The sequence below is a fragment of the Phocoena phocoena genome, chromosome 13 (assembly GCF_963924675.1).
Source record: "Phocoena phocoena chromosome 13, mPhoPho1.1, whole genome shotgun sequence".
Taxonomy (NCBI): Eukaryota; Metazoa; Chordata; class Mammalia; order Artiodactyla; family Phocoenidae; genus Phocoena; species Phocoena phocoena.
Genome location: NC_089231.1, coordinates 31,296,869 through 31,409,463, shown reverse-complemented (window position 1 = coordinate 31,409,463; position 112,595 = coordinate 31,296,869). Strand labels below are relative to the sequence as shown.

At 49.2% G+C, this 112,595-nt stretch overlaps 13 protein-coding genes across 13 annotated transcripts; 2 read left to right on the top strand and 11 right to left on the bottom strand.

Moving 5' to 3' along the window:
* Positions 1-1,823: 1,823 nt before the first annotated feature.
* Positions 1,824-3,014, bottom strand: LOC136132538 (uncharacterized). The gene has a single exon (XM_065889444.1). It carries the CDS (start codon positions 3,012-3,014, stop codon positions 1,824-1,826), a length of 1,191 nt encoding a protein of 396 aa, XP_065745516.1.
* A 4,945-nt stretch (positions 3,015-7,959) lies between these two features.
* Positions 7,960-11,321, top strand: LOC136132536 (serine-aspartate repeat-containing protein I-like). The gene is made up of 8 exons (XM_065889443.1): positions 7,960-8,201; positions 8,251-8,478; positions 8,746-9,145; positions 9,187-9,565; positions 9,614-9,733; positions 9,818-10,534; positions 10,594-10,881; positions 11,119-11,321. Exons 1-8 carry the CDS (start codon positions 7,960-7,962, stop codon positions 11,319-11,321), a joined length of 2,577 nt encoding a protein of 858 aa, XP_065745515.1.
* An 847-nt stretch (positions 11,322-12,168) lies between these two features.
* On the bottom strand, positions 12,169-13,198 carry LOC136132535 (uncharacterized). Its single transcript, XM_065889442.1, has 2 exons — positions 12,598-13,198; positions 12,169-12,539 (listed from the first exon to the last, which is right to left on the bottom strand). Exons 1-2 carry the CDS (start codon positions 13,196-13,198, stop codon positions 12,169-12,171), a joined length of 972 nt encoding a protein of 323 aa, XP_065745514.1.
* A 2,679-nt stretch (positions 13,199-15,877) lies between these two features.
* On the bottom strand, positions 15,878-16,726 carry LOC136132534 (uncharacterized). Its single transcript, XM_065889441.1, has one exon. It carries the CDS (start codon positions 16,724-16,726, stop codon positions 15,878-15,880), a length of 849 nt encoding a protein of 282 aa, XP_065745513.1.
* Positions 16,727-18,398: 1,672 nt separating this feature from the next.
* LOC136132533 (hepatitis A virus cellular receptor 1-like) lies at positions 18,399-19,490 on the bottom strand. The gene has a single exon (XM_065889440.1). The coding sequence runs from the start codon at positions 19,488-19,490 to the stop codon at positions 18,399-18,401; it is 1,092 nt and encodes a 363-aa protein (XP_065745512.1).
* Positions 19,491-22,655: 3,165 nt separating this feature from the next.
* LOC136132532 (serine-aspartate repeat-containing protein F-like) lies at positions 22,656-24,413 on the top strand. Its single transcript, XM_065889439.1, has 2 exons — positions 22,656-23,121; positions 23,218-24,413. The coding sequence occupies exons 1-2, from the start codon at positions 22,656-22,658 to the stop codon at positions 24,411-24,413; spliced, it is 1,662 nt and encodes a 553-aa protein (XP_065745511.1).
* Positions 24,414-37,545: 13,132 nt separating this feature from the next.
* On the bottom strand, positions 37,546-38,932 carry LOC136132531 (uncharacterized). The gene is made up of 4 exons (XM_065889438.1): positions 38,440-38,932; positions 38,115-38,323; positions 37,749-38,068; positions 37,546-37,687 (listed from the first exon to the last, which is right to left on the bottom strand). The coding sequence occupies exons 1-4, from the start codon at positions 38,930-38,932 to the stop codon at positions 37,546-37,548; spliced, it is 1,164 nt and encodes a 387-aa protein (XP_065745510.1).
* A 4,177-nt stretch (positions 38,933-43,109) lies between these two features.
* Positions 43,110-44,185, bottom strand: LOC136132530 (uncharacterized). Its single transcript, XM_065889437.1, has 2 exons — positions 43,874-44,185; positions 43,110-43,643 (listed from the first exon to the last, which is right to left on the bottom strand). Exons 1-2 carry the CDS (start codon positions 44,183-44,185, stop codon positions 43,110-43,112), a joined length of 846 nt encoding a protein of 281 aa, XP_065745509.1.
* Positions 44,186-55,548: 11,363 nt separating this feature from the next.
* Positions 55,549-56,890, bottom strand: LOC136132529 (uncharacterized). Its single transcript, XM_065889435.1, has 2 exons — positions 56,346-56,890; positions 55,549-56,212 (listed from the first exon to the last, which is right to left on the bottom strand). The coding sequence occupies exons 1-2, from the start codon at positions 56,888-56,890 to the stop codon at positions 55,549-55,551; spliced, it is 1,209 nt and encodes a 402-aa protein (XP_065745507.1).
* A 1,449-nt stretch (positions 56,891-58,339) lies between these two features.
* LOC136132528 (uncharacterized) lies at positions 58,340-60,390 on the bottom strand. The gene is made up of 4 exons (XM_065889434.1): positions 60,348-60,390; positions 59,776-60,147; positions 59,286-59,453; positions 58,340-59,244 (listed from the first exon to the last, which is right to left on the bottom strand). Exons 1-4 carry the CDS (start codon positions 60,388-60,390, stop codon positions 58,340-58,342), a joined length of 1,488 nt encoding a protein of 495 aa, XP_065745506.1.
* Positions 60,391-60,948: 558 nt separating this feature from the next.
* On the bottom strand, positions 60,949-62,166 carry LOC136132527 (uncharacterized). Its single transcript, XM_065889433.1, has 3 exons — positions 61,857-62,166; positions 61,457-61,656; positions 60,949-61,407 (listed from the first exon to the last, which is right to left on the bottom strand). The coding sequence occupies exons 1-3, from the start codon at positions 62,164-62,166 to the stop codon at positions 60,949-60,951; spliced, it is 969 nt and encodes a 322-aa protein (XP_065745505.1).
* Positions 62,167-63,621: 1,455 nt separating this feature from the next.
* LOC136132525 (uncharacterized) lies at positions 63,622-64,666 on the bottom strand. Its single transcript, XM_065889432.1, has 3 exons — positions 64,079-64,666; positions 63,885-64,034; positions 63,622-63,750 (listed from the first exon to the last, which is right to left on the bottom strand). Exons 1-3 carry the CDS (start codon positions 64,664-64,666, stop codon positions 63,622-63,624), a joined length of 867 nt encoding a protein of 288 aa, XP_065745504.1.
* A 17,896-nt stretch (positions 64,667-82,562) lies between these two features.
* LOC136132524 (uncharacterized) lies at positions 82,563-85,846 on the bottom strand. Its single transcript, XM_065889431.1, has 4 exons — positions 85,237-85,846; positions 84,896-85,108; positions 84,197-84,421; positions 82,563-83,092 (listed from the first exon to the last, which is right to left on the bottom strand). Exons 1-4 carry the CDS (start codon positions 85,844-85,846, stop codon positions 82,563-82,565), a joined length of 1,578 nt encoding a protein of 525 aa, XP_065745503.1.
* Between the last annotated feature and the right edge of the window lie 26,749 nt (positions 85,847-112,595).

Sequence of the window (112,595 nt, the reverse complement as noted above, 5' to 3'; positions counted from 1 at the left end):
GTTGACCATGCTCATTGTGTCAGTACCCATGGTAACAGTGCCATGGTGACAGTGCTGATGGTGACAATGCTCATGGTGGCAGTGGCCCTGGTGACAGTACCCACATGACACTGCTCATAGTGACACTGCTCATGGTGATAGTGCACATGGTGACAGTGCACATGGTGACAGATCTCACAGTGACAGTATCAATGGTCACAGTGCTCATGATGACAGTGCCCATGGTGACAGTACACACGGTGACAGTTCGCACATTGATAGTGCCCATGGTGACAGTGCCCATGGTGGTAGGGTACATGTTGGCAGTGCAAAATGATGACAGTGCCCATGGTCACATGTCTCATGGTGATAGTGCCCATGGTGACAGTGCACATGGTGATAATTCCTATGGTGACAGTGCTCATGGTGACAGTGCTCATGGTTGCAGTACCAATGGAGACAGTGTTCACAGTGACAGTGCCCATGGTGGCTGTGCCCATGGTGGCAGTGCTCATGGTGATGGTGCTCATAGTGGCAGTGCTCATAATGACAGTGCTCATGGTGGGAGTGACCACGATAATAGTGCTCATGGTGATAGTGCTCACGGTGGCAGTGTCCACAGTGACAGTGCCCATGGTGACAGTGCCCATGATGACAGTTACCATGGTGACAGTGCTCACGGTGATAGTGCCCATGGTGAAAGTGCTAGTGGTGACATTCCCCATGGTGCCAGTGCCCATGGTGCCAGTACTCATTGTGACAGTGCTCACAGTGACAGTGCCCATGGTGGCATTGCTCATGGTGACAGTGCCCATGGTGACAGTACACATGGTGGCCATGCCCACTGTGACAGTGCCCACTATGACAGTGCCCATGGTGACAGTGCCCACAGTGACAGTGCCCACGATATCAGTGCCCATATTGATAGTGCCCATGGTGGCAGTTACCATGGTGGCTGTGCCCATGATGGCAGTGCCCATGGTGACAATGCCCATGGTGGTAGTGCACACGGTGGCAGGGCAAAATGATGATAGTGCTCATGGTGAAAGTGCAAACAGAGATATTGCCCATGGTGACAGTGCTCTTAGAGACAGTGCTCATTGTTGCAGTGCCCATGGTGACAGTGCTTACAGTGGCAGTGCCCATGGTGACAATGTTCACGGTAATAGTGCACATGGTGACAGTGCTCAAGGTGACATTGCTCATGGTGGAAGTGCCAATGGTGACACTGCTCATGGTGACAGTGCTCACAGTGATAGTCCCCATGGTATCAGTGCCCATGGTGACAGTACCCATGGTGACAGTGCTTATGGTGATAATGGTAGCCATAGCATTGCTCATGGTGATACTGCTCAAGGTGGCAGGACCCATGGTGACAGTGCCCACGATGACAGTGCCCATGGTGACAATTCCCATGGTGGCAGCACCCATTGTGACAGTGCCCATGGTGACAGTGCTCATGGTGGCAGTGCTCATGGTGGCAATGCCCCTGGTGACATTAACCATGGTGACAATTCTCATAGTGACAGTGCTTATGGTGATGCTGTCCATGAGAGTTCGCATGGTGACAGTTCTCATGGTGACAGTGCTTATGGTGATACTGCTCACAGTGACAGTGCTCATGGTGATAGTGACCATGGTGACAGTGCCCACAGTGATAGTGCGCATGGTGAAAGGGCCCATGGTGACATTTTCCATGTTGAAAGGGCTCATGATGGCATTTCCCATGTTGGCAGTGCCCATGGTGAGACTGCTCACAGTGAATGTGACCTTGGTGACAGTGCACAGGGTGGCTGTGCCCATGATGACAGTACACATGGTGACAGTGCTCATGGTGATAGTGCCTATGGTGACAGTGCCCATGGTGGTAGTGCAGCGGGTGGCAGTGCAAAATAGTGACAGTGCCCATGGTGACAGTGCTCATGGTGGCAGGGCCCATGGTGACAGTGCTCATGGTGGCAGTGCAAAATGGTGATAGTGCCCATGGTGACAGTGCACACGGTGATATTGCCCATGGTGACAGTGCTCATGGTGACAGTGCTCACTTGTGCAGTGCCCATGGTGACAGGGCTCACAGTGGCAGTGCCCATGCTGGCTGTGTCCATTGTGACATGTCTCACGGTGACAGTGCCCATGGTGAGAGTGCACATGGATAGTGTGCTCATGGTGAAACTGCCCATGGCGACACTGTCCACAGTGAGAGTGCTCTTGGTGACAGTGCCCACAGGGAGAGTGCCCATGGTGATAATGCCCATGATGACAGTGCTCACGATGAAAATGCCCATGGTAACAATGCCCATGGTGACATTGCTCAAGGTGATAGTGCCCATGGTGACAGTGTCCATGGTGACAGTGCTCTCAGTGACAGTGCTCATGGTTACAGTGCCCATCATGACAGTCCCCATGGATAGAGTGCTCACGGTGACAGTGCCTATGGTGACAGTGCTCACAGTGACAGTGCCCATGGTGATAATGCTCACGGTGATAGTGCCCATGGTTAAAGTGCAAATGGTGACAGTGTTCACAGTGATAGGACCTATGTTGATAGTGCACTTGGTGGTGGTACACATGGTGACACTGCTCACGGTGATAGTGCCCACTGTGAAAGTGCCCATGGTGGTAGGGCACATGGTGACAGTGCACATGGTGAGAGTACTCATGGTGATAGTGCCCATGGTGACAGGGCCCATGGTGACATTGCCCAGGGTGACAGTGCTCACAGTGACAGTGCCCATGGTGACAGTGCTTATGATGATAGTTCTCACGGTGGCAGTGCTTATGGTGGCATTGCCCCCGGTGAGAGTGCCAATGCTGACAATGCCCAAGGTGATACTTCCCATGTTGACATTGACCAAGGTGACAGTGTCCATAGTGACAGTGCCCAAGATTACAGTGCCCATTGTGACAGTGCCCATGGTTTCAATGCCCACCGTGACAATGCCAATGGTGGCAGTGCCCATGGTTACAGTGCTTATGGTGATACTGCTCACAGTGGCAGTGCTCATGGTGACTGTTCCCACTGTGTTAATTCCCATGGTTATAGTTCCATGGTGACAGTGATCACAGTGAAAGTGCCCATGGTGACATCGCACACAGTCACAGTGCTCACAGTTATAGTGCTCACGGTCAGAGTGCCCATGATGACAATACCCATGGTGACAGTGCTCATGCTGACAGTGCACATGTTGTCAGTGCCCGAAGTGACAATGCTAATTGTGGCAATGCTCATGGTGACAGTGGTCATGGTAGCATTGCCCATGGTTGACATTACCCATGGTGACAGTGCTAATGGTGAGAGTGCTCATGTTGATAGTGCCAATGGTGAGAGTGCCCATGGTGATGGTGTTTATGGTAAGAGTGCTCACGGTGGCAGTGCTCATGGTGACACTGCTGACGGTGATAGTGCACTTGGTGGCCATGCCCATGGTGACACTACACATGGTGACAGTGCTCACTGTGATAGTGCCCATTGTGACAGTGCCAATAGTGGTAGGGCACATGATGTCATTGCAAAATGGTGACAGAGCCCATGGTGAGAGTGCACACAGTGATATTGCTCATGGTGACAGTACTCATGGTGAAAGTGCTCACTTGTGCAGTGCCCACTATGACAGGGCTCACAGTGGCAGTGTCCATGGTGGCTCTGCCCATTGTGACATGTCTCACAGTGACAGTGCCCATGGTGAGAGTGCACATGGTGATAGTGCCCATGGTTAATGTGTTCACAGTGAAACTGCCCATGGCCATATTGCCCACGGTGTTAGTGTCCTTGGTGACAGTGTTCACAGTGACAGTGCCCATGATGATAGTGCCCATGATGACAGTGTTCATGATGAAAGTGTCCATGGTGACAGTGCCCATGGTGACAATGCTCTCAGTGACAGTGCTTATGGTGACAGTGCTCATGGTTACAGTGCCCATTTTGACAGTCCCCATGGATAGATTGCTCACAGTGACAGTGCCTACAGTGACGGTGCTCACAGTGACAGTGCCTATTGTGATAGTGCTCACCGTGGTAGTGCCCATGGTTAAAGTGCAAATGGTGACAGTGCTCAAGTGATAGTGCCTATGTGGATAGTGCACTTGGTGGTGGTACACATGGTGACACTGCTCACAGTGATAGTGCCCACTGTGAAAGTGCCCATGGTGGTAGGGCACACGGTGACAGTGCCCATGGTGAGAGTACTCATGGTGATCGTGCCCATGGTGACAGTGCCCATAATGACAGTACCTATGGTGACAGTGCTTACAGTGATTGTTCCGATGGTGACAGTGCCCATGGTGGTAGTGAAGAATGGTGATAGTGCCCATGGTGACAGTGCACACTGTGATATGGCCCATGGTGACAGTGTTCATTGTTGCAGTACCCATGATGACAGTGCTCCTAGTGGCAGTGCCCATCCTGGCTTGCCTGTGGTGACAGTGCTCCCAGTGATAGTGCCCAGGTGACAGGGCTCATGGTGTCCTAGCTCATCATGGCAGGGCCCTTTGTGAAGTGCCCAGGGTGAAAGTGCTCATGGTGACAGTGCCTATGGTGATACTGCCCATGGTGACAGTTCCCATGGTGGCTGTGCCCATGGTCACAGTCCCCATGGTGGAAGTGCTCATGATGGCAGTGACCCTGGTGACAGCACCCAAGGTGACAGTGCTCATAGTGACAATGCTTATGGTGATATTGCCCATGGTGAGAGTGAGCATAGTGACATTTCTCACGGTGACAGTGATTAGGGAGACAGTGCTCATGGTGACAGTCCTCATGGTGATAGTGCTCATGTTGAGAGTGACCATGGTGAAAGTGCCCATGGTGACAGTGACCATGGTGAAAGTGCTCATGATGGAAGTGCCCATGTTAGCAGTGCTCATGGTGACACTGCTTATGGTGATAATGCCCCTGGTGGCAGTGCCCATAGTGACATTCCCATGGTGACAATGCTTATGGTGATAGTGCTCTCAGTAGCAGTACTCATGGTGACAGTGCCCACGATGACCATGCCCACAGTGAGAGTGCCCACGGTGCCAGTGCCCACAATGATAGTGTCCATGGCGACAGGGCCCACAGTGACAGTGCCCATGGTGAGAGTGCTTATGGTGATAGTTCTCATGGGAGCAGTGCTCATGGTGATAATGTTCATGGTGGCAGTGCTCATGGTGACAGTGCCAATGCTGACAATGCCCAAGGTGATACTTCCCATGTTGACATTGACCAAGGTGAGAGTGTCCATAGTAACAGTGCGCAAGATTACAGTGCCCATTGTGACAGTGCTCATGGTGACATTGCCCATGGTTTCAGTGCCCACTGTGACAATGCCCATGGTGACAGTGCTCAGAGAGACAGCACCCATGGTGACAGTGCCCATGGTGGTAGGGCCCATGGTATCATTTCAAAATGGTGACAGTGCCCACGTTGACAGTACTCATGGTAATAGTACCCATGGTGAGAGTGCTCATGGTGACCGTGCTTATGGTGACTGTGATCACAGTGCTAGTGCCCAAGGTGACAGTGCCCATGGTGGTAGTGAACATGGTAGGAGTGCAAAATGGTGACAGTGCCCATGGTGAAAGTGCTCATGGTGATAGTGCACATGATGACCTTGCCCATGGTGACAGTGCTCACAATGAAAGTGCCAGTGGTGACAATTCCCATGGTGGCAGTGCAGAAGGTGACAGTGGCCATAGTGACAGTGCCCATGGTGACACTGCTCATGGTGACAGTGCCTATGGTGACAGTGCTTACAGTGACAGTGCCCATTATGATATTTCTCATGGTGATAGTGCCCATGGTTAAAGTGCCCATGGAGACAGTTCTTACTGTGATAGTTCCCATTGAGACAGTTCCCATGGTGGTAGTGCACATGGTGGCAGGTCAAAATGGTGAGAGTTCCCATGGGGACAGTGCACATGGTAAACATTGCCCTTGGTGATAGTGCCAATGATGATAGTGCACATGGTGGCAGGTCAAAATGGTGAGAGTTCCCATGGGGACAGTGCGCATGGTAAACATTGCCCTTGGTGATAGTGCCAATGATGATAGTGCACATGGTGGCAGGTCAAAATGGTGAGAGTTCCCATGGGGACAGTGCGCATGGTAAACATTGCCCTTGGTGATAGTGCCAATGATGATAGTGCACATGATGCATGCGCCCATGGTGAAAATGCCCATGGTGACAGTGCTGAAGCTCATAGAGGCAATGGTGACAGTGCCCATGGTGACACTGCTCATGGTGATAGTGCCTATGGTGACATTGCTCACAGTGACAGTGGCCATGGTGATAGTACTCATGGTGATAGTGCCCATGGTTAAAGTACCCATGGAGACAGTTCCCACAGCGATAGTGCCCATTGTGATAATGCACTTGGTGGCTGTGCCCATGGTGACAGTTCCCAAGCTGACAGTACACATGGCAACAGTGCTCACAGTGATAGTGTCCATGGTGACAGTGCCCATAGTGGTAGGGTCTATGGTGTCATTTGAAAAGGGTGACAGTGCCAATGGTGATAGTTCTCATGGTGATAGTGCCCATGATGATAGTGCACTTAGTGACAGTGCTCATGGTGACAGTGCTCATGGTCATACGGCCCATGGTGACAGAGCTCACGATGAGTGTGCCAATGGTTACAATGCCAATGGTGGCAGTGCTTAAGGTGAAAATGGCCATATTGACAGTGCCCATGGTGACACGGCTCACAGTGACAGTGCCTATGGTGACAGTGCTTATGGTGACAGTGCCCATCGTGACTGTGCCCATGGAGACAGTGATCACAGTGATAGTGTTCATGATGATAGTGCTCACAGTGACAGTGCCCATGGTGATAAATCCCATAATGAGAATACTCATGGGAAAAGTGCCCATGGTGGCAGTTCTAATGGTGAGAGTTCTCAGGGTGATACTGCTCATGGTGATAGTGCTCACAGTGATAGAACCCAAGGTGACTGTTGCTACTGTGACACTGCCCATGGTTAGAGTTCCATGGTGACAGTGCTCAGAGTGAAAGTGCCCATGGAGGGCACTGTCACCATGGGTACTATCATCGTGGGCACTGTCAACATGGACACTGCCACCATGAGCACTACCACCATGAGCATTATCATCGTGGTCACTGCCATGATGCTGAGAATGATGCTGAGAGTGATGGTGAGTGTGATGGTCAGTGCGATGCTGAGAGCGATGGTGAGTGTGATGGTGAGTGCGATGGTGAGTGCGATGGTGAGTGCAATGTTGCATGCGGTGGTGCGAGTGATGGTGAGTGCGATGGTGAAAGCGATGGTGAGAGCAACAGAGAGTGCACAGGTGAGTGTGATAGTGAGTGCATTAGTGAGAATGACGGTGAAAGTGATGGTGAGAGTAATGGTGAGTGCAATGGTGAGTGCAATACTGAGAGCGATGGTGAGTGTGATGATGAGTTCGATGGTGAGAGAGAGGTGAGAGTGATGGTGAGTGCAACAGTGAGTGCGATGGTGAGAGCGATGGTGAGAGTGAAGGTGACTGTGATGTTCAGTGTGATGGTGAGTCAGATGGTGAGAATGATGGTGAGAGTTCTGGTGAGTATGATAGTGAGTGCAATGGTCAGAGCGATGGTCAGAGCGATGATGAGAGCAATGGGGAGAGCGATGTTGAGTGAGACAGTGCATGCCATGGTGTGAGCGATGGTGAGTGTTATGGTGATACTGATGGTGAGAGTGATGATGAGTGTGATGGTAACAGTGATGGTGAGTGCGATAGTGAGTGCAATGGTGAGGGTGATAATGCATGCGACAGTGCGTGTGACAGTGCATGCCATGGTGCGTGCAAAGAAGAGTGCAATGGTGAGTGCGATAATGAGAGTGAAGTTGAGAGCGATGGTGCATGTGATGGTGCCTGCGATGGAGTGTGCTTTGCTGAGTGTGATGGTGAGAGCGATCTTGATAGTGATGGTGAGTGCGAAGGAAAGTGCTTTGCTGAGTGCAATGGTGAGAGAGATGTGTGTGCAATGGTGCATGCGATGGAGAGTGCTTTGCTGAGTGCAATGGTGAGTGTTATGGATAGTGCGATGGTGAGAACGATGGTGAGTATTATGGATAGTGCAATGGTGAGAACGATGGTGAGAGCCATGGTGAGTGCGATGGTGAGAGCAATGATGGGCGTAATGGCGAGAGTGATGATGAGTGCGATGGTGGGTGCGATGTTGAGAGTGAAGGTGAAAGCGCTCGTGAGTGCAAAGGTGGGGCGATGGTGCGTGCGATGGTGAGTGCAATTGTCAGAGTGATGGTGAGTGTCACAGTGAGCGTGACAGTCAGAGTGACGGTGAGTGTGACGGTGAGAGCGATGGTGAGAGCGAAGGTGACTGCGATGTTGAGTGTGATTGTGAGTCAGGTGATGAAAATGATGGTGAGAGTGATGGTGAGTGTGATGGTGTAACAGATGTTGAGTGCAATGGTGAGAGTGATGGTGAGTGCAATGGTGAGTGTGAAGGTGAGAGTGATAGTGAGCATAATGTTGAGTGTGATGGTGAGTGTGATGGGTGAGAGTGATAGTGCATGAGATGAGGTGTGCAATGGTGAAGATGACAGTGAGTGCGAAATTGAGAGCAACTGTGAGAGTGAAGGACACAGCAACGGTGAGTGAGACGGGGCTTACGATGGTCCATGTGATGGTGAGTGTGACAGCGAGTTCAATGGTGAGAGTGATGGTGAGTATGAAGGTGAGAGCGATGATGAGTGCAATGGTGAGACTGACGGGAGTGCGATGGTGAGAGCGATGAGTGCAATTGTGTGTGCAATCATTCAAGCAATGCTGAGTGCGATGGTGAAAGAGATGGTGAGAGTGATAGTTCGTGTGATGGTGCTTGCGACAGAGCATACCATGGTGCGTGTGATGGTGCATGTGACAGTGCGTGTGATGGTGAGTGTGATGGAGACTGTGACAGTAAGTGTGAGTGTGAGAGCAATGGTGCGTTAGTAGGTGCGTGCAATGGAGAGTGTGATGCTGAGTGCGATGGTGAGAGCAAACATGAGAGTTATGGTGAGGGCGATGTGAGTGTGATGATGAGTGTGATTGTGAGAGCGATTGTGAGAGTGATGCTGAGTGTGATGGTGAGTGTGAAGGTGAGAGCGATGGTGAGAGCGAAGGTGACTCTGATGTTGAGTGCGGCAGTAAGTCAGATAGTGAGAATGATGGTGAGAGTGATGGTGAGTGTGATGGTGAGTGCAATGGGGAGTGAGATGGGGAGATCAATGGTGAGAGCGATTGTGAGAGTGATGGTGAGAGTGATGGTGAGTGTGATGGGGACAGCGATGCTGCGTGTGATGGTCTGTGTGATGGTGAATGCGATGGTGTGTGTGATGGTGAGTGCGACAGTGAGTGCGATGGTGACAGCGATGGTGAGTGTGATGGTGAGAGCGATGGAGAGTGCTCTGTTGAGAGCGATGGGGAGTGCGATGATGAGTGCGATGGTGCCTATGATGGTGAGAGTGATGGTGAGACCAATGATGAGAGCAATGGTGAGAGCGATGTTGAGTGTGATGGTGAGTGCGATGGTGCATGTGATGCTGAGTGTGATGGTGCCTATTATGGTGAGAGTGATGGTGAGAGCGATGGTGAGTTCAATGGTGAGTCAGATGTTGATAGCGATGCTGAGAGCAATCGTTAGTGCAAAGTTGAGAGCAATGGTGAGTGCGATGGTGAGTACGATGGTGAGAGCGATGATGAGTGTGATGCTAGGAGTGATGCTGAGTGCGATGTTGAGTGCGACGATAAGAGTGATAGTGCATGCGATGGTACGTGCAACAGTGTGTGCCATGGTGCATGCCACTGTGTGTGAGACAGTGAGTTCAATCGTGAGTGCGACGTTGAAAGCAAAGGTCAGTGCAATGGAGAGTGTGAGGTTGAGAACGATGGTGTGGGCTATGTTGCATGTGATGGTGAATGCAATGCTGAGTGCGATGGTGAGAGCGATCGTGAGGGCGATGGTGAGAACAATGGTGAGTGTGATGGTGAGAGCGAAGTTGAGAGTGAAGGGGAGTGCAATGGTGAGTGCGATAGTGAGAGTGATGGTGAGTGTGAGGGTCAGTGCGATGATGAGAGCGATGGTGAGTGTGATGGTGAGTGCAATGGTGAGAGCGATCTTGAGAGCGATGGGGAGTGCAATGGTGAGAGCGATGGTGAGTGCGATGATGAGTGCGATGGTGAGAGCTATGGTGAGAGCAATGGTGAGTGCGATCATGAGTGTGATGGTGAGAATGATGGTGAGAGTGATGATGTGTGTGATGGTGACAGCAGTGCTGCGTGTGAAAGTCCATGTGATGGTGAGTGCGATGATGTGTGTGATATTGAGTGCGACAGTGAGTGCGATGGTGACAACGATGGTGAGTGTGATGGTGAAAGCGATGGAGAGTGCTATGTTGAGAGCAATGGGGAGTGCAATGATGAGTACAATGGTGAGAGCGATGGTGAGAGTGATGGTGAGTGTGATGGTGAGAGCGATGCGTGTGATGGTCCATGTGATACTGAGTGCGATGGTGACTGTGATGGTGAGAGCGATGGGGAGTGCGATGATAAGTGCGATCATGAGAGTGATGGTGAGTGTGATGGGGAGAGCATGGTGAATGCGATTGTGAGATCGATGGTGACTGCACAGGTGAGAGCAATGTTGAGTGCACTGGTGAGACCGATGGTGAGTACAATGATGAATGCGATGGTGAGAGCGATGGTGAGTGTGATGGTGATAGTGATGCTGTGTTCGATGGGGAGTGTGATGGTGAGAACGATGGTGAGTGTGATGATGACTACGATTGGGAGAGTGATGGTGAGAGCAAAGGTGAGAGAGATGGTGAGTGCGATGGTGAGTGTGATGGTGTGTGTGATGCTGAGTGTGATGGTGCCTATGATGATGAGAGTGATGGTGAGAGCGATGGTGAGTTCGATGGTGAGTCAGATACTGATAGCGATGGTGAGAGTGATCATGAGTGTGTTAGTGAGTGCAAAGTATAGAGCAATGGTGAGTGCAATGGTGAGAGAGATGGTGACTATGATGGTGAGAGAGATGGTGAGTGTGATGTTAAGAGTGATGGTGAGTGTGATGTTGAGTGCGATGATGAGAGTGATAGTGCATGTGATAGTATGTGCAATGGTGTGTGCCATGGTTTGTGCAACTCTGTGTGAGACAGTGAGTTCAATGGTGAGTGCGACGTTGAGAGTAAAGGTCAGTGCAATGGAGAGTGTGAGGGTGAGAACGATGGTGCGGGCAATGCTGCATGCAATGATGAATGCGATGCTGAGTGTGATGGTGAGAGCGATCGTGAGTGTGATGGTAAGTGCGATGATGAGAGTGATGTTGAGAGTGATGGGGAGTGTGATGGTGAGTGAGATGGTGAGAGCAATAGTGTGTGCAATGTTGAGAGTGATGATGAGGGTGATGGTGAGAGTGAACTTGAGAGTGATGGTGAGGCGATGGTTAGAGTGATGGTGAGTGCAATGCTGAGTGTGATCATGAGAGCAATCTTGAGAGCAATGTTGACTGCGTTGGTGAGAGTGATGGTGAGTGTGCTGGTGAGTGTGATGGTGAGTGCAATGATGAGAGCGATGGTGAGTCTGATGGTGACAGCGATGCTGTGTACAATGGACTGTGTGATGATGAGTGTGATGGTGAGTGTGATGCTGAGAGCAATGGTGAGTGATGGTGAGTGCAATGATGAGAATGTTGGTGAGTGTGAGGGTGACAGCAATGGAGAGTGTGATGGTGAGAGCGATGATGAGAGTGATGATGAGTGTGATTGTGACAGCGATTCTGCATGCGATGGTCCATGTGATGGTGAGTGTGATGGTGAGTTTGATGGTGAGAATGATAATGAGAGCAATGGTGAGTGCCAGGTTGAGTGCAATGATGAGTGCGATGATGAAAGCGCCAGTGAGAGCGAATATGAGTGCGATGGTGATGATGAGTGCGAAGATGAGAGTGATGGTGAGTGCGATGATGAGTGGGATGGTGAGAGCGATGGTGAGAGTGCTGGTGAGTGCGATGGTGAGTGCGACAGTGAGTGCAATCATAAGAGCGATGGTGAGTGTGATGGTGAGAGTGATGGTGAGAGTGATGGTGAGTGTGACAGTGACAGTCATGCTGCGGGCAATTGACCATGTGATGGTGAGTGTGATGGTGAGAGCAATGATGAGAGCGATGGTGAGTGAGATTGTGAATGTGATGTTGAGAGTGATGTTAGAGTGTGATGGTGAGAGCGATGGTGAGTGTGATGGTGAGTGTGGCAGTGAGTGTAATGGTGAGAGTAATGCTGACTGTGATGGTGAGAGCGATGGTGAGAGCAATGGAGAGTACAATGTTGAGAGTGATGGGGAGTGCGATGTTGCGAGGGATGGTGAGAGTGATGGTAAGTGTTACGTTGACAGAGATGCTGCATGCCATGGTCCATGTGATGTTGAGAGTGATGGGAAGTGTGATGGTAAGTGCCATGGTGAGATCGATGGTGACTGTGAGGGTGAGTGCAATGTTGAGAGCGATGGTTCGACTGATCATGAGAGTGATCTTGAGATTGATGGTGAGGCGTGGTGAGAGCAATGGTGAGTGCAATGCTGAATGCAATGGTGAGAGCGATTTTGAGAGTGATGGTGAGTGCGATGGTAAGTGCACTGCTGAGTTTGATGGTGAGAACAATGTTGACTGTGATGGTGAGTGCAATGTTGAGTGCGATGGTGAGAGTGATGGTGAGTGCAATGATGAGTGCACTGGTGAGAACAATGGTGAGTGCGATGCTGAGAGCGATGTTGTGTTCGATGGTTAGGGCGATGGTGAGAGTGATGGTGAGAGCAATGGTGAGAGAGATGGTGAGTGCGGTGAGGAGTGAGATGGTGAGAGTGATTGTGAGAGCGATGGTGAGTGCAATGGTGAGTGCGATGGTGGAAGCAATGGATAGTGCGATGTTGAGAGTGAAGGAGAGTGAGATGGTGTATGTGAAGGAGAGAGCGATGGTGAGAGTGATGCTGTGTGTGATGGTCCATGTGATGGTGAGTGTTATGGTGAGTGTGATGGTGAGACCTATGATGAGAGTGATGGTGAATGCGATGGTGAGAGCGATGATGAGTGCAATGGTGACTGTGACGGTGAGTGCAAGGGGGAGAGCGAGGGAGAGTGTGAGAGTGAGAGTGATGGTGAGGGCGATGGTGAGAGCGATGGTGAGTGCAGTGGTGAGTGCATTGCTGTGTGCCATGGTGCGAGCTTTGGCGAGTGCCATGGTGAGACCGATGGTGTGAACGAGGATATGTGTGATGGTTAGAGTGATGGTGAGAGTGATGGTGATTGAGATGGTGACAGTGATGTGGATTGCTATGGTGAAAGTGACAGTGTGTTGAACGTTGCATGTGATAGTGTGTGCCACAGTGTGGGCAGCGGTGCATGTGACACGGAGTGCAATGGGGAGTGTGAAGGTTAAAGGAACAGTGTGTGCGATGGTGAGTGAGGGTGAATTCGATGGTGCTTGCAATGGTGCATGCAATGGAGAGTGCAATGCTGATTGCAATGCTGAGAGCAACCTTCAGTGATGGTGAGTGTGATTGTGAGTGCAATGTTGATAACAATGGTCAGTGTGATGGGGAAAGCGATTGTGAGTGTGAAGGGGAGTGTGATGATGAGTGTGATGGTGAGTTCGATGCTGAGAGTGATAGAGCATGGTGTTAGTGATGCGGAGAGTGATGCTGAGTGCAGTGGTGAGGGCAATGTTAATAGTGATTGTGAGAGCGATGGTGATGGTGACAGCGATTGTGAGAGGGATGGTGAGAGCACAGTGAAAGTGATTGTGACTGCAAAGGTGCATGTGATGGTGAGTGCAATGGTGAGAGTGATGGTGAGTGTGATGGTGAATGCAATGGTGAGAGTGACGATGAGAGCAATGGCGAATATGATGGTGACTGTGATGGTGATACTGAGAATGTTGGTGAGAGTGATGGTGAATGTGATGGTGAGTGCGATGGAGAGAGCGATGGAGAGAGCAATAGTGAGTGCGATGGTGACTCACCAATGATGAGTGTGGTGGTGAGAGTGATGGTGAATGTGATGGTGAGAGAGAAGGTGACTGCGAGGGTTAGTACATTGGTGAGGGTGACGGTGAGAGCATTGGTGATTTCGATGCTGAATGCAATGAAAGCGATCTTGAGAGCGATGTTGAGTGTGATGGTACGAGCAATGGTGAGTGTGATGACGAGTGTGATGGTGAGAGCGATGGTGAGAGTGATGATGAGTGTGACAATGAGTGCAATGGTGAGTGTGATGACGAATGTGATGGTGAGTGCGATGATGAGAGTGATGGTGAGTGCAAGGGTGAGAGCCATGGTGAGTGCGATCATGAGGGCGATGGTGAGTGCGAAGGTGAATGCGGTGGTGAGAGTGATGGTGAGTGCTATCGTGAGAGCGATGGTGAGTGCAATGTTGAATACGGTGCTCAGAGCGATGGTGAGTGCAATGGAGAGAAAGTTGGTGAGTGTGATGGTGAGAGCCATGGTGAATACAATGGTGATGGTGAGTGCGATGTTGCATGTGATGGTGCAAGCGATGGTGAGTGTGATGGTGAGTGAGATGATGAGAGTGATGGTAAGTACAATGTTGAGTTCTTCAGTGAGTGTGATAGTGCTTGCGACGGTGCCTGTGATAGTGTGTGCCACGTTGCGGGTGACAGTTCATGCAATGGGGAGTGCGATGGTGAAAGCAATGGAGAGTGCGATGGTGACTGCAACAATGAGTGCAACGGGGCTTGTGATGGTGCGTGCGATGGTGCGTTCTATGGAGAGTGCAATGCTGAGTGCGATGTTGAAAGTGATTGTGAGTGTGAAGGTGAGTGTGATTGTGAGTGCGATGGTGAGTCAGTTGGTGAGAATGATGGTGAGAGAGATGGTGAGTGTGAAGGTGAATGTGATGGTGTGAGCAATGGTGAGAGCATTGGAGACTGCGATGGTCAGTGCAATGGTGAGTGCAATGGTGAGAGCGAACGTGACAGTGATAGTGAGTGAGATGATGGGTGCGATGACGAGAGCGCTGGTGAGTGCGATGGAGAGAGCGATGGTTAGTGCAATGGTGAGAGCGATGATAAGTGCAATAGTGAGTGCAATGCTAAGTGTGGTGGTGCGTGCGATGGTGCAAGCAATGGTGAGTGTGATAGTGAGAGCAATGGTGCATGTGATGATGAGAGCAATGGTGATTGTGATGGTGAGTGATGGTGAGTGTGATGTTGAGTGCTATGCTGAGAGTGATAGTGCATGACACATTTCGCTCAACAGTGTGTGCCATGGTGCGTACATCAGTGCATGTGATGGTGAGTATAATGGGTCATTCGACCTTGAGAGTAATGGTGAGTGTGACAGTGACTGTGAGAGTGAGTGTGAGGGTGAGAGACGTGGTGCGTGCGGTGGTGATTTAGATGGTGATTGAGATGGTGAGAGTGATGGTGAGTGCGGTCTTGAGTGCGATGGTGAGAACAATGGTGAGAGCGATTGTGAGTGCGATGTTGAATACAGTGCTCAGAGTGATGGTGAGTGCAATGGAGAGAGAGTGTGATGGTGAGAGCAATGGTGAGTACAATGGTGATGGTGAAGGTGAGTGCAATGTGGCATGTGATGGTGTGAGCGATGGTGAGTGTGATGGTGAGAGTGATGGTGAGTGCAATGTTGAGTGTTACAGTGAGAGTGATAGTGCTTGCGACAGTGCCTGTGATAGGGTGTGCCACATTGTGGGCGATGGTGCATGCAATGGGGAGTGCGATGGTGAAAGCAATGGAGAGTGCGATGGTGACTGCGACAATGAGTGCGACGGGGCTTGTGATGGTGCGTGCGATGGTTCGTTCTATGGAGAGTGCGATGCTGAGTGCAATGTTGAAAGCGATTGTGAGTGCAAAGGTGCATGTGACTGTGAGTGCAATGGTGAGTCAGTTGGTGAGAATGATGGTGAGAGAGATGGTGAGTGCGAACATGAATGCGATGGTGCGAGCAATGGTGAGAGCATTGGAGAGTGCGATGGTCAGTGCAATGGTGAGTGCAATGGTGAGAGCGAACATGACAGTGATGATGAGTGAGATGATGGGTGCGATGATGAGAGCGCTGGTGAGGTCGATAGTGAGAGCGATGGTGAGCACGATGGTGAGAGCGATGGTGAGAGGGATGGTGAGTGCAATGCTGCTTGCGATGATGCGAATGATGGTGAGTGCGATGGGGGAAACGATTGCGAGACTGATGGTCAGTGGTATGAAGAGAGTGATGCTGATTGCGATGTTGAGTGTGATGGTGAGAGTGATAGAGTGTGCGATGGTGTGTGCCATGGTGTGTGTGATGCTGCGTGCGATGGTGAGTGCGATGGTGAGTGCAATGGTGAGTGCGAAGGTGAGAGCAAATGTAAGTGCAATGTTGACTTCGATGTTGATTGTGAGGGAGAGAGCAATGGTGCATGCAAAGGTGAGTGTGATAGTGCGTGTCATGGTGAGTGTGATGTTGAGGGTGATGTTGCATGTGATGGTGAGTTCAATGGATAGAGCAATGGTGAGTGCGATGGTGGGAGTGATGGTGAGTGCGATGATAAATACGATGTTTGGAGCGATGATGAGTGTGTTGGAGAGAGAGATGGTGAGTGCAATGTTGAGAGTGATGGAGTCTGCAATGCTTAGTGCGATGGTGTGTGCTGTGGTGTGAGTGATGGTGCATGCAATGTTGAGTGTAATGGTGACTGCAATGGTGAGAGCGATGCACAGTGCAATGGTGCATGTGATGGTGATGTGTGCCATGGTGACTGTGATGGTGCCTATGATGGTGAGAGCGATAGAGAGAGTGATGGTGAGTTCGATGGTGAGTCAGATGTTGATAGCGATGTTGAGAGTGATGGTGAGTACGATACTGAGTGTGATGTTGAGAGCGATTGTGAGTGCGATGGTGAGAGCTATGGTGCATGCGATGGTGTGAGGGATGGTAAGTGTGATGGTGAGTGCAATGCTGAGAATGATAGTGCGTGCGATGTTACGTGTGACAGTGTGTGCCACGGTGCATGTGATGGTGTGTGAGACAGTGAGTGCAATGGTGACTGTGATGGTGAGAGCAAAGTTGTGTGCAATGGAGAGTGTGAGGGTGAGGACCATGATGCATGTGACATTGAGTGCGATGGAGAACGTGATGCTGAGTGCGATGTTGGGAGCAATCATGAGAGCAAGGATGAGTGTGATGGTGAGTGCGATGGTGAGAGCGATGATGAGAGTGATGGTGAAAGCGATTGTGAGTGTGAAGAAGCGTGCAATGGTGCATCAGATGGTGAGAATGGTGGTGACAGTGGTGGTGCGTTCAATGATGCGTGCGATGGTGAGGGCAATGGTGAGTGCTATCGTGAGAGCGATGATGAGTTCGAGGTTGAATACGGTGCTCAGAGCGATGGTGAGTGCAATGGAGAGAAAGTTGGTGAGAGCAATGGTGAGTACAATGGTGATGGTGATGGTGAGTGTGATGTTGCATGTGATGGTGTGAGCGATGGTGAGTGTGATGGTGAGAGTGATGGTGAGTGAGATGATGAGAGTGATGGTGAGTGCAATGTTGAGTGTTACAGTGAGAGTGATAGTGCTTGCGATGGTGCCTGTGATAGTGTGTGCCACGTTGTGGGCGACAGTGCATGCAATGGGGAGTGCAATGGGGAGTGCGATGGTGAAAGCAATGGAGAGTGTGATGGTGACTGCGACAATGAGTGAGACGGGGCTTGTGATGGTGCGTGCGATGGTGCGATGCTGAGTGCGATGTTGAAAGCGATTGTGAGTGTGAAGGTGAGTGTGATTGTGAGTGCAATGGTGAGTCATTGGTGAGAATGATGGTGAGAGAGATGGTGAGTGTGAAGGTGAATGCGATGGTGTGAGTGATGGTGAGAGCGTTGGAGACTGCGATGGTCAGTGCAATGGTGAGAACGAATGTGACAGTGATAGTGAGTGAGATGATGGGTGCGATGATGAGAGCGCTGGTGAGTGCGATGGAGAGAGCGATGGTTAGTGTAGTGGTGAGAGCGATGATGAGTGCGATAGTGAGTGTGATGCTGAGTGCGGTGGTGCATGTGATGGTGCAAGCAATGGTGAGTGTGATGGTGAGAGCAATGGTGCATGTGATGGTGAGAGCAATGGTGATTGTGATGGTGAGATCGATGGTGACTGTGAGGGTAAGTGCGATGTTGAGAGCGATGGTTCGAGTGATCATGAGAGCGATCTTGAGATTGATGGTGAGGCGTGGTGAGAGCGATGGTGAGTGCGATGCTGAATGCGATGGTGAGAGCGATTTTGAGAGTGATGGTAAGTGCGCTGCTGAGTTTGATGGTGAGAGCAATGTTGACTGCGATGGTGAGTGTGATGGTGAGAGTGATGGTGAGTGCAATGATGAGTGCAATGGTGAGAACAATGGTGAGTGCGATGCTGAGAGTGATGTTTTTGGTGGTTAGGGCGATGGTGAGTGCACTGGGGAAAGTGATTGTGAGTGCGAAGGTGCATGTGATGTTGAGTTCGATGGTGAGTCAGATGCTAAGACTGATAGTGACAGTGATGGAGAGTGTGAAGATGTGTGCAATGGTGACAGTGATGGTGAGAGTGAAGATGAAAGTGATTGTGAATGTGAAGTGTGTGCAGTGGTGCGTGTGATGGAGATTGGGATGCTGAGTGTGATGGTGAGAGTGATCTTGAGAGCAATGGTGAGTGTGATGATGAGTGCAATGGTGAGTGTGATGGTGTGTGTGATGGTGAGAGAGATGGTAGGTGCGATTGTCAGTGTGATGGTGACAGCAATGGTGCATGAAAAGTTGAGCGGGATGGTGATAGCGATGCTGAGTGGAATGGTGAATGCGATGGTGAGTTTGATGTTGAGAGCAATGGTGAGTGCGATGGTCAGTGTGATGGTGAGTGTGCTGGTTAGAGTGATAGTGCATGTGATGGAGTGTGCGACGGTGAGTGTGATGGTGAATGTGACGTTGAGATAGATGGTGACAGTGAAGGTGAGTGTGATAGTGAATGCGATGGTGAGAGCGATGGTGAGTGCGATGTTGAAGTAGTTGAAAATGATGGTGAGAGAGATTGGGAGTGAGATGGTGAGTGTGATGATGAGAGTGATGCTGAGTGTATTGGTGACACTGATGGTGAGTGAGATGGTGTTAGTGATGCTCAGAGTGATGCTGAGTGTGGTGGTGAGGGCAATGGTGATAGTGATGGTGAGTGTGATTGTGACAGCGATGGTGAGTGTGATGGTGAGAGCGATTGTGAGAGGGATGGTGAGTGCGATGTTGAAAACGATGCTCACAGCGATGGTGATTGCAATGGAGAGAAAGATGTTGAGTGTGATGGTGAGAGCAATGGTGAGTACAATGGTGATGGTGAGTGCGATGTTGTGTGTGATGGTGCGAGCGATGGTGTGTGTGGTTGTGAGAGGAATGGTGAGAGTGATGGTGACTGAGATGATGAGAGTGATAGTGAGTGCAATGTTGAATGCTATGGTGAGAGTGATAGTGCATGCGACTGTGCATGTGATAGTGTGCCACATTGAGGGCAATGGTGTGTGCAATGGGGAGTGCGATGGTGAAAGCAATGGTGAGTAAGATGGTGAATGTGAGAGTGAGTGCGACGGAGATTGTGATGGTGCGTGCTATGGTACGTTCTATGGAGAGTGTGATGTTGAGTGTGATGCTGAGTGCGATGTTGAAAGTGATTGTGAGTGCGAAGGTGCGTGTGATTGTGAGTGTGATGGTGAATCAGTAGGTGAGAATGATGGTGAGAGAGATGGTGAGTGCGAAGGTGCAAGCGATGGTGAGAGCACTGGAGAGTGCGATGTTCAGTGCGATGGTGAGTGCGATGGTGAGAGCGAACGTGACTGGGATGGTGAGTGAGATGGTGGGTGTGATGATGAGAGCACTGGTGAGATCGATGGTGAGAGCGATGGTGAGTGCGATGGTGAGAGTGATGGTGAGAGAGATGGTGAGTACGACCGTGCTTGCAATGATGCAAACGATGGTGAGTGCGGTGGGGAGAATGATGGCGAGAGCGATGGTCAGTGTTATGAAGATAGTGATGGTGATTGCAACATTGAGTGCCATGCTGGGTGTGATAGAGCATGTGATGGTGTGTGCAGTAGTGTGTGCCATGGTGCATGTGATGCTGTGTGTGATGGTGAGGGCGATAGTGTGTGATCCTGAGAGCATTGGTGAGTGCGATGGATAGAGCGATGGTTAGTGCAATGGTGAGAGCAATGATGAGTGCGATGGTGAGTGTGATGCTGAGTGTGGTGGTGTGTGCAATGGTGCAAGTGATGGTGAGTGTGATGGTGAGAGCTATGGTGATTGTGATGGTGAGAGTGATGGTGAGTGCGATGTTGAGTGCTATGCTGAGAGTGATAGTGCATGACACATTTCGCTCAACAGTGTGTGCCATGGTGCGTACATCAGTGCATGCGATGGTGAGTATAATGGGTCATTCGACCTTGAGAGTAACCGTGAGTGTGACGGTGACTGTAAGAATGAGTGCGAGGGTGAGAGACATGGTGTGTGTGATGGTGTGTGCCATGCAGAGTGCGATGCTGAGTGGGATGTGGATAGCGATATTGTGAGCAATGGTGAGTGCGATGTTGAGTGCGATGGTGAGAGTGATGGTGAGAGCGATGGTTAGTGCGATGGTGAGAGTGATGGTTAAAGCAATTGTGATTTCAAAGGTGTGTGCTATGGTGAGTCAGATGGTGAGAATAATGCTGACCGTGATGGTACGCTCGATGGTGAGTGCGATGTTGCATGCAATGGTGAGTGCGATGGCTTTTATGTTGGTGAGAGAGATGATGAGAGCATTGTTGACAGCGACTGAGTGCTAAGAGGTGTGCGATATTGTGTTCTATAGTGACTGCAATGGTGAGAGTGATGGTAAGTGCGATGCTGACTGCGATTGTGGGAATGATCTTGAGAGTGATGTTGAGGGCGATGGTGAAAGTGATGGTGAGTGTGATGGTGAATGCGATGGTGAGAATGATGGTGACAGCAATGGTGGGTTCGATGCTGAGTGCGATAGTGAGAGCGATCTTGAGAGCGATGGTGAGTGTTATGAGGAGTGCGATGGTGACTGTGATGGTGAGAACAATGATGAGAGCGATGTTGAGTGCGATGCTGAGTGCGATGGTGAGAGTGATGATGAGAGCGATGGTGAGTGAGATGGTGAGTGCGATTTTGAGAGCGATGTTAGAGTGTGATGGTGAGAGTGATGGTGAGAGCGATGGTGAGTGTGATGTTGAGTGCAACAGTGCTTGTGATGGAGACAGTGATGGTGAGAGCGATGGCGAGTGCAATCATGAGTGCGATGTTGAGAACTATGGGGAGAGAGATGGTGAGAGCTATGGTGTGTGCAATGATGAGTGTGATGGTGAGAGTGATGGTGAGTGTGGTGGTGACAGCGATGATGCATGCGATGGTCCCTGTGATGGTGAGTGTGATGGTCAGTGTGATGTTGAGAGTGATGATGAGAGCGATGGTGAGTGCAATGTTGAGAGCAGTGTTAGAGTGTGATGGTGAGAGCGATGGTGAGTGCAATGGTGAGTGTTACAGTGAGTGTGATGGTGAGAGCAATGGTGAGTGTGATGGAGAGTGTGATGTTGAGTGTGAAGGAGAGTGTGATGATGAGTGTGATGGTGAGAGCGATGGTGAAAGCAATGGAGACTGCGATGCTGAGGGCGATGGGGAGAGAGATGAGTGTGATGATGAGAGCGATGGTGAGGGTGATGGTGGAACTGATGGTGAGAGTGATCCTGAGAGTGATGGTGAGGCAATGGTAAGAGCGATGCTGAGTGCGATCATGAGAGCGATCTTGTGAGTGACATTGAGTGCGATGGTGCGAGCGATGGTGAGTGTGCTGGTGAGTTCGATGGTGAATACAATTATGAGATCAATAGTGAGTGCGATGGTGAGAGTGATGTTGAGTGCGATTGTGAGAGCGATGGTGAGTGCGATGTTGAGAACGATGGTGAGTGCGATGCTGAGAGCTATGGTGTGTTCGATGGTGAGTGCAATGTTGAGAGCAATGGTGAGTGTGATGGTCAGAGCGATGGTGAGAGTGATGGTGAGAATGATCTTGAGAGTGATGGTGAGGAGATTATGAGAGTGATAGCTAGTGTGATGCTGAGTGTGATTGTGAGAGCGATCTTGAGAGTGATGTTGAGGGTGATGGTGAGAGTGACAGTGTGATGCTGAGTGTGATTGTGAGAGTGATCTTGAAAGTGATGTTGAGGGTGATGGTGAGAGCAATGGTGAGTTCAATGCTGAGTGCGATGGTGAGAGCGATCTTGAGTGCGATGGTGAATGTGATGATGAGAACGATTGTGACTGTGATGGTGAGAGCATTATTGAGATCGATGGTGAGTGAGATGGTGAGAGCGATGGTGAATGTGATGTTGAGTGTGATTGTGAGTGCGATGGCGATTGCGATGCTGAGAGTGATGGTGAGAGTGATGGTGAGTGTGATGGGGACAGCGATGCTGCATGCGATGGTCTGTGTGATGGTGAGTTTGATGGCGAGAGCGATGGTGAATGCCACGTTGAGTGCGATGGTGAGTGCGATGATGAGTGTGATGGTGAGAGCGATGGTGAGCGTGGATGTGGGTGCAATGATGAGTGAGATGATATGTGCAATTGTGTGAGTGATGATAAGAGCAATGGTGAGAGCAATGGTGAGTGCGATGAGTGAGATGGTGAGAGCGATGGTGAGAGTAATGCTCAGTGTGATGTTGAGAGCGATGGTGAGAGTGATGTTGAGAGTGATCTTGAGAGTGATGGTGAGGCATAGTGAGAGTGATGGTGAGTGCGATGCTGAGTGCAATCGTGAGAGCAATCTTGAGAGCGATAGTGAGTGCGATGGTAAGTGTGCTGTTGAGTGTGATGGTGAGAGCAATGTTGACTGCAATGGTGAGTGCGAAGTTAAGTGTGATGGTGAGAGCAATGCTGAGTGCAATGATGAGTGCGATGGTGAGTGCGATGCTGAGAGCAATGGTGTGTTTGATGGTGAGTGCAATGTTGAGAGCGATGGTGAGTGCAATGTTGAGAGCGATGGTGAGTGCGATGATGAGTATGATTGGGAGAGCGATGGTGAGAGCAATGTTGAGAGAGATGGTGAGTGCGATGATGAGTGTGATGATGAGAGCAATGGTGAGTGCAATGGTGAAAGCAATGGATAGTGTGATGTTGAGAGTGATGGGGAGTACCATGATGAGCGTGATGGTGAGTGCGATGGAGAGAACAAAGGTGAGAGCGATCATGAGTACGATGGTGAGTGCGATGGTGAGAGCAATGGTGAGAGGGCTGGTTACCATGATGGTGACAGTAATGCTGTGTGCGATGGTCCATGTGATGGTGAGTGTGATGGTGAGAGCTATGATGAGAGCGATGATGAATGCAATGGTGACTGTGATGGTGAGTGCAAGGGTGAGAGCGATGGAGAGTGCGAGAGTGAGAGTGATGGTGAGGGCGATGGTGAGAGCGATGGTGAGTGCAGTGGTGAGTGCTTTGTTGCGTGCCACAGAGCGAGCTTTGGCGAGTGCCATGGTGAGACCAATGGTGAGATCGAGGATAACTTTGATGATTCGAATGATGGTGAGAGTGATGGTGAGTGTGATGGTGAGTGCAGTGATGAGTGTGATACTGCATGCGGCCATGCACGTGATGGTGTGTGTGATGGTGAGTGGGACGGTGAGAGGGAGCATGAAAGCAAAAGTGTGTGTGATTGTGCATGCGATGGAGAGTGCTTCGTTGAGTTCGATGGTGAGAGCGATTTTGAGAGTGATAGTGAGTATGATGGAGAGTGTGATGGTGAGAACGATGGTGACAGCCATGGTGAGTGCAATGGTGAGAGCGATGGTGAGAGTGTTAGTGTGTGTGATGGTGCACGTGACAGTGTGTGCCACAGTGCGTGCGACAGTGCATGCGATGGAGTGTGCAATGCTGAGTGTGATATTGAGAGCAATCTTGAGAGCGATGGTGAGTGCGATTTTGAGTGTGATGGTGGGAGCAGTGGTGAGAGTGATGGTGAAGGCAATAGTGAAATTGATTGTTATTGCCAAAGTGAGTGTGATGGTGAGTCAGATGCTGAGAATGATGGTGAAAGTGATGGTGAGTGCGAAGGTGAGTGCTATGGTGTGCGCGATGGTGCGTGCAATGGTGACAGCGATGGAGAGTGTGATGGTCAGTGCAATGGTGACAGCGATGGTGAGAGTGACGGTGAAAGCTATTGTGAATGTGAAGGTGTGTGCGAGGGTGCATGCGATGGAGAGTGGAATGCTGAGTGCGGTGGTGAGAGTGATTGTGAGTGCAAGGGTGAGAGTGATGGTGAGTGCGATGTTAAGAGCGATGGTGAGTGCGATGGTGAGTGCAATGGTGAGATCAATGGTGAGAGCAATGGTGAGAGCATTGGTGAAAGCGATTGTGAGTGCAAAGGTGTGTGAGATGGTACAGGCAATGGAGAGTGGGATGCTGAGTGCGATTGTGAGAGTGATCTTGAGAGCGTTGATGAGTGTGATGGTGAGTGCGCTGGTGAGAGCCCTGGTAATTGCGATGGTTCATAGGATGGTTCATGTGAAGTTGAGTGCTATATTGAGAGCGGTGTTGAGTGCATTGGTGAGTGTGGTGGTGAGAGCAATGGTGAGTGTGAATGTGTGCAAGGTTGAGTGTGATGGTGCATGTGATGTTGAGTGTGTTGGTGCATATGATGGTGAGAATGATAGTGAGAGTGATGATGAGTGCGATTATGAGTGTGATGTTGAGAGCGATGGTGAGTGTGAAGGTGCATGTGGTGGTGTGTCAGATGGTGAGAATGGTGGTGACAGTGATGGTGCATGTGATGGTGCATGCGATGTAGAGTGCGATCGTGAGAGCAATGCTGAATGCCATGCTGCACTCCATGGTGCGTGCGATGGTGAGTGCGCTGGAGAGTACGATGTTGAGAGAGTTGGTGAGTGCAATGGAGAGAGCGATGTTGAGTGCAATGGTGAAATCGATGATGAATGTGATGCTGTGTGCGATGGTGCATGCGATGGTGCGAGCAATGGTGAGTGTGATGGTGAGAGTGTTGGTGAGTGTGATGTTGAGTGCTATGGTGAGAGTGATAGAATGTGCGACATTGGGCACCACAGTGTGTGCCACGGTGCGTACATCAGTGCATGCGATGGTGAGTGTAGTGTGTAGTTCGGCCGTGAGAGCAATGGTGAGTGCCATGGTGAGTGCGAGGGTGAGAGATATGGTGCATGCGATGGTGCATGTGATGGAGAGTGCGATGCTGAGTGGGATGTTGAGAGCGATATTGAGAGTGATGGTGAGTGCGTTGGTGAGAATGATGGTTAAAGTGATTGTGAGTTAGAAGGTGTGTGCAATGGTGAGTCAGATGGTGAGTATAATGGTGAAAGTGATGGTAAGTGTGATGGTGTGTGCAATGTTGCGTGTGATGGTGCATGCGATGCTGAGTGCAATGGTTAGTGCGGTGGTGAGAGCGATGGTTTGTGTGATGGTGAGAGCGACGGTGAGTGCGATGGTGTGTGTGAAGGTGAATGTGATGGTGTGTGTGATGGTGAGTGTGATGGTGTGTACGTTGGTGAGTGAAGTGGTGCATGCGATGGTGCATGCGATGGTGAGAGTGATGGGGAATGTGATGGTCAGTGCGATGATGTGTGCAATGGTGTGTGTGAGGGTGCGAGCCTTGATGCATGCGATGGTAAGAGCGATGGTGAATGTGATGGTCAGCACGATGGTGAGTGCAATGATGAGAGCGATGGTGAGTGCGATGGTGAGTGCGATGATGAGTGCGATGGTGAGAGCAAAGGTGAATGCAGTGGTCAATGTGATGGTGAGTGTGATGGTGACAGCGATGGTAAGAGCGATGCTGAGTATGATGATGAGTGCGATGCTGAGTGATGGTGAGATCGATGTTTAGAACATTGGTTAGTTCGATGGTGAGTGAGATTTGGACGTGATGGTTTTTGCGGTTGTGAGTGTGATGGTGAGTGTGATGTTGACAGCGATCATGAGAGCGATGGTGAGTGTGATGAGTGCGATGGTGAGAGTGATGCAGAGAGCGATGGTGATGGTGAGAGCAATGGTGAGTGCCATGGTTAGAGTGATGGTTAGTGTGATGGTGAATGTGACGATTAGTGTGATGATTAGAGTGATAGTGCCTGTGATGGCACATGCAATGGTGAGTGTGATAGTGAATGCAATGTTGTGAGCGATGGTGACAGTGAAGGTGAGTGTGAAGTTGGGTGTGATGATGAGAGCGATGGTGAGTGCGATGTTGAGGTAGAAGGTGAGAATGATGGTGAGAGAGATTGTGAATGAGATGGTGAGTGTGATGGTGACAGTGTTGCTCAGGGTGATGATGAGTGTGTTGGTGACAATGATTGTGAGTTAGATGGTGTTAGTGATGCTGAGAGCGATGCTGAGAGTGGTGGTGAGGGTGATGGTGATAGTGATGGTGAGTGTGATTGTGAGAGCAATGGTGAGAGCGATGGTGAGAGGGATGGTGAGTGCAATGATGAGTGTGATTGTGAGAGCGATGCTGAATATGATGGTTAGTGTGAAGGTCAGTGCGATGGTGACAGCAATGATGAGAGTGATGGTGAGTGCAATGTTGAGTGTGATGCTGAGAGTGATAGTGTGTGTGATGGTGTGTGCAATAGTGTGTGCCACGCTGCATGCGATGCTGCATGCGCTGGTGAGTGCAACAGTGAGTGTGACAGTGAGATCAAAGATAAGTTCAAGGGTGACTGCGATGGTGAGGGTGAAGGTGAGAGCGATGGTGCACAGAATGGTGAGTGAGATGGTGTGTGCGATGTTGAATGTGATGGTGAGGGCCATGTTGCATGAGATGGTGATTTAGAAGGTGATTGCAATGGTGAGAGCGATGGTTAGTGTGATGTTGAGAGCAATGGTAAAAACGATTTTGATTTTGAAGGTGTGTGCTGTGGTGAGTTAGATGGTGAGAATAATGCTGAGCATGATGGTACACACGATGGTGAGTGCGATGTTGCATGCGATGGTGAGTGCGATGGTGCATGTGATGTTGAGTGTGATGGTTAATACTATGGTGAGAGCGATGGTGAACATGAATGTAAGTGTGATGATAAGTGCAATGATAAGTGCAATTATGTGAGGGATGATGAGAGCAATGGTGAGAGTGATGGTGAGTGTGATGATGTGTGAGATGGTGAGAGTGATGGTGAGAGAGATGGTGAGTGTGATGGTGAGAGTTATGGTGAGAGCAATGGAGAATGCAATATCGAAAATGATGGGGAGTGTGATGATGAGTGCGATGGTGAAAGGGAAGTTGAGAGTGATGTTGAGTGTGATGGTAACAGTGATGCTGTGTGCCAGGGTCCGTGTGATGCTGAGTGTGATGGTGAGTGTTATGGTGAGAGTGATGTTGAGAGCGATGGTGATAGCGATGGTGAATGCAATGGTCAGTGCAAAGGTCAGTGCGATGTTGAGAATGATGTTGAGAGCGATGGTGAGAAATATGGTGAAAGCGATGGTGAGATCGATGGTGAGAGCAATGGTGAAAGCGATTTTGAATGCGAAGGTGTGTGTGATGGTACATGCGATGGAGAGTGGGATGCTGAGTGAGACTGTGAGAGTGAACTTGAGAGTGATGATGAGTGTGATGGTGAGTGAAATGGTGAGAGCAATGGTGATTGTGATGTTTCATGCGATGATGAGTGCGATGGTGAGGGCTAAGTTGAGGGCGATGTTGAGTGCAATGGTGAGTGTGATGGTGACAGCGATGGTGAGTGCGAAGATGCGAGCGATGTTGAGTGTGATTTTGCGTGTGATGTTCAGTGTGTTGGTGCATATGATGGTGAGAGTGATGGTCAGTGTGATGGTGCGTGCAATGGTGAGTGCAATGTGTACCATAGTGAGTGTGATGGTGCCTACGATGGTGAGAGCAATAGTGAGAGCGATGGTGAGTTCGATGGTGAGTCTGACATTGATAGCGATGGTGAGAGTGATAATGAGTGCGATGTTGTGAGCGATGGTGTGTGCAATGGTGTTAGGGATGATGAGTGTGGTGGTGAGAGTGATGGTGAGTGTGATGTTGAGTGCAATGCTGAGAGTGATAGTGCTTGCAATGTTACATGGGACAGTTTGTGCCACCGTGCATGCGATGGTGTGTGACACAGTGAGTGCAACAGTGAGTGAGATGGTGAGAGCAAAGGTGAGTGCAATGGAGAGTGTGAGTGTGAGAATGATGGTGCTTGTGATGTTGAGTGCAATGGAGAATGCGATGCTGAGTGCTTTGTTGGGAGCGATCATGAGAGTGATAGTGAGTGTGATGGTGAGTGCAATGGTGAATGCGATTGTGAGCACGGTGTGTGCGATGGTGCGTGAGATGGTTAGAATAATGGTGACAGTGATGCTGCGTGTGATGGTACGTGTGATGTTAAGGGTGTTGGAGAGTGCGATGCAGAGTGCAATGGTGAGAGCAATATTTAGAGTGATGGTGAGTGGGATGGTTTGAGTGATGGTGGGTGACATGGTGAGTGTGAACGTGAGAGCGATGCTGAGTGCCATGGTGAGTGTGATGGTGCTTGCAATGGTGAGTGCGATAATGACTATGATGTTGAGAGTGATGGTGAGTGCGATGGTGAGAGCGATGGTGAGTGCGATGGTGAGTACGATGGAGAGAGCAATGGTGAGTTCAATGCTTAGTGCGATGGTGAGGGTTATGGTGCATGCGATGGTGCAAGGGATGGTGAGTGTGATGGTGAGAGTGATGGTGAGTGCGATGTTGAGTGCAATGCTGAGTGTGATAATGCGTGCGATATTACATGTGACAGTGTGTGCCACAGTGCATGTGATGGTGTGTGAGGCAGTGAGTGCAATGGTGAGTGCGATGTTGAGAGCAAAGTGTGTGCAATGGAGAGTGTGAGGGTGAGAATGATGATGCATGCGATGTTGCGTGCGATGGAGAATGCAATCCTGAGTGTGATCATGGGAACGATCATGAGAACGATGATGAGTGTGATGGTGAGTGTGATGGTGAGAGCGATGGTGAAAGTGATTGTGAGTGTGAAGGTGCATGTGATGGTGATTCAGATGGTGAGAATGAGAGTGATGTTCAGTGTGATGGTGCATGCGATATGGCTGCGATGGTGCATGCGACAGTGTGTGTGATGGTGCCAAAAATGTTGAGAGCGATGGTGAAAGTGATTGTGAGTGTGAAGGTGCATGTGATGGTGATTCAGATGGTGAGAATGAGAGTGATGTTCAGTGTGATGGTGCATGCGATATGGCTGTGATGGTGCATGCGACGGTGTGTGTGATGGTGCCAACAATGTTGAGAGCGATGGTGAGTTCGATGTTGAGTCAGATGTTGTTAGCAATGGTGAGAACAATGGTGAGTGTGATAATGAGTGCGATGTAGAGATCGATGGTGAGTGCGATGGTGAGAGTGAAGGTAGTACAATGGTGAGGGCAATGGTGAGTGTAAGGCTGAGTGCAATGATGAGAGCGATGGTGTGTGCGATGGTGAGAGTGATGGTGAGAGCAATGGTGAGTGCAATGGTTTGTGTGAAGGTGAATGTGTTGGTACATGCGATGGTGAGTGTGATGATGTGTAAGATGTTAAGAGCGATGGTTAGTGCGATGGTGCGTTTGATGGTGAGTGCGATGGTGTGTACGATTCTTCACACGATGGTGAAAGCGATGGTGAATGCGATGATCAGTGCGATGGTGAGTGCGATGATGAGTGTGATGGTGAGAGATATGGTGAGTGTGATGGTGAGAGCAATGGTGAGAGCAATGGTGAAAGCGATATTGAATAAGAACATGTGTGTGATGGTATGTGCAATGGAGAGTGGGATGCTGAGTGAGATTGTGAGAGTGAACTTCAGTGAGAGGATGAGTGTGATGATGAGTGCGATGGTGAGAGTGATGGTGATCGCGATGGTTCATGCGATGATGAGTGCAATGGTGAGGGCTACGTTGAGAGCGATGTTGAGTGCAATGGTGAGTGTGATGGTGAGTGCGAAGATGAGAGTGATGTTGAGTGCGATTTTGCCTGCGATGTTGAGTGTGTTGGTGCATATGATGGTGAGAGTGATGGTCAGTGTGATGGTGCGTGTGATGGTGAGTGCAATGCTGCATACCATGGTGAGTGTGATGGTGCCTATGATGGTGAGAGCGATAGAGCGATGGTGAGTTTGATGGTGAGTCTGATGTTGATAGCGAATGGTGAGAGTGAAAATGAGTGTGATGTTTTGAGCGATGGTGCACTCAATGGTGTGAGGGATGGTGAGTGTGATGGTGAGAGTGGTGGTCAGTGCAATGTTGAGTGCAATACTGAGAGTGATAGTGCTTGCGATGTTACGTGTGACAGTTTGTGCCACCGTGCATGCGACGGTGTGTGACACAGTGAGTGCAACAGTGAGTGAGATGGCGAAAACAAAGTTGAGTGCAATGGAGAGTGTGAGGGTGAGAACGATGGTGCATACGATGGTGCATACGATGGTGCATGTGATGTTGTGTGCGATGGAGAATGCGATTCTGAATGCAAAAATGGGAGCAATCATGAGAGTGATAGTGAGTGCAATGGTGAGTGCGATGGTGAGTGTGATGGTGAGAGTGATGGTGAAAGCGATTGTGAGTGTGAAGCTGCATGCGATGGTGCATGTGATGGTGAGTCAGATGGTGAGAATGATGTTGACAGTGATGGTGCGTTTGATGGTGCGTGTGATGATAAGGGTGCTGGAGAGTGTGATGCAGAGTGCAATGGTGAGAGCGATCTTTACAGCAATTGTGAGTGTGATGGTTTGAGCAACAGTGCGTGCGATGGTGAGTGTGAACATGAGAGTGATGCTGAGTGCCATGGTGAATGCGTTGGTGCGTGCGATGGTGAGTATGATGTTGAGAGTGATGGTGAGTGTGATGGTGAGAGCGATGATGAGTGCAATGGTGAATGCGGTGCTGAGTGCAATGGTGCGTGCCATGGTGCGAGCGATGTTGAGTGTTATGGTGAGAGTCATGTTGAGAGTGATGGTGAGTGTGATGCTGTGATGTTGAGAGCAATGTTGAGTGCTATGGTGAGAGTGATACTTCTTGTGGCAGTGCACGCATCAGTGTGTGCCATGGTGCGTCCAACTGTGCGTATGATGGTGAGGGCAACTGGTAGTGCAACCGTGAGAGCAACAGTGAGTGCGAGGTTGAGAGCAATGGTGCGTGTGATTGTGCGTACGATGGAGAGTGCAATGCTGAGTGCGATGGTTAGAGCGATCTTGAGAACAATGGTGAGTGCAATGGTGAGTTCGATTGTGATAACGATGGTTAAAGCGATTTTGAGTTCAAAGGTGCATGTGATGGTGAGAATGATGCTGAGAGTGATTGTGAGGTGATGGTGAGTGTGATTGTGAATGCAAAGGTGCATGCGATGTTAAGCGCTATGCAGAGTGCAATGGTGAGAGCAATGGTGAGTGCAATGATGAGTGCGATGGTGAGAGCGATGCTGCATGCAATGGTGATCACGACTATGTGTGCAATGGTGTGTGCAATGGTGCGTGTGATGGTGAGAGCTATGGTGAATATGATAGTGCGATGGTGAGTGCAATGGTGACAGTGATGGTGAGTGAGATGGTGAGTGCGATGGTGAGAGTGATGGTAAGAATGATGCTGAGAAATGGTGCATGCGATGGTGCATGTGATGGTGCGAACAATGGTGAGTGTGATGTTGAGAGCGATGGGGAGAGCAATGGTAAGTGCAATTACGAGAGTGATGGTGATTGCGATGTTGAGTGCGATGCTGAGAGTGATAGGGCATGCGATGATGCATGGAATAGTGTGTGCCTCGGTGCATGAGATGCTGTGTGTGATGGGGAGTGCAACGGGGAGTGCAACAGTGAGTGTGACAGTGAGAGCAAAGGTGAGTGTGACATTGATTTTGATGGTGAGTGTGAGGGTGAGAGTGCTGGTGCATGTGAAGGTGAGTGCCATGTTGCATTCAATGGTGAGTGTGATGGTGAGAGTGATGGTGAGAGTGATGGTGAGTGTGATGGAGATTACAATGTTTAGAGCAATGGTGAGTGCAATGGAGAGAGCGATGGTGAGTGCGATGGTGAGAGCGATGGTGAGTGCAATGCTGAGTGCGATGGTGAGTGTGATGGTGCGTGCTATGTTACGATCGATGCTGAGTGTAATGGTGAGAGCGATGGTGAGAGCAATGGTGATTGAGATGGTGAGAGTGATGTTGAGTGCGATGTTGAGTGCTATGGTGACAGTGTGTGGGACGTTGCACGTGATAGTGTGTGCCACTGTGCAGGCAATGGTGCATGCAACAAGGAGTGCAGTGGGGAGTGTGAAGTTTAAAGGAACACTGAGTGAGATGGTGAGTGCGAGGGTGAATTCGATGGTGCTTCCGATGGTGCATGTGATGGAGGGTGCAATGCTGATTACAATGCTGAGAGTGACCTTGAGAGTGATGGTGAGTGTGATTGTGAGTGCGATGGTGATAGTGATGGTCAGTGCAAAGGGGAAAGCGATTGTGAGTGTAAAGGGGCTTGTGATGATGAGTGTGATGGTGAGTTCGATGCTGAGAGTGATAGTGCATGCGAGGGTATGTGCAATAGTGTGTGCCTCAGTGTGTGCGATGCTGCATGTGATGGGGAGTACAATGATGATGCGACAGTAAAAACAAAGGTGAGTGCGACGTTGACTTTGATGGTGAGTGTGAGGGTGAGAGCGATGATGTGTGTGAAGGAGAGTGCAATGGTGCGTGCGATGGTGAGTGCGATACTGAGGGCGATGTTTCATGCGATGGTGAGTGTTATGGTGAGAGCGATGGTGTGAGCATTGGTGATTGAGATGGTGAGTGTGATGTTGAGTGCTATGGTGAGAGTGATAGTGCATGCAATGGTGCACGTGATAGTGTGTGTCACAGTGCGGGCAGTGGTGTGTGTGACTGGGAGTGCAATGGGGATTGCGATGGTGAAAGCAACGGTGAGTGCGATGGTGAGTGTGAGGGTGAATTCGATGGCGCTTGTGATGGTGTGTGCAATGGAGTGTGCAATGCTGATTCAATGGTGAGAGCAATCTTCAGAGTGTTGGTGAGCATGATTGTGAGTGCGATGGTGAGAGCGATGGTGAGTGCGATGTGGAATACGATGCTCACAGCGATGGTGAGTGCAATGGAGAGAAAGATGGTGAGTGTCATGGTGAGAGCAATGGTGAGTACAATGATGATGGTGATGGTGAGTGCGATGTTGCATGCAATGGTGTGAGTGATGGTGAGTGTGATAGTGAGAGCAATGGTGAAAGTGATGGTGAGTGAGATGATGAGAGTGATGGTGAGTGCAATGTTGAGTGCTATGGTGAGAGTGATAGAGCATGCCATGGTGTGCGCAATAGTGTGTGCCACATTGCTGGTGATGGTGTGTGCAATGGGGAGTGCAATGGGGAGTGCGATAGTGAATACAATGGTGAGTGGTGTGATGGTGACTGTGACAGTGAGTGTGATGGGGATTGTGATGGTGCGTGCGATGGTGCATTCCTTGGAGAGTGTGATGCTGAGTGCAATGCTGAGTGTGATGGTGAGTGTGATGTTGACTGCGATTGTGAGTTCGAAGGTGCGTGTGATTGTGAGTGTGATGGTGAGTCAGTTGGTGAGAATGATGATGAGATGGTGAGTGCGAAGGTGAATGTGATGGTGCAAGCGATGGTGAGAGCGATGGAGAATGGGATGGTCAGTGTGATGGTGAGTGTGATGGTGAGAACAATCGTGACAGGGATAGTGAGTGAGATGGTGGGTGCGATGATGAGTGCGATGGTGAGATCGATGGTGAGAGCAATGGTGTGCATGATGGTGAGAGGGATGGTGAGTGCGACGGTGCTTGCGATGGTGTGAACGATGGTGAGTGTGATGGGGAAAACGATGGCAAGAGCGATTGTCAGTGTTATGAAGAGAGTGATGGTGATTGTGATGTTGAGTGTGATGCTGAGAGTGATAGTACCTGCGACGGTGTGTGCAATAGTGTGTGCCACAGTGCGTGTGATGCTGTGTGCGATGGTGAATGCAATGGTGAGTGTGATGGTGAGAGCAAAGTTAAGTACGATATTGACTTCGATGGTGAGTGTGAGGGTGAGAGCAATGGTGCGTGAGATGGTGAGTGCGATGGTGCACGTGATGGTGAGTGCGACATTGAGGGCAATGTTGCATGCGATGGTGAGTTCCATGTTTAGAATGATGGTGAGTGCCAAGTTGAGTGCCATGGTAAGTGCGATGGTGACAGCAATGGTGGGAGCGCTGGTGAGTACGATGGTAAATACAATGTTTAGAGTGATGGTGAGTGCATTGGAGAGAGCGATGGTGAGTGCAATGTTGAGAGCAATGGTGTGTGCAATTCTTAATGCATTGATGAGTGCAATGATGCATGCTATGGTGTGAGCAATGATGAGAGCGATGGTGATTGAGCTGGTGAGAGTGATGGTGAGTGTGATGTTGAGTGCTATTGTGAGAGTGATAGTGCATGTGATGGTGCACGTGATAGTGTGAGCCACGGTGTGGACAATGATGAGAGCGATGTTCAGTGCAATGGTGCGTGTGATGATGACTGCAATGGTGCGTGTGATGGTGAGTGTGATGGTGCCAACGAAGGTGAGAGTGATGGCGAGTTCAATGGTGAGTCAGATGTTAGCAATGGTGAGAGCAATGGTGAGTGTGATAATAAATGCGATGTAGAGAGCAATGGTGAGTGCAATGATGAGAGCGAAGGTGGGTACAATGGTGAGAGCAATGATGAGTGTAAGGCTGAGTGTGATGATGAGAGCGATGGTGCATGCAATGGTGCGAGGGATGGTGAGAGTGATGGTGAGAGTGATGGTGCATGTGTTGCTGACAACGATGGTGAGTGCGATGGTTCATGTGAAGGTGAATGCAGTGGTATGTGCAATGGTGAGTGTGATGGTGCCTAAGATGGTAAGAGTGATGTTTAGTGTGATGTGCATTAAATAGTTAGTGTGATGGTGCATGCGATGCTTCAAGTGATGCTTCATGCGATGGTGATAGCGATGGTGAATGTGATGGTCAGTGCCACGGTGAGAGTGATGGTGTGAGCAATGGGGAGAGCCATGGTGAGTGCGATGGTGAGTGCGAAGATGCGAGCGATGTTGAGTGTGATCCTGTGTGCAATGTTGAGTGTGTTGGTGCGTATGATGGTGAGAGTGATGGTCAGTGCGATGGTGCGCACGATCGTGAGTGCGCTGTTGTGTGCCATGGTGAGTGTGATGGTGCCTACGATTATGAGAGTGATAGTGAGAGCGATAGTGAGTTTGATGGTGAGTCTGATGTTGATAGCGTTGGTGAGAGTGATAATGAGTGTGATGTTTTGAGCGATGGTTCGTACGATGGTGTGAGGAATGGTAAGTGTGATGATGAGTGCAATGCTGAGAGTGATAGTGCTTGCGATGTTATGTGTGACAGTTTGTGACACCATGCCTGTGATGGTGTGTGACACAGTGAGTGCAACCTTGAGTGAGACAGTGAGAGCAAAGGTGAGTGCGATAGGGATTGTGAGGGTGAGAACGATGGTGCGTGTGATGTTGCGTGTGATGGAGAATGCAATGCTGAGTGCGATAATGGGAGCAATCGTGAGAGCGAGGGTGAGTGCAATGGTGTGTGCGATGGTGTGTGCGATGGTGAGAGTGATGGTCAGAGCAATCTTGAGAGTGATAGTGAGTCGATGGTGAGAGCGATGGTGTGTGCAATGCTGAGTGGGATCGTGAGAGTGATATTGAGTGCGATGGTGAGAGCAATGGTGAGAGCGATGGTGAGTTCGATGCTGAGTGCGATGGTAAGAGTGAGTTTGAGAGCGATGCTGAGTGTGATGGTGAGTGCGATGGTGAGAGGGATGGTGAGTGCGATGGTGAGAGTAATGTTGAGTGCGATGGTGAAAGTTATGGTGAGCGCAATGATGAGCACGATGGTGACAGCGATGGTGAGAGCAATGGTGAGAGCGATGGTGAGTGTGATGATGAGTGCAATGGTGATAGTGATGGTGAGTGAGATGGTGAGTGCGATGATGAGAGTGATGCTGAGTGTGATGGTGAGAGTGATGGTGAGAGCGATTGTGAGTGTGATGGTGAGTGCAACAGTGAGTGCAATGGTGAGAGCGATGGTGAATGCGATGGTGAGAATGATGGAGAGGGCGATGTTGAGAGAGATGAGGAGTGCGATGATGAGTGTGATGGTGAGAGCGATGTTGAATGCGATGGTGAGAATGATGGAGAGGGCGATGTTGAGAGAGATGGGGAGTGCGATGATTGCGATGGTGAGAGCGATGGTGAGTGTGATGATGACAGCGATGCTTCGTGTGATGGTCTGTGTGATGCTGAGCATGACGGTGAATATGTTGGTGAGATCAATGTTGAGAGCGATGGGGAGTGTGAGGGTGAGAGCAATGTTGAATGCAATTGTGTGATCGATGGTGACTGCGAGTGTGAGTGCAATGGTGAGAGCGACAGTGAGTGCAATGTGAGTGATGGTGAGAGCAATCTTGAGAGTGATGGTGAGGTGATGGTGAGTTCGATGCTGAGTGTGATGTTGAGAGCGATCTTGAGTGTGATGGTGAGAGTGATGGTGAAAGCAATTGTGAGTGTGAAGCTGCGTGCAATGGTGAGTCAGATGGTAAGAATGATAGTGAGAGTGATGATGTGTGCGATGTTGCATGCAATGGTGAGAGCATTGGGAAGTGCGATGGTGTTTGATGGAGACAGCAATGGTGAGAGCAATGGTGAAAGTGATTATGATTGCGAAGGTGCCTGCGATGGTGCGTGCGATACTGAGTGCAATGTTGAGAGCGATAGTGAGAGCGATGGTGAGTGAGTTGTTGAGAGCGATTGTGGGTGTGACAGTGATTGCTATGGTGAGAGTGACGTTGAGAGTGAAGGTGACTGCGATGTTGAGTGTGATGGTGAGTCAGAGAGGGATAATGACGGTGAGAACGATGGTGAGTGTGATGGAGAGTGTGATGGAGAGAGCGATGGTGAGAGTGATTGTGAGTGCGATGGTGAGTGCAATGTTGTGTGTGATGAGGAGAGCAATGGTGAGAGCGACGGAGAGAGGAATGGTGATTGTGATGGTGAGTACAATGGTGAGTGTGATGGGGAGAGTGATGGTGAGTGCGATAGTGAGTGCAGTGGTGAGTGTGATACTGTGTGCAACAGTGCATGCAATGGTGCATTCGATGGTGTGTGGGATGCTCAGAATGTGTGTAAGAGTGAAAGTGCATGCGATGATGCATGCAATGAAGAGTGCTTTGCTGAGTGCAATGGTGAGAGCAATTTTGAGAGCAATGGAGAGTGCAACATTCAGAGCGATGGGGAATGTGACAATGAGTGCAATGATGTGAACGATGGTGAGACTGATGGTGAGTGTGATGCTGACAGCGATACTGCGTGCTATAGTCCATGTGATGCTGAGTGCAATGGTGACTGTGATGGTGAGAGCGAAGTTGAGAATGATGGGGAGTGCAATGGTGAGTGTGATGCTGAGAGTGTTGGTGAGTTCAAGTGTGAGAGCAATGGTGAATGCGATAGCCAGAGCGATGGTTAGAGTGATGGTAGTTTGATGGTGACAGTGATGATGTCAGTGATGGTCTGTGTGTTGGTGAGTGCAATGGGGAGTTTGATGGTGAGAGCGATAATGAGGGCGATGGTGACTACCATGGTGAGTGCGATGGTGAGAGCGATACTGAGAGCAATGGTGAGAGTGATGGTCAGTACGATGATGAGTGTGATGGTGAGAGCAATGCTGAGTCATGGTGAATGTGATGGTGACAGCAATGCTGTGTGTGATGGTCCATGTGAGGGTGAGTGCGATGGTGAGTGCGATGGTGAGAGCCATGATGAGTGTGATGGTGAGTGAGATGGTGAGTGGGATGGTGAGAGCAATGTTGAGTGTGATGGTGAGAGCGACAGTGAGAGTGATGGTGAGTGTGATGGTGAGTGCAACAGTGAGTGCAGTGGTGAGAGTGATGGTGAGTGTGATGGAGAGAGTGATGTTGAGAGCGATGGTGAGTGTGATGGTGAGAGCGATGTTGAGAGCGATGGTGAGTGTGATGCTGAGAGCAATCTTGAGAGTGATGGTGAGGCGATGGTGAGAATGATGGTAGTGCGACAGTGAGTATGATGGTGAGTGAGATGATGAGTGCGATGGTGAGAGCAATTGTGAATGCAGTGCTGAGTGCAATGGTGACAGCAGTGGTGAGAGTGATGATGAGTGTGATGGTGACAGCAATGCTGCATGCAGCGATCCCTGTGATGGTGAGTGTGATGGTGAGAGCTATGATGAGAGCGACAGTGAGTGCAATGGTGAGATCCATGGTGACTGCAAGGGTGAGTGAAATGGTGAGAGCAACTGTGAGAGCGATGGTGAGTGTGCTGGTGAAAGCGATCTTGAGAGTGATGGTGAGGCAAAGGTGAGAGCGATGGTGAGTGCGATGCTGAGTGCGATCGTGAGAGCAATCTTGAGTGCGATGGTGAGAGCAATGGTGAGTGTGATTGTGAGTGCGATGGCAAGTGCGATGATGAGAGCGATGTTGATGGCGATGGTGAGAATGAAGGTGAGTGCAATGCTAAGTGCTATAGTGAGAGCGATCTTGAGAGCGATGGTGAGTGCGATGGTGAGTGCGGTGGTTAAAGTGATGGTGAGTGCGATGGTGAGTGTGATGTTGAGAACAATGTTGAGTGCAATGTTGAGTGTGATGGTGAGAGTGATGGTTAGAGCAATGGTGAGAGCGATGGTGAGTGCGATGATGGGTGTGATCGTGAAAGTCATGGTGAGTGTGATGGTGACAGCGATGCTGTGTGTGATGATCTGTGTGATGTTGAGTGCGATGGTGAGTGTGATGGTAAGAGCGATGGTGCATGCGATGCTGAGAGTGATGGTGAGTGTGATGGTGAGAGTAATGGTGTAACTGTGATTGCGAAGCTGCATGTGATGTTGCGTGTTATGTTGAGTGCCATGGTGAGAGTGATGGTGAGTGCGATGATGACTGCGATGGTGAGAACAATGGTGAGTGTGATGCTGAGAGTGTTGCTGTATGCGATGGTCCATGTGATGGTGCGTGCCATGGTGTGTGCAATGGAGGGTGTGATGCTGACTCCAATACTGAGAGTGATATTGAGAGTGATGTAGAAACGATTGTGAGTGCGATGGTGAGAGCGATGGTGAGTGCGATTGTGAAAGCAATTATTAGTGGCAAAGTGTGTGTGATGATGAGTGCAATGGTGAGTCAGATGGTGAAAGACTGTGAGTGCAAAGGAGAGTGTGATGGTTTAAACAATGGTGCATGCAATGGTGAGAGCGATGGTCAGTGTGATGGTGACAGTGATGGTGAGAGAGATGGTGAAAGCAATTGACAATGTGAAGGTGTGTGCGAGGGTGCATTCGATGCAGAGTGGGATGCTGAGTGCCATGGTGACAGTGATCTAGAGAGCGATGGCAAGTGCGATGGTGTGTGCGATGGTGAGTGCAGTGGTGTGTGCGATGTTGAGTTTGATGGTGCATACGATGGTGAGAGAGACAGTCAGTGCGATGGTTTGTTCGATGGTGAGTGTGATGGTGCATGTGATGCTGAGTGTGATGGTGCCTATGATTGTGAAAGCCATGATGAGTGTGATGGTGAATGTGATGGTGAGTTCGATGTTGAGAGCGATGGTGAGTGCAATGATGAGTGTGATGTTGAGAGTGATGTTTAGTGTGATGGTGAGTGTGATAGTGAGTGTGATGCTTAGAGTGATAGTGCATGTGATATTGCGTTCGATGGTGAGTGCGGTGGTGAATGCAACATTGAGAGCGATGGTGACAGTGTAGGTAAATGTGATTGTGAGTGCGATGTTGAGGTAGTAGGTGAGAATGATTGTGAGAGAGATTGTGAGTAAGATGTTGAATGTGATGGTGAGAGTGATGCTGAGTGTGATGATGAGTGTGTTGGTGACAGTGTTGTTGAGTGAGAAGGTGTTAGTGATGCTGAGAACCATGCTGAGTGGTGGTGAGGGCGATGGTGAGTGTGATTGTGAGAGCAGTGTTGAGTGCAATGGTGCATGCAATAGTGAGTGCGATAGTGAGTATGATGGTGAGAGCAATTGTGAGTGCGATGGTGAGAGGGAATGTGAGTGCGTTTGTGCATGCGATGGTGAGTGCGATGGTGAGAGAGATGGTGAGAGAGATGGTGAGTGGGATGGTGAGAGTGATGGTGAGTGCAATGCTGAGTGCTATGGTGAGAATGACAGTGCATGCAACGTTGCTCATGACAATCTGTCCATGGTGCATATGATGGAGCCTGCGATGCAGAATGCAACAGTGAGTTCGATGGTGAGAGCAATGGTGAGTGTGATGGTGACTGCAATGGTGAATGAGAGGGTGAAAGCCATTGTGCGTGCAATGGTGCATGCCATGGAGAGTGCGATGCTGAGTGCAATGGTAAGAGCATTCTTGAGATCGATGTTGAGTGCCATGGTGAGTGCAATGTTGAGAGTGATGGTGAGAGCAATGGTGAGTGTGATGCATGCGATGGTGACTGCGATGGTGAGGGCGATGTTGCCTGTGATGGTGAGAGTGATGTTGAGTGCAATGGTGACTGTGATGTTGAGAGGCATAGTGTGTGTGATGGTACGTGTGATGGTGTGTGCGATGGTGTGTATGATGGTGTGTGATACAGTGAGTACAATGGTGTGTGGGACAGTGGGAGCAAAGTTGTGTGTGATGGTAAGGGTGAGAGCGATTGTGCATGAGATGGAGCATGCGATGGAAAATGTGATGCTGAGTGCGATGGTGAGAGAAATCGTGAGAGCAATTGTGAGTGCGATGGTGACAGCGATTGTGAGAGCAATGGTGAAAGAAATTGTGATTTTGAAGGTACGTGCGATGGTGTCTGTGATGGAGAATGCAATTCTGAGTGCAATCGTGAGTGCGATCTCGAGACCGATGATGGGTGCAATGGTGAGAGTGATAATGCGTGCGATGGTGTGCAGGACAATGTGTGCCATGGTGCATACAATGCTGCATTCAATGGTGAGTGCAATGGGTAGTGGAATGGTGAGAGCAAAGGTGAGTGAGATGGTGAGTGCCACAGTGAGTGCGAGGCTGAGAGAAATGATGAGTGTGATGGTGAGAGTGATAATGCATGTGACAGTGCGTACCACAGTGTGTGCCACTGTGCGTACGAAGGTGTGTGTGATGTTGAGTGCAATGGGTAGTGCAATGGTGAGTGCGATGGTGAAAGTGAAGGTGAGTACAACAGTGAGTGCAACAATGAAAGCAATGGTTCATGTGATGACCGTGCATTGGTGAGTGCGATGGTGAGAGCGATGGTGAATGCGATGTTGATGCAAGAGTTGAGAATGTTGGTGAGAGAGATTGTCAGTGAGTTGGTGAGCATTATGATGAGAGTGATGCTGAGTGTGATGTTGAGTGTGTAGGTGACTGTGGTGGTGAGTTAGATGGTATGAGTGATGCTGAGAGCAATGGTTAGAGTGTGGTGCGGGTGATAGTGATACTGATGATGAGTTTGATTCTGAGGGCGATGGTGAGTGTGATGTTGAAAGCGATGTTGAGAGGGATGGTGAGTGCGACTGTCAGTGCGATGTTGAGAGCAAAGGTGAATGCGATGGTCAGTGCGATGGTCAGTCTGATAGTGACAGCAATGGTGAGAGCAATGGTCAGTGCGATGGTGAGTGCAATGGTGAGTGTGATGGTGAGTGCGATGGTGAGAGCAATGGTGAAAGCGATTTTGAGTGCAAAGGTGCGTGCGATGGTGAGTCAGATGGTGAGAATGATGGTGAAAGTGATGGTGCTGCGATAGTGCATGCGATGGTGAGAGCGAAGGAGAGTGCAATGGTCAGTGAAATGGTGACAGTAATGGTGAGAGCGATGGTAAAAGCGATTGTGATTGCGAAGGTGCATGTAATGGTGCATTTGATGGAGAGTGCGATAATGAGTGCAATGGTGAGAGTGATGTTGAGAGGCATGGTGAGTGCATCAGTGAGTGCAATGGTGAGAGTAATGGTGGGTGCAATGGTGAGAGAGATGGTGAGTGCTGTGATAATTGTGATGGTGCATGTGCTGGTGAGTACGATGTTGAGACCGATGCTCAGTGTGACGGTGTGTGCAATGCTGAGTGCAATGGTGCGTGCTATGGTGCCTGAGATTGTGAAAGCAATGGTGAATGCGATGGTCAGTGTGATGGTGAGTGTGATGTTGAGATCGATGGTGAGAGCGATTGTTACTCTGATGGTGAGTTCGATGGTGAGAATGATGGTGAAAGCGATTGTGTGCGAAGGTGCATGTGATGGTACGTGTGATGGTGAGTCAGATGTTGAGAATGATGGTGACAGTGATGGTGCATGCGACATTGAGAGCAATATAAAGTGTGATGATCAGTGAGATGTTGACAGTAATGGTGAGAGCTATGATGAAAGCGATTGTGATTGTGAATGTGCGTGCAATTGTGCATTTGATGGAGAGTGCGATGTTGAGTGCAATGGTGAGAGCGATCTTGAGAGGGATGGTGCGTGCGATGGTGAGTGTGATGTTGGGTGCGAGGATGAGTGCAATAATGAGAGCGACGATGAGTGCCATGATGAGTGCAATGGTGTCTGTGCTAGTGAGTATGATATTAAGAGCTATGGTCCGTGCGATGGTGAGAGCAACAGTGAGTGCACTGCTGAGTGCAATGCTGAGTGTGATGGTGCATGCAATTTTGCGAGTGAGGGTGAGTGTGATGGTGAGTGCGACATTGCGTGCGATAGTTCAGGCAATGGTGGGAGCCATGTTGAGAGCGGTGGTGACTGAGATGGTGAGTGCAATGTTGAGTGCTATGATGAGAGTGACAGTGCGTGTGACGGTGCACATGATAGTGTGTGCCATGGTGCGGGGAACGGTGCCTGCGACGGGGACTGCAACAGAGATTGTTACGGTGAAAGCAATGCGAGTGCGATGTTGACTGCAATGGTGAGTGCGAAGGTGATTGTGATGGTGCATGCAATGGAGAGGGCAATCCTGAGGCAATGGTGAGAGTGATCTTGAGAATGATGATGAGTTCAATTGTGAGTGCAATGAGGAAAGCGATTGTGAATGTGAAGTTGCGTGTGATGGTGAGTGCAATGGTGTGTCAGATGCTGAGAATGATGGTGACAGTGAGGGTGAGTGCAATGTATGCAATGGTGTGAAGGATGGTGACTGTGATGTTGAGAGTGATGAAAGCTATGGTGAGCGCGATGGTGAATACAATGTTTAGAGCGATGGTGAGTGCAATTGTGAGTGCAATGGTGTGTGCGTTGATGTGAGCGATGGTGAGTTTGATGGTGAGAGCAAAGGTGAAAGCGATGGTGAGTGAGATGGTGATTGTGATGGTGAATGCGATGGTCAGTGCGATGGTGACAGCCATGGTGAGAGCAATGGTGAAAGCTATTGTAAGTGCAAAGGTAGTTGCAATGTTGCATGCAACGGTGATTGCGATGGTGAGAGCTATGTTGAGAGTGATGTTGCTTGCGATGGTGAATGTGGTGAGAGCAATGGTGAGTGTGATGGTGAGACTGATGGTGAGTGCGATGATGAGTGTGATGGTGCATGCAATGGTGAGTGTGATTTTGAGTGTGATGGTGAAAGCGTAGGTGAGAACGATGGTGAGTGCGATGTTTAGAGTCTTGGTGAGAGCGATGGTGAGTGCAATGACGATTACGATGATGAGTGCGATGTTGAGAGTGATGGTGTGAGTGATGGTGAGTGAGATTCTGAGTGCAATGCTGAGAGCAATGGAGAGTGAGATGGTGAGGGTGATGGTGAGTGTGATGGTGAGAAGATGGTGCGAGCAATTATGCATGGAATGAGGCATTCGATGGGGAGAGCAATGGTGATTGAAATGGTGAGGTGTACAGTGAGAATGATGGTGAGTGCAATGGTGAGTGAGAATTTGAGTGTGACGGTGAGAGTGATGATGAGTGCGATGGTGATTGCGATGGTGCGTGCGATTATGAGAGCGATGGTCAGTGTGATGGTGAGAGTGATGTTGAGTGTGATGTTGAATGCGATTCTGAGGGTGATGGTGAGTGCAATGGTGCGTGCAATGTTGAGTGTGGTGGTGCAGGCAATGGCAAGTGTGATGGTGCATGCCATGTTGTGAGCGATGGTGACTACGATGGTGAAACCGATCATGAAAGTGATGGTGAGTGCGATGGTGAGAGTCATAGTAAGAGCGATTTTGAGTCTGATGGTGATTTCTATAGTTAGTTAAATGGTGAGAGCAATGCTGAGAGCGATTTTGACTGCATTGATGAATGCTATGGTGAGAGAGATGAGTGTGATGTGATTGTGATGGTGAGAGTGATAGTGCATGTGACAGTGAGTGCCATGGTGTGTGAGATGGTGAGTGCAACAGTGAATGCGACAGTGAGAGCGATCGTGCGTACGATGGTACGTGTGATGGTGAGAGTGATAGTGTGTTCATCGGTGAATGCAATGATGTGTGAGATGGTGAGTGCAACTGTGAGTGCCAGGTGAGAGCGATGGTGCATACGATGGTACATGTGATGGTGAGAATGATGGTGAATGTGATGTTGCGTGTGAATGTGTTTGTGATGGTGAGAGCAATGATGCATGCAATGGTGTGAACGATGTTGAGTGTGACGGTGAGTGCAATGGTGAGAGCGATGGTAAGTGTGATGGTGCGTGCGATGGTGAGTGCAATGGAGACTGTGACATTGAGTGCAGGGGTGAGAGCGATGGCTAGTGCAATGCTGAGAGTGACAATGTGTGTGACGGTGCATGTGACTGTGCCATGGCGCATGTGATGGTGTGTGAGATGGTGAGTGCAATGGTGAGTGAGATGGTGAGGGCAAAGCTGAGTGCGATAGTGAGTGTGAGGGTGAGAGCGATGGTGTCTGAGATGGAGTGCTTGATGGAGAATGCGATGCTGAATACGGTGGTGAGAGTGATACAGTGAGTGATGTTGAGTGTGATGGGGAGTGCGACAGTGAGTCAGATGATGAGAATTATGCTGAAAGTGATGGTGTGTGCGATGGTGAGAGCAACGGTGAAAGCGATTGTGATTGTAAAGTTGCATACGATGGTGCATGGGATGGAGAATGTGATGCTGAGTGCAATGTTGAGAGCGATCTTGAGAGCAATGTTGAGTGTGGTGTTTGGTGTGATGGTGAGTGTGGTGTTGAGAGCGATGTTGAGTGCCATGTTGAGTGTGATGGTGAGTACAATGTTGAGAGTGAAGGTGAGTGTGATGGTGAGAGTGACGGTGAGTGCAATGTTGAGTGCGATGCTGAGTGCGATGCTGAGTGTGATGGTGCAAGTGATGGTGAGTGCAATGGTGAGATGATGTTGAGAGTGATGGTGAAAGCAATTGTGAGTGTGAAGTTGCGTGTGTTGGTTACTGTGCTGGTGAGTCAGATGGTGAGAATTATGTTGACACTGTTGGTGTGTGTGATGGTGAGAGTGATGGAGAGTGCAATGATCAGTGCGATCGTGAAAGTGATGGTGAGAGTGATGGTAAAAACGATTGTGATTTGTGAAGGAGTGTGCAATGGTGTGTGTGATGGAGACTGCGATGCTGAGTGCAATGGTGAGAGTCACCTTGAGAGCAATGATGAGTGTGACGGGGAGAGTGATAATGCGTGCGATGGTGTGCATGACAATATGTGCCACAGTGTGTATGACGGTGCGTGTGATGTTGAGGTCAACGGGTATTGTGATGGTGAGAGCAACAGTGAGTGCGACAGTGAGTGTGAGGATGAGAGCGATGATATGTGTGATGGAGAGTGCGATGCTGATTGCAATGGTGAGAGCAATCTTGAGAGCAATGATGAGTGCGACAGTGAGTGTGATGGTGAGAGCGTTGGTGAGTGCAATGGTGAGTGTGAAGGTGAGAGCGATGGTTCAAGCACTTGTGAGTTAGAAATTGCATGTGATGATGAGTGCGATGGTGCATCAGATGGTGAGAATGATGGTGAGAGTGATGGTGAGCGCGATGATGAGTGTGATGGTGCGTGCGATGGTGTGGGTGATGGTGAGAGTGATGTTGAGTGTGATGGTGCATACGATGCTGAATGCGATGGTGAGAGCGATGGTGAGTGCTATTGTGAGAGCGATGGCGAGTGCAATGGTGCTTGCGATGGTGAGTGCGATGATGCACGCAATTGTGAGAGCGATGTTCACTGTGATGGTGCATGTGATGGTGTGTGTGATTCTGCCTGCATTGGCGTATGCGATTATGAGAGTGATGGTGAATGCGATGGACAGTGGATGGTGAGTGGAATGGTGAGAGTCATGGTGCGTGTGATGTTGAGGTAGTAGGTGAGAATGATGGTGAGAGAGATTGTGAGTAAGATGTTGAGTGTGATGGTGAGAGTGATACTGAGTGTGATGGTGAGAGCAATGGTGAGAGGGACGTTGAGTGTGACAGTGAGTGTGAAGTGAAAGCGATGGTGAATGCAATGCTGAGTGCGATGATAAGTGCAATGGTGACAGCAATGTTGAGAGCAATGGTGAGAGAGATGGTGAGTGCAATGTTGAGTATGATGGTGAGAACAATGCTGAGAGTGATGGTGAGATCGATGTTAAGCATGATTGTGAGAGTGATGGTGAGTGCTATGGTCAGTGCGATGGTCCAGTCGATGGTGCGAGCAATGGTTGGTGTGATGGTGAGAGCGATGTTGAGAGCGATGGTGAGAGCAATGTTGAGTGTGATGTTGAGTGCAATGCTGAGAATGATAGTGCATGCGACGGTGCGTGCAATAGATGGTGAATATGATGGTGTGGGCCATATTGCATGCAACGGTGATTGAGATGGTGAGAGCAATGGTGAGTGCAGTTGTGAGTGTGATGGTGAGAGTGATCCTGAGAGCAATGATGAGTGCGATGGTGAGTACGATAATGAGAGGGATGGTGAGAGCGATGGTGAGTTTGATAGTGAGTCAGATATTGATAGTGATGGTGAGAGCGATGGTGAGTGTAATGGTGAGTGCAATGTTGAGCGTGAGGGTGAGTGCGATGGTGAGAGTGATGGTGAGAGTGATGGTGAGTGTGATAGTGCATGAAGTAGTGAGTGCGATGGTGAGAGCACTGTGAGAGCGCTGGTAAGAGCTCTGGTGAGAGTGATGGTGAGAGGGATGGTGAAAGCAATTGTGATTGCGAAGGTACGTTCAATGGTGTGTGTGATGGATAGTGCGATGCAGAGTGCAAGGGTGAGAACTATCTTGAGAGCAATGGTGAGTATGATGGTGAGTGCAATGGTGAGAGCAATGGTGGGTCCGATGGTGAGTGCGATCGTGAGTGCGATGGTGAGTGCCATGGTGAGTGAGATGATGCATGGGATGGCGAGTGTGATGGTGAGAGCGATGATGAATGAAATGGTGAGTGCGATGATGAGTGCAATGGTGTGTTCTATGGTGCGAGCAATGGTGAAAGCGATTGTGAGTGCAAAGGTGCGTGCGATGGTGAGTGCGATGGTGAGAGCGATGGTGAGACCGATGGTGAGTTTGATGGTGAGTCAGATGTTGATAGCAATAGTGAGAGGGATATTGCTTGTGATGGTGAGTGTGATGTTGAGATCAATGGTTAGTGCGATGGTGCATGCAATGATGTGTGTGATAGTGGAATTTTTAGTGTGATGGTGAGAGCGCTGGTGAGACTGATGGTTAGTGCAATGTTGACAGCCTTCATGAGAACAATGCTGTGTGCGATTGTGATTATGATGGTGAGTCCAATGGTGAGAACGATAGTGCGATTGTTAGAGTGATGTTTAGTGCAATGGTGATTGCAATGCTGAGAGTGATGGTGAGTGACATGGTAAAGGTGATGGTGAGTGTGATGGTGAGAGGATTGTGCATGTGATTGTGCACGTGATGCTGCGTGTGATGGTGCGTGCGATGGGGTGAGCGATGGTGAATACAATGGTGAGGGTGACAGTGAGTGCGAAGGTGAGTGCAACAGTTAGTGCGATGTTGAGTGTGATGGTGTGAATGATGGTGAGTGCGATGGTGAGAGCAATGGTGAGAGTGATGGGGAGAGCGATGGTGAGTGCGATGGTGAATATGTTTAGAGCAATGGTGAGTGCAAAGGAGAGAGTGACGGTGAGTGTGATCGTGAGTGCAATGGTTCGTGCGATGATGCAAGCGATAGTAAGTGTGTTGGTGAGAGCGATGGTGAGTGAGATGTTGAGAGCGATGGTGACAATGATGGTGAGTGTGGTTGTGAGTGTGATGGTGAATGTGATGTTGAGAGCGATGGTGAGTGTGATGGTGATAGCGATGGGGAGAGTGATGCTTAGTGGGATTGTAAGTGTGATGGTGAGTGTGATGGTGAGTGAGATGGTCAGAGTGATAGTGCATGCAAGGGTGCATGTGACAGTGAGTGCGACATTGAGAGTGACGGTGACAGGGAACAAGATTATGACAATGCGTGTGACGGTGAGTGCAACACTGAGAGTGATAGTGTGTGTGCTGATCCGTGCAATGGTGAATGCGATGGTAAGTGTGATGGAGAGAGCGATGGTGAGTGCGATGTTGAGGCAGAAGGTGAGAATGATGGTGAGAGAGATTGTGAGTGAGATGGAGAGTGTGATGCTGACAGTGATGCTGAGTGTGATGTTGAGTGTGTTGGTGACTGTGATGGTGAGTGAGAAGGTATTAGTGATGCTGAGAGTGGTGGTGAGTGCGATGGTGATAGAAATGTTGTGTGTGATTGTGAGAGTGATGGTGAGTGTGATGGTGAGAGCAATGGAGAGAAGGATGGTGAGTGTGGTGGTGAGTGCGATGCTGAGAGTGATGGTGAATGTGATGGTGTGTGAGATGGTGAATGCGATGGTCAGTACGATCAGGACAGCAATGGTGAGAGTGATGGTGAGAGAGATGGTGAGTGAGATGGTGAGAATGATGGTGAATGCGATGTTCAGTGCGATGGTCACTGCAATGGTGACAGCAATGGTGAGAGCGATGGTGAAAGCAACTGTAAGTGCGAAGGTAGGTGTGACATTGAGTATGATGGTGAGTGCGATAGTGAGAGCTATGTTGAGAACGATGTTGCATGTGATGGTGAATGCGATGGTGAGAGCGCTGGTGAGATGTAGAGAGTGATGGTGAGAGTGATGGTGAGTGTGATGGTGAGAGTGATGCTGAGAGAGATTTTGAGTCCAATGGTGATATCTATGGTGAGTACAATAGTGAGAGCCATCCTGAGAGTGATTTTGAGTGCGTTGATGAATGCAATGGGGAGAGCGATGGTGATTGTGATGGTGGGTGTGATGGTGAGAGTGATTGTGCATGTGATGGTGAGTGCAATGGTGCATGAGATGGTGAGAGCGATGGTGAGTGTGATAATGAGTGTGATGGTGCATGTGATGGTGAGTGTGATGATGAGTGTGACGGTGCATGTGATGGTGAGTGCGATTTTGAGAGTGATGGTCAGAACACTGGTGAGAGCGACGGTGACTGCGATGGTGATTACTATTGTGTGTGCGATGGTGAGAGCGATGGTGAAATCGATGGTGAGTGCTATGCTGAGAGTGATAGTGCGTGCAACTGTGCATGCAACAGCATGTGCCATGGTGCATGCCATGGTATGTGAGATGGTGAGTGCAACAGTGAGTGAGACGGTGATGGCAAAGATGAGTGCAAATGTGTGTGTGAGGGTGAGAGCGATGGTGCCCATGATGGTGCGTGCCATGGAGAATGTGATGCTGAGTGCGGTGGTGAGATCGATGGTGAGCACAATGGTGAGTGCGATGGTGAGAGCTATGGTGAAAGCGATTGTGAATGCGAATGTGCATGTGATGGTGAGTGCGATACTGAGTCACATGATGAGAATGATGGTGACAGTGGTGATGCGCACGATGGTGCATTCAATGGAGAGAGCAATGTTGAAAGCGATTGTGATTGCGAAGGTGCATGTGATGGTGCATGGTATTGAAAGTGCGATGCTGAGTGCAATGGTGAGTGCGATCTTGAGAACGTTGGTGAGTGCGATGGTGAGTGCGATGGTGAGAGCGATGTTGAGTGCCATGGTGAGTGCAATGGTGTGTGTGATGGTGAGTACGATGTGGAGAGCGATGGTGTGTGTGATGGAGAGCGCGATGGTGAGTACGATGGTGAGAGTGATCATGCGTGCGATGGTGAGTGTGATGGTGAGTGCAATGGTGCATAATATGGTGTGAACGATGGTGAGTGTGATGGTGAGAGTGATGGTGAGAGCGATGGTGAGAATGATGGAGATGGTAAATATGATCTTTAGCGCAATGGTGAGTGCAATGGAGAGTGCCATGGTGTGTGCGATGGTGAGACCGATGGTGAGTTCAATGGTGAGTGTGATGGTGAGTGTGATGGAGCATGCGATGGTGCAGGCGATGGTGCAGGTGTTGATAAGAGCCATGGTGAGAGCGATGGTGATTGAGATGGTGAGAGTGATGGTGAGTGTGATGTTGAGTGCGATGGTGAGAGTGACAGTGCCTATGATGGTGCACACGATAGTGTGTGCCATGGTGTGGGTGATGGTGCCTGCGATGGGGAGTGTAATGGGGATTGTGATGGTGAAACAAATGGTGAGAGCAATGTTGACTGCTATGGTGAGTGCAAGGGTGATTGCGATTGTGATTGCGATGGTGTGTGCTATGGAAAGTGCAATCCTGAGGCGATAGTGAGAATGATCTTGAGAATGATGGTGACTGCAATTTTGAGTGCTGTGATTGTGCATGCGCTGGTGAGTGCGATGGTGAGAGCGATGATGAGTGTGATGGTGTGTGCGATGGTGAGTGTGATGATGAGTGTGATGGTGAGAGCCATGGTGAGTGCAATGTTGAGTGCAAAGGTGAGAGTGAAGGTGAAAGCAATGGTGAGAGCGATGGTGCATGCGATGGTGCATGCGATGATGAGAGCGATGGTGAGTTTGATGGTCAGTGTGCTGGTGAGTGCAAGTGTGAGATTGATGGTGAGTGTGAGGGTGAGTGTGATGGTGCATCCAATTGTGAGTGCGATGGTGAATGCGATGGTGGGAGCGATGGAGAATTCCATGGTGTGAGGGATGATGAGTGCGATGGTACGTGTGATGGTGAGTGTGATGGTGATTCAGATGGTGAGAATGATAGTGAGAATGATGGTGAATGCGATGGTGACTGCGATGTTGCGTGTGATGGTGAGAGTGATGGAAAGTGCGATGGTAAGTGCAATGGAGACAGTGATGGTGAGAGTGATGGTGAAAATGATTGTGAGTGCAAAGGTTTGTGTGATGGTGAGACAGAGTTTGAGAGCGATGGTGAGTGTGATGGTGAGAGCGATGGTGAGTGTGATGGTGAGTGCAATGGTGTGTGTGATGGTGAGTGCAATGGTGGTAGCAATGGTGAGAGTAATGTTAAGAACAATGGTGAATGCGATGATGAGTGTGATGGTGACAGCGATGCTGAGAGTGATGGTGAGTGTGATGGTGACAGCAATGCTGTGTGCAGTGGTCCCTGTGATGGTGAGTGTGATGGTGAGTGTGATGGTGAGAGCTATGATGAGAGCGATGGTGAGTGAGAAGTTGAGTGTGATGTTGAGAGCGATGTTGAGTGTGATGGTGAGAGTGATGGTGAGAGAGATGGTGAGTGCGATGGTAGGTGAGATGGTGAGAGCAATGGTGAGTGTGATGGTTAAAGCAATGGTGAGAACAATGGTGAGTGCTATGTTGAGACTGATGGTGAGAGCGATGGTGAGTGCAATGATGAGTGCGATAATGAGTGCAATGGTGAGAGCAATGGTGAGAGTGATGGTGAGTGTGATGGTGACAATGATGCTACGTGCGATTGTCCATGTGATGGTGAGTGTGATGTTGAGTGTAATGGCGAGAGTGATGTTGAGAGCGATGGTTAGTGTGATGGTGAGTGCAATGGTGAGAGTGATAATGTGTGCAATGGTGCACGGGACAATGTGCGCCATGGTGCATACGATGCTGCATTCGACGGTGAGTGTAATGGGTAGTGGAATGGTGAGAGCAAAGGTGAGTGAGACGGTGAGTGCCACAGTGAGTGCGAGGCTGAGAGCAATGATGAGTGTGATAATGCGTGTGATGGTGTGTACCGCAGTGTGTTCCACTGTGCATATGAAGGTGCGTGCGATGTTGAGTGCAATGGTTAGTGCAACAGTGAGAGCAATGGTGAGTGTGACAGTGAATGTGACATAGAGAGTGACGGTGAAAGTGAAGGTGAGTGCGACATTGAGTGTGACAATGAAAGCAATGGTTCGTGTGTTGACCGTGCATTGGTGAGTGCGATGGTGAGAGCAATGGTGAGTGCGATGTTGACGCAAGAGTTGAGAATGATGGTGAGACAGATTGTCAGTGAGTTGGTGAGCATTATGATGAGAGTGATGCTGAGTGTGATTTTGAGTGTGTTGGTGACTGGTGGTGAGTTAGATGGTGTGAGTGATGCTGAGAGCAATGGTTAGAGTGTGGTGCGGGTGATAGTGATAGTGATGATGAGTTTGATTCTGAGAGCGATGGTGAGTGTGATTGTGGAGAGCCACCTGAAAAGTACTGCTGGGCCTCAGCAAGGCTGAGACCCTGAAAAGTGCTGCTGTGCCTCAGCAAGGCTGAGACCCCGAAAAGTGCTGCTGTGCCTCAGCAAGGCTGAGAACAATAGTGCTTGCATGGCAGGCACGGGAATGTACGTCATGGGAAAGCAAAGCTTCCCACAGCGTGGATTCTCTCAATTTCCCATGTATATAATAAAAGCTCTGAGTATTTGCTTGTATTAGTACTAATATTCCCATTACTCATGGGGGATTTTAAGAAAGGCTTCAATATAGAGTAAAGTGGGAAAAACCTAAAAATCCCCCTCCAACTACACCAGCTGTTCCTACTTGTTGACCTGCATATTGGATTAAAAGTAATGTTATAGGAATGTTTATATTGCAACAGCCTACGTTAATGGAAAAGTTAGATGATATATGACCAAAATGGGGAGTGCAAGATATATTTGGAGTACATTGGTATTGGCACAAGGAAAGTTTAATAAGAAATAAAGTTATGATGTAACACTTTTTAGTGGAACATACAGCTGCAACGTTAAAGTCAAACTGTAAATCTGGGTTTTATATTAATAAGTATGAGGGACAATAGATCTATTGTAAATATTTTTAGGAAGATCTAAAGTCTAGATTAAAGATTCAATGTTTACCACCATGGCTCCCAAACCCACCGCTTTGGCTTCCCCGTACGTGTAGTGAGTGGCCACATACATTGTGTCCACCTGTTAGTATATATTTTCGTGTTTTATGAAAATGTATATAAATAAAATTAAGAAGTTTTAAGAATGCTTTGATGAAATGCTTTTGATTTAATGATGATTAAACATTAAAAAGCTTTAAGAGTCTTTAGGTTAAGCCAAGAGTGAGACGTGACAAGGCTTCTTACCTGCACCACTGAGGCGAAACTTACAAAGAAAAGGGCGCTGACGCAGAGTATGTGGGAGTAAAGCACTGAAGCAAAGCGAACCAAGGAAAAGGACATGACGACTTTTGAGAATTTTGAGGAAACCACAAAGGACGTTTTTTAGCCACAAGGGACAATTGCTTTCAATCACAAGGGACAATTACAGACATAATAAGAAAATTATGTAAACTGCGCATGTGAAATGCTTATGTAAAAGGTTCTTTTTGGTCTGAGAAAATGATGGTGATGATTGATAAAGTAATAAACTAAAATCAGTTTATTGTTTTGAAAGTATAAAAAGGTATAGTGTGTGCAATAAAGTTTGTCAGAATTCCTGCATCCTAAGAGGTGTTGTGTCTTCTGTCCTCACTGACTCCGTCTCCCCTCAGGCAATCCTGTTCTGCTGAGGCTGGACCTCGGTATGTGATGGTGAAAGCGATGGTGAGAGGGATGGTGAGTGCGACTCTCAGTGCCATGTTGAGAGCAATGTTGAGAGCGATGGTCAGTGCAATGGTGAGTGTGATGTTGAGAGCAATGGTGAGTATGATGGTGAGTGCGATGGTGAGAGCAATGGTGAAAGCGATTTTGAGTGCAAAGGTGCATGCAATGGTGATTCAGATGGTGAGAATGATGGTGAAAGTGATGGTGTGTGCAATAGTGCCTGAGATGGTGAGAATGAAGGAGAGTGCAATGGTCGGTGCAATGGTGACAGTGATGGTGAGAGCGATGGTGAAAGTGATTGTGATTGTGGAGGTGCATGCGATGGTCCATTTGATGGAGAGTGTGATGATGAGTGCAATGGTGAGAGTGATGTTGAGAGGCATGGTGAGTGCATCAGTGAGTGCGATGGTGAGAGTAATGGTGGGTGCAATGGTGAGAGAGATGGTGAGTGCCATGATGATTGCGATGGTGCGTGCGCTGGTGAGTACAATGTTGAGAGCGATGCTGAGTGCGATGGTGTGAGCGATGGTGAGTGCAATGGTGTGTGTGATGCTGAGTGCGATGGTGCATGCGATGGTGTGAGCATTGGTGAGTGTGATGGTGAGAGTGATGTTGAGATCGATGGTGAGAGCGATGATGAGAGTGATGGTGAAAGTGATTGTGAGTGCAAAGGTGCATGCGATGGTGAGTCAGATGCTGAGAATGATGGTGACAGTGATGGTTTGTGCGATGTTGCATGTGATGGTGAGAGCAATGGACAATGCGATGGTAACAAGGATGGTGAGAGCAATGGTGAAAGCGATTGTGATTGCGAAGCTGTGTGCGATGGTTTGTGTGATGGACATTGCATTGATGAGTGCTATGTACAGAGCAATTTTGAGACAGATGGTGAGTGCAATGGTGAGAGCAATGCTGGGTGTGATGGTGAGGGTGATAATGGAAGCGATGGTGCGTGCACTGATGAGTATGATATTGAGAGCGATGGAGAGAGTGATGGTGAGTGCCATGGTGAGAGCGATGGTGAGTGTGATGGTGAGTGCGATGGTGCATGCGATGGTGCGAACAATGGTGAGAGCAATGGTGAGTGTGATGGTGACAGCGATTGTGATTGCGAAAGTGCATGCAATGGTTCATGTGATGGAGATTGCTATGTTGAGAGTGATCTTGAGACAGGTAGTGAGTGCGATGTTGAGAGCGATGGTGGATGCGATGGTGAGTGTGATAATTAGAGCAATGGTGCGTGCGCTGGTGAGTATGATATTGAGAGCAATGGTGAGTGTCATGGTGAGAGTGATGTTGAGTTCAATGGTGAATGCGATGCTGAATGCGACAGTGCATACGATCATGCGAGCAATGGTGATAGCGATGGTGAGTGCGATGATGACTGTGATGGTGAGAGTGATGGTGAAAGCGAGTTTGAGTGTGAAGGTGCATGCGACGATGAGTGCAATGGTGAGTCAGATGGGGAGAATGATGGTGACATTGATGTTATGGGTGATGCTGAGAGAAATGGAGAGTGCGATGGTCACTGCGATGTTGAGAGCTATGGTGAAAGCGATTGTGATTTTGAAGGTGCGTGGGATGCTGCATGTGATGGAGACTGCGATGCTGAGTGCAATGGTGAGTGCGATCTTGAGAGCGATGATGAGTGTGATGGTAAGAGTGATAATGCGTGCCATGGTGTGAGTGACAATGTGTGCCACAGTTCATACGATGGTGCATGTGATGGTGAGTGCAACAGGTAATGCAATGGTGAGAGAAATGGTAAGTGTGATGGTGAGTGCTATGGTGAGTGCAAGAGTGAGAGCAGTGGTGTGTGTGATGGTGCATGCCATGGGGAGTGCGATGCCATTTGCCATGGTGAGAGCAATCTGGAGAGTGATGGTGAGTGCAATGGTGAGAGCGATGGTTAAAGCAATTGTGAGTTTGAAAGTGCATGTGACGTTGAGTGCAATGGTGAGTGAGATGGTGAGAGTGGTGGTGAGTGCCATGGTGTGTGTGGTGTTGAGTTCCATGGTGAGTGCGATGGTGACAGCAATATTGAGTGCGATGATAAGAGCAATGGTGAGTGCTATGGTGTGTGCGATGGTGAGTGTGATTGTGTGTGAGATGGTGAGTATGATGGTGAGAGCGATGGTGAGTGTGATGGTGCGAGTAATGGTGAGTGCAATGGTGCATGCGATGGTGAGTGCAATGGTGCATGTGATGGTGAGTATGAAGGTGAGAGCTATGGTGAGAGCGATGTTCAGTGCGATGGTGTGTGCAATGCTGAGTGCAATGTTGCATGCTATGGTGCCTGAGATGGTGACAGTGATGGTCAGTGTGATGGTGAGTGTGATGTTGAGATCGATGGTGAGGGCGATGGTTACTCTGACGATGAGTATGATGGTGACAGCAATGGTGAAAGTGATTGTGTGTGCATGTGATGGTGTGTGTGATTGTGAAAATGATGGTGACAGCGATGGTGATTGCGATGGTGCATGCAATGTTGATAGTGATGTACAGTGCAATGGTCAGTGTGATGTTGACAGTGATGGTGAGAGCGATTGTGATTGCGAAAGTGCTTGCGATGGTGTGTTTGATGGCAAGTGCGATGCTGAGTGCAATGGTGAGATCGATCTTGAGAGGAATGGTGCGTGCGATAATGAGAGCAATGGTGAGTGCCATGATGAGTGTGATGGTGCGTGCGCTAGTGAGTACGATATTGAGAGCTATGGTCAGTGCGATGGTGAGAGCGACAGTTATTGCAATGCTGAGTGCGATTGTGAGTGCGATGGTGACGGCGATGTTGAGTGTGATGATAAGAGCAATGGTGAGAGCTATGGTGCTTGCGATAATGAGTGTGATGATCCGTGTGATGGTGAGTGTGATGGTGAGAGTGATGGTGAGTGCAATAGTGTGTGCAATGGTGAATGTGCTGGTGCATATGATGGTGAGTGAGATGGTGCGTGTGATGGGGAGTACAATGGTGAGAGTGATGGTGAGTGCGATGGTGCATGCGATGGTGCCTGAGATTGTGACAGCAATGGTGAATGTGATGGTCTGCATAATGGTGAGTGTGATGTTGAGATCGATGGTGAGAGTGATTGTTACTCTGATGGTGAGTTTGATGGTGAGAGTGATGGTGAAAGGAATTGTGTGTATGAAGGTGCATGTGATGGTGCGTGTGATGGTGAGTCAGATGTTGAGAATGATGGTGACAGTGATGGTGCATGTGATGGTGCATGCGATATTGAGAGCAATATACAGTGTGATGGTCAGTGAGATGTTGACAGTAATGGTGAGAGCTATGATGAAAGCGATTGTGACTGTGAATGTGCGTGCAATGGTGCGTTTGATGGAGAGTGCAATGCTTAGTGCAATGGTGAGAGCGATCTTGTGAGGGATGGTGCGTGCGATGGTGAGCGTGATGGTGGTTGTGCTAGTGAGTATGATATTAAGAGCTATGGTCCATGCGATGGTGAGAGTGACGGTGAGTGCAATGCTGAGTGCAATGGTGCGTGCGATTTTGCGAGTGATGGTGAGTGTGATGTTGCGTGCGATGGTTCAGGTGATGGTGCGAGCCATGTTGAGAGCCATGGTGACTGAGATGGTGAGAGTGATGGGGAGTGTGATGTTGAGTGCTATGCTGAGAGTGACAGTGCGTGTGACGGTGCACAGGATAGTGTGTGCCATGGTGCGGGTGAGGGTGCCTGTGACGGGGACTGCAATGGAGACCGTGATGGTGAAAACAATGTGAGTGCGATGTTGACTGCGATGGTGAGTGCGAAGGTGATTGTGATGGTGCATGCAATGGAGAGTGCAATCCTGAGGCGATGGTGAGAGCGATCTTGAGAGTGATGATTAGTTCAATTGTGAGTGCAATGAGGAAAGCGATTGTGAATGTGAAGTTGCGTGTGATGGTGAGTGCAATGCTGTGTCAGATGCTGAGAATGATGGTGACAGTGAGGGTGAGTGCAATGTGTGCAATGGTGAGAAGGATGGTGAGTGTGATGTTGAGAGCGATGGTGAGAGCAATGGCGAGCGCGATGTTGAATACAATGTTTAGAGCGATGGTGAATGCAATGGAGAGCATGATGGTGAGTGCAATTGTGAGTGCAATGGTGCATGTGTTGATGTGAGCAATGGTGAGTTTGATGGTGAGAACAAAGATGAGAGCAATGGTGAGTGAGATGGTGTTTGTGAATGCGATGGTCAGTGCGATGGTGACAGCCATGGTGAGAGTGATGGTGAAAGCTATTGTAAGTGTGAAGGTACTTGCAATGTTGCGTGCAATGGTGATTGTGATGGTGGGAGCTATGCTGAGAGCAATGTTGCTTGTGATGGTGAGTGTGATGGTGAGAGCAATGGTGAGTGCGATGGTGAGAGCGATGGTGAGTTTGATGGTGAGAGCAATGGTGAGTGCGATGGTGAGAGCGATGGTGAGTTCGATGGTGAGAGCAATGGTGAGTGCGATGTTTAGAGCCATGGTGAGAGCGATGGTGAGTGCGATGACGATTACGATGATGAGTGCGATGTTGAGAGTGATGGTGAGTGTGATTCTGAGTGCAACGCTGAGAGCAATGGAGAGTGAGATGGTGAGGGTGATGGTGAGTGTGATCGTGAGAAGATGGTGTGAGCAATTGTGCATGGAATGATGTGTTCGATGGGGAGAGCGATGTTGATTGAAATGGTGATGTGTACAGTGAGAGTGATGGAGAGTGCAATGGTGAGTGAGAATTTGAGTGCGACGGTGAGAGTGATGGTGAGTGTGATGGTGATTGTGATGGTGCATGCGATTATGAGAGCGATGGTCAGTGTGATGGTGAGAGCAATGTTGAGAGTGATGTTGAATGAGATTCTGAGGGTGATGGTGAGTGCAATGGTGCATGCAATGTTGAGTGTGGTGGTGTGTGCGATGGTGAGTGTGATGGTGCATGCCATGTTGCAAGCGATGGTGACTACGATGGTGAAACTGATCGTAAGAGTGATGATGAGTGTGATGGTAAGAGTGATGGTGAGCGTGATGGTGAGTACGATGGTCAGAGTGATGTTGAGAGCAATTTTGAGTCTGATAGTGATTTCTATGGTTAGTTCAATGGTGAGAGCCATGCTGAGAGCGATTTTGATTGCATTGATGAATGCAATGGTGAGAGCGATGTTGAGTGTGATGGTGATTGTGATGGTGAGTGTGGTGGTGAGAGTGATAGTGCATGCGGCGGTGAGTGCCATGGTGTGTGAGATGGTGAGTGCGACAGTGAATGCGACAGTGAGAGTGATGGTGCGTACGATGGTACGTGTGATGGTGAGATAGATGCTGCATGTGATGGTCCGTGTGATGGTAAGTGAGATGTTGCGTGTGATGGTGAGAGTGATAGTGTGTTCATCGGTGAATGCGATGGTGCGTGAAATGGTGAGTGAGACTGTGAGTGCCAGGTGAGAGCGATGGTACATACGATGGTACGTGTGATGGTGAGAATGGTGGTGAATGTGATGTTGCGTGTGAAGGTGTTTGCGATGGTGAGAGCAATGTTGAGAGCGATGATGCATGCGATGGTGTGAACGATGTTGAGTGCGATGGTGAGTGCAATGGTGACAGCGATGGTAAGTGCAATGGTGAGTGCGATGGAGACTGCGATGTTGAGTGCGAGGGTGAGAGCGATGGTGAATGCAATGCTGAGAGTGATAATGTGTGTGACGGTGCGTGTGACTGTGTGCCATGGTGCATGTGATGATGTGTGAGATGGTGAGTGCAACAGTGAGTAAGACAGTGAGGGCAAAGCTGAGTGCGATAGTGAGTGTGAGGGTCAGAGCGATGGTGTCTGAGATGGAGTGCGTGATGGAGAATGCGATGCTGTATGCGATGGTGAGAGCGATACAGAGAGCGATGTTGAGTGTGATGGGGAGTGCGACGGTGAGTCAGATGATGAGAATTATGTTGAAAGTGATGGTACATGCGATGGTGAGAGCAACGATGAAAGCAATTGTGATTGCAAAGTTGCATGTGATGGTGCATGGGATCGAGAATGCGATGCTGAGTGCAATTTTGAGAGCGATGTTGAGTGTGGTGTTTGGTGCGACAGTGAGTGTGGTGTTGAGAGCGATGTTGAGTGCCATGGTGAGTGCGATGGTGAGTACAATGTTGAGAGCGAAGGTGAGTGCGATGGTGAGAGTGACGGTGAGTGCAATGCTGACTGCGATGCTGAGTGCGATGGTGCGTGCAATGGTGCAAGTGATGGTGTGTGCAATGGTGAGTGCGATGGTGAGACCGATGTTGAGAGCAATGGTGAAAGCAATTGTGAGTGTGAAGTTGCGTGCGATGGTTACTGCGATGGTGAGTCAGATGGTGAGAATTATGTTGACAGTGTTGGTGCATGCGACGGTGAGAGTGATGGAGAGTGCAATGATCAGTGCGATTGTGAAAGTGATGGTGAGAGTGATGGTAAAAGCGATTGTGATTTGTGAAGGAGCGTGCAATGATGTGTGTGATGGAGACTGCGATGCTGAGTGCAATGGTGAGAGTCACCTTGAGAGCAATGATGAGTGTGATGGGGAGAGTGATAATGCATGCGATGGTGCACGTGACAATATGTGCCACAGTGTGTATGACGGTGCGTGTGATGTTGAGGTCAACGGGTATTGTGATGGTGAGAGCAATGGTGAGTGCGACGGTGAGTTCGACGGTGAGTGCAAGGGTGAGAGCAATGGTACGTGTGATGGAGAGTGCGATGCTGATTGCAATGGTGAGAGCGATCTTGAGAGCAATGATGAGTGTGATGGTGAGAGCGTTTGTGAGTGCAATGGTGAGTGCGAAGGTGAGAGCGATGGTTCAAGCACTTGTGAGTTAGAAATTGTGTGTGATGGTGAGTGCGATGGAGCATCAGATGGTGAGAATGATGGTGAGAGTGATGGTGAGTGTGATGATGAGTGTGATGGTGTGTGCAATGGCATGGGCGACAGTGAGAGTGATGTTGAGTGCAATGGTGCATGCGATGTTGAATGCGATGGTGAGTGCGATGATGAATGCGATGATGCATGCGTTTGTGAGAGCAATGTTCACTGCGATGGTGTGTGCGACTCTGGCTGAATTGGTGCATGCGATATGAGAGCGATGGTGAATGCGACGGTCAGTGGATGGTGAGTGGAATGGTGAGAGCGATGGTGAGTGCGATGTTGAGGTAGTAGGTGAGAATGATGGTGAGAGCGATTGTCAGTAAGATGTTGAGTGTGATGGTGAGAGTGATGCTGAGTGTGTTGGTGACAGTGATGGTGAGTGAGATGGTGTTAGTCATGCTGAGCCCGATGCTGAGAGTGGTGGTGAGGGTAATGGTGATAGTGATGGTGAGTGTGATTGTGAGAGCGATGGTGAGTGTGATGGTGACAGCAATGGTGAGAGGGATGGTGAGTGTGACGGTGAGTGTGAGGGTGAGAGCGATGGTGAATGCGATGCTGAGTGCGATGATAAGTGCAATGGTGACAGTGACGTTGAGAGTTATGGTGAGAGATGGTGAGTGCGATGTTGAGTGCGATGGTGAGAACGATGGTGAGAGCGATTGTGAGTGCGATAGTGAGTGCGATGTTGAGAGCTATGGTCAGAACGATGGTAAGATTGATGGAGAGTGTGATGGTAAATACGATCTTTAACACAATGGTGAGTGCAATGGAGAGTGCCATGGTGTGTGCGATAGTGCAGGCATTGATGAGAGCCATGGTGAGAGCGATGGTGATTGAGATGGTGAGAGTGATGGTGAGTGCGATGTTGAGTGTGATGGTGAGAGTGATAGTGCCTGAGATGGTGCACACGATAGTGTGTGCCATGGTGTGGGCAATGGGGCCTGTGATGGGAAGTGCAACGGGGATTGTGACAGTGAAACAAATGGTGAGAGCAATGTTGACTGCTATGGTGAGTGCGAGGGTGATTGTGATTGTGATTGCAATGGTGTGTGTTATGGAAAGTGCAATCCTGAGGTGATAGTGAGAATGATCTTGAGAGTGATGGTGAGTGCAATTTTGAGTGTTGTGATTGTGCATGCACTGGTGAGTGCGATGGTGAGAGCGATGATGAGTGTGATGGTGCATGCAATGGTGAGTGTGATGATGAGTGCGATGGTGGGAGCCACGGTGAGTGCAATGGTGAGAGCGATGGTGAGAGCGATGGTGCATGCGATGAGAGTGATGGTGAGTTTGATGGTCAGTGTACTGGTGAGTGCAAGTGTGAGATTGATGGTGAGTGTGAGGGTGAGTATGAGGGTGAGAGAAATGGTGAGTGTGAGGGTGAGTGTGATGGTACATCCAATTGTGAGTGTGATGGTGAGTGCAATGGTGGGAGCGATAGAGAATGCCATGGTACAAGGGATGATGAGTGCGATGGTACGTGTGATGGTGAGTGTGATGGTGATTCAGATGGTGAGAATGATAGTGAGAATGATGGTGAATGCGATGGTGACTGCGATGGTGCGTGTGATGGTGCATGTGATGGTGGGAATGATGGAAAGTGCGATGGTAAGTGCAATGGAGACAGTGATGGTGAGACCGATGGTGAAAGTGATTGTGAGTGCAAAGGTTTGTGTGATGGTGAGAGATTTTGAGAGCGATGGTGAGTGCGATGGTGAGTGCAATGGTGAGTGTGATGGTGTGTGTGATGGTGAGTGCAATGATGATAGCGATGCTGAGAGTAATGTTAAGAGCGATGGTGAATGTGATGATGAGTGCGATGGTGGCAGCAATGCTGAGAGTGATGGTGAGTGTGATGGTGAGTGCGATGGTGAGAGCGATGATGAGTGCGAGGGTGAGAGCAATGTTGAGTGTGATAGTGAGATCGATGGCGACTGCAAGGGTTAGTGCGTTGGTGAGAATGATTGTGAGAGCGATGATGAGGCATTGGTGAGAGCGATAGTTTGTGCTATGCTGAGTGCAATGGTGAGAGCGATCTTGAGAGCGATGGTGAGTGCGATGATGAGTGCAATGCTGAGAGCTATGGTGAGTGTGATCGTGAGAGCGATGCTGCATGCGATGGCCCGTGTGATGGTGAGTGTGATGGTGAGTGTGATGGTGAGAGCAATGCTGCATGCGATGGTCTGTGTGATGGTGAGTGTGATGGTGAGTGTGATGGTGAGAGCGATGATGAGCGTGATGGTGAGTGCGATGGTGAGAGCGATGGTGAGTTCAAGGGTGATAGCGATGGTGAATGTGATCATGAGAGCGATGGTGAGTGCAATGGTGCATGCCATGGTGAGACTGATGGTGAGAGCAATGATGAGTGTGATGGTAAGAGTGATGGTGAGAGTGATGATGAATGCGACGGTGAGTGCAGTGGTGAGTGTGATTCTGTGTGCAACAGTGTGCACGATGGTTCATGTGATGGTGATTGGGATGGTGAGAGTGAGCGTGAGAGCGAAAGTGCATGCAATGGTGCCTGCACTGATGAGAGTGATGGTGAAAGTGATTGTGAGTGCGAAGGTGCCTGTGATACTGAGTGCGATGGTGTGTTAGATGGTGAGAATGATGGTGAGAGTGAAGGTGCATGCGATGTTGCATGAAATGGTAAGAGCGATGGAGAGTGCGATGGTCAGTGTGAAGGAGACAGCGATGGTGAGAGTAATGGTGAAAGCGATTGTGATTGCGAAGGTGCGTGTGATGGTGTGTGTGATGATAAGTGCAATGGTAAGAGTGATGGTGAGTGTGACGGTGGGTGTAATGGTGAGAGTGACAGTGAGAGCAATGGCGATTATGACGGTGAGTGTGACGGTGAGAGAGATGGTGAGAACAAAGCTGACTGCGATGTTGAGTGAGACGGTGAGTCAGATAGTGAGAATGATGGTGACTGCCATGGTGAGTGCGATGGTGAGTGCGATGATGAGTGTGATGGTGAGAGCAATAGTGAGAGTGATGGTGAGTGTGATGGTGACAGCAATGCTGCATGCGATGGTCTGTGTGATGTTGAGTGCGATGGTGTGTGTGACGATGAGAGCGATGATGAGAGCAATGGTGAGTGCAATGTTGAGTGTGATGGTGAGAGCGATGTTGAAAGCGATGGAGAATCGAGGATGAATGCAATGGTGACAGCGATGATGAGTGTGAGGGTGAGATCAATGTTGACTGCGATGGTGAGATCAATGGACACTCCGAAGGTGAGTGCGATGGTGACAGCGATGGTGAGAGTGATGGTGAGTGCGATGTTGAGAGCTATGCTGAGAGTGATGGTGAGAGCGATCTTGAGAGTGATGGTGAGGCCATGGTGAGAGCGATGGTGAGTGCAATGCTGAGTGCGATGGTGAGTGCAATGATGAGAGCGATGCTGAGTGTGATGGTGAGAGCGATCTGGAGAGCGATGGTGAGTGCGATGCTGAGTGCGATGCTGACTTTGATGGTGACAGTGATGCTGCGTGCGATGGTCTGCGTGATGGTAAGAGCGATGGTGAGTGCAATGGTGAGAGCGATGGAGAGTGCAATGGTGAGGGCTACATTGAATGCGATGGTGAGTGTGATGGTGAGAGCGATGGTGAGTGTGAAGATGTGAGCTATGGTGAGTGTGATTGTGTGTGAGATGTTGAGTGTGTTGGTGCATATAATGGTGAGAGTTATGGTCAGTGCGATGTTGTGTGCGATGGTGAGTGTGATGTATGTGATGATGAGTGTGGTGGTGCCTATGATGGTGAGAGCAATAGTGAGGGTGATGGTGAGTTCGATGGTGAGTCTGATGTTGATAACGATGGTGAGAGTGATAATGAGTGTGATGTTGTGAGCGATGGTGCATGCGATGATGTGAGGGATGGTGAGTGCGATGTTGAGTTCAATGCTGAGAGTGATAGTGCTTGCGATGTTACATGTGACAGTATGTGGCATGGTGCATGCAACCGTGTGTGACACACTGAGTGCAACAGTGAGTGAGATGGTGAGAGCAAAGATAAGTGCAATGGAGAGTGTGAGGGTGAGAATGATGGTGCATGCAATGTTGTGTGCGATGGAGAATGCGATGCAGAGTGCGATGATCGGACGATCATGAGAGCAATAGTGAGTGCGATGATGAGTGTGATGGTGAGAGCGATGGTGAGAGCGCTGGTGAGAGTGATGGTGTGTGTGATGGTGAGAGCGATGGTGAGTGTGATGTTAAGTGGTATGGTGAGAGTGATAGTGCATGTGACAGTGTGCCTGACAGTGTGTGCCGTGGTGCATACAATGTTGTGTGCGATGATGAATGCAATGGGTAGTGCGAACGTGAGAGCAACAGTGAGTGCAACAATGACTACCACAGAGAGTGTGAGGGTGAGAGCCATGTTGCGTGCAATGGTGCATGCAATGGAGAGTGCGATGCCTATTGCAATGGTGAGAGCTATCTTTAGTGTGATGGTGAGCTCGATGGTGAGTGCGATGGTGAGAGAGATGGTGAGATCAATGGTTAGTGTGATTATGAGAATGATGTTTAAAGTGATTGTGAGTCTGAAGGTGTGTGCAATGGTGAGTGCGATGGTGAGTCAGATGGTTAGTGTGATGGTGACAACAATGGTGAGAGCAATGGTGAGTGCGATGGTGAGAGCAAAGTTAAGTGCTAGTGTGACTGTGACCATGAGGGTGAGAGTGATAGCAATGGTGCATGGAATGGTGAGTGTGATGGTATGTGCGATGTTGAATGCAACGGTGAGGGCCATGTTGCTTGTGATGGTGATTTAGATGGTGATTGAGATGGTGAGAGCAATGGTGAGTGCGATCTTGAGTGCGATAGTGAGCGATGGTGAGTGTGATGTTGAATACGATGCTCACAGCGATGGTGAGTGCAATGGAGAGAAAGATGATGAGTGTGATGGTGAGAGCAAGGTGAGTACAATGGTGATGGTGATGGTGAGTGCGATGTGTGCGATGGTGCAAGTGATGGTGAGTGTGATGGTGAGAGCAATGGTGAGAGTGATGGTGAGTGAGATGGTGAGAGTGATGGTGAGTGCAATGTTGAGTGCTATGGTGAGTGATTATGCATGTGATGGTTCACGTGATAGTGTGTGCCACGTTGTGCATGACGGTGCCTGTAATGGGGAGTACAATGGGGAGAGTGATTGTGAAAGCAACAGTGAGTGCAATGGTGACTATGACAGTGAGTGTGACAGGGATTGTGATGGTGCGTGCAATGAGGCATGCTATTGAGAGTGCGATGCTGAAAGCAATTGTGAGTGTGAAGATGCATGTGATTGTGAGTGTGATGGTGATTCAGTTGGTGAGAATGATGGTGAGAGAGATGGTGAGTGAGAAGGTGAGTGCTATGGTGCGAGCAAAGGTGAGAGCGATGGAGAGTGTGATGGTGAGTGCGATGGTGAGAGCGATTGTGACAGTGTAGTTATGTTAGATAGTGGGTGCGATGATTAGAGCAATGGAGATCGATGGTGAGAGAGATGGTGAGCATGATGGTGAGAGCGATGATGAGTATGATGGTGAGAGGAATGGTGAGTGTGATGGTGTGAACGCTGGTGAGTACGATGGGGAGAAAGATAGTGAGAGCGATGGTCAGTGTTATGAATAGAGTGATGGTGCTTGCGTTGTTGAGTGTGATGCTGAGAGTGATAGTGTGTGCGACAGTGTGTGCAATAGTGTGCCACAGTGCGTGCAGCGCTGTGTGCCACGGTGAGTGCAACGGTGAGTGCGATCGTGAGACCAAAGGTAAGTGCGACATTGTCTTCGATGGGGAGTGTGAGGGTGAGAGCAATGGTGCATGCGAAGGTGAGTGTGATGGTGCGTACAATGGTGATTTCGATGGTTAGAGTGATGGTAAGTGCCAAGGTGAGTTCAATGGTAAGCGCGATGGTGGGAGTGATGGTGAGTGCAATGGTAAATACGATGTTTAGAGCGATGGTGAGTGCGTTGTTGAGAGCAATGGTGAGTGCAATGCCTAGTGCAATGATGAGTGCAATGGTGCATGCTATGGTGCGAGCAATGGTGAGTGTGTTGGTGAGAGCAATGGTGAGAGCAATGGTGAGAATGATGGTGACTGTGATGTTGAGTGCTATGGTGAGAGTGATAGTGCATGTGACGGTGCGCATCATAGTGTGTGCCACGGTGTGCACGATGATGAGAACGATGGTCAGTGCAATGACGACTGCGATGGTGTGTGCAATGGTGAATGTGATGGTGCCAACAAAGGTGAGAGCGATGGTGAGTTCGATGTTGAGTCAGATGTTAGCAATGGTGAGAGCAATGTTGAGTGCGATAATGAGTGCGATGTAGAGAGCGATGGTGAGTGCAATGGTGAGAGCGAAGGTGAGTACAATGGTGAGAGTAATGGTGATTATAAGGCTGAGTGCGATGGTGAGAGCTATGGTGTGTGCAATGGTTCATGCAAAGGTGAATGAGAAGTTACATGCAATGGTGAGTGTGATGGTGCGTACAATGGTAACAGTGATGGTTAGTGTGATGGTGCATTAGATGGTGAATGCGATGGTGCGTGCAATGATGAATGCGATGGTGAGAGCGATGGTGAGTGATATGGTGAGTGTGATGGTGAGAGTGATGGTGAGATCATTGGTGAGAGCAATGGTGAAAGTGATTTTGAATGCAAAGGTGTGTGTGCTGGTACGTGCAATGGAGAGTGGGATGGTGAGTGAAATTGTGAGAGTGAACTTGAGAGTGATGTTGAGTGTGATGGTGAGTGCAACGGTGAGAGCACTGGTGATCGTGATGGTTCGTGCATTGGTGAGTGCGATGGTGAGGGCTACGTTGAGAGCGATGTTGAGTGCAATGGTGAGTGCAATGGTGAGAATGATGGTGAGTGTGAAGATGCAAGCGATGGTGAGTGTGATTGTGCGTGCAATGTTGAGTGTGTTGGTGCGTATGATGGTGAGCGTGATGGTCAGTGCATTGGTGCACACGATGGTGAGTGCGATGCTGTGTGCAATGATGAGTGTGATGGTGCCTACGATGGTGAGAGTGATAGTGAGAGTGACGGTGAGTTCGATATGTATGACGGTATGTGTGACGGTGAGTGCAACGGGTAGTGTGACACTGAGAGCAATGGTGTTTGTGACGGTGAGTGTGAGGGTGAGAATGATGCTGCGTGCAATGGTGTGTGCAATACTGAGAGCAACAGTAAGAGCTATGGTGAGTACGATGGTGAATACAATGTTTAGCGCTATGGTGAGTGTGATATTGAGTGCGATGGTGTGTGCAATTGTACAGGTGATCGTGCAGGCAATGGTGAGAGCGATGGTGATTTAGATGGTGTGAGAGTGATGGTGACTGTGATGTTGAGTGCTATGGTGAGAGTGATAGTGTGTGGAATGATGCATGCGATAGTGTGTGCTTTGATGCAGGTGATGGTGTGTGTGATGTGGAGTGCAATGGGGAGTAAGATGGTGAAAGCAACGGCGAGTGCGACAGTGACTGCAATGGTGAGTGAGAGGGTGATTCCGATGGAGATTGAGATGGTGCGTGTGATGGACAGTGCAATCGTGTGGCAATGGTGAGAGTGATCTTGAGAGCGACGGTGAGTACAATTGTGAGTGTGATGATGAGAGCGATGTTGAGTGCAATGGGGAAAGCGATTGTGTGTGTGAAGGTGCATGTGATGGTGAGTGCGATGGTGAGTCAGATGCTGAGAATGACGGTGACAGTGGGGTGAGTGCAATGGTGTGTGCGATATTGCAAACGTTGGTGAGTGCGATGGTGAGAGCGATGGTGAGTTCGGTTGTGAGTGTGATGGTGAGTGCGATGTTGAGAGCCATGGTGACAGTGAAGGTGAGTGCAATGCTAAGAGTAATCCTGAGTGTGAAAATGAGTTTGTGGGTGACAGATATCGTGAGTGAGATGGTGTAAGTGATGCTGAGAGTGGTGGTGAGGGCGATGATGATAGTGATTGTCAGTGTGATTGTGAGAGCGATAGTGAGAGTGATGGTGAGTGTGATGGTTGATAAGATGTTCAGAACGATGGTGAGTTCAATAGAAGAGAGATGGTGTGTGCAATGGTGCGAGCGATGGTGAGTGTGATGGTGAGAGCGATGGTGAGAGCCATGGTGAGTGAGATGATGAGAGTGATGTTGAGCACAATGTTGAGTGCTATGGTGAGAGTGATAGTGCGTGCGAAGGTGCACGCATTAGTGTGTGCCATGTTGTGGGTGATGGGGCATGCAATGGGGTGTTCAATGGGGAGTGTGATGGTGAAAGCAATGGTGAGTGTGATGCTGACTGTGACAGTGAGTGCAATGGTGAGAGCAATGGTGAGTGTGATGTTGAGTGCTATGGTGAGAGTGATAGTGCATGTGAGGGTGCACACAGTAGTGTGTGCCATGTTGCAGGTGATGGGGCATGCAATGGGGTGTTCAATGGGGAGCGCAACGGTAAAAGCAGTGGTGAGTGTGATGTTGACTGTGACGGTGAGTGCGATGGTGAGAGCGATTGTGAATGTGAAGATGCTTGTGATGGTGAGTGCGATGGCGAGTCAGATGGTGAGAATGATGGTGACAGTGATGGTCTGTGGGATGGTGCATGCGATGATGAGAGCAATGGAGAGTTGATGGTGACAGTGATGGTGAGAGCCATGGTGAAAGCGATTGTGATTGCAAAGGTGCGTGCGATGGTGCATGTGATGGAGAATGCGATGCAGAGTGCAATGGTTACAGCGATCTTGAGAGAGATGGTTGGTGCGATGGTGAGTGCAATTGTGAGAGCGATGCTGAGTGCCATGGTGAGTGTGATGGTGTGTGCGATGGTCACTGCAATGGGGATTACGATGATGAGAGCGATGGTAAGTGTGATGGAGAGAGTGATGGTGAGTGCAATGGTGACAGTGATGATGAGTACGATGGTGAGTGTGATGATGAGTGCGATGGCATGTACCATGGTGAGTATGATGGTGAGAGCGATGGTGTGTGCAATGGTGAGAATGATGTTGAGTGGGATGTTGAGTGCGATGTGGAGAGTTATATTGTGTGCAACGGTGCATGCAATAGTGTGTTCCCAAGTGCATGTGATGCTGCGTGCGATGATGAGTACAACAGCGAGTGTGACAGTGAGAGCAAAGGTGAGTGTGATGGTGACTGCGATGGAGAGTGTGAGGATGAGAGTGATGGTGCATTGAATGGTGAGTGTGATGATGCGTGTGATGGTGAATGCGATGGTGAGGACTGCCGGGGACCAGCCCCAGCAGAACAGGTTTCTCCCAAAGGGGAGACGGAGTCGGCGTGGACAGAACGCAAGACACCTCAGAGGATGCAAGGATCTGCCAATTTATTGTTACAATTCTGAAGCTTTTTATACTGTGAGGCAATCTCACTTTCAATCTTAACATTCTAGTTCTCATACCAAAGCCACAAAATAAAGGTACACAACAGTAAAACCAAAAGTCATTTACATCAAAAGATTATATCAGCAGGTTAGGCAGGTTTTATGATCAGGTAATCCTCTTATCTCCTGTGGTCTCTTTCATCCCCTGTGGTTAGGTATATCTTGGTCACATCTAGGTCTGGAATTCTGTTTGCGGTTTCTTCACCTTTCTTAAAAGCAGATGTTCTTGTATTTGCACATTCTATTCAATCAGGCCATTAATCAAGGTACAAACTTAAGTACATTCTTCTCTTAACAATTACAAACCCAAAACTTAAGCACATTCTTCTCTTAACAATTACAAACCCAAAACTTAAGTACATTCTTCTCTTAACAATTACAAACCCAAAACTTAAGTACATTCTTCTCTTAACAATTACAAACCCAAAACTTAAGTACATTCTTCTCTTAACAATTACAAACCCAAAACTTAAGCACATTCTTCTCTTAACAATTACAAACCCAAAACTTAAGCATATTCTTCTCTTAACAATTACAAACCCAAAACTTAAGTACATTCTTCTCTTAACAATTACAAACCCAAAACTTAAGTACATTCTTCTCTTAACAATTACAAACCCAAAACTTAAACACATTCTTCTCTTAACAATTACAAACCCATACAGTAATAAAAATTCTCTCCCACAGGCTTTACACGTTCACCGTTATCCTTCAGACATCGCACATTTTTCCTTATAATTATTTGGGAGGCTTTGGGGGTGGACATTCTACCTTAAACCTATTAGCAAATTCCTTTGCAAAATACTTACAATATATAATTTGTCCTTTATAAGCATTTCTGTACAAAGAGCAATGTAACTTGTATAAGCTTGCCATGTAGCCTACTTCATCCAGCTTTGAATACACCCAACGTAGCATAAATCCTCCTCGCCACCTTACCCAAATATTTCCCAGCATATCTACTACTCCCCAGGGGGGCCATAGTTCATCTAGCTTTTCTTCTAACGTAAGCTCTTGCCACACAAATGCTCCTGTTGTGTTTCCCTGCACCCAATGTCCTGGCCTGGGAGTGGGGATTTCGGGTGTAGTCATTGGGGGAGCCGGAGTCTTTTTTGGTTTTACCCTAAGTTGGGGTTTTTCCTTAAACCCTCCGTCGGCACTGGGGATATTTCCTAACATTAATAGTAATCCTATAAAAATCACTTTAAGCAAAACCAGGGGAAAACAAGGGGAACCACACAGAGGAGAGCTTTGCTTCTCCATATTTGTACCTGATAGTACCAGCTTTGCTAGGCACTATGGGTCTCGTCCGTGCTGAGACTCAAAGGCACTTCTTATGCGGCTCCCGACAGAGGACCATGTTGCATGCGATGGTGATTGAGATGGTGAGAGCGATTGTGAGAGCGATGGTGAGTGCGATGGTGAGTGTGATGATGCATGCGATGATGTGAGTGACAGTCAGTGCGATGTTACATGTGATAGTGAGGGCGATGGTGCGTGCGATGATGAGAACGATGCTGAATGTGATAGTAAGTGCAATGGTGAGTGCGATAGTGAGAACAATGATGGCAGCAATGGTGAATGTGATGGTGAGAGCAATAGTGAGAGGGATGGAGAGTGCAACGGTCAGTGTGATGATGAGAGCGATGGTGATAGCAATGGTGTGAGCGATGGTAGGTGTGATGGTGAGTTCGATGGTGAGTGCAGTTGTGAGTGTGATGGTAAATGCGATGTGGAGAGTGATGGTGAGAGCGACAGTGAGTGTGATGTTGAGTGTGATAGTGAGAGCAATGTTGAGAGCAATAGTGAGTGCAATGGTGAGTGAGATGTTGAGAGCCTTGATGAGAGCGATGGTGAGTGCGATGGTGATTACAATGGTGAGTGTAATGGTGAGAGTGATGGTGTGAGTTATGTTGAGTGCTATTTTGAGTACAATGCTGAGAGCAATGGTGAGTGTGAGCGTGAGAGGATGGTGCATGCAATTTTGCATGTGATGGTGCGTGCGATGGGGAGAGCAATGGTGATTACCATGGTGAGGTTGATGGTGAGAGCGAAGGTGAGTGTGAAGGTGACTGCAAATCTGAGAGCGATGGTGAGAATGATGGTGAGTGCTATGGTGATTGCGATGGTGTGTGCAATGATGAGGGCAATGGTCAATGTCATGGTGAATATGGTGTTTAGAGTGATGGTGAGTGCAATAGAGAGAGTGATGGTGAGTGCGATTTTGAGTGTGATGCTGCGTGTGATGCTGCAAGCGATGGTGAGTGTGATGGTTAAAGCGATGGTTAGTGTGATGTTGAATGCGATGTTGAAAGTGATGGTGAGTGTGATGGTGAGTGTGATGGTGCGTGCAATTTTGAGTGCAATGATGCGTGAAATGGTGTGATGGTGCGAGCGATGGTCCATGTGATGGAGAGTGTGATGGTGAGTCAGATTCTAAGAATGATGGTGACAGTGAGGGTGAGTGCGATGGTGTGTGCGATAGTGCAAATGATGGTGAGAGTGATGGTGAGAGTGATGGTGAGCGCCATAGTGTGTGAGATGCTGAGAGCGATGGTGATGTCGGTTGTGAGTGTGATGGTGAGTGCGATGTTGAGAGCCACGGTGACAATGAAGGTGAATGCGATGCTGAGATTAATCCTGAGTGTGAAAATGAGTTTGTTGATGACAGATATCGTGAGTGAGATGGTGTAAGTGATGCAGAGAGCGATGCTGAGAGTAGTGGGTAGGGCGATGATGATAGTGATTGTCAGTGTAATTGTGAGAACGATAGTGAGTGTGATGGTTGAGAGCGATGTTGAGAGGGATGGTGAGTGCAATGGTGAGTCTGATAGTGAGTGCCATGGTGAGTGCGATGTTGAGAGTGATGGTGAATGTGATGGTTAATAAGATGTTCAGAACAATGGTGAGCGCAATGGAAGAGGTGGTGTGTTCAATGGTGTGAGCGATGGTGAGTGTGATGGTGAGAGCGATGGTGAGAGCCATGGTGAGTGAGATGATGAGAGTGATGTTGAGTGCAATGTTGAGTGCTGTGGTGAGAGAGATAGTGCATGCGAAGTTGCACGCAATAGTGTGTGCCATGCTGCGTGTGACAGGGCGTGTGATGGGGTGTTCAATGGGGAGTGTGACGGTGAAAGCAATGGTGAGTGCGATGTTGACTGCGACGGTGAGTGCGATGGTGAGAGCAATGGTGAAAGCGATTGTGAGTGCGAAGATACGTGTGATGGTGAGTGCAATGGTGAGAATGATGGTGACTATGTTGGTGAGAGTGATGGTGAGTGTGATGGTGAGCGTGTTGGTGCATGCGATGGCACGAGCGATGGTGGGTGCGACGTTGAGAGTGATGGTGAGCGTGATGGTGTGTGCAATGGTGAGAGTGATGGTGAGAGCGATGGTGAGTACGATGGTGTGAGTGATGGTGAGTGGGATGTTGAGTGCAATGCTGAGAATGATAGTGCGTGCGACAGTGCATGCAACATTGTGTGCCATGGTGCATACAATGCTCTGTGTGATGGTCTGTGCAATGGTGAGTGCAATGGTGAGAGCAAACTTGAATGTCATGGTGACTGTGACAGTGAGTGTGAAGGTGAGGGCGATGGTGCATGGAATGGTGAGCACAATGGTGCATATGATGGTGAAGGCCATGTTGTGTGCAATGGTGATTGAGATGGTGAGAATGATGGTGAGTGCAATGCTGAGTGCGATGGTGAATACGATGTTCAGAGTGATGGTGAGTGCAATGCAGGGAGAGATGGTGAGAGTGACAGTGTCAATGACATTCAGCGCAATGGTGAGTGTGATGAAGACAGCGATGGTGAGTGAGATGATGAGAGTGATGGTGAGTGCAATGTTGAGTGCTATGGTGAAAGTGATAGTATGTGCAAAAGTGCACAAGATAGTGTGTGCCATGGTGCAGGCAATGGTGCATGTGATGGGGAGTGCCTTGGGGGGTGCGATGGTGAAAGCAACAGTGAGTTCGATGGTGACTGCTACAGTGAGTGCAAGGGACAATGTTGTGGTGCGTGCCACAGTGCATGCTATGAAGAGTGCGATGCTGAGTGCAATGGTGAGAGAGGTCATGAGAGCGATGGTGAGTGCGATTGTGATTGCGATGGTGAGAGCCATGATGAGAATGATGGTGAGTGCAAAGGTGAAAGCGATTATGAGTGTGAAGGTGCGTATGATGAGTGTGATGTTGAGTCAGATGGTAAGAATGATTGTGAGAGATGGGGAGTGCAAAGGTGAGTTCGAATATGCGTGCAATGGTGAGAGCGATGGTGAGTTCGATGGTGAGTGCGTTGGGGAAAGTGATGGTAAGTTCGATGGTGAATAATATGTTCAGAGTGATGGTGATTGCAATGGACAGAGAGGTAGTGAGTGCGATGTTGAGTGCAATCGTGTGTGCGATGGTACGAGCGATGGTGAGTGTGATGGTGAGAGCGATGTTGAAAGCGAAGATGAGTGAGGTGATGAGAGTGATGGCGAGTGCAATGTTGAGTGTTATGATGACAGTTATGTGTTTGATGGTGTGTGTGATAGTGTGTGCCATGTTGCGGGGAACGGTGCGGGTGATGGAGAGTGCAATGGGGAGTGCGATGCTGAAAGCAATGGTGAGTCCGATGTTGACTGCGAAGGTGAGTGCGATATAGAGAGCGATGTTGAAAGCAATTGTGAGTGTGAAGGTGCGTGCATTTGTGAGTGCAATGGTGAGTAAGATGGTGAGAATGATGGTGAAAGTGATGGTGCATGCGACAGTGAGAGCGATGGAGAGTGCATTAGTGAAAGCAATGGTGATTGCAATGGTGCATGTGATGGTGTGTGCACTGATACATGCGATGGTGAGAGCGATGATGAAAGCGATGTTCAGAACGATGCTGAATTCGATGGTGAGAGCGATTGTGAGTGCCATGGTGTGTGAGATGTTGAAAGCAATTGTGAGTTTGGTTGTGAGTGTGATGGTGAGTGCGATGTTGAGAACCACAGTGACAGTGAAGGTGAGCACAATGCTGAGAGTAATCCTGAGTGTGAAAATGAGTTTGTTGACAACAGATATCATGAGTGAGATGGTGTAAGTTATGCAGAGAGTGATGTTGAGAGTGGTGGTGAGGGCACAATGATAGTGATTGTGAGTGTGATTGTGAGAGTGATACTGAGTGTGATGGTGAAAGCAATGGTGACAGGGATGGTGAGTGCATAGGTGAGTCCAATAGTGAGTGTGATGGTGAGTACGATGTTGCGAGCGATGGTGAGTGTGATGGTTAATAAGATGTTCAGAATGATGGTGAGTGTGATGGTTAATAAGATGTTCAGAATGATGGTGAGTGCAATGGAGAGAGAGATGGTGTGTGTGATGGTGAAAGCAATGGTGAGTCCAATGGTGAGTGTGATGTTGAGTGCAATGGTGCATGTGATGGTGCGAGTGATGGTGAGAGCCATTGTGAGTGAGATGATGAGAGATGTTGAGTGCAATGTTGAGTGCTATGGTGAGAATGATAGTGCGTGCGAAGGTGCATGCAATAGTGTGTGCCATGTTGTGGGTGATGGGGCGTGCAATGTGGTGTTCAATAAGGAGTGCCACGGTGAAAGCAATGGTGAGTGCGATGTTGACTGTGACAGTGAGTGTGATGGTGAGAGCGATGGTGAAAGCGATTGTGAGTGCAAAGGTGATTGTGATGGTGAGTGCGATGGTGAATACAATGTTTAGAACAATGATGAGTGCCATTTTGAGTGAAATATTCCATGCGAGGATGCGAGCCATGCAATGAGTGAGTGTGATGGTGAGAGCGATGGTGAGAGAGATGGAGGATGAGATGTTGACAGTGAAGGTGAATGCAATGGTCAGTGAGATGGTCAGTGCAATGTTGACAGTGATGGTGAAAGCGATTGTAAGTGGGAAGTTAGGTGGATGTCGTGTGCGATAGTGAGAGTGATGTTGCGTGTGATGGGGACTGCGATGGGGAGTGCAGTGGTCAGTGTGATGGTCAGTGCGATGGTGACTGCGATTTTGAGTGTGATGGTGAGAGCGCTGCTGAGATTGACGGTGAATGCAATGTTGAGAGGCTTGGTGAGAGCTATGGTGAGTGCTATGTTGATTACGATGGTGAGTGAGATTCTTTGAGTGATGGTGAGTGTGATTTTGAGTGCAATGCTGAGAGCAATGGTGAGTGCGATGGTGCATGCGATGGTGAGAGTGATGATGAATACAATGGTCAGTGTGATGGTGTGTGCGATGGTGATAGCGATGGTGATAGCAATGGTTAGTGTGATGGTGCATGCGATGGTGAGAGCAATGGTGAATGCAATGGTCAGTGCAATGGTGTGTGCGATGGTGATAGCGATGATGAGATCGATGGTGAGTGTGATGGTGAATGCAATGGTGAGTACATTGCTGAGAGCAATGGTTAGTGTGATGGTGAGTGTGATAGTGAGTGTGATGCTTAGAGTGATAGTGAGTGTGAAGGTGCATGTGACAGTGAGTGCGATGGTGAATGTGACGTTGAGAGTGACGCTGACCATGCATGGGAATGTGATTGTGAGTGTGATGATGAGAGCAATGGTGAGTGTGACGTTGAGGTAGTAAGTGAGAATGATGGTGAGAGAGATTGTGAGTGAGATGTTGAGTGTAATGGTGAGAGGGATGCTGAGTGTGATGATGAGTGTGTTGGCGACAGTGATTGTGAGTGATATGGTGTTAATGATTCTGAGAGTGATGCTGAGAGTGGTAGTGAGGGTGATGTTGATAGTGATGGTGAGTGTGATTGTGAGAGCGATGGTGAGTGTGATGGTGAGAGCAATAGTGAGAGGGATGGAGAATGCAATGGTCAGTGTGATGATGAGAGCAATAGTGAATGCGATGTTGAGTGCGATGATCAGTGCGATGGTGACAGCGATGATGAGAGTGATGGTGAGAGAGATGGTGAGTGCGATGTTGAGTGCGATAGTGAGAATGATGGTGAAAGCGATGATGAGTGCGATGGTGAGTGTGATGTTGAGAGCTATGGTGAGGTCGATGGTGAGTATGTTGCTGAGGGTGATAGTGAGTGCGATGGTGAGTGTGATGGTGCATGCAATGGTGTGAGCGATGGTGGGTGTGATGTTGACAGTGATGGTGAGAGCGATGATGAGTGGGATGTTGAGTGCCATGCTGAGAGTGATAGTGCGTGTGACGATGCATGCAGCAGTGTGTGCCACAGTGCATGCGATGCTCTGTGCAATGGTCTGTGCAATGGTCAGTGCGATGGTGAGTGCAAACCTGAGTGCCATGGTGACTGCGATGGTGAGTGTGAAGGTGAGAGCGATGGTACATGGAATGGTGAGCACTATGGTGCATGCGATGGTGTGGGCCATGTTGTGTGCAATGGTGATTGAGATGGTGAGAGCAATGGTGAGAGCGATGGTGAGTGCGATGGTGAATATGATGTTCAGAGTGATGGTGAGTGCAATGGAGGGAGAGATGGTGAGAACAACTTTCAGCACAATGCTGAGTGTGATGAAGAAAGCGATGGTGAGAGGGATGGAGAGTGCGATGGTGAGTGCGATGATGAGAGTGATGGTGAATACGACGTTGAGTGAGATGGTGACAGCGATGTTGAGAGTGATGGTAAGAGAGATGGTGAGTGCAATTGTGAGTGCAATGTTGAGAGAAATGGTGAGTGTGATGGGGAAAGCGATTGTGAGTGTGAACGTTCCTGTGATGGTGAGTGCGATGGTGAGTCAGATGCTGAGAATGATGGTGACAGTGAGGGTGAGTGTGATGTTGTGTGCGATGGTATGAACGATGGTGACTGTGTTGGGGAGAGCGATGGTGAGAGTGATGCTGAGAGCGATGGTGAGTGCGATGGTAAATACAATGTTTAGGGCAATGGTGAGTGCAATGGAGACAGCGATGGTGAGTGCAATTGTGATGATGCATGCGATGATGCGAGTGATGGTGAGTTTGTTGGTGAGAGCGATGTTGAGAGCAATTGTGTGTGTGATGGTGAGAGTGATGGTGAATAGGATGGTCAGTGCGCTGGTGACAGCAATGGTGAAAGTGATTGTAAGTGGGAAGGTAGGTGTGATGGTGAGTGTGATGGTGAGTGCAATGGTGAGTGTGATGGTCAGTGCGATGGTGAGAGCGATGATGAGTGTGATGGTGAGAATGATGGTGAGTGCGATGAGAGCGATGGTGAGTGTGATGATGAGTGCGATGGTGCGTGTGATGGTGAGTGCGATTTTGAGTGTGATGGTGCTTGCACTGCTGAGAGCGATGGTGAGTGTGATATTGTGAGCCTTTTTGAGAGCTATGGTGAGTGCTATGGTGATTACGATGGTGAGTGTGATGCTTTGAGTGATGGTGAGTGCGATTTTGAGTGCAATGTTGAGAGCAATGGTGAGTGAGATGGTGAGGGTGATGGTGAGTGTGATGTTGAGATGATGGTACGTGCAAATGTGCATGCAATGGTGCATGTGATGGGGAGATCGATGGTGACTGCAATGGTGAGGGTGACCGTGAGAGCGATGGCAAGGGTGACGGTGAGTGTGAATATGAGAGCGACGCTGAGAGTGATGGTGAGTGCAATGATGATTGCGATGGTGCGTGTGATGGTGAGGGCGATTGTGAGTGTGATGGTGAGATCGGTGGTGAATTCAATGTTGAATATGATGGTGAGTGCGATGTTGAGTGTGATGGTGCATGCCATATTACAAGTGATGGTGAGTGCGATGGTGAGACTGATGGTGAGAGTGATGATGAGTGTAATGGTAAGAGTGATGGTGAGAGTGATGGTGACTGTGATGGTGATTGTGATGGTGAGTGAGATGGTGAGTGAGACAGTGAGTGCAACAGTGAGAGCGATGGTGCGTACAATGGTACGTGTGATTGTGAGAGCGATGGTGAGTGTGACGGTGAGAATGATAATGAGAGGGATGGAGAGTACAATGGTCAGTGAGTGCGATGATGAGAGAGCTAGTGAATGCGATGTTGAGTGCGATGATCAGTGTGATGGTGACAGAAATGCTGAGAGCATTGGTGAGAGAGATGGTGAGTGCAATGTTGAGTGAGATGGTGGGAACGATGGTGAGATGATTTTGAGTGCGATTGTGAGTGTGATGTTGAGAGCGATGGTGAGGTCGATGGTGAGAGTGATGGTGAGATCGATGGTGAGTATGTTAGTGAGAGCGATGGTGAGTGAGATGGTGAGTGTGATGGTGCATGCGATAGTGCGAGTGATGGTAGGTGTGATGTTGAGAGTGATGGTGAGAGCGATGGTGTGTGCAATAGTGTGTGCCACAGTGCATGCGATGCTCTGTGCAATGGTCTGTACAACGGTGAGTGCAATGATGAGAGCAAGCTTGAGTGCCCTGGTGACTGCAACTGTGAGTGTGAAGGTGAGAGCGATGGTGCGTGGAATGATGAGTGTGACAGTAAGTGCGACGGTGAGAGTAATGGTGCTTTTGATGGTACGTGTGATGGTGAAGTGAGGCTGCATGTGATGGACCATGTGATTTGGGGTGTCATTGTGAGAGCGATGATGAGAGTGATGGTGAGTGCAATGGTGGGTGCGATGTGTGTGAAAATGAGTGCGATGGTGAGAGCGATGGTACATGCGATGGTGCGAATGATGATGAGTGCGATGGTGAGAGCCATGCTGAGAGCGATGGTGACTGCAATGGTGAATATAATGTTTAGAGTGATGATGAGTGCAATGGAGAGAGCAATAGTGAGTGCAATTTTGAGTGTGATGGTGCATGCGATGGTGTGAGCGATGGTGAGTGTGATGATGAGAGCGATGGTGAGTACGATGTTGAATGCGATGGTGAGTGCAATGGTGAGAGCATTGTTGCATGCGATGGTGAGTGTAATGGTGGGAGCGATGAGTGTGATGATGAGAGTGGTGGTGAGGGCGATGGTGATAGAGATGGTGAGTGTGATTGTGAGTACGACGGTAAGTGCAATTGTGAAAGCGATGGTGAATGCGATGGTGAGTGCGATGGTCACTGCAATGGTGACAGTGATGGCGAGAGCGATGGTGAGAGAGACGGTGAGTGTGGTGGTGAGTGCAATTTTGACAGTGAAGGTGAGTGCGTTGGTGAGAGCTATTGTGAGTGTGATGGTGAGAGCAATGGTGAGTACGATGCTGAGAGCGATGGTGAGTACGATTGTGCATTTCATGTTGCGAGCGATGGTGAGTGCGATGGTGACACTGATGGAGACAGCGATTATGAGTGTGATGGTAAGAATGATGGTGAGTGCGATGGTGAGAGAGATTGTGAGTCCGATGGTGATTGCGATGGCGAGTTCGATGGTGAGAGTGATTTTGAGTGCGATGATGAATGAAATGGTAAGCACAATGCTGAGTGTGATGGAGGTTGTGATGGTGAGTGTGAGAATGATAATGCATGTGATGGTGAGTGCAATGGTGCATGGGATGGTGTGACTGTGAGTGCAATGGTGAGAGCGATGGTGTGTACGATGGTACGTATGATTGTGAGTGTGATGTTCCATGTGATGGTGAGTGCGATGGTGAGTGTGATGGTGAGAGCGATAATGAGAGTGATGGAGAGTGCGATGGGGAGAGCGATGGGGAGTGTGAGGGTGAGTGTGATGGTGAGTGCGCTGTTGAGAGCAATGGTGAGTGCAATGGTGAGTGCAATGCTGCATGCGATGGTCTATGTGATGGTGAGTGTGATGGTAAGCATGATGTTGAGAGCAAAGATGAGAGCGATGGTGAGTGCGATGTTTAATGCGATTTTGAGAGTGATGGTTAGAGTGATGGTGAGTGTGATGTTGAGAGCGATGGTGAGAGTGATGGTGAGTGCGAGGGTAGGAGAGATTTTGAGTGCAAGGTTGTGAGCAATGGTGAGTGCGACGGTGAGTGAGATGGTGTGTGCGATGGTGCATTTCATGTTGCGAGTGATGGTGAGTGCGATGGTGACACTGATGGAGACAGCGATTATGAGTGTGATGGTAAGAGTGATGGTGAGAGTGATGGTGAGAGTGATTGTGAATCCAATGGTGATTGCGATGGTGAGTTCAATGGCGAGAGCGATAGTGAGAGCTATTTTGAGTGCGATGATGAATGAAATGGTGAGCTCGATGCTGAGTGTGATAGAGATTGTGATGGTGAGTGTGAGGGTGAGAATGATAATGTGTGCAACAGTGAGTGCAATGGTGCATGGGACGGTGAGTGTGACGGTGAGAGCGAAGGTGCTTACGATGGTACGTGTGATGGTGAGTGTAATGTTCCATGTGATGATGAGTTCGACAGTGAGTGTGATGGTGAGAGCGATAATAAGAGTGACGGTGATTGTGATGATGAGTGTGAGGGTAAGTGCGATGGTGAGTGCACTGTTGAGTGCAATGGTGAATGCAATGGTGAGTGCGATGGTGCATGCCATGTTGCGAGCAATGGTGAGTGCAATGGTGAGACACATGGTTTGACTGATTGTGAGTCCGATGGTGAGTTCGATGGTGAGAGCAATGGTGAGTGTGATTGTGATTGTGAGTGTCATGGTGAGAGTGATAGTGTATGCAACAGTGAGTGTGGTGGTGCATGAGATTGTGAGTGCGACAGTGAGTGCGACGGTGAGAGGGATGGTGTGTGAGATGGTGAGTGTGACAGTGAGAATGATAGTGTGTACGATGGAATCTGTGATAGTGAGAGTGATGGTGTGTGTGATGCTGTGAGCGATGATGATTGCAATGGTGAGGGTGACAGTGAGAGCAACGGTGAGTGCGACCGTGAGTACAACATTGAGAGAGACTTTGAGAACAACAGTGAGAGTGACGGTGAGTACGATGGTGCGTGTGATCGTGAGCGCGATGGTCAGTGTGTTGGTGAGAATGATGGTGAATGTGATGTTGAGAGCGATGGTGAGTGTGATGGTGTGTGCAATGTTGAGTGTGATGGTGCGTGCGATGGTGCTTGCAATGGTGAGAGCGATCGAGAGTGCATTGGTGAAAGTGATGGTGATTGCAATGGTGTGTGCGATGGTGCATGCGCTGATGCATGTGATGGTGAGAGCGATGATGAATACGATGGTGTGATGGTGACCATGATGTTGAGTGCGATGGTGCGAGCGATGGTGAGTGTGATGGTGAGAGCAATGGTGAGAGCCATTGTGAGTGAGATGATGAGAGTGATGTTGAGTGCAATGTTGAGTGCTATGGTGAGAGTGATAGTGCATGCAAAGGTGCATGCAATAGTGTATGCCATGTTGCGGGTGACAGGGCATGCGATGGGGTGTTCAATGGGGAGTGTGATGGTGAAAGCGACGCTGAGTGCGATGTTGACTGTGATGGTGAGTGGAATGGTGAGAGCGATGGTGTAAACGATCATGAGTGCGAAGATGCGTGTGATGATGAGTGCGATGGTGCATGAGATGGTGAGTGAGACAGTGACTGCAACAGTGAGAGCGATGGTGTGTACAATGGTACATGTGATGTTGCGAGCGATGATCCATGTGATGGTGAGTGAGATGTTGAGTGTAATGGTGACAGTCATGGTGAAGTGATGCTACATGTAATGGTCCATGTGATGGTGAGTGCGATGGTGAGCATTATGGTGAGTGCAATGGAGAGAGCTATGGTGATTGCAATGGTGAGACTGATGGTGAGAAGGATGATGAGTGTGATGGTGAGTGCGATAGTGATGGTGTGAGCAATTTTGAGTCCGATGGTGATTTTGATGGTAAGTTCGATGGTGAGAGCCATGGTAAGAGCGATTTTGAGTGCAATGATGAATGTGACAGTGAGTGCGAGGGTGAGAGCGATGCTGAGAGTGATGGTAAGAGCAATGGCGTCTGTGATGCTGAGAGGGATAGTGCGTGTATTGGTGAATGCAACAGTGTGTGCCACGGTGCATGTGATGGTGTGTGAGATGGTGAGTGTGACAGTGAGTGCAACTGTGTGGGCAAAGGTGAGTGCGATGGTGAGTGTGAGGGTGAGAGTGGTGGTGTCTGAGATGGTGCACACGATAGAGAATGTGTTGCTGAGTGAGAAGTTGAGAGCAATGGTGAGAGTGAATGTGACTGCGATGGTGAGTGCAATGGTAGGTCAGATGATGAGAATGATGGTGACAGTGATGGTGTGTGCGATGTTGCATACAATGTTGAGAGCAATGGTGAAAGTGATTGTGATTGCAAAGGTGCATGCGATGGTGCATGGGATGGAGAGTGCGATGCTGAGTGCAATGGTGAGAGCGATGGTGAGTGTGATGGTGGGTGCAATGATGAGTGTGATTTTGAGAGCGATGTTGAGTGCCTCAGTGAGTGCGATGGTGGGTGGGATGTGAGAACAATGTTGAGAGTGATGGTGAGTGTGGTGTAGAGAACTATGGTGAGTTCGATGGTGAGAGTGATGGTGAGTGCGATGATGCATGTGATGATGTAAGCAATGGTCAGTGCGATGGTATGTGCGATGGTGAGTGTGATGGTGTGTGCGATGATGAGAGGGATGCTGAATGCGATGGTCAGTGTGATAGTGAGTGATGATGGGAGCAATGGTGAGTGTGATGGTGAGTGAGATGTTGAGAGCGATGGTGAGAGCGACAGTGAGTGTGATGTTGACTGTGATAGTGAGAGCAATTTTGAGAGTGATGGTGAGTGCAACGGTGATTGAGATATTGAGAGCCTTGGTGAGAGCGATGGTGAGTGTGAAGGTCATTACAATGTTGAGTGCAATGGTGACAGTGATGGTGTGAGTTATGGTGATTGTGATTTTGAGTGCGATGCTGAGAGCAATGGTGAGTGAAATGGTGAGGGAGATCGTGAGAGGATGGTGTGTGCAATTGTGCATGCAATGGTGCATGCGATGGGGAGAGCGATGGTGATTGCCATGGTGAGGGTGATGGTGAGAGCGAAGGTGAGTGCAATGGTGAGTGTGAATTTGAGAGCGACAGTGAGAATGAAGGTGAGTGCTATGGTGATTGTGAAGGTGTGTACGATGGTGAGAGCAATGGTCAGTGTGATGGTGAGAGCGATGGTGAGTGCAATGGTGAATACGACGTTTAGAGTGATGGTGAGTGCGATGGAGAGAGCCATGGTGAGTGTGATGCTGCATGCAATGCTGCGAGCAATGGTGAGTGTGATGGTTAAAGCGATGGTGAATACGATGTTCAGAGCGATGGTGAGTACAATGCAGGGAGATGGTGAGAGTGATAGCATCAACGACGTTCAGCGCGATGGTGAGTGTGATGAAGAGAGCGATGGTGAGTGAGATGATGAGAGTTATGATGAGTGCAATGTTGAGTGCTATGGTGAGAGTGATAGTGTGTGCCATGGTGCGGGTGATGGTGTGTGTGATGGGGAGTGCCTTGGGGAGTGCAACGGTGAAAGCAATGGTGAGTGCGATGGTGACTGCTACAGTGAGTGCGAGGGAGAATGTGGTGGTGCATGCCATGGTGCATGCTATGGAGAGTGCGATGCTGAATGCAATGGTGAGAGAGGTCATGAGAGTGATGGTGAGTGCGATTGTGATTGCGATGGTGAGAGCCATGATGAGAACGATGGTGAGTGCAAAGGTGAAAGTGATTATGAGTGTGAAGGTGTGTGTGATGATGAGTGCGATGTTGAGTCAGATGGTGAGAATGATTGTGAGACATGGGGAGTGCAAAGGTGAGTGCAAACGTGCATGCGATGGTGAGAACGATGGTGAGAGCGATGATGAGTTCAATGGTGAGTGCGATGGGGAAAGCGATGGTGAGTTCAATGGTGAAAAAATGTTCAGAGCGATGGTGATTGCAATGGAGACAGCGGTAGTGAGGGCGATGGTGAGTGCAATTGTGTGTCCAATGGTGAGTGTGATGTTGAGTGCAATCATGCATGCGATGGTACGAGCGATGGTGAGTGTGATGTTGAGAGCGATGTTGAAAGCGATGTTGAGTGAGATGATGAGAGTGATGGTGAGTGCAATGTTGAGTGCTATGATGACAGTGATGTGTTTGACGGTGTGTGTGATAGTGTTTGTCATGTTGCAGGTGACAATGCGGGCAACGGGGAGTGCAATGGGGAGTGTGATGGTGAAAGGAACGGTGAGTCCGATGTTGACTGCAATGGTGAGTGCAATAGTGAGAGCGATGTTGAAAGCGATTGTGAGTGCAAAGGTGCATGCATTTGTGAGTGCGATGGTAAGAAGGTGAGAATGAGGGTGAAAGTGATGGTGTGTGTGCTGGTGCATGCATTGGTGAGAGCGATGGAGAGTGCGTTGGTGAAAGTCATGGTGACTGCAATGGTGCGTGTGATGGTGCGTGCACTGATGCATGTGATGGTGAGACCAATGGTGAATGCGATGGTCAGAACGATGCTGATCTTGATGGTAAGAGTGATAGTGAGAGCGATGGTGAGATCGATGGTGAGAGCGATGGTGAGCGCCATGGTGTGTGAGATGTTGAGAGCGATGGTGAGTTCAGTTGTGAGTGTGATGGTGAGTGCGATGTTGAGAGCCATGGTGACAGTGAAGTTGAGTGTGATGGTGAGAGTAATCCTGAGTGTGAAAATGAGTTTGTTGGTGACAGATATCATGAGTGAGATGGTGTAAGTTATGCAGAGAGCGGTGCTGAGAGTGGTGGTGAGAGTGATGATGATAGTGATGGTCAGTGTGATTGTGAGAGCAATAGTGAGTGTGATGCTGAGAGCGAGGGTGAGAGGGATGGTGAGTGGGATGGTGAGTCCGATAGTGAGTGCGATTGTGAGTGTGATGTTGAGAGCGATGGTGAGTGCGATGGTTAATAAGATGTTCAGAACGATGATGAGTGCTGACTCACTCCTCGAGCAGAGCGACTTCATGTACGAGGTGTTCGACGTATTCAAAGCAGAGTGTTTTCTCATGGCAGGTCACATGTGGGCCATGACAAAGACTTCCTGCGAACTTTGGACTCACCGGAAATAGGGTCTAGAGGTTGCTCATGGGCTCTGGAAACGTAGTTCTCCTCAAGGAAAGTGCAGTGGGTTGCGCATCATTTGGCACGCACAGAGGGCCTCCAAGGAACTGACCAATGGGCCTCGACGTTGCTCAGCCAGCCCACAGGGGCCTGGGGGTACTCAGTGACTTTGGAGGGAAAATGATGCATACCCGAGAGGCCTAGGTGTCCTCAAAAAGGTATTTCCTTTAAAATAAACAGAGCAGCGACTTAGTACTCATGGAAACTTCTGCATGCCTCCCTTTCTTCATGGCTACTGAGGGCCTAACCTGGAGGCCAGCTCTCACTTTGAGTTTCTCTTTAGATCTAGAGCGTGTCAGGCTGAACACCACCACAGTCAAGGAAGCACCTGCTCTAGACAGAGCAAACTCGTTTTCTTCCCAGAAGCCTAGTTACGGGGTAATATGCCTGTCAAAAGGAGGGAAATGTTAGGTAGCTTCAAGGCACCATGTGTGCATCCCTCAAAATGGGAAAGGAAGGCTAGTTCCAACAGGCCTCTGTTTCCATGGGCACACGCAGCACATATCCCTTTGGTTTCTCACAAGTCAAAAGAGACACAGTTTACACTGTGCTTCTTTCACTGAATCAATTTCTCGAAGTACCATGTCCCGCAGCACGCGAACTTCTCCACCAAAGCCCGCCCTTGGTACGCCTGTGGGCCTGTGGCTATTCAAAAGCCTGAAGTGCCCCAGGAAGAACAGTACTTCTATTGCAGCAAGAACGCAAACCGACATTCTCCTGGAGGCAGGGTGACTTCAGGCAGGAGGTCCTACATGGAATGCGAAGCCGAGCGTTGCTCTCAGTGCAGCTCAGACTTGGGCAATGCAGAAGACTTCGAGGGATGTGGAACGTGCCAGAACGGTGCTCGGGAACGTGAGTGAGTGCTGGGGAAATTAAGCTGCTCCAAAGAGAGTGCAGTGCTTTTCTTCACCCTCCTCATACACATAGAGTGGCTCCAAAGGGCTATGGGCCTGAATGTTATATATCAGACCCTGGGGTGCCTGTGGGTACACAGTGTTGTTGCTGGGAACAGGGTGCCCACGCGAGCCTCCTACGTGTCCAGAAAACTGTGCTGCCATGAAAGATATGCAGAGCAGAGGCCTCGGCCTCATGGAAACTGCTGCACGCCTCCGCTTCTGCACGGCAAATCAGGGCCCTACCACCAGGCACGTGTTCATGCTGGGTGTCCCGTTAGCAGCACAACACAGTAACACGCTTACTCTCTACTGGAGCAGAGCGACTTCAGGTACAAGGTCCTGGACGTATTCAAAGCAGAGGGTTTTCTCATGGCAGCTCACACATGGGCTCTGACAAGGACGTCCTGGGCACTTCGGACTCACCAGAAATGTGGTCTTGAGGATGTTCATGGACTCTGGAAACGTAGCTCTCCTCAAGGAACTTGCAGCGTGTTCCTGTCACTTGGCACACACAGAGAGCACTCGAGGGACCGACGAATGGGCTTCGACTTTGCTAAGCAGCCCCACAGGGGCCTGGAGGTACTCAGCGACCTTGGAGGGAAAATGATGCACACCCGAGGGGCCTAGGTGTTCTCACAAGGGTATTTCCTTTAATATAAAGCAGAGCAGCGACTTAGAACTCATGGAAACTGCTGCATGCCTCCCTCTCTGCACGGCTACTCAGGGCCTAAGCTGGAGGCCAGTTCTCACTTTGAGTTTCTCTTTAGCTCTAGAGCGTGTCAGGCTGAACCCCACCACAGCCAAGGAAGCACCTGCTCTAGACAGAGCAAACTCGTTTTCTTCCCAGAAGCCTAGTTACAGGGTTTATAGGCCTGTCAACAGGAGGGAAATGTTACGTAGCTTCAAGGCAGCATGTGTGCATCTGTCAAAATGGGAAAGGAAGGCTAGTTCCAACAGGCCTCTGTTTCCATGGGCAAACGCATCACATATCCCTGTGGTTTCTCACAAGTCAAAAGAGACCGAGTTTACACTGTGCTTCCTTCCCTGAATCAATTTCTTGAAGTACCGTGTCCTGCAGCATGCGAACTTCTCCACCAAAGACCGCCCTTGTTACGCCTGTGGGCCTGTTGCTATTCAAAAGCCTGAGGTGCCCCAGGAAGAACAGTGTTTCAATTGCAGCAAGAACACAACCGACTTTCTGCTGGAGGCAGGGTGACTTCAGGCAGGAGGTCCTAGATGGAATGCAAAGCCTCGGGTTGCTCTTAGTGCAGCTCAGACTTGGGCAATGCGTAAGACTTCGGGGGATGTGGAACGTGCCAGAATGGTGCTCGGAAACGTGAGGGAGTGCTGGGGAAATTAAGCCGCTAAAGAGAGAGTGCAGTGCGTCTCCCTACACTCTGCATACACAGAGTGGCTCCAAAGGGCTATGGGCCTGGATGTTGCTTAGCAGACCCAGGGGCCCCTGTGTGTACTCAGTGTTTCTGTCGGGAACAGGGTGCCTACGCGAGCCTCCTAGGTGTTCAGAAAAATGTGCTGCCATTAAAGATATGCAGAACTGAGGCCTCAGCGTCTTGCAAACTGCTGCACGCCTCCGCTTCCGCACGGCAAATCAGGGCCCTACTTCCAGGCCCATGTTAATCCTGGGTGTCCCGTTAGTGACACAGCACGTTAAGACACTGACTCCTCGAGCAGAGCGACTTCATGTACGAGGTGTTCGACGTATTCAAAGCAGAGTGTTTTCTCATGGCAGGTCACACGTGGGCCATGACAAAGACTTCCTGCGAACTTTGGACTCACCGGAAATAAGGTCTTGAGGTTGCTCATGGGCTCTGGAAACGTAGCTCTCCTCAAGGAAAGTGCAGTGGGTTGCGCATCATTTGGCACGCACAGAGGGCCTCCAAGGAACCGACCAATGGGCCTCGAAGTTGCTCAGCCGGCCCACAGGGGCCTGGGGGTACTCAGTGACTTTGGAGGGAAAATGATGCATACCCGAGAGGCCTAGGTGTCCTCAAAAAGGTATTTCCTTTAAAATAAACAGAGCAGCGACTTAGTACTCATGGAAACTTCTGCATGCCTCCCTTTCTTCATGGCTACTGAGGGCCTAACCTGGAGGCCAGTTCTCACTTTGAGTTTCTCTTTAGATCTAGAGCGTGTCAGGCTGAACACCACCACAGCCAAGGAAGCACCTGCTCTAGACAGAGCAAACTCGTTTTCTTCCCAGAAGCCTAGTTACAGGGTTTATATGCCTGTCTACAGGAGGGAAATGTTAGGTAGCTTCAAGGCACCATGTGTGCATCCCTCAAAATGGGAAAGGAAGGCTAGTTCCAGCAAGTCTCTCTTTCCATGGGCACACGCAGCACATATCCTTTGGTTTCTCACAAGTCAAAAGAGACACAGTTTACACTGTGCTTCTTTCAGTGAATCAATTTCTCAAAGTACCATGTCCCACAGCACGCGAACTTCTCCACCAAAGTCCACCCTTGGTACGCCTGTGGGTCTGTGGCTATTCAAAAGCCTGAAGTGCCCCAGCAAGAACAGGACTTCTATTGCAGCAAGAACGCAAAACGACATTCTCCTGGAGGCAGGGTGACTTCAGGCAGGAGGTCCTACATGGAATGCGAAGCCTCAGGTTGCTCTTAGTGCAGCTCAGACTTGGGTAATGCAGAAGACTTCGAGAGATGTGGAACGTGCCAGAACGGTACTCGGGAACGTGAGTGAGTGCTAGGGAAATTAAACTGCTCCAAAGAGAGTGCAGTGTGTTTCTTTACCCTCCTCATACACATAGAGTGGCTCCAAAAGACTTTGGGCCTGGATGCTATATATCAGACCCTGGGGTGCCTGTGGGTACACAGTGTTGTTGCTGGGAGCAGGGTGCCCACGCGAGCCTCCTACGTGTCCAGAAGACTGTGATGCCATGAAAGATATGAAGAGCAGAGACCTCGGCCTCATGGAAACTGCTACACGCCTCCGCTTCCTCATAGCACATCATGGCCCTACCCACAGGCAAGTGTTCATGCTGGGTGTCCGGTTAGAGACACAGCACGGTAAGACGCTGAGTCTCTCCTCGCCAGAGCGACTTCACGTACGTGGTCCTCGATGTATTCAAAGCGAACGGTTTTCTCATGGCAGCTCACACGTGAACCCTGACAAAGACGTCCTGGGTACTTCGGACTCACCAGAAATGTGGTCTTGAGGATGTTCGTGGGCTCTGGAAACGTAGCTCTCCTCAAGAACATGCAGCATGTACCCGTCACTTGGCACGCACAGAGAGCACTCGAGGGACCGACGAATGGGCTTCAACTTTGCTCAGGAGGCCCACAGGGGCCTGGAGGTACTCAGTGACCTTGGAGGGAAAATGATGCACACCCGAGGGGCCTAGGTGTCCTCACAAGGGTATATCCTTTAATATAAAGCAGAGCAGTGACTTAGAACTCATGGAAACTGCTGCATGCCTCCCTTTCTGCACGGCTACTCAGGGCCTAAGCTGGAGGCCAGTTCTCACTTTGAGTTTCCCTTTAGCTCTAAAGCGTGTCAGGCTGATCACCACCGTGGCCAGGGAAGCATGTAGTTTAGACAAAGCAAACTCTTTGTCTACCTAGAAGCATTGTTATAGGGTTTACACGCCTCTCAACAGCAGGGAAATGTCAGGTCGCCTCAAGGCAGCATGAGTGCAGCCTTCAAAATGGGAAAGCAAGGCTAGTTCCAAACAGGCCGCCGTTTCATGGGCACACGCAGCATATATCCCTGTGGTCTCTTACAAGTCAAAAGAGACACAGGTTACCCTGTGCTTCCTTCCCTGAATAAATTTCTCGAAGTAGGGTGTCCCGCATGAAGTTAACTACCTCCACCAAGGACCGCCCTAGGTACACCTGTGGTCCTGTAGCTATTCAATATCCTGCAATGCCCCAGGAAGAACAGGACTTCTATTGTAGCAAGAACGCAAACCGACATTCTCCTGGAGGCAGGGTGACTTCAGGCAGGGGGCCCAACATGGAATGCGAAGCCAAGCATTGCTCTCAGTGCAGCTCAGACTTGGGCAATGCACAAGACTTCGAGGGATGTGGAACGTGCCAGAACGGTACTCGGGAACGTGAGTGAGTGCTAGGGAAATTAAGCTGCTCCAAAGAGAGTGCAGTGCGTTTCTTTACCCTCCTCATACACATAGAGTGGTTCCAAAGGGCTACGGGCCTGGATGCTATATAGCAGACCCTGGGGTGCCTGTGGGTACACAGTGTTGTTGCTGGGAACAGGGTGCCCACGCGAGCCTCCTACGGGTCCAGAAAACTGTGCTCCCGTTAACGATATGCAGAGCAGAGGCCTCGGCCTCATGGAATCTGCTGCACGCCTCCGTTTCCTCATAGCAAATCAGAGCCCTATCCACAGGCAAGTGTTCATGCTGGGTGTCTGGTTAGAGACACAGCACAGTAAGATGCTGAGTCTCTCCTCGAGCAGAGCGACTTCACGTACGTGGTCCTCGACGTATTCAAAGCAGAGGGTTTTCTCATGTCAGCTCACACGTGGGCCCTGACAAAGACGTCCTGGGCACTTCGGACTCACCAGAAATGTGGTCTTGAGGATGTTCGTGGGCTCTGGAAATGTAGCTCTCCTCAAGGAACTTGCAGTGGATTCCCGCCTCTTGGCATGCACAGAGAGCACCCAAGGGCCCGATGAATGGGCTTTGACTTTACTCCGCAGGCCACAGGGGCCTGGAGGTACTCAGTGACCTTGGAGGGAAAATGATGCACAACCAAAGGGCCGTGGTGTCTTCACAAGTTTCTTTCCTTTAAAATACAGGAGAGCAGCGACATAGAACACATGGAAACTGCTGCATGCCTCCCTTTCTGCACGGCTACTCAGGGCCTAAGCTGGAGGCCAGTTCTCACTTTGAGTTTCTCTTTAGCTCTAGAGTGCGTCAGGCTGACCACACCACTGTGGCCAAGGAAGCAGGTAGTTTAGAGAAAGCAAACTCTTTGTCTACCTAGAAGCATTGTTATAGGGTTTACACGCCTCTCAACAGCAGGGAAAAGTCAGGTAGCTTCAAGGCAGCATGAGCGCAGCCTTCAAAATGGGAAAGCAAGGCTAGTTCCAACAGGTCCCCGTTTCATGGGCACACGCAGCATATATCCCTGTGGTCTCTTACAAGTCAAAAGAGACACAGGTTACCCTGTGCTTCCTTCCTTGAATCAATTTCTCGAAGTAGGGTGTCCCGCATGAAGTTAACTGCCTCCACCAAGACCGCCCTTGGTACACCTGTGGGCCTGTAGCTATTCAATATCCTGCAATGCCCCAGGAAGAACAGGACTTCTATTGCAGCAAGAACACAAACCGACAGTCTCCTGGAGGCAGGGTGACTTCAGGCAGGAGGTCCTACATGGAACGTGAAGCCGAGCATTGCTCTCAGTGCAGCTCAGACTTGGGCAATGCGCAAGACTTTGAGGGATGTGAAACGTGCCAGAACGGTGCTCGGGAACGTGAGTGAGTGCTAGGGAAATTAAGCTGCTCCAAATACAGTGCAGTGCGTTTCTTTACCCTCCTCATACACATAGAGTGGCTCCAAAGGGCTACGGGCCTGGATGCTATATAGCAGACCCTGGGGTGCCTGTGGGTACACAGTGTTGTTCCTGGGAACAGGGTGCCCACGCGAGCCTCCTACATGTCCAGAAAACTGTGCTTCCATTAAAGATATGCAGAGCAGAGGCCTCGTCCTCATGGAAACTACTGCACGCCTCCGCTTCTTCATAGCAAATCAGGGCCCTTCCCACAGGCAAGTATTCATGCTGGGTGTCCGGTTAGAGACACAGCACGGTAAGACGCTGAGTCTCTCATGAACAAGAGTGACCTCAGGTATGTGGTCCTCGACGTATTCAAAGCAGAGGGTTTTCTCATGGCAGCTCACAAGTAGGCCATGACAAAGACTTCCTGGGCACATCGGCCTCACCAGAAATGTGGTCTTGAGGCTGCTCGTGGGGTCTGGAAATTTAGCTCTCCTCAAGGGGCGCCCAGTGGATTGTGCATCACTTTACGCACACAGAGGGCTTCCTAGGGACCGACCAATTGGCCTCGACGTTGCTCAGTCGGCCCACAGGGCCCTAGAGGTACTCAGTGACTTTGGATGGAAAATGATGCATACCCGAGGGGCCTAGGTGTCCTCAGAAAGGTATTTCCTTTAAAATAAACAGAACAGCGACTTAGTACTCATGGAGACTTCTGCATGCCTCCCTTTCTTCATGGCTCCTCACGGCCTAACCTGGAGCCCAGTTCTCACTTTGAGTTTCCCTTTAGCTCTACAGCGTGTCAGGCTGACCACCACCACAGCCAAGGAAGCAACTGCTCTAGACAGAGCGAATTCGTTTTCTTCCCAGAAGCATTTTTACAGGGTTTACAGGCCTGTCAACAGCAGGGAAACGTCAGATAGCTTCAAGGCCGCATGAGCGCAGCCTTCAAAATGGGAAAGCAAGGCTAGTTCCAACAGGCCCCTGTTTCATGGGCACATGCAGCATATATCCCTTTGGTTTCTAACAAGTCAAAAGAGACACAGGTTACCCAGTGTTTCCTTCCCTGAATCAATTTCTCCAAGTAGGTTGTCCCGCAAAACGCGAATTGCCTCCACCAAGGACTGCCCTTGGTACGCCTGTGGGCTTGTGGCTATTCAGAACCCTGGAGTGCCCCAGGAAGATCAGGACTTCAATTGCAGCAAGAACGCAAGCCGACTTTCTCCTGGAGGCAGGGTGACTTCAAGCAGCAGGTCGTAGAAGGAATGTGAAGCCAAGGGCTGCTCTCAGTGCAGCTCAGACAGTGGACACGCAAAAGATTTCGAGGGATGTGGGATGTGCTAGAACGGTGCTCAGGAAAGTGAGGGAGTGCTGGGGAAATTAAGCTGTTACAAAAGAGAGTGCAGTGCATTTCCCTACACACGGCATACCCACAGAGTGGCTCCAAAGGGCTTCGGGCCTGGATGTTGCTTAGCAGGCCCAGGGGTACCTGTGGCGAGTCAGTGTTCCTGCCGGGAAGAGGGTGCCCACACGAGCCTCCTTGGTGTCCAGAAAACTATGCTGCCGCCAAAGGTATGGAGAGCAGAGGCCACGGCCTCATGGAAACTGCTACATGCCTCCGCTTCCTCATAGCAAATCAGGGCCCTACCCACACGCAAGTGTTCATGCTGGGTGTCTGGTTAGAGACACAGCACGGTAAGACGCTGAGTCTCTCCTCGAGCAGAGCGACTTCACGTACGTGGTCCTCGACATATTCAAAGCAGAGGGTTTTCTCATAGCAGCTCACACGTGGGCCCTGACAAAGACGTCCTGGGCACTATGGACTCACCAGAAATGTGGTCTCGAGGATGTTCATGGGCTCTGGAAATGTAAATCTCCTCAAGGAACTTGCAGTGGATTCCTGTCACTTGACATGCACAGAGAGCACCCGAGGGACCGACGAATGAGCTTTGACTTTACTCCGCAGGCCACAGGGGCCTGGAGGTACTCAGAGACCTTGAAGGTAAAAGGATGCAAACCTGAAGGGCCTAGGTGTCCTCACAAGGGTATTTCCTTTAATATAAAGCAGAGCAGTGACTTAGAACTCATGGAAACTCCTGCATGCCTCCCTTTCTGCATGGCTACTCAGGGTCAAAGCTGGAGGACAGTTCTCACTTTGAGTTTCTCTTTACCTCTAGAGCGTGTCAGGCTGACCACCACCGCGGCCAAGGAAGCACCTGCTCTAGACAGAGCAAACTAGTTTTCCTCCCAGAAGCATTGTTACAGGGTTTACAGTCCTGTCAACAGAAGGGAAATGTCAGGTAGCTTCAAAGCAGCATGTGCGCAGCATTCAAAATGGGAAAGCAAGGCTAGTTCTAAAAGGTCTCCTTTTCCATGGGAACACTCAGCATACACCCCTGTGGTTTCTAACAACTCCAAAAATACACAGGTTACCCTGTGTTTCCTTCCCTGACTCAATTTCTCGAAGTAGGGTGTTCTGCATCATGCGAACTGCCTCAACCAAGGAACGCTGTAAGCTGCTCCTCTAGGCCTGACACTACTCAAAAGCCTGCAGTGCCACAGGAAGAAAAGGACTTAAACAACAGTAAGAAGGCAAGCCGACTTCCTCTAGGAGGCACGGTGACTTCACGCAGGACGTCTTAGATGGAATGCGAAGACGAGGGTTACTCTGAGTGCAGCTGAGACAAGGGCAATGCGAAAGACTTCCACGCCGTGTGGGACATGCCAGAATGGTGTTCGTGAACGTGTGCGAGGGGTGAGGAAATTAAGCTACTCCAAAAGAGAGGGCAGTGCCTTTCCCTACACCTGGCATGCACAGAGGGGCTCTAACGGGCTACGGGTCTGGACGTTGCTTAGCTCAACCTTGTGTGCCTGCGGGTACTCAAGTGTTCCTGCCGGGAACAGGGTGCCCAGGCTAGCCTCCTAGGTGTCCAGAAAACTATGCTGCCGTTCTAGGAACGCAGAGCAGAGGCCACCGCCTCGTGGAAACTGTTGCACGCCTCTGTTGCTGCACGGCACCTCAGGGTCTTACTTCCAGGCATGTGTTCATGCTGGGTGTGCCCAGAGCGACATAGCATGGTAAGATGCTGACTTTCTCCTCGAGCAGAGTGACTTCAGGTACGAAGGCCTCGAAGTATTCCAAGCACAGTGTTCTCTCATGGAAGCTCACACAACGGCCATGGCTAAATTTTCCTGGGCACTTCGCACTCAAGAGCAATGTTGTCCTGAGGCCGTTCGAGGACTCTGGAAATGTAGCTCTCCTCAAGGAACGTACAGTGTGTTGCCCATCACTCGGCATGCACAGAGGGCCTCCGAGGCATCCGCCAATCGGCCAGAAAGCTGCTCAGCCGGCCCACAGCGTTCTGGAGGTACTCAGTGAAGTTGGAGGGGAAATGTTGAATACCCGGGGAGACGGGGGAAGATGGTGGAAGAGTAAGACGTGGAGATCGCCTTCCTCCCCACGGATACACCAGAAATACAACTACACGTGGAACAACTCTTACAGAACACCTACTGAAGGCTGGCAGAAGACTTCAGAGCTCCCAAAAGGCAAGAAACTCCCCACGTACCTGGGTAGGGCAAAAGAAAAAAAGAAAAAACAGAGACAAAAAATAAGGACGGCACCTGCACAAGTGGGAGGGAGCTGTGAAGGAGGAAAAGTTTCCATACACTAGGAAGCCCCTCCGTGGGCGGAGACTGCGGGAGGCGGAGGGGGGAGCTTCGGAACTGCGGAGTAGTGCACAGCGACGGGTGCGGAGGGCAAAGCGGGGAGATTCCTGCACAGACGATCGGTGCCGACTGGCACTCAATAACCTGAGAGGCTTGTCTGCTCACCCGCCGGGGCGGGCGGGGCTGCGAGCTGAGGCTCGGGTTTCGGTTTTGGACGGAGCTCAGGGAGAGGACAGGGGTTGGAGGCTTGAACATAGCCTGAAGGGGTTAGTGCGCCACGACTAGCCGGGAGGGAGTTCGGGGAAAAGCCTGCACCGGCCGAAGAGGCAAGAGACTTTTTCTTCCCTCTTTGTTTCCTGGTGCGCGAGGAGAGGGGTTTAAGAGCGCTGCTTAAAGGAACTCCAGAGACGGGCGCGAGCTGCGGCTAAAAGCGCGAACCCCAGAGACGGGCGCGAGCCGCGGCTGGAAGCGCGAACCCCAGAGACGGGTGCAAGCCGCGGCTAAAACCACGGACCCCAGAGACGGGCGGGAGACGCTGGGGCTGCAGCTGCCGCCACCAGGGGGGCTGTGTGCGAGCACAGGTCACTCTCCACGCCACTCTTCCGCGGAGCCTGTACAGGCCACCACTGCAAGGTTCCCAGGATCCAGGGACAACTTCCCCGGGAGTACGCACCGCGGGTCTCAGGCTGGTGCAACGTCACGCCGGCCTCTGCCGCAGCGTCACGCTGCCTCTGCCGCCGCAGGCCCGCCCCGCACGCAGTGCCCCTCCTTCCCCCATCCCCCAACCCCCGGCCTGAGTGAGCCAGAGCTCCCGAATCAGCGGCTCCTTTAACCCCGTCCTGTCTGAGCAAAAAACAGACGTCCTCCAGCGACCTGCACGCAAGGGCAGGGTCGGGTACAAAGCTGAGCTCTTGTGAGCTGTGAGAGCAGGGAGGAGAGGGGGAGGTCTCTCCCGGCAGCCGCGGAGGCGGCGGATTGAAGCTCCACAATCAACTTGATGTGCCCTGCATCTGTGGAATACCTGAATAGACAGGGAGTGATCCCAAATTGAAGAGGTGGAATTTAAGAGCGAGATCTGTGATTTTTTTCCCTTTTCCTCTTTTTGTGAATGTGTGCGTGTATGCTTCTGTGTGAGATCTTGTCTGTATACTCTTGCTTCCACCATTTGTCCTAGGGCTCTATCCGTCCATGGTTTTTTAAAAAAAAAATTTTTTTTTCTTAATAATTAATTTTAATTGTAATAACTTTATTGTACTTTACCTTCGTTCTTTCTTTCTTTCCTTCCTTCCTTCCTTCCCTCCTTTAGACAGCGAATCACCCCAGGTTGAGGAGGTGGTCTCTGGGAGCAGGATTTATAATTTTTCCCCCTTTGCCTCTTTTTGTGAACGTGTATGTGTATGCTTCTTTATAAGATTTTCTCTGTATAGCTTTGCTTCCAACATTTGTCCTAGGGTTCTATCCATCCCTTTTTTTTTTTTTTTCTAAATATTTTTTAGTACAATAACTATATTATACTTTATTTTATTTTTACTGTATCTTCTTTCTTTCTGTCTTTTTTCCTTCTTTCCGTCCTTCCTTCCTCCCTCTAACCCTCCCTCCTTTCTTTCCTTCTTTGCTTCTTTCTTCCTTCCTTCCTTTCCTCCTTTCCTTCTTTCTTTCCTCATACTTCTACTAATTCTCTCTACATTTTCTCCTTCTTTCCCTCCTTCCTTCCTCCCTCCCTCCTTCCCTCCTTTCTTTCCTTCTTTGTTTCTTTCTTCCTTCCTTCCTTTCCTCCTTTCCCTCTTTCTTTCCTCATACTTCTACTAATTCTCTCTACATTTTCTCCTTCTTTCCCTCCTTCCTTCCTTCCTCTCTCCCTCCCTCCCTCCCTCCTTTCTTTCCTTCTTTGTTTCTTTCTTCCTTCCTTCCTTTCCTCCTTTCCTTCTTTCTTTCCTCATACTTCTACTAATTCTCTCTACTTTTTCTCCCTTTTATTCTGAGCCGTGTGGATGAAACGCTCTTGGTGCTCCAGCCCAGGAGGCAGGGCTCTGCCTCTGAGGTAGGAGAGCCAACTTCAGGACACTGGTCAACAAGAGACCTCCCAGCTCCACATAATATTAAACGGTGGAAATCTCCCAGAGACCTCCATCTTAACACCAGCACCCAGCTTCACTCAACGACCAGCAAGCCACAGTGCTGGACAACCTATGCCAAACAACTAGCAAAACAGGAACACAACCCCACCCATTAGCAGAGAGGCTACCTAAAATCATAATAAGACCACAGACACCCCAAATCACACCACCAGACGTGAACCTGCCCACTAGAGAAACAAGATCCAGACTCATCCAGCACAACACAGGCACTAGTCCCCTCCACCAGGAAGCCTACACAACCCACTGAAACAACCTTAGCCACTGGAGACAGACATCAAAAACAAAGGGAACTACGAATGTGCAGCCTGCAAAAAGGAGACCCCAAACACAGTAAGATAAGCAAAATGAGAAGACAGAAAAACACACAGCAGATGAAGGAGCAAGATAAAAACCCACCAGACCTAACAAATGAAGAGGAAATAGGCAATCTACCTGAAAAAGAATTCAGAATAATGATAGTAAGGATGATCCAAAATCTTGGAAGTAGAATGGACAAAATGCAAGAAACAGTTAACAAGGACCTAGAAGACATAAAGATGAAACAAGCAACGATGAACAACGCAATAAATGAAATTAAAAGTACTCTAGATAGGATCAATAGCAGAATAACTGAGGCAGAAGAACGGATAAGTGACCTGGAAGATAAAGTAGTGGAAATAACTACTGCAGAGCAGAATAAAGAAAAAAGAATGAAAAGAACTGAGGACAGTCTCAGAGACCTCTGGGACAACATGAAACGCACCAACATTCGAATTATAGGGGTTCCAGAAGAAGAAGAAAAAAAGAAAGGGACTGAGAAAATATTTGAAGAGATTATAGTTGAAAACTTCCCTGATATGGGAAAGTAAATAGTTAATCAAGTCCAGGAAGCACAGAGAGTCCCATACAGGATAAATACAAGGAGAAATACGCCAAGACACATATTAATCAAACTGTCAAAAAGTAAATACAAAGAAAGCATATTAAAAGCAGCAAGGGAAAAACAACAAATAACACACAAGGGAATCCCCATAAGGTTAACAGCTGATCTCTCAGCAGAAACCCTACAAGCCAGAAGGGACTGGCAGGACATACTGAAAGTGATGAAGGAGAATAGCCTGCAACCAAGACTACTCTACCCAGCAAGGATTTCATTCAGATTTGATGGAGAAATTAAAACCTTTACAGACAAGCAAAAGCTGACAGAGTTCAGTACCAGCAAACCAGCTTTACAAAAAATGCTAAAGGAACTTCTCTAGATAAGAAATGCAAGAGAAGGAAACGACCTATAATAACAAAGCCAAAGCAATATAGAAAATGGGAAGAGGAACATACATATCGATAATTACCTTAAATGTAAATGGACTAAATGCTCCCACCAAAAGACACAGATTGGCTGAATGGATACAAAAACAAGACCCTTATATATTCTGTCTACAAGAGACCTACCTCAGACCTAGAGACACATACAGACTGAAAGTAAGGGGATGGAAAAAGATATTCCATGCAAATGGAAACCAAAAGAAAGCTGGAGTAGCAATTCTCATATCAGACAAAATAGACTTTAAAATAAGGACTATTAAAAGGGATAAAGAAGGACACTACATAATGATCAAGGGATCGATCCAAGAAGAAGATATAACAATTGTAAATATTTATGCACCCAACATAGGAGCACCTCAATACATAAGGCAAATACTAACAGCCATAAAATGGGAGATCGACAGTAACACATTCATAGTAGGGGACTTTAACACCCCACTTTCACCCATGGACAGATCATCCAAAATGAAAATAAATAAGGAAACACAAGCTTTAAATGATACATTAAACAAGATGGACTTAATTGATATTTATAGGACACTCCATCCAAAAACAACAGAATACACATTTTTCTCAAGTGCTCATGGAACATTCTCCAGGATAGATCATATCTTGGGTCACAAATCAAGCCTTGGTAAATTTAAGAAAATTGAAATTGTATCAAGTATCTTTTCTGACCACAACGCCATGAGACTAGATATCAATTACAGGAGAAGATCTGTAAAATATACAAACACATGGAGGCTAAACAATACACTACTTAATAATGAAGTGATCACTGAAGAAATCAAAGAGGAAATAAAAAAATACCTAGAAACAAATGACAATGGAGACACAACGACCCAAAACCTATGGGATGAAGCAAAAGCAGTTCTAAGGGGGAAGTTTATAGCAATACAAGCCCACCTTAAGAAGCAGGAAACATCTCGAATAAACAACCTAACCTTGCACCTCAAGCAATTAGAGAAAGAAGAACAAAATAGCCCTAAAGCTAGCAGAAGGAAAGAAATCATAAAAATCAGATCAGAAATAAATGAAAAAGAAATGAAGGAAATGATAGCAAAGATCAATAAAACTAAAAGCTGGTTCTTTGAGAAGATAAACAAAATAGATAAACCACTAGCCAGACTCATCAAGAAAAAAAGGGAGAAGACTCAAATCAATAGAATTAGAAATGAGAAGGGAGAAGTAACAACTGACACTGCAGAAATAAAAAAAATCATGAGAGATTACTACAAGCAACCCTATGCCAATAAAATGGACAATCTGGAAGAAATGGACAAATTCTTAGAAATGCACGACCTGCCAAGACTGAATCAGGAAGAAATAGAAAATATGAACAGACCAATCACAAGCACTGAAATTGAAACTGTGATTAAAAATCTTCCAACAAACAAAAGCCCAGGACCAGATGGCTTCACAGGTGAATTCTATCAAACGTTTAGAGAAGAGCTAACACCTATCCTTCTCCAACTCTTCCAAAATATAGCAGAGGGAGGAACACTCCCAAATTCCTTCTACGAGGCCACCATCACCTTGATACCAAAACCAGACAAGGATGTCACAAAGAAAGAAAACTACAGGCCAATATCACTGATGAACATAGATGCAAAAATCCTCAACAAAATACTAGCAAACAGAATCCAACAGCACATTAAAAGGATCATACACCATGATCAAGTGGGGTTTATTCCAGGAATGCAAGGATTCTTCAATATACGCAAATCTATCAATGTGATAAACCATATTAACAAATTGAAGGAGAAAAACCATATGATCATCTCAATAGATGCAGAGAAAGCTTTCGACAAAATTCAACACCCATTTATGATAAAAACCCTCCAGAAAGTAGGCATAGAGGGAACTTTCCTCAACATAATAAAGGCCATATATGGCAAGCCCACAGCAAACATCATCCTCAATGGTGAAAAACTGAAAGCATTTCCACTAAGATCAGGAACAAGACAAGGTTGCCCACTCTAACCACTCTTATTCAACATAGTTTTGGAAGTTTTAGCCACAGCAATCAGAGAAGAAAAGGAAATAAAAGGAATCCAAATCGGAAAAGAAGAAGTAAAGCTGTCACTGTTTGCAGATGACATGACACTATACATAGAGAATCCTAAAGATGCTACCAGAAAACTACTAGAGCTAATCAATGAATTTGGTAAAGTAGCAGGATACAAAATTAATGCACAGAAATCTCTGGCATTCCTATATACTAATGATGAAAAATCTGAAAGTGAAATCAAGAAAGCACTCCCATTTACCATTGCAACAAAAAGAATAAAATATCTAGGAATAAACCTACCTAAGGATACGAAAGACCTGTATGCAGAAAATTATAAGACACTGATGAAAGAAATTAAAGATGATACAAATAGATGGAGAGATATACCATGTTCTTGGATGGGAAGAATCAACATTGTGAAAATGAGTCTACTACCCAAAGCAATCTACAGATTCAATGCAATCCCTATCAAACTACCACTGGCATTTTTCACAGAACTAGAACAAAAAATTTCGCAATTTGTATGGAAACACAAAAGACCCCGAATAGCCAAAGCAATCTTGAGAACTAAAAAGGAGCTGGAGGAATCAGGCTCCCTGACTTCAGACTATACTACAAAGCAACAGTAATCAAGACAGTATGTTACTGGCACAAAAACAGAAAGATAGATCAGTGGAACAGGTTAGAATGCCCAGAGATAAACCCACGCACATATGGACACCTTATCTTTGATAAAGGAGGCAGGAATGTACAGTGGAGAAAGGACAGCCTCTTCAATAAATGGTGCTGGGAAAACTGGACAGGTACATGTAAAAGTATGAGATTAGATCACTCCCTAACACCATACACAAAAATAAGCTCAAAATGGATTATAGACCTAAATGTAAGGCCAGAAACTATCAAACTCTTAGAGGAAAACATAGGAAGAACACCCTATGATATAAATCACAGCAAGATCCTTTCTGACCCACCTCCTAGAGTAATGGAAATAAAAACAAAAATAAACAAATGGGACCTAATGAAACTTCAAAGCTTTTGCACAGCAAAGGAAACCATAATCAAGACCAAAAGACAACCCTCAGAATGGGAGAAAACATTTGCAAATGAAGCAACTGACAAAGGATTAATCTCCAAAATTTACAAGCAGCTCATGCAGCTCAATAACAAAAAAACAAACAACCCCATCCAAAAATGGGCAGAAGACCTAAACAGACATTTCTCCAAAGAAGATATACAGAATGCCAACAAACACATGAAAGAATGCTCAACATCATTAATCATTAGAGAAATGCAAATCAAAACTACAATGAGATATCATCTCACACCAGTCAGAATGGCCATCATCAAAAAATCTAGAAACAATAAATGCTGGAGAGGGTGTGGAGAAAAGGGGACACTCTTGCACTGCTGGTGGGAATGTGAATCGGTTCAGCCACTATGGAGAACAGTATGGAGGTTCCTTAAAAAACTACAAATAGAATTATCATACGACCCAGCAATCTCACTACTGGGCATATACCCTGAGAAAACCAAAATTCCAAAAGAGTCATGTACCAAAATGTTCATTGCAGCTCTATTTACAATAGCCCGGAGATGGAAACAACCTAAGCGCCCATCATCGGATGAATGGATAAAGAAGATGTGGCACATATACACAATGGAATATTACTCAGCCTTAAAAAGAAATGAAATTGAGCTATTTGTAATGAGATGGATAGACCTAGAGTCTGTCATACAGAGTGAAGTAAGTCAGAAAGAAAAAGACAAATACCATATGCTAACATATATATATGGAATTTAAGGGGAAAAAATGTCATGAAGAACCTAGGGGTAAGACAGGAATAAAGACGCTGACCTACTGGAGAACGGACTTGAAGATATGGGGAGGGGGAGGGGTGAGTTTTGACAGGGCGAGAGAGAGTCATAGACATATACACACTAAAAAACGTAGTAAGGTAGATAGCTGGGGGAAGGCAGCCGCAAGGCACAGGGATATTAGCTCGGGGCTTTGGGACAGCCTGGAGGGGTGGGATGGGGAGGGTGGGAGGGAGGGAGACGCAAGAGGAAAGACATATGGGAACATATGTATATGTATAGCTGATTCACTTTGTTATAAAGAAGAAACTAACACAACATTGTAAAGCAATTATACCCCAATAAAGATGGTTAAAAAAAAAATGTTGAATACCCGAGAGGCCCAGGTGTCCTCAGACGTTTACTTCCTATAAAATAAAGCATATAAGCGATTACGAACTCATGGACACAGCTGAATGCCTCCATTTCTGCAGGGTGACTAACGGCATAACCAGGAGGCAAGTTTTCACGTTGAGATTCACTTTAGCTCTAGCGCTTGTCAGGCTGACCACCACCGCGGCCATGCAAGCCCCTGGTTTAGACAGAGAGAACTCATTTTCTCCCCAGAAGCATTCTTACAGGGTTCACAGGCCTGTCAAGAGCAGGGAATGGCAGGCAGCTTCAATGCAGCGTGAACGCTGCCTTCAAAATGGGAAAGCAAGGCTAGTTCCAGCAGGTCTCCTTTTCCATGGGCACACTCAGCATACACCCCTGTGGTTTCTAACAAATCCAAAGAGACACAGGTACCCTGTGTTTCCTTCCCTGACTCAACTTCTCGAAGTAGGGTGTTCTGCATCATGCAAACTGCCTCAACCAAGGAAGGCGGTAAGCTGCACCTCTGTGCCTGAGAATATTCAAAAGCCTGCAGTGCCAAAGGAAGTCCAGGACTTAAACTGCAGTAAGAAGGCAAGCCGACTTCTAGGAGTCACGGTGACTTCAGGCAGGACGTGTTAGATGGAATGCGAAGACGAGGGTTACGCTGAGTGCAGCTCAGACTAGGGCAAAACGTAAGACTTCTCCGCCATGTGGGTCGTACCAGAACGCTGTTCGTGAACGTGTGCGAGGGCTGAGGAAATTAAGCTGCTACAAAAGAGAGGGCAGTGCCTTTCCCTACACCCGGCATGCACAGAGGGGCTCTAACGGGCTACGGGTCTGGACGTTGCTTAGCTGAACCTTGTGCGCCTGGGGCTCCTCAAGTGTTCCTCCCGAGAACAGGGTGCCCAGGCTAGCCTCCTAGGTGTCCAGAAAACTGTGCTGCCGTTCTAGGAACGCAGAGCAGAGGCCACCGCCTCATGGAAACTGCTGCCCGCCTCTGCTTCTGCACGTCAACTCATGGCCTTAATTCGAGGCATGTGTTCACGCTGGGTGTTCCCAGAGCGACATAGCATGGTAAGATGCTGACTTTCTCCTCGAGCAGAGTGACTTCAGGTACGAAGGCCTCGAAATATTCCACGCAAACACTTCTCTCATGACAGCTCACACAAGGGCCATGGCAAAATTTTCCTGGTCACTTCACACTCACCAGCAATGTTGTCCTGAGACCATTCGAGGACTCTGGAAATATAGCTCTCCTCAAGGACCGTACACTGTGTTGCCCATCACTCGGCACGCACAGAGGGCCTCCAAGGCATCCGCCAATGGGCCAGAAATTTCCTCAGCCGGCCCACAGGGGTCTGGAGGTACTCAGGGAACTTGGAGGGGAAATGTTAAAAACCCTAGAGGCCCAGGTGTCCTCAGACGTGTACTTCCTATAAAATAAAGCAAGTAAGCGACTACGAATTCATGCACACAGCTGCATACCTCCCTCTCTGCAGGCCGACTAAAGACATAACCAGGAGGCAAGTTTTCACGTTGAGATTCCCTTTAGCTCTAGAGCTTGTCAGGCTGACCACCACCTCGGCCATGCAAGCCCCTGGTTTAGACAGAGCGAACTCATTTTCTCCCCAGAAGCATTCTCTAGGGTTTACAGGCCTGTCAAGAGCAGGGAATGGCAGGCAGCTTCAACGCAGCGAGAACGCTGCTTTCAAAATGGGAAATCAAGGCTAGTTCCAGCAGGTCTCTTTTTCCATGGGCACACTCAGCATACGCCCCTGTGGTTTCTAACAAGTCCAAAGAGACACAGATACCCTGTGTTTCCTTCCCTGACTCAACTTCTCGAAGTAGGGTGTTCTGCATCATGCGAACTGCCTCAACCAAGGAACGCCGTAAGCTGCTCCTCTGGGTCCTAGGATATTTAAAAGCCTGCAGTGCCACAGGAAGTACAGGACTTAAACTGCAGTAAGAAGGCAAGCCGACTTCCTCTAGGAGGCACGGTGACTTCAGGCAGGACGTGTTAGATGGAATGCGAAGACGAGGGTTACGCTGAGTGCAGCTCAAACTAAGGCTACACTTAAGACTTCTCCGCCGTGTGGGACGTACCAGAACGGTGTTCGTGAACGTGTGCGAGGGCTGAGGAAATTAAGCTGCTCCAAAAGAGAGGGCAGTGCCTTTCCCTACACCCGGCATGCACAGAGGGGCTCTAACGGGCTACGGGTCTGGACGTTGCTTAGCTGAACCTTGTGTGCCTGGGGGTACTCAAGTGTTCCTGCCGGGAACAGGGTGCCAAGGCTAGCCTCCTAGGTGTCCAGAAAACTGTACTGCCGTTCTAGGAATGCAGAGCAGAGGCCACCGCCTCATGGAAACTGCTGCACGCCTCTGCTTCTGCACGGCACCTCAGGGCCTTACTTCCAGGCATGTGTTCACGCTGGGTGTGCCCGGAGCGACATAGCATGGTAAGATGCTGGCTTTCTCCTCGAGCAAGTGACTTCAGGTACGAAGGCCTCAAAGTATTCCAAGCACACTGTTCTCTCATGGCAGCTCACACAAGAGCTATTGCAAAATTTTCCTGGGTACTTCGAACTCACCAGCAATGCTGTCCTAAGGCCGTTCGAGGACTGGAAATGTAGCTCTCCTCAAGGAACAATCAGTGTGTTGCCCATTACTCGGCCCGCACAGAGTGCCTCCAAAGCATCTGCCAGTGGGCGACAAAGCTGCTCAGCCAGCCCACAGGGTTCTAGAGGTACTCAGTGAACTTGGAGGGGAAATGTTGAATACCCGAGAGGCCCAGGTGTCCTCAGACGTGTACTTCCTATAAAATAAAGCATCTAAGCGACTACGAACTCATGGACACAGCTGCACACCTCCCTTTCTGCAGGCCGACTATGGGCATAACCAAGAGGCAAGTTTTCACGTTGAGATTCCCTTTAGCTCTAGAGCTTGTCAGGCTGACCACCACCTCGGCCATGCAAGCCCCTGGTTTAGACAGAGCGAACTCATATTCTCCCCAGAAGCATTCTCTAGGGTTTACAGTCCTGTCAAGAGCAGGGAATGGCTGGCAGATTCAACGCATCGAGAACGCTGCCTTCAAAATGGGAAATCAAGGCTAGTTCCAGCAGGCCTCCTTTTCCATGGGCACACTCAGCATACACCCCTGTGGTTTCTAACAAGTCCAAAGAGACACAGGTTACCCTGTGTTTCCTTCCCTGAATGAACTTCTCCAAGTAGGGTGTTCTGCATCATGCGAACTGCCTCAACCAAGGAACGCCGAAAGCTGCTCCTCTGGGCCTGAGGACATTCAAAAGCCTGCAGTGCCACAGGACGTACAGGACATAAACTAATGTAAGAAGGCAAGCCGACTTCCTCTAGGAGGCACGGTGACTTCAGGCAGGACGTGTTAGTTGGAATGCGAAGACGAGGGTTACGCTGAGTGCAGCTCAAACTAGGGCAACACGTAAGACTTCTCCGCCGTGTGGGACGTACCAGAACGGTGTTCGTGAACGTGTGCGAGGGCTGAGGAAATTAAGCTGCTCCAAAAGAGAGGGCAGTGCCTTTCCCTACACCCGGCATGCACAGAGGGGCTCTAACGGGCTACGGGTCTGGACGTTGCTTAGCTGAACCTTGTGCGCCTGGGGCTCCTCAAGTGTTCCTCCCGAGAACAGGGTGCCCAGGCTAGCCTCCTAGGTGTTCAGAAAATTGTGCTGCCGTTCTAGGAACGCAGAGCAGAGGCCACCGCCTCATGGAAACTGCTGCACGCCTCTGCTTCTGCACGGCAACTCAGGGCCTTACTTCCATGCATGTTTTCACGCTGGGTGTGCCCGGAGCGACATAGCATGGTAAGATGCTGACTTTCTCCTCGAGCAGAGTGACTTCAGGTACGAAGGCCTCGAAGTATTCCAAGCACACTGTTCTCTCATGGCAGCTCACACAAGGTCTATTGCAAAACTTTCCTGGGCACTTCGAACTCACCAGCAATGTTGTCCTGAGGCCGTTCGAGGACTGGAAATGTAGCTCTCCTCAAGGAATGTTCAGTGTGTTGCCCATTACTCGGCCCGCACAGGGTGACCCCAAAGCATCCGCCAATGGGCCACAAAGCTGCTCAGCCAGCCCACAGGGGACTGGAGGTACTCAGTGAACTTGGAGGGGAAATGTTGAATACCCGAGAGGCCCAGGTGTCCTCAGACGTGTACTTCCTATAAAATAAAGCATCTAAGCTATTACGAACTCATGGACCCAGCTACACAACTCCCTTTCTGCAGGCCGACTATGGGCATAACAAGGAGGCAAGTTTTCACGTTGAGATTCCCTTTAGCTCTAGAGCTTGTCAGGCTGACCACCACCTCGGCCATGCAAGCCCCTGGTTTAGACAGAGCGAACTCATTTTCTCCCCAGAAGCATTCTTACAGGGTTTACAGTCCTGTCAAGAGCAGGGAATGGCTGGCAGCTTCAACGCAGCGAGAACGCTGCCTTCAAAATGGGAAATCAAGGCTAGTTCCAGCAGGCCTCCTTTGCCATGGGCACACTCAGCATACACCCCTGTGGTTTCTAACAAGTCCAAAGAGACACAGGTTACCCTGTGTTTCCTTCCCTAACTCAACTTCTCGAAGTAGGGTGTTCTGCATCATGCGAACTGCCTCAACCAAGGAACGCCGAAAGCTGCTCCTCTGGGCCTGAGGACATTCAAAAGCCTGCAGTGTCACAGGACGAACAGGACTTAAACTGCAGAAAGAAGGCAAGCCTTCTTCCTCTAGGAGGCACGGTGACTTCAGGCAGGACGTGTTAGATGGAATGCGAAGACGAGTGTTACGCTGAGTGCAGCTGAAACTAGGGCAACACGTAAGACTTCTCCGCCGTGTGGGACGTACCAGAACGGTGTTCGTGAACGTGTGCGAGGGCTGAGGAAATTAAGCTGCTCCAAAAGAGAGGGCAGTGCCTTTCCCTACACCGGGCATGCACAGAGGGGCTATAACGGGCTACGGGTCTGGACGTTGCTTAGCTGAACCTTGTGCGCCTGGGGGTACTCAAGTGTTCCTGCCAGGAACAGGGTGCCCAGGCTAGCCTCCTAGGTATCCAGAAAACTGTGCTGCCGTTCTAGGAACGCAGAGCCGAGGCCACCGCCTCATGGAAACTGCTGCACGTCTCTGCTTCTGCACGGCACCTCAGGGCCTTACTTCCAGGCTTGTGTTCACGCTGGGTGTGCCTGGAGCGACATAGCATGGTAAGATGCTGACTTTCTCCTCGAGCAGAGTGACTTCAGGTACGAAGGCCTCGAAGTATTCCAAGCACACTGTTCTCTCATGGCAGCTCACACAAGGTCTATTGCAAAATTTTCCTGGGCACTACGTACTCACCAGCAATGCTCTCCTGCGGCCGTTCGAGGACTGGAAATGTAGCTCTCCTCAAGGAACGTTCAGTGTGTTGCCCATTACTCGGCCCGCACAGAGTGCCTCCAAAGCATTCGCCAGTGGGCCACAAAGCTGCTCGGCCAGCCCACAGGGGTCTGGAGTTACTCAGTGAACTTGGAGGGGAAATGTTGAATACCCGAGAGGCCCAGGTGTCCTCAGACTTGTACTTCCTATAAAATAAAGAATCTAAGCGACTACAAACTCAAGGACACCGCTGCATACCTCCTTTTCTGCAGGCGGACTATGGGAATAAAAAGGAGGCAAGTTTTCACGTTGAGATTCCCTTTAGCTCTAGAGCTTGTCAGGCTGACCACCACCTCGGCCATGCAAGCCCCTGGTTTAGACAGAGCGAACTCATTTTCTCCCCAGAAGCATTCTTACAGGGTTTACAGGCCTGTCAAGAGCAGGGAATGGCAGGCAGCTTCAACGCAGCGAGAACGCTGCCTTCAAAATGGGAAATCAAGGCTAGTTCCAGCAGGCCCCCTTTTCCATGGGCACACTCAGCATACACCCCTGTGGTTTCTAACAAGTCCAAAGAGACACAGGTTACCCTGTGTTTCCTTCCCTGACTCAGCTTCTCGAGGTAGGGTGTTCTGCATCATGCGAACTGCCTCAACCAAGGAACGCCGAAAGCTGCTCCTCTGGGACTGAGGATATTCAAAAGCCTGCAGTGTCACAGGACGAACAGGACTTAAACTGCAGTAAGAAGGCAAGCCGACTTCCTCTAGGAGGCACTGTGACTTCAGGCAGGACGTGTTAGATGGAATGCGAAAACGAGGGTTACGCTGAGTGCAACTCAAACTAGGGCAACACGTAAGACTTCTCCGCCGTGTGGGACGTACCAGAACGGTGTTCGTGAACGTGTGCGAGGGCTGAGGAAATTAAGCTGCTCCAAAAGAGAGGGCAGTGCCTTTCCCTACACCCGGCATGCACAGAGGGGCTCTAACGGGCTACGGGTCTGGACGTTGCTTAGCTGAACCTTGTGCGCCTGGGGGTACTCAAGTGTTCCTGCCGGGAACAGGGTGCCCAGGCTAGCCTCCTAGGTGTCCAAAAAACTGTGCTGCCGTTCTACGAACGCAGAGCAGAGGACACCGCCTCATGGAAACTGCTGCACGCCTCTGCTTCTGCACGGCAACTCAGGGCCTTACTTCCAGGCATGTGTTCACGCTGGGTGTGCCCGGAGCGACATAGCATGGTAAGATGCTGACTTTCTCCTCGAGCAGAGTGACTTCAGGTACGAAGGCCTCGAAGTATTCCAAGCACACTGTTCTCTCATGGCAGCTCACACAAGGGCTATTGCAAAACTTTCCTGGGCACTTCGAACTCACCAGCAATGCAGTCCTGAGGCCGTTCGAGGACTGGAAATGTAGCTCTCCTCAAGGAACCTTCAGTGTGTTGCCCATTACTCGGCCCGCACAGGGTGACCCCAAAGCATCCGCCAATGGGCCACAAAGCTGCTCAGCCAGCCCACAGGGGACTGGAGTTACTCAGTGAACTTGGAGGGGAAATGTTGAATACCCGAGAGGCCCAGGTGTCCTCAGACGTGTACTTCCTATAAAATAAAGCATCTAAGCGACTACGAACTCATGGACACAGCTGCACACCTCCCTTTCTGCAGGCCGACTATGGGCATAACCAGGAGGCAAGTTTTCACGTTGAGATTCCCTTTAGCTCTAGAGCTTGTCAGGCTGACCACCACCTCGGCCATGCAAGCCCCTGGTTTAGACAGAGCGAACTCATTTTCTCCCCAGAAGCATTCTTACAGGGTTTACAGGCCTGTCAAGAGCAGGGAATGGCTGGCAGCTTCAACGCAGCGAGAACGCTGCCTTCAAAATGGGAAATCAAGGCTAGTTCTAGCAGGCCTCCTTTTCCATGGGCACAGTCAGCATACACCCCTGTGGTTTATAACAAGTCCAAAGAGACACAGGTTACCCTGTGTTTCCTTCCCTGACTCAACTTCTCGAAGTAGGGTGTTCTGCATCATGCGAACTGCCTCGAAGTATTCCAAGCACACTGTTCTCTCACGGCAGTTCACACAAGGGCTATTGCAAAATTTTCCTGGGCACTTCGAACTCACCAGCAATGTTGTCCTGAGGCCGTTCGAGGACTGGAAATGTAGCTCTACTCAAGGAACCTTCAGTGTGTTGCCCATTACTCGGCCCGCACAGGGTGACCCCAAAGCATCCGCCAATGGGCCACAAAGCTGCTCAGCCAGCCCACAGGGGACTGGAGGTACTCAGTGAACTTGGAGGGGAAATGTTGAATACCCGAGAGGCCCAGGTGTCCTCAGACGTGTACTTCCTATAAAATAAAGCATCTAAGCTATTACGAACTCATGGACACAGCTGCACAACTTCCTTTCTGCAGGCCGACTATGGGCATAACCAGGAGGCAAGTTTTCACGTTGAGATTCCCTTTAGCTCTAGAGCTTGTCAGGCTAACCAACACCTCGGCCATGCAAGCCCCTGTTTTAGACAGAGCGAACTCATTTTCTCCCCAGAAGCATTCTCTAGGGTTTACAGTCCTGTCAAGAGCAGGGAATGGCAGGCAGCTTCAACGCAGCGAGAACGCTGCCTTCAAAATGGGAAATCAAGGCTAGTTCCAGCAGGCCTCCTTTTCCATGGGCACACTCAGCATACACCCCTGTGGTTTCTAACAAGTCCAAAGAGACACAGGTTACCCTGTGTTTCCTTTCCTGACTCAACTTCTCGAAGTAGGGTGTTCTGCATCATGCGAACTGCCTCAACCAAGGAACGCCGAAAGCTGCTCCTCTGGGACTGAGGAAATTTAAAAGCCTGCAGTGCCACAGGACGTACAGGACTTAAACTGCAGTAAGAAGGCAAGCCGACTTCCTCTAGGAGGCACGGTGACTTCAGGCAGGACGTGTTAGATGGAATGCGAAGACGAGGGTTACGCTGAGTGCAGCTCAAACTAAGGCTACACGTAAGACTTCTCCGCCGTGTGGGACGTACCAGAACGGTGTTCGTGAACGTGTGCGAGGGCTGAGGAAATTAAGCTGCTCCAAAAGAGAGGGCAGTGCCTTTCCCTACACCCGGCATGCACAGAGGGGCTCTAACGGGCTACGGGTCTGGACGTTGCTTAGCTGAACCTTGTGCGCCTGGGGCTCCTCAAGTGTTCCTCCCGAGAACAGGGTGCCCAGGCTAGCCTCCTAGGTGTTCAGAAAACTGTGCTGCCGTTCTAGGAACGCAGAGCAGAGGCCACCGCCTCATGGAAACTGCTGCACGCCTCTGCTTCTGCACGGCAACTCAGGGCCTTACTTCCATGCATGTGTTCACGCTGGGTGTGCCCGGAGCGACATAGCATGGTAAGATGCTGACTTTCTCCTCCAGCAGAGTGACTTCAGGTACGAAGTCCTCGAAGTATTCCAAGCACACTGTTCTCTCATGGCAGCTCACACAAGGGCTATTGCAAAATTTTCCTGGGCACTTCGAACTCACCAGGAATGCTGTCCTGAGGCCGTTCGAGGACTGGAAATGTAGCTCTCCTCAAGG

Coding starts and splice junctions, on each gene's coding strand:
- LOC136132538 (XM_065889444.1), bottom strand. CDS start 3,014: ATGGGAATTAACACAGTGGGAACAGTCACCATGAGCACTGCCACTGTG.
- LOC136132536 (XM_065889443.1), top strand. CDS start 7,960: ATGGAGAGTGCTTTGCTGAGTGCAATGGTGAGTGTTATGGATAGTGCG. Junction 8,479..8,745: donor TGTGATGGTGAGTGTGATGG/GTGAGAGTGATA, acceptor CAATCATTCAAG/CAATGCTGAGTGCGATGGTG. Junction 10,535..10,593: donor GTGCGATCATGAGAGTGATG/GTGAGTGTGATG, acceptor GTGACTGCACAG/GTGAGAGCAATGTTGAGTGC.
- LOC136132535 (XM_065889442.1), bottom strand. CDS start 13,198: ATGGCACTCGCCAAAGCTCGCACCATGGCACACAGCAATGCACTCACC. Junction 12,540..12,597: donor TCTCACCATCAAACTCAGCA/GTGCACTTACCA, acceptor CATTGCATTCAG/CATTGCACTCACCATTGCTC.
- LOC136132534 (XM_065889441.1), bottom strand. CDS start 16,726: ATGGCACACATCACCATCACATGCACCATTGCACTGTGCATCGCTCTC.
- LOC136132533 (XM_065889440.1), bottom strand. CDS start 19,490: ATGTGGCACACTATCACATGCACAGTCGCATGCACTATCACTCTCACC.
- LOC136132532 (XM_065889439.1), top strand. CDS start 22,656: ATGAGTGAGATGGTGAGAGCGATGGTGAGAGTAATGCTCAGTGTGATG. Junction 23,122..23,217: donor GTGTGATGATGAGAGCAATG/GTGAGTGCAATG, acceptor GAGAGAACAAAG/GTGAGAGCGATCATGAGTAC.
- LOC136132531 (XM_065889438.1), bottom strand. CDS start 38,932: ATGCAGCTTCGCAATCACAGTTACACCATTACTCTCACCATCACACTC. Junction 38,069..38,114: donor CACTCACCATCATACTCACT/GTCGCACTACCA, acceptor ATCACTCTCAAG/ATTGCTCTCAGCATCACACT. Junction 37,688..37,748: donor ATCACATTCACCATGACTCA/GCATTGCTCTCA, acceptor CATTGCTCTCAG/TATCGCTCTCACCATCGCAC.
- LOC136132530 (XM_065889437.1), bottom strand. CDS start 44,185: ATGACTCTCACCATCGCACTCACCATCACTTTCATGATCGGTTTCACC. Junction 43,644..43,873: donor CACTCACCATCATTCTCACT/GTACACCTCACC, acceptor GCTCTCACCAAG/ACTCTAAACATCGCACTCAC.
- LOC136132529 (XM_065889435.1), bottom strand. CDS start 56,890: ATGCAGACCATCACATTCACCATTGCTGTCACAATCTCAGGCACCATC. Junction 56,213..56,345: donor ATCACACTGACCATTGCACT/GTACATCACTAT, acceptor ACTCATCGTCAG/AGTAACCATCGCCCTCACCA.
- LOC136132528 (XM_065889434.1), bottom strand. CDS start 60,390: ATGCATTATCACTCTCCCCATCACACTCATCATTGCTCTCAAG. Junction 60,148..60,347: donor CACTCATCATTGCTCTCAAG/GTGACTCTCACC, acceptor TCACCATCGCAG/TAACCATCGCACGCAACTTC. Junction 59,245..59,285: donor CACCATTCTCACCATCACAC/GTACCATCGTAT, acceptor TGGCACTCACAG/TCTCACTCACCATTTCACGC.
- LOC136132527 (XM_065889433.1), bottom strand. CDS start 62,166: ATGGCATTCTCTATCGCTCCCACCATTGCACTCACCATCACACTCACA. Junction 61,657..61,856: donor TCTCACCATCGCACTCACCA/GTGCATGCACAA, acceptor TTCCCATCACAG/GCCCCATTGCCCACACCATG. Junction 61,408..61,456: donor TCACCATTGTGTTAAAGATC/GTATTTACCATC, acceptor TTCTGACCATAG/CTCTCAACATCGCACTCACT.
- LOC136132525 (XM_065889432.1), bottom strand. CDS start 64,666: ATGCCACATACTGTCACATGTAACATCGCAAGCACTATCACTCTCAGC. Junction 64,035..64,078: donor TCACCATCGCACTCAGCATT/GCACTCACCATC, acceptor ATCACTCTCAAG/ATCGCTCTCACCATCACTCT. Junction 63,751..63,884: donor CCCTCACACTCATCATCGCT/GTCACCATTGCA, acceptor AACATCACACAG/ACCATCGCATGCAGCATTGC.
- LOC136132524 (XM_065889431.1), bottom strand. CDS start 85,846: ATGAAGTCGCTCTGCTCGAGGAGTGAGTCAGCACTCATCATCGTTCTG. Junction 85,109..85,236: donor CATCGCTCTCACCAATGCAT/GCACCAGCACAC, acceptor TCACCATTGCAG/TCAACATCGGACTCACCGTT. Junction 83,093..84,196: donor TCTCACCATCTCCCTGCATT/GTACTCACCATC, acceptor TCACCATCGCAG/TCACATTCACTCTCACCATT.